This window comes from Phoenix dactylifera, chromosome 5 (genome assembly GCF_051530095.1).
Source record: "Phoenix dactylifera cultivar Ajwa chromosome 5, Ajwa_hap1_PhDact_Kaust_v1.1, whole genome shotgun sequence".
NCBI classification, from domain to species: domain Eukaryota; kingdom Viridiplantae; phylum Streptophyta; class Magnoliopsida; order Arecales; family Arecaceae; genus Phoenix; species Phoenix dactylifera.
The window spans coordinates 3,131,865-3,254,725 of record NC_143194.1 but is presented as its reverse complement, the minus strand read 5'-3'; the positions used below and the strand labels follow the sequence as shown (position 1 = coordinate 3,254,725).

Sequence of the window (122,861 nt, the reverse complement as noted above, 5' to 3'; positions counted from 1 at the left end):
TGCATATCTAGGAATAGGTTTCTTTATCCGTTATGCATGTTTTAAATGATGCAGTGCACTTTCATTGAATATGTTTTGGACTAAAATTCATCCAAATATTCTCTTTCCTTCTTTTTTTTCCATGCAGAACAAGCTATCCCAAGTAAGATAGCCGAGCTTATGAATGTTGAGGGCATCGACAGGCACCACGTAGGCAGCCATTTGCAGGTCTGGTGTCTGCTTTCTCTTATTCTCTTCTCCGAGGAAAACAGATGTATTGAAAGCAAATCTTGGGTCAATGTTTCTTTTTGACTCGTTTCCACATATTGATATCCATAGCTTACCATCTTTCAAAATTTTAGCTGAAAGGATTCCCATCTTCAAAGTCAACGACCTTCTTAGCGGCATCATCATCATGCTAGCTTTTTGCATGCCACGTGGCGATTGCACCTTTTAACATGCATGCAGCTGGTGTTTGAATGCAAGTTGGTTGTTTATCTCGTCTTCTCTCATGCACTGGCTTATTTGATATTTCTTACTTTTTTTAATTTATTTAGCTCTCGTAATTCTAAATTATTCCCAACTTCTAAATGTATGGCCTTAACTATTAAGTAGTATGTTGTATCTATCATGCAAATAATTGAAAAAAAAAAAGTGTAGCATATTACAAAATGTCTCACAATAGTCCATTACTTCTGTACTTGCCATATATATGATCAGTAATAGAACTCTTTGATGCATTTTTTTAATGCAGAAATATCGCATTCGGTTACGACAGGAAAAAGAAAGACAGGAGGCCTGTGTTTACTGGAATCAGTTCCATTGCACTATGAATCCTTCATACCAAGCAGGATATATGCTGGTGCCTCAAGCTGCTACTTATCCTACAGGGGTCAATGTGCCAGGGGCTGGAAATGCCGTCTTTGGCTCGTTTTCTGGGAGTGTTCAACCACAGCAGGTAGGAGGTTGTGCCCAGCAACACTACAATACCAATTGCTTCCCAAATACTGCATTTGGAGCCACAGGTGCTGGGATGAATGCTCAAACTTTTAGCTCCAATCCAGCTCAAAACATAAGGGAGGAAAACACTGTTTCAATGACAGAGTTTGCTGCCTTCAATAATAATTTTCAAGCACCAGGAACTTCCCCACCAGGTTATCATGCTGCTGATGGATTAGCTCCTTCTGGACTGCTAATGGACTCCATCCAGCCTCTCCCCACCAATATGGGGCAAGAAAATCCTGGTGTTCATGAAGCTGCTAGTTCTTCAATGCCCATAGAAGATGGTGACATTGAAAAATTTATCGAGGAGTTACTCAAGGAAGATTGACTGGTGATATCAGCTTGGTTAACTCTGTGTCCTTAGTTTACCGGCAGTTAGCATCTTCCTAATTGTCTAATAAGTTCATGACAGAACTATGGTTGTTGTGTCAGTAATAAAGTTAATAAGAGTTGATCAATTATCATGGTGGGAAATTAGCATCAAAGGCTTTATATATGCTATGTGTCTAGAAACTTTTTGCAGAATATGTGGCTTACATGAGAGCTTAATTGCAATGGCATGAATAGTAACATGCACAATATAATATTTTGTCCCTGGAAAGACTTGGATTATGTGAACTTTTCCAACATTTACTAATCTATAAGTTTAAATAACTGGTTGAATATCTAATTATCAATGTGCATGATTCACATGAATTTTATAAGAGAAATTATTATTTCATTTTTTTTCCTCATAAGCATGGACTGATGATTGTATTATGCAGTAGAGAATGTGATGGATATGAAAGCTTCAATGTCACTGTTCAACTTCACACGACATTTATAAATGTCATAGACATTTCTAAAGAAATGTTGGTGTAGTTCAAAACTGTTCCTACATTTGTCATAAATGTCGATATTCAGCTTCATGTGATATTTATAAACGTCGCTAAAAGAGAGATAACTTTTTAATTTTTCAGTTTTGATGACAATTATTAATGACATTTCAGTATTCTATTGCGACATTTGCTAATGTTATTTAAATATATTATCTATCCAGCTATCACAATATTTGTAAGCATATCTCTATTATTTCATTAATGCAGCTATAGCCAAAGCAACAGAAAGTATTATGATGCTTATAAATATCATATTGTCTTCTTCAGCAACATTTATATTTGCCATTTAAAATTGTTCTATATTTAGTTTTTTACATTTATAAGCATATTTATAGATGTTTTAAAATGTTGCCGGAAACCAAGCCATTTAGTGGTTCTATGACATTTTTTTATTACCACTTTAGCTGCTTTTTTTCCTCTGTTTGCCATTATTAATAGTGGGCTTAACCCTATTTACATTTATATTAGAATTTCAATATATGAAATTCATGCAGGTATTCTAACACCATTTCTATTCAATACATCAAATCCACATCAAATACGCATTTTCAATTTACCCACCATTTATATTACCAAAATTGAAGCTAAAAAATACCCAATGTGTTCACTTGAGTAAAAGTCATAAATAAATTAAAAATATCTATTCAACTAAAGTTGAAAATTATAAAATGTCTTGGATCATACATGTCCAAGTTGCAAAATTAGCCCAGAAGAAAATCAATCTAGAAATTTGAGAGAGAAACCAACTTTCATTACTGGTTCTCTCTCTCTCTGTCAGAAAAAATTCAAACATAAAACTTCCCTATGAGAAAGATGTTTGCATGATGAACTACAACTTTTAGGTTACCTCCACAAAGAGAGATGTTTTCATGACTCTTAAATAATGTCTCTTCAGAATTGGCTTCCCACAAAACAATGTACAAAAAAGGGTTCAAAGCCAAAAATCTCCAATAACTGTTAACGAATCAACTGAATTAATAAAAATAAAATAAATCATAAATAAGATAATAGAAAAAGTATAATATAAATGGATAGATAAACTATCTAACAAGATATAGGGATCCTGTCATTGTTACATGGTTTCACTATGAATATGCAAACATGAATATAGCTAAACAATTATGCGCTAAAATTAGTAGCAACATTCACATAAAATAAAATAATTAATATAAAATATATCGAAATAAGAAGGCATGAGTAAACATGAGTTAGAAAATATAATGTAATTTCAGGTACTTCATAGACAACACTCCTTTTAGAGTAAAACTCAACCTACCATGATATAAACAATTAATAATGGTTTACTCCTAAGATACAACAAACTGCTTCCCGATTGTCTTAACTCGCCTATAAGATGATTGAAAGGCAAAACTGATCTAGTCTAAGCCCAAAATAACAGACAAAAGACTATTCATTAACACTGAAAATGAGGGATGAAGATAGAAGGGATTTTTACAATCTTCTCATTTTTTTAGTTAGTTGCTTGGAGTAAACAAAGCCACACTACAATTCCTTATCTAAGAAGTCCGATACCTAAGAAGCATCCCTCCATGGAACACCTTGAAAGGATGTACCCTTGCATAATGAGTTGCCACAACAAAGAAAAGACACATCTCTTGGAGAATGACTATCATTTTTCAAGAATGCATCTTAGAGACATCCCTATAGAAAATAACATAAAGTAAAATATTAAAAAAGAAGGAAAAATTTTGAATTACAACAAAATTAAAAATCAAAATTTAATTATGAATATCCAGCAAGCACATGAAAGTTTACTTTCTTGGGGCATGAAAGCATGAATCTTTCCACAAACACTGGATGTATAAGGGCGGACAAATCCTCCATAGTTTGTAAATCTGTCGAGAGATTTCACGAACAAGAACTTGTCTGAGTCCGAATTCCAATAAGTCACTACCATAGCATCTATGTCTGAAGAGTTGTAATGAAGGTGCAGGAAGAGAGAGTCCATAAGGAATGTCCCTTCAAGCTCATCGAGCATAGAGTCCTGGCTTCCCAGCTAAATTAGCAAATTTAGGCATTGAATATGATCATCAAACGATGTTTATTGTAATGGTGGAAGTCCAAATTCCAAGAAGGATCACCCAAATTTTTATTAGAAGAAAGAAGAAAGTACAAATCTCTCCAACTCAAAGAGTAGAACTAGGAGAGACAACCAGGGAATCTGGCCACTCCCAGAATTGAAGGCATAGTTTAGACTTAGCTTGATAACTATCAAAAGAATGAAGAGGCAATTCCCATAAGAGAATAAAATACCTTTACATGTATTATGCAAGGCTGAGGTATGACATATGATCAGGAAACAAAAAGATCACAGAACATGTTTCAGAGTCTCGTCACTGATTTTGCTTTCTGTTGCATAGTTTTTCCAACTGATTCTTGGACCATGCATGCTGCAATTCACTTGGAGAATTAAGTTTACTTGAGATTCAATTACTCGAGTTTGCCTAGATTTTAAACAATACTTCCAAGGCTTCCTCCCAACATGTTAGAATTTACTGTCTATAAAAAATGGAAATGTAGAAATTATTCATGACACTGATATCAAATGACAGCCAAACAAAAAAATCAAATTCACATACTGGCAGATTCTCCACCGAACAGTGCAAATCATTATTTGATGATGCGCGCGCGCACGACCGTAATTGATTCATGATAACAATAAGTCGGAAAGAGTGGCCTATCGACCACGCTCCTTGGGCAAGTAAATCCAATGAAACAGGGGGTGCTCCAAAATCCTATGGTTCCCATGCAAAGAGAGTCGATAAGCTGGCTATAGACTTACTGAGTCATTCAAAAATATAACAAATCATTCCGGTGGAACAAAAAGTTTCCACACTCAAAGTAACTACTATTGTTGCTTTTGATATGGGGATCATCAGCAAAGACCCAGCTCTGCTCAGGTTTTCAGGGCCAAGGGAGCCAAGAGTAGCCTGGAGAGGAGCCAAAATTGAAGTCCCTGTTGCATGATTTTATGCGTCCCAGTCCTTGCATGTTTGTATTTTCCCACTGAGAAGGGCCAGGAAGATTGGGCTCCCTAAAATAAAATCATATCGAGAAATTAATCATCGATAAAAATCTAATAGATAATCAAACATTTATATCAGAGTAACAAGAACATACTGCTGGAATGGCACGTAGTTCAAAACACCTTCCCATGGTCTATCCACATTGATAAGTCCCCAGGTCTGTAGGATTTGCATCATTATCAACAATATATAAACAAAGAAATCAAACTCCTGGTCCAACATCTAGAAAATATCTAAGGCACTGCTGCAGACTATATGATCAAGTCAGATGCCAAGAGGAGAATCCATGTTGGTTCCAAGAAAAGAAAAACAAGTAGCCTTCACAATCTAACGTATTTGAATCTAACATGACCAAAGTGGCTGCACAATGTCTCCTTTGGGTTGATTCTAGGCATTATTGCTCGCCTCCAACTAATTCAAAAGAACAGGAAGATAAAATCATAGCAACCTCAGAACAAGTTCATTACTGACAAAAACTATGTCGCTTAGACCACCATAATGCGCATCACAATCCTAGTTATCTTATATAAAATCGATTCCCATTAAGTAAACAAAAATGTAAATCCTTTTAAGTCTTTTAGTACAATTGGTTATCTAATGCCTTTTCTCTTATCGCTGTGACAGAGGAATCTATACAAGCATCCTTCACATAAAGTCATGTTCATAGGGTGTAAGGTCATTGCAGCTACAGATTTTCGGTTTGCTTTTCAGAAAACATACTTTGGGCACCTCCATGACTTGCTTATTAAATTTTCATCCAATAAAAACATTGGATCACTGTCTGTTGCTCTTTCTGAAAGCTTCCTACTCAAAATAATATCCCATCATCCATTAGAAATTTCCATTATTGTACTGAGCTGCCATGACATATTTCCCATCATATTCATATAAACCAGTATCATTGAACTATTGCTCAGAACTGGTGCCCTAATCATGCTAGATAATCCAAATAGTCAGCAGTACTAGTTTGATTTGAACTTCGGTTGTGGGTTTTTAATCTTAAATATGTACTGCTTGTTTTCTGGAGGAGTGTGTATCCACAAAGGATTGACTGGCTTCATGGTATACCACATGGAACCTGGAATTTAGGAAAAAATTTAAAAGCATACCTCAGATGTAGCAGGAAATTCATGACTTGTAGTACTGTCAGCCATCAGTCTTTGAGAATAAAAGTTTGATCCTGTTAGTCTGTCCGTATGAAGTTCATTTGATATGCTAGGAAAATTGGAAACACTACATAAAAAATCATTGACAGAGTTGATCTTCAGTAGTCTTACAGAACGTATCAGACACAATAACGATTTATATAAAAAATGCAAGCATACCGCTGAAAAAGTAGATTGTCAGAAACATCAGTAGATAGTTGATGACTAGGGTCCGCAAGGTTAGCAGAAAGACTAGCCTGTATAAATTAACAGTTAATTTTAACCAATGCAGCCTTCCCATTCCTATTTAAACCAACAAGTTTGTGCATTTCATTTTAGAAATTCTAGTTAGTATTTTGGAGAACTTACTTCCAAATTGGTTGGATATACATGGCAAAGCAAACTTTGGGCAGTTTGGTCGTGCTGGTGTAAGTTAAATCCAGCTCCATTATCCGCTGCTTCTACGAATACTTCAGGAAGGGGAGGAAGGGCAACATCTCTGCATGAAGATCCAAATTAGACTCAAGGAGTTAAGGTCCCTAAATATAAAAATATTTATAGGAATAGTATCATTTGATGTCAGACAAATCAAAATTCACCGGTCAGGTGGCACTTGGTTCAAAATTCCTTCCAGAGGTTGACTGGAAATGGGTGCAAAATCAAAACATGGCACCTGTAAAATTTTATTTTGATCTCAACATTATGTAATCTTATGTATTCATCGTTTTAATATATGCTACCTCTTTTTATTTCTCATTTGTAGCTTAGGCTATACATGAAACCTACCTCACAAGCGTTGGAATTTGAAACACCAAATCTTTCTTCCCGGCGTGCCTATCAAGATGATACAAATGATGATTAGTTTCCACAGCTAATTTTTTAAGGTTTCTTGCTGATCATAAAACTTGGTATAATCTCCATTTGAGAACATAAACAGAATACAGAAATGTTTTTACATTAGCAACATAGCCAAAACGGGTAGAAGACAGATGACAAAAGGAAAGGATAACAATAAGTTTATCTGCTTGGTTCATGATGCAACATGCTTCTGTAACTTGATACCAAATGGCTCTTTACATACTTACGCAAAGAGATGCACGATGCAAGGAAAAAGAGCAAATGCACTAAGGGCACTCCTAAATAAAGTGATGAAGGATTTATTCATAAAAATTGCATAATCACTTTTTACCATCTTTATCCTTTCTGTTTTAGATACAAAGAAAATGAACACGTCCAATATCTCAAATATCTATAAGGCACCTTCCCACTTTATAAAGTATAATCAAGTCATTCACCAATAGGAGAATCTCTGTCATCTTGGGGGCAAGACAAGAAAATATATAACCATCACTTAGGACAGGAAATCTAGTGGCACCCTGCAATTAAAATGACTTCATAGGGTCTCCTTTAGGTTGATTCTAGGCACTCTAGCTTGCCTCCTGCTAAATTATCCTAAAGGAAAGGAAGCCAACTTACAACAATCTCTAGATAGACTCTTAAAATAGAAAAACTATTACGGTCAGACTGCAATAGGACCTTGATCACATTTATCTTATAAAGAATTTATTCCAGAAAAAGGAAAAAACGATTTGGTATAGGCGTATAGCTTCTTACCTAATATTTTCCCTCTCTCATTGTGAATATTTTTAATGCTCATATAGCACCTTAGATGCATTCTATGTTATTGAATTCCAAAAATGAATCTCTACAAGCAGCCTTCATGGCAAGTATCATACGTAGAGCTTGATGCCATTACAACTAAGGATTATTGGTTTTGTTTCCTGAAAACATGAATAGCATAACTCCATTGCTGCTTCTTAAAGTTCTCATCACAATTAAGAAAGCCTCAGATTATTGTCCCTGCCTCTTCGTGAAATCCCTATAGCCACATTATATCCATTATCCACTAGATATCTCCATTGTTGGATTAGTTTCCATCACATTATTTGCCATTGTATTTGTATGAAGACGTCTCATCTAACCATTGCAGCATTGCTGGAACATGGTGCCCAATCAGTGTTATCCAAAAGGTTTTTGATAGTTTGAAATTTAATTATCCTAATCATTTGGAGGACATATTATTTGGTTTCTACATTTGAAATGTGCATTCTACAAATAGATTAAAAGCTTACCTCAGTAGAAGCAGGAAATTCATGATTTGTAGTACTTTGAGTGATCTGCCTTTGAGGATGAAAGCTTGAATCTGTAATGCTGTCCACAATAAGCACATTTGACATTCCAGGAAAACTGGACACCCTACAAAAAAGAAATCATTTGTGGAGTTCATGTTCAGAAGTCTTACAAATGGAATCAAAATCTTACCAATTTTTATCAAAATAATGGAGCCATACCGCTGAGGCAGTAGATTGTTAGAAACTTCATTGGAGAGTGGATGGTTGGGGTTCACTAGATATTCAGAGAGAAGGGCCTGTATAATTGAAGTCAATTTCTACTAGTTCAAGCCTTTCATTTCCAATTCTATTTTAACAAGCTTGTGTATTCCCTATTTGAAGCTCAAGTTATTTTTTTTTGACAACTTACTTCCAAATTGGTTGGGTTTTCATGGCCAAGTGAATTTTGGATAATTTGTCTATATGGAGGAAGATTAAATCCAGCTCCAATGCCCACTGGTCCTCCAGATGCGTTTTGATGGGCAGGATCTCTACTCGAACATGAAAGACAAAGTTGACGTATTAAAGATTTAGAAGTCTAAAAATATTTATTTAAATTTGTATCATCTCACATCAGACTAATCAAACATATACCGCCGAGGTAACTCTTGGCACAAAGCTCCTCGCACAGGTTGAGGATTGGTATGTTGTGTGAAGGCAAAACTTGGTACCTGTAAAACCTTCTTTTGATGTCAATATTCTGTAATCCTTTATATCATGCTTTGATTTATAAAACCTCTTTGTGTTTTCTCATTTGGAACCTAGCCTATATGTAAAACCGACCTCCAAGGCAGTGGAATCTGGAGCTCCATTTCTTTGCTCCAAGCGCGCCTATTAAGATAATTCAAAGGTTAATTAGCCATGAAAGCAAATTTTTAAATGCATCCCCCATATTTTGCAATACATCAATGATCACATAAAGTACATTATCATCTCCAATTGATGACCAGAGTCTAAGACATTCCCTTTCATATCAGCACTAAAGCCAAAGCAGATATATGTCAAGTAAGAAGAACAACAAAGTACAAAATCAGTTGATTTTCGTAGCTCTTAATACAACATGCTTTCATAAAATAATAAGAAAGGGATACTACATATTTAGACGAGGAAAAGCACCACCCAAAGGAAAAAATGACAGAACAACAAAAAACAACAAGTTGATTTGCATATTTCATAATTCAACATGCTTTACAAAATGATATTAAATGGTTTTTTACAGATTTATAGTAGGAATTGCACAATGCAAAAGAAAAATAACAAATGCACAGGTGAGACTCCTGAATAAACTGATAAATAAATTTAACAAATAATCGAGTCATAAGTTGATAGAAGTGTATCTATTTTTTTAAATGGTGTAGTAGAGCTGCCACCTCAAAGTTTCTTAGGTATCTTCATATGCATATGTTGATCTTTATATGAAACAGTTGATGATTGCATGTTGTCAAATTAAAAGAATAAATCTACAGCCAGGGTCGGCCCGAGCCCTAGGCAACTGAGGCGGTCGCCTAAGGCCCCGGGCCAATGGAAGGCCCCCGAGAGGCTGACCAAAAGGAAGCAAAGGCCCCGATCTGGAGCTGGCTACGAGTCTTCCCCCTTGATGGAAGGGAGGTGGAGAGTTTCCTGGCCTGCAGAGGGGCAATTTGGGATGTTGGGGACAGTAGTTTTGTTTTGGGTGGGGAGAGCGAGAGAGAGAGGAGGGATTTGGTTGGCTTGATAGATGCCTGAAGCCACTCTTATCTTTCATCCCTTCTCTTTTTTGGTTTTGGTCTTGGTTTTCTTTCCCTCACATTACTCCTGATCCAGCTGGGCCATCCGGAAGAAAGATAGGGGGATTGGAGATGGACTTCTTCGAGGGTGGAGATTCTTTTAGTTTTCTCCTCTCGGTTTCTTCTCCCCTCTTGGGTGGTAGAGAGAGAAAAGGAGGGAGGGGGTTGAATGGCTGCTGTGCTGTGATGTTGCAGTTGCCGCTTGGGTACTTACTTGAAGGGGAGATGGTGGGATGGGGTGAATTTCCCATAATGACCCTACTTTCTCTTATAGAGAGGTTCCTTTATGGACAAATTCTTTTCTTTACCTTGACTATGAAGTGCCATGGGATGACCTTTTCCTATTTGGCTCTTGCTTGACATGGTAAACAGTATTGCCAAGCATTATCTCAGTTATTTAATCAGTTTCATGGCCCTTCATTTAGTATAATTACTTTTATGTGCTTCCATTCAAGAATTATATTAAATTAAAAAGGCTTCTTGACTATCTTTGTTAGATTCATGTATCTTTGTTAAAATAGTGTACTTGATAGCTATCTATTTTTATAATTTTTTTTAAGTATTTTATATTTATTAAAAAAAATTATTAAAAAAAGGCCTCGTTCATTGGATTCGCCTTAGGCCCCAGAATGTATTGAGCCGCCCCTGTCTACAGCTTAAGGTGTAGTGTAGTGTCTTGTTCGCAGGGTGTCAAGTCTATTATGGCTGCAGGCGATCAGCTCCGTTTCCACAAATAATACTAAATACAGCATACCTCCAAGATTATAGAATATCATGAGTTAAGAGTGTGAAGTGCAAAAATTTTGCATTGACTGAGGTCCTTGCACAGTGGGCTAATTTGCCAGCCAAAGATGCAGCATGAAAGTCTTACTATTCCATGGAGAAATTTTAAGAGTTCATTGCAAAACCAATCTTGACTTCAGGATCGACAGGAACAACAGGGAATGATGGCTTTTCTAATTTAATTATCCTATCTTTTGAAGGTTTCTTTGCTTGGTTTTTGAAATAATCAAGGATTAGCTGCCCCAGATTTCTCTTTCTTTTCTGTTCTTTCTTGTCGAGTAAGTTCAGCAAGAGATGAGACATGTTACTTATTTCACTTCAATGCATCCTAGGTAATAAATCAAGCAATTGTCAAGAATTAGCCTAAAGGCTTCGGTGGTTCTTAGTGATCTCTCTTCATTTCTTGTTCTTTTTCTCGTTAGTTTTCATTGTTTTATCTCTAGCTGTTGTTGATAGTGACCTAGAGTATTATCATGTGGGAGTATGGTATGTTATATGGAGCTGGTCTCTTAACAAGGTTGAGTTATTAAACTGAACCAAGTATTATCCCCATCTGAGTCTTCCTCTATTACTGAATGACACTCTACAAAACCTTGATAGTGCTTACTCCCAAAAACCATCTTAAGATAGTTGAGTAAGCAAGGTTTTTCTGGAAGAATCCAAGCCCCACCCCCACCCACACATGCATAAAGAAAAAGAGAGATCTCTGAGCAAGCCTGAGATCTCTATTATTTATTTGCTAAGGAATTTTCGCTCCCCCACCCCAACCCTGCTTTTTCCATTTTTAAGCGAAATTCAAGAATAAAATCTGAGTAACTAAGATGTCTATCATTTATGTGCTAAGAAATTTTCTCCTATGCCCCTATCCCCACCCTGTTTTTTCGATTTTTAAGAAAATTTTATGAAAAGAATCTGAACAAATCTGAGATATATATCATTTATTTGCCAAAAAATTTTCACCCACCACCCTGCTTTTTCCATGTTTAAGTGAATTTAATGAAGAGAATCTGAACAAGCCTGTGATCTCTACCATTTTTTTTTTAAGAAATTTTCTCCCAGGGTCCACCCCACCCCACCCATCCGCCACAAAAAAAGAAAAAGAAAGATGTTCTGCATCTTCTCCCATCATTATTGAGCCCCACATTTTGGCTTTAGTGTACTGGATATCTGTTGCACAATTGTGCCTTCCATTTGCTTTCAAGTTCTTCAGCATGTATTTAGGTTTCTACCACCATCTGGACTCCTTTCGAATTCTTTCATCTTGTATTGGGTTATTGAATGTTTTCACATACCCATTTCCCGTTTCTTTCAATCCTTTTTGCAATGCAAAAACTTTTAAGGCTAGTCCAACCCCACAGAGATCTTTTCCCTGCTCTTTATCATGCTAAACTAAAGAGTTACAACCAAGGTCCGCCGTACCGGTACCGGTCGGCGTACCGGTGGCGGTACGGTACCGGTCCGGTCCGGTACGTACCGGCCGGTACCGCGAGCCAAAAACCACAGCGCCTCGCGCTGTGGTTCATTAAAAAAAAAAAAAATTCGTACCGGTTTTCTTGTGGTTCCGGTACCGGTCTAGGACCGGACCGGTACGGCATTCCATGGACTTATAACGGTCTTTCTATATTTAGCCTATCAGAATGTTGATGCGTGGGCTGTTTGGGGTTCTTGATCTTTTTAGATTTGAACAGCCATTGTTAGGTTTCTACTACTTAGCTAAGTCAACGGAACACTTAAGGATCTTCAGCTTCAATATTCAGTAAGATCTCTTGACCAAAACAGCCCAATAAGTTATTAAGTTGCCATTTCTTATGGTGTTACAGCTGTCTTATTTAATTGCTGGAAAAGAACTTTTCCTATTGCATGATGTAGGCAATCAGCAGCACCCACACATCTTTAATCCTAATACCATAATAACATCATCTTAGACTGAGAATAATTATATGAACTGAAGCACAACAGAAAACATAGAAACTTTCTCGACCTTTTAGAAAAAGCCGGAACAGAATTCTGAAACGTTCAAAACAGCTGTGTTTCCTCAGCTTCAAGCAAGAATAGCACTCAAAAAGGTTTTAGGAGAAAGTGATGGACATTCAAGGATCATGCAGATCAAAACAATTGCCTCTAAAATTATAATGCCATAGGCAAAAGAAATAAAGGACAACAAATTTGCATGTCTAAGCATAATCTTATTTTTACATGAAGAGAAGTAGTATGATGCATGTCTAGGGATATCAGTGGGGAAAGAGCTCCGAATATTTTACCCATCTCCGAACTGAATAGAGCGGTTTTAACCGAAATTAAATGAGGATGGTTTCGATGATGGTTTTAAAAATCAAAAACCATTCGGTTTTAGTTTTGGTTTCGGTTTTAGTGTATTCCCCGACCCAAACCTAAAACCAAAAACCGAACATACCCGATATTTCTTAGTACCCTTTATATTTAGTATAAATCCTAACCCTCTATCCCATTCAATCTAGATCGTCCATAGACCATAGATGGGTAAATAACTATATGGACAAACCCTAGAGGCTAGAGACAGCCTTTTTCCTCCCTTCGGTTCTTCGCGATTATTGTATTTGTTGGATTTATTTTCTTTGATGTAGTTGGACTTATTTTTAACTTGGATTATTGTGTTTGTTAAATAGTTATATTATTATTTTAGAATTATTGAGATTGTTAGATGTTTGTGTTATTATTTAGAATTATTGAGTGTGTTGGATGGTTGTGTTATTATTTTTGGATCTATTTATTAGTTGAGTTGGTATGAATTATATGAAAATTATAGATAATATCTTTAATTTGGATATTTATATATGGAAATTTTGAAATGAATAAAAAAAGTTAAAATGGTTTTTGGTTTTTCAATTTCAATTTCGGTTTTGCGGTTTTTTCTTCGGTGTTGGTTATAGTTTTTTATTTCAAAAATCATTCAATTTCGGTTTCCAATTTGGGGAGCGGCGGTGGATTTCGGGTTTGGTCTCGGTTTTTTCACTAACCGCATTGAATCTGCTCTGTTGACATCCCTATGCATATCACATGTCGGTATATATGGAATTCCAAATCCAGCAACTTGTTCTTCAATGTTAGAAAGATACAGATAGGAGGTAACTATATGGAACCCTGTACCGAACCAGCACGGTTCGGCACTGTTTTTTGAAAAATGGCGTGAACAGCTCCGATCCGGGTGGTTCAAAGTGGAACCTGTGTGTACCGCTTGGCACAGATTTGAACCAGTTCGAACCGGTCCCCCTTTCAATATCTTAAAAGGCTTGAATCTTAGTCTATTGAACCCGGATGAACTGTCCGGTTCCTCCCATAACGAACCGGTAGCCAATCGGCATGGGTCCTAGTACCGGTTTGGCTAACCTTGCTACCTAGTACCTAGTATATGAAAATTTTTCATTAGCTCTGCAAATAAAAGAACTAATACTAGAACAGATGTCTATCTATCAAATATTCTAGAATCCCAAAAAGGTAAAAAGAAAAATCACTCATAATTGATTCAAAAGAAAATAAGCAGGCTTGAAGAATGAAAGAGTAGAATCACCTTCTGTTCGCGTACAAGTTGCAGAGAATTGTGCAATATTTCCTCCTTCACAATAATCTCAAATATGTCATCTATGGCACCTGGGTTTCTCCAATGGCTAGGCAGTCACACAGAAAATTTAAAACATCAACACTTACATCTCATCATTTAATGCTAAGATACAATATCTAACCAACTGTAGTAGTAGCACTAATGAAACAGAATGTGCCCTTATATACTATTTATTATGTAGTTGACAGAAAAACCAACTGATATTTCAATGACTCCCATCCAAATTACCTATATATTCATTGCTGACTTCTTTAACTCTCAACATTGATCAGAGCCATTACTAGAGCCCTTAATTTTTGTTGCACCAAGTTAAGACTAACTGAGGATACTTTAATCCGGTGGACATGCCCTATGACCTAGTCCATGGCTGGTTGATACCAGCCCTACCAGTTGACATGGTTTTCCAATTGTAACAGAACAGTACAACCTGCTACAGGCCAACACATACTTGAAACCATGAGCCACTTAAGTTTTCTAATCATTTGAGTATCCTACCCGAATTTCAAATTTTTTTTTATCTACAGAAAACACATATTCATAGCCATAATAATTATGAAGCCGGAGAAATTACATAACAAATTATGGTAGACTTGATAGCTACAGCAAAATTAATACCTAAAATATCTAGCACTTTCTTTTAGACTGTGTTAACTTTTTTTATGGGGTATTCAAAAAGTGATCCATGGAATACCAATCAGTATACTGGCACACAGGTAGACTACCATGTGCTGGCCAGATCGATTCGATAGCTACTAATTTTTAAATTGTTTTCTCTTCACTAGTAAGAACCTAAAGCTCAAGCTGGTGACACCTTCAGTTTATTTTATGTAATAACTCTTTGAGTTTCATAGTGATCAAGAGCAAATGCCCATAAGTATGCTTATTTTCATTTTTTTAATTCCAAATAATCTAAGTTCTTTTCAAATACCATAATCTAAACTCTATATGCTTAGTTCAGGTTTTTTACATGTCAATTAATTTAAGCTTTGCTTGTTTCCAATTTTTCTTCATATTTGGTACAGATACCTTGTCTGTGAATGCACTTTATTAGCATTTATGGGTTTACAAAAACATCCAAAAAATTTCTTGCAAAATAGAGTACCGATCAAGAGATGAAGCATATAATAAAGCAGAGCATGACATTTGACATGTCTTATATGCATTAGTCATGCATTGAAAATTCTAAATACAAATACATAAGAACCTAATTGAAAAAGATCTATCTCACATAACGATGTCTCTACAAGTCCTTAGAGGGAAAAACCACATTAGATTCCTACATATTTGGTTTCGTAGGTTCATACATATGAAACTAAAAATTTTCACAAGAAGATTCTAACACTCTAATGGGTATTGATATGAGCTGGTTATCAATGCATGTGCAGCAACATCTCAACTAAAAATTCTAAATTAAGGATTTGTTCAAAATGCAGTTTGAGGGTTTTTTTTTTTTTTTTTTTTTTGGGGGGGGGGGGGGGGGGGGATGTTGGTTTGTATATTAATTCAGTTAGAAATACAGAGGCCAATGCAAAGCACATGATGAAATTATAAAAAAGTGAACAAGTAAATGTGTAATGTTCTAGTAACTTTTAATTTTGTTGAACCACCCTAGGGGGTAATGACGGTTGGCTACTAGGGGTAAAGATTTGCACCCAAAAAAGGAGTTAAATATCATGTACTGATGGTGCAAACTTGGTACCTTGCGATGTTAAGCTGTGAAGATGCTTGGTATATAAAGATTCGTCGTACCGGTACCGGACCCCGTACCGGTGCTACACTAGCATAAGTGTACCGAGTGTCGGTACGGTACGGTACGCAGTACGCCAGACATACCGAGTATCGGTATGCCAAGCGCATCGGTACGTACCGAACCGGTATGGTACGGTACAGCATACTACATACTAGCAAATAGTTGGTAGTGTGCCCATGTCTTGTGTTGCTAAGGCATTTGCCTAATACAACTGGTCCTGAGAAAATGTGATCCACACGAGAAGAAGCAGGAGAGATGGTTATGATCTTAATTAGATTGAAAATCTTTCGCAATCAATGTTGGGTTGACAAATATACTCCAGCTTTTCGCTACCTACCTTTCTTGCTCCTCGCTTCGAGAGAGTTGCATCAAGATGGGCGCATTCAGTAAAAAAAGTGAGTATCTGCTAAAACAACCTTGAGGTTATGGCAATAGTCAATGGGCCAAGTCTCCTGAGGAGTCTATATCTGACTCATAAGAGACCATACAAGCGATGGACAGAAGCAAGGTGAAATTGGTCGCATTATGAAAGTGGATCTATGCCACCACATAGGGAGATGAAAACAGAGTTAGACATGAAGTATTGAAGACTACCATCTTATATTCAAAATTAATAATAGTAGTATTGTGCGCACTGTTAAAATTTGATGATCAAGATAAATAAAGGATTAGTAAATGAGCACCTTGTCATTCGACTTATTTGTTAGTTTAGATCGTTAAAACATTTCAAATTGTTTTAAACTCAATCATAAGTAGTGTATTCTATATCGAAAAATATTTTTTTGATCATAGCTTTTGCTATGACATGAATAGGTTCACTCACCTCTTCGCATAAGATGGAACCTACTATGTTGCGATGAGCACAAAATGCACTAACGCAAATTTACTTCCAATCATAAACTTCAAAGGTTAAATTGTGCATTAAGCTTCTTCCGTTGAAGTTCTCGAAAATCTAAAACCTACAGTAGATTGTACAGTGGTATATACCTTCCATTGTGTTCTAATTCTTAAGATTGTAGTTTTACTTCAATCAAGAGGAAAATATAAGAAGTAATTAGCTAATAGACCAAGAAAATAACAAATGTCAATCAAACAAGAACATCCGTCCATCAATGGAAAATCAAGACCTTCTGTAATGCCTTGTTTCCTTATTTGATAAACCATTATGCATTGCTTATGCTCCCTTTCAGTGCCTATCTTTGGTGTAAGATATACTAAAAAGAGCAGCCTTCAACCTCATACTGGAATCAATCCTTTTGTAGATAATCGTATTACATCATAACGCCAACTTTTTCCGATAAATCCACCAATCTACCCATGATGTTGCTCCCCTATTTTGCCTACTAAAATTGATGGATCCAGATATTTAAAACTGAGGACCTTGATGTTATAAACAATGAAAAGCTAATAATAAATTCTAGGTAGATCCAACCAGCACCCGACCAGAAAAACGACCTGACATGGCCCAAAACCCCCAAAGTGGTGGGTTGAACATGGGCAATCTTAGACCCAAAGCAAACCTGGGTGGAATTGCAGTTAAGCTGAGCCTACTTGACCACTTGCAGCCTAGTCCACAAAGTCACTTGCATGTCTAAATTTGCAAGAGTTTTCCACTCAACAGTCCTTTATAAATAATATTAAGTTGAAATCTAGGCATTTATATGCAAAAGCATGTAGTGAAGCAAAAGAAATTTTAGATGGACAAAAGGTTGATAAAAGGTTATGGTAACACCTCAAGTTCCTGTTTACTGCATCAATTTTCTCTTGCAATTCTCTTATCCGATTGCAACACTCCTGCATAAGAATTTGGAAGTGTCAATTGAAGTACTGAAAGACTGCATTGCTGATTTGGATTAATGTCTGCAAAAGAAGCTTACTTCAACCTCCTCAGATCTGCGGGGACCATAAACAAAGCAAATTAGGGAAATAAAAAATTTGAGTAATGGAGCTCTTATGTAGTAAGCAATGATATAAAGAAGAATTCATACCCGGACATATTATACTGAAGCAGACTGTCAGTACTGATTTCATGACCTTTCTTTTTATAGGAATTTTTCAGACACTGCCACCAATAAAAGGAAGGGTGTAAAAGTACTACTAGATACAAGATCTGAGTTTAGAAATTATATATCAGAATATTAAATGCATTTATCTGTCAAACAGAATAAGTTCAGATCTTACATCAATAACCTGACGCCTCCTGTAGCAATCACGGGAAAAAGATCTAACATTAGAATGTCATCTATTTCATCAGATAAGAAGGTAGCTACGTGCTCATCAAGGGAAGTTAAATGCAACATACCTCCTTTCTCGTATAAGAGGATCAATATTTGCAAATCTATCCAGAATTGCTAACAGGTTACTGCAGAACAATAACCATCAATTATAAGTTTATAACACAGTCAGCTAATTTGGATGAGTTGACAATGTTGTAAGGAAATAGAATCATACATTATATGTCAAGCATATAAAAACGACAAATTTATGCATGTACAAATTGTATAGACAGGTGCAGACAGACAGACAAGTGTGCACATACATGGTCATAAATATGGCCATGAGTAAAAAACCAGGTTTTAATAGTAGAACATGAGCTAAGTAATACTGTCCTACAAGAGGGGCAATGGTTCAGGTTAGTTGTGTCAGGCTGAAGTAGGTTTGGGTCAAAAAACTCCCAACCCATATCCACCCATTTATAAACAGGCCGATTTCAGGTTAACCCATTTCTGGCTCCAATTTGAAAATGGCCAATCAAAAATTATTTCTTTTGGATGATTCGTGCGGTCAAGGTCAGGATCTGCTACGCCTAAGAAGAAATGAAGGATAAATATAAAAATGATAGCTTTGATTTTGGGGGATTTGTGACTGAGTGTTAGGCTACTCTAGCTTTCATCGACATCCATGATCCAACAAATGTTTGCTTTCTCGCTGCTAGTAGGGAAGAAGGGTAAACTTCAAGATTTGAGGATGACAATATTCGATGCTAGCCTAAACTTCATCAATGTCCAAAACTCACTAAATCATTGAAAGAGTTGCTTCTTGACTCCCTGGAAATCATCAATTTGCCATAAGCACCGTCCAAATCTAGCAAGCCTGTAAGAATCTATTTGCACCCAAAATTTAACCTAGATGGATTATGATGCATCGACCAAGATTTTTTTGGAAATAAGTTATGCATGACAGTGTGAAAGAATCTCAACTGTCCACTTGTCAATCATACAAGAGGCCATGTGTAGATAGTTTAGCGCTGGAATTAACTTCCCAAAGGAAGTTATCAAGGCACACGAGAATTGTTTGCATGAGTATCACCCAAAAAAGAAGTTATTCAGGTAAAGGAACCACAGGTAACCACCACCTTAAGGAAGTTATTACTTTGAATTTGCAAGGTAAAAGGAGGAAGAAAGATTCGCTTGCACTCTTCCTCAACATATTTGAACTACATTACCTCCACTAGGCATCCATCACCTTCGACCTTAAACTTTAATCCTATGAAGCACTTGGTCTAACAATCCCCTCCTAGAATTCAAGGATCCAAAGCATTTCTTGAAGCTGGAATATTTTCTAATCATAAACTGATAAACAAATGCAGATCCAATTCTGCCTGAAGAGTGAAGATCTAATTTACTCTGACACGAATGTCGACTAGTCCATAAAGCAAAGGTTCAATCCATCTCTGCATGGATGTTGAGGAACCCATAAATTCTCCATTTACCCACAGAGTGTAGGGTCAGCATGCCTGACCATGGAGTTCGAGTTATTTGTAAATTTGGTTGTGGACATCTTTCTAGAATCAAGGAAGAGGCACAAGTCTCACCTGCAAGCAAAAGAGTCAACTTACTCCTCTTACATGGGGATCGAGTAATAGTTGGTCTTGATTGGAGCAGTAAAGTCGAGTTATTCCTCCCCCTCTTGTCATGATTAACTCTTTATATATATGTTGTATCACAATTATTATTATTTAAATCCATTTATTTTTTCTTCTATCCTCTCTTGTTTTATTTTCTGTAGACCGACCACTCAGCAAATATTAAGTCTTCTTACTTGAGAGTTGAGACATGAAAAAGGAACTAAATATCTCAAATCAATTTAAGCCATCATCGATCATGAAGGGTGATTTTTAAAATATGCCAATAAAGTCGCACAAAATGGGCATGCAATAACATAAATTTAAGGGCCGACATGCATATGAAACATATTTTGCCAATGAAGTATTGGGATGCAAAATTGGCATGAATTGATTGCATTCCAATTTTTGACATGTTTTGTATCAGTGCATGCCATATATGCCCAAATATTGGCATGAAATAACACGATACATGCTATGTCAATGCCAAGCTAGTGTTTCACCAATCCATGCTCAATAATTAGCGGTGCTATCAGGTCAAGTTGGATCTACATTTCACTACTCTCGGAGCGGTAGCCCGATTGTGGGTCTAAATTTTTTCCAAAACCTATCCATTGAGGGATCAAGTTGCGTCCAAGTTTGGGTAATAAAAACGTGCAGGTCCGAGTCAAATAGAGGGTTCAGTTCAGGTACCCATCAAGTATCAAACATTATTCATTGAAGAGTTAATCAAGTTAAACAATCTATGCTTTGAAAAATTTATCAAAGAAACAAGCAATGACAAGTACTTGATGATTAACCATATAACAGTTGTTGACAAAAAGTTGAGAAGATGACTAGCCTAAGCATGCGACCTGGGCGCATAGGACTCTGGTCGCAGGTGGCCTAGAGGGGTGCACCACATGCAAGGGTCTAGCTCACAAACCGGGCAAAAAGGATGCACATCCCATGTAGATGGGCCATGGCTTACACCGTGCATGATCACCACAAGGGGGCCACTGATACATGATTGAGCTAGCAGTGAGGCTACGACGGGATGAATCGGCCCAACGAGCGTTGCAAGGTCTCCACGTGACCTACAAGCAAAGGAGTTGATTTACTCCTCCTTCTACATGGGGATCGAGTACAATTAGTCTTGATTGGAGCAGTAAAATCAAGTTATTCCTCCCCCTCTTGTCACAATTAATCCTTTTTATATATGCTGTATCACAATTATTATTATTTTTAAATCCATTTATTCTCTCTCCTCTCCTCTCTTTTTTTAATTTTTATACCAATTGCATGACAAACATTAAGTCTTCTTACTTGAGACATGAAAAAGGACCTAAATACCTCCAATCAATTTAACCCATAGTCAATCATGAAGTGTGATTTCTAAAAATATGCAAATAGGGTCGCACAAAATGGGTAGTCAATAACATAAATTTAAAGGTCGACCTGCACGGCATGGCACATCATGATTCAAGACATATTTTGCCAATGAATTATTGGTGTATGCAAAATTGGTATGAATCAACTGCATTCCAATTTCTGACATGTTTTTGTACCAGTGCATGCCATATATGCCCACATATGGCATGAAACAGCAAAACACTTGCTAAGCCAAATGCCAAGGTAATATGCCATGCTCCAATCCATGCTCAATAATTAGGGTGCTACCAGGTCAGGTTGGGTCTGCGTTTCACTATTCTCTGACCAGTACCCCAGTTGTATGTCTAAATTTTTTCCAAAACCTATCCATTAAGGGAGCGGTTTGGGTCCAGGTTTGGGTAAGAAAAATATGCAGGTCTGAGTTGAATGGAGGTTCAGTCCTGGTACCCATCAGCTATCAAACATTATTCCTTGAAGAGTTAGTCAAGTTAAACAATCCATGCTTTGAAAATTTTATAAATGAAACATGCAATAACAAGTACTTGATGATTAACTATATAACAATCATTGACTAAAAGTTGAGAAGATACGCTTAAGACAATTATAAATACCAAAACATGTTCTAACGTGTCAAGCAATACTTTTACTTTTTTATCCATCTAAATTGTAGAAGAAAACTTAATATTCCAAGAGCTTAGAAATTGAAGGATATAAAAATTAAACTAGCATTATATATGTATATACTGGGTTCGCAGCTTTGAGTGACAGCCCTGCCAATAATTGTTATGTTATTACCTAATATTTTAAGTGCAATGGGAATACCTATTTCTATAGGGCCAGCCAGTAATTAAGGACCCTTGGAGACCTTAAAACTAGAGCTGCAAACAAATTATGATCCTGGCCCGACTTAGTTTCATGCTTGGTTCTTGATTTTGCATCCAAAACCAACATGTTACCTATTCAAGCTATATTGGATCAGATACATGGAAAGGATTTTAGACCCAACAAGTTATTTGGGTCGAATCAAGATCAAGTATAATCTGGATGCAACCAAAGTATTCAAGTCTGTTCAAGTCAAGTATGCAGTTGAGCTCAAGTATTTAATTATTCTTTTATAAATTAAATTATAAATAAAACTAAAACCTAATTTTAACATGAATTTTTATTCAAAAAGTATTTTAATTTGATCCAAGAAAAAAGATGATTTTTAAGATATGAGTTTGCAAACTACAATTTTTAAAATATATATTGATTTACTTGAATATATTGTAAATAAAGAATCCACTAAACAAACAATCAACATCTAAATAGAATTACATATAAGTACAAGGAGATGGGGTTGTCGAGATGAACATATAGCGATTAGTTTAAATAAAGGTTCATTCGATGAATCGGGAAAGACATTTAGTTGCAGGTCAACAGTCAGCCTATCTTTGATCCTACAAGGATTCCTTGATTGTACCCAACAAGCATCCAAAAGGATAGAGCAATGGAAATGAATGAATTAGAAGTTCAATATAACTCCGTCCAAGGTACTTAAATCTCAATATATCAGCAGTTGAAACTAAGATGAACCAAGATCTAACCGATTGGTAAAGGGAACTAAGTTTTTTCGAGACATCTGGTAAATCCAATATACCAATCAATATCACTCGATACCAATTTATATCGGCCGATATAACATGGCCAAGATTTTTGTATATATCATATAATGGGAATACCTAACAAGTGAAATGACAATAACAAGCCTTCACCTAGTGTGCACTTCTCCTAGAATTAGTATCTCTGCAATCTTGTCTCTCTTATCTTCCTTCTCCATATTTCTATTTTCTTTTTTCCCCATGCCGCACATGGGATAGCAAGTCGTACGAGCCCATCTAATCACGGCCTGTCATGCCAATCATGGACAGCCATGGTTGGAGAGCCGGCCCCCTCCAGTTCACTCACGAATTGGAGAGGCTTCAAACATGTTCACACCATGAGGCATGGCACAGGTGACCAATTGGATTGGTGATGACCAATTGGATTGGTGAAAAAGAATCATATCCACGCCATAACTGACCTAAGCAGATCATTATGTAAATCATAGAAGAAATCATCACATATCAAAAGATAAATATTTGATCTCCCAACTCGTTTATAAGACCAAAAAAAAAAAAAACATTTTTTCACAAACGTAGACACAGATATATGAAGCATTCAGTTTATTTGCTGATGTGCATTGGTGAAAATTTTAGCAAACTTCGCATTTTCTTCCAGCGGATCCAGTTCAAGAAAAGCAACATCTAATCCATCAGAAAATCAAGGAAAACTAAAAGTTAACCAATTCAGGTATGCATCCATCATCGTTATATGTAAATTGAAATAGAGAGATTAAAAAAAAGGCACAAGATCCTCACGTGTGTTCGCCGAGGACCAGCGAAGGCTCTCCTGTTGGAGGGATAGCGATGTGGACAATCTCGGCATCGCAGAGGATTGAGAGCTCCCTCACCTTCTTCTTGATACCATTCCTTCGAGTCAGGTAGCACTGCATCCGAGCTTGCTCGGTGGGGTGGGGCTGCAGCACGACCTTCTTCCGCGGCATCTCTCTCCTCTCTTCTGCTACCTTTTCGCCATGATTCTTCTGGTTCTGGGGAGGCCGAGGCTAGCCATCTCATCTCCCATTTATCGATGGAGGCGGCCTCGAGGGCATTAAATCTACTCATCCGAGGGCAGAGGACAAGTGATGGTTCCGATGAGGGGATGGAATGGCAGCAGGAGTCGGGCATGAATGCAGTGGACTCGAAGCGGAAAGGTAGAGAGCGTGAGTTACAGAAGCCGGCATTTTCGCAGTTGTCAAACGCCGCGAGGGTGGATCACTTCGTAAAAACTGTGGGTTGGTGGCGTGCCATTGGTGGAAGGTAATAATATCCATAACCACAACAATTACTCCCTTCAATCATCATCATCTGGTATTTAATCCCAGTTAAGAATTCCCATCCCATAGTTTTCAGGTTATTTAATTTGTGTCCCTAGCCCCCTGCACACATTTACACCCGATGGAGACAATATAATTTTGTACAGGCACTAGTCCATGTGTGCAGTATAACTGGGATGCCAAACCTATATCTGTATGTGCAAGGGTTAAAATTAAATATAATTTTGTACATGCACTAGTACATGCGTACAATATAACTGGATGCCAAATCTATATAAGTATGTGCAAGGGTTAAAATTAAATACTAATGGTCAAAGAATATGGTGTAAAATGATGATAAAAAAAGGACCGGATATTAAACTCTTCCAATGAAAATTTCTCTCGGACCTTAGTTTTATCTAAAAAGACGGCAATTCGATCAGGTATCCCAGATAATGTTATATTTATCTTTTAGTCCCTTACTCCTTGATGTTTAACTATATGCTCCTCTACTTTGGTTAACCTATTTCATACGAAGTTCTATATGTTCAATGGATAACCATGCTTCCTTTTGGGAAAAAGAATCATGATTCACAGAAAAAAGGAAAGAAGAAAAGGAATTAGGAAGTAAATTTTTGGTTGGTGGGCCATAATCATTATATGGCAATAATGATTGAGAGTGATTTTTGATAGTTCTTAGACGATTTTTTTAGTTAATCATTTATTGATTGGAGTATGGTTTCTATCAATTTATTTCAATATCCCAACTAGAGTAGGAGTGGCTTATAAGTCTAAAAAGGAACGAGAGTTCCTACTATGGCTATAAGTTGTGTTTGAGTAAAAATTCTTCAAGCAAAAGCTCTATTATTTATAATAATACCAAATTGAGTCTTAATAAGCTTAGAGAAGAACCTATTCAAGAAAGACAATGGTGAGGAAGATGACCTCTATCATCAAGCTTTATGTTATATTGTGGCGGCTAACCTTCATTCAACCATGGCAAAAATAAGACTCCTTCAAAAATTTTCTAACAAGTAATTCTATGCTATGTGTGAGTACAAATAAAAAATATTTGTGCCGATATCACCACTAGTACAACCTCACCATATTGGTGCCTTTTAAGTAGAAAAAAATAGAAAAATAATTACAATTTTTTTCCCTCTCACTTCGGACCCCATCTATTACCACCCCCTTGATCCTCCACTCTAACATCTCATAATTGCCTCCCACCTTGCCATCATATTCACCTCCTCATTTCATGTGCATCTCTAGCTTCACTCCACTTTCGTCCGCGGGCAAGAGAGGATGATCCAATTGAGGAGAAGAAAGACCTTCCTCAACTGACGCAACTCAAATGTCTTAAAATAGAGTAATAGAAAATAAGGCATGTTATAAAAGTAGGGTTCTAAGTCATCTTTTTTTAATTAATTTTCATAATAAAATTGGTTGTTGCAGATCCTAAACATCCACTCTTAAGATCTTGAACCTAAAAGCGAGGAGGATCGTACTCTTAAATCAAAAACTACTTGGTTTTGATACATCTTTCTCTCTTTAACCCTATCTTCTATGCTTCAATTAGTCCAAGATTGGTCCATTCCATATTCAATTGATTAATTGCATTCTCAATTAAGATCTAATTACATTCAATCGTACCAATTGACCCATTTCCTCCTATTTTAAACCCCAATAGATCTATTTTAATCCAATGCCACCTATCCCAGTTCATCTCAAAATCAACTCACTCCCTCTTCTACCTAAATTTATCTACAATCTATCAACTGCAGGCTCAATTAAGCAGAATTCCCGTTAATTCCAACAATTTACCTAGATGGCTAACTTGAGTTCACCCTATCTAGCTTGATTCACTAATGGATCTAACTCTTTAAATTACCTATTAATTACATTTCCCCTCTATCTCCATGGAAAAGTCCAATTTGATCAATTTTAATAAATGCAAGTTAATTGTACTCAATTACATTCATTTTGACTGTAAATTCAATTATTTTTGAAACTAGGTCAAACAAGCTCTAATAGCGCTTCACATTGATACTTCTAACCATCAATTCTAGAAAATAGCATCGGATCCCTTGAATCAAGCTATAATCCATGGCTCTCACCTTAAGCTAATTCTAGGATGTCACTTTGTATCATGTCAATCCTTCTCCAATTCAAAAGAATTCAAACTCTACTATTGATTCCAACCCTTCCATTTATAAATACCCCATTGGAGGATAGAATTGAAGGCCTATTGATCCCTTCTCTCAATTAGATCTATTGTTCTTTAAACATCTTATTGTGAACTATCAACTTGAGCTTAAGTTGTCCTCAACTTCAGCTCTCTCCTTTTCCTCCCGTTATTCTTCTATCACATGTCTCTTAGATCTAGATTTCCTAAATCCAAGGAGTAATCAAAATCTGGGATCCAAGAAGGCTTAGATCGTAGATAAGTCCAATCTAGGAGAGATACCTTGAGTCTCCTCTAATGAGGAGCAAGCAAACTGGATCATGTCGATCTACCATTAAAGAATCTACCTTTTTTCCTTGCTTCTCATATTTTATTTATTTTAATCTTGTATGACTCAAGCAATAGCATGCAACTAACTTGATATGAATGAAATTTTTTTCTCTTTGATAGTGGAATTGTTTGTATCTCTCTTTTTATATTTATTTTTAGCTTAACTCTTACATCATAGTCTCTAAGTGGAATTGTTTGTAGGTCTCTACTTTTTTACTTTTAGGGTATCTAAGTGGATAACTAGGGTTCAAGACCTCTTGTCTAATCCTTTAGAAAGTCCTTGCATCATTCAGGCCCTAATTATAGCATTCTATGGCATGCTCGGGAGGCTAGATTTTTGATTTCTAGACCCCTAGTCACCATGAGCTTGCTTGGTAGGCGAATGATATGCCTAGAGCTCAAGGGGGTGCCTCAATTTTAAACCATCCATAATAATACTTTCAAGCCTTTTCGAAGGCTCCAATTTCATTATTCATCCTTATTTGATTTTTTGACTTTTTCTTGACACTTCAAATCTATACCAAGTGCTATTGTGGCCCTCTTATTAGAGGTTCACAATTACAATGTATATATTTGTACTAGTGAGTCTACCCTTACAAATCTAAAAAGTGTTAGATTTTTTGGTTAAATTAATGATTAAAAGTTTTCATAATTAAAATATATATGTTATATATATATATATATATATATGTATGTATGTTAAAAAGGGAGTATGGCTTGAATGGTTGGTGCGTCCGAGGCCGAGGTCGAACCACAGGTGCGATGAGCCAAGAGGTGCGTAGGCCATGCCTCGCATCCAAGGCATGAGGAGCCACGTCGCTTCCTCGTTAGCACCTCTTTGCAACCGACCTCGCATCTGTTGACCCTACTCCCAGTGTTTTTTCAAACTTTATTACCAGTTTTGACCATTGGATCGGTTTTTGGTCGCGTATGTCCCGAAGAAGTCTATAAATAGACCTCTTCGGATTAGACAGAATATACAATCGAAAGCAAAGAACTTCTATTCTCCCTTTCTGCTATTTTTTTTTCAATCAACGGGCTTGCTGCATACTGATTCTGGGTTCGAAGGCTTCTTTGATCCGTGCAAATCATTGAAGCAGAAGGAACAGTGAGAGAGGCTGTTGTATCTCAGGAGTAGAACGCCATCCAAGCCTAGTGCACTGTAAGGCGGCGAAATTTACTTCAAGAAAAGTGACCAACATACCACGCCTCAGCATCTCGGGTTCCATTTTTCCACTTTCTCTATTTATTTTCTCTAAGCCTATTTCTGCCTATTATTTGTTGAAGTAGAGTATTTTAGATTAAAAATTTTCTAGGACAGTTTATTCCCAACAAAAAGGTCATGATTTTCTAAAAATAGTCATGACTACCGTAAATAATCTTGAAATGCTAAAATTCTCCTAGAGTTAAATCTTGAGTTTTACATCAACTTTATTTTCAATCATTTTGTCTAATTCTTCTTGGATTATGAGCTACCTACAGTCAAAGTTTATCCAAAAATAAATCTTCTACTTTGATCGGCCTGTTTTCAGTCCCAAACATTATTATGCCCCAACACATTGCATGCGAAAAGCCTTTTACATGTGATTATATCATTGTAGTACTCATTGAGAGCTTTATTTTAGTGTCTGGAATGCCAAAAACAGGTATCATTTGAGACAGTATGGCTTTGAAAGTTGTGCTTTATGATTGAGTGCTAGATATGATGGATCTTGCTCTAAACTTGTCTACACCTATCTAGAGTGGCCAAAGTATATATCCACAGTAGGTTTGGTGATCCTGCTGAATCAAAAATAAACAGTAGGTAGTAATGGTGGATCTCTTCACAGTTACAGTTGAATGAAAGAGGGAGATGTTGGCAACAACACTATTGGTAATGAGGATGCAAATAATGTGGCTAAAGCAAATTATGGGGGAAGGCAACATGGGCAGTCATGATGTTGTGACTAGTGTAGATCTCTAGCAAATGAGATAAAGATTGGTCAAGAAAATGATGAGAAGAAGATGATGTGAAAGAGTGTGCAAATCGCAACAAGGATGGGGAGAATGGGGTGCCATGGAAGTCAAGGAGGATGGTGGTTGTGGGGATGAGGGACAACAACCATGCATACAATGTGGGATCGGGATGAAGGTTTTTGCAGGAGGAAGAGATGAGATTGGAAAAGAGAAAGGAAAAGGTCAGATAGTAATATAGCTCCAAAATCGCTAGGAAAAGGAAATTCATGGTCATAATCTAGCAGGGCTTCACTAAAGTACCTAAGTCCATGCAAACTTACAAATACGTGCGGGTATACTTTATTCTTTTTTGATGACCAACAAATTCACAGGCATGGAAATTATTAGTATTTTTCTTCTTAACCAACAAAATTATGAATAATATACTCAAAACAATATATAAATCTAGGAGGATTGTAAGACTTACCATGGATTAGCTAAGCCAATTTGAGCATGTCTAGATAGGATTTGAAAGCAAAATCTATCACATGTAGGGCTTACTGATACAAAAAAATTTACTCAGGCATAACTTTCACATTAAATATTAATGTTTAGTAATTTTCCTTTGTCTTTTGAATTGTATATCTTGGTGAAAACTTGTTGGTTTTAGTAAACAATGACTCGGCATATCTCTGAAGCTATGAAAAACTTAGTAATGAGACAATGTGCAAAGTTGGAGGAGTTTAGAATAGGAATCTGACTCCAATTAGTAGACATACCTTATAAGCAAAGGCTTTGTGCCATAGTTTTGCATCTTAGTTTTTTGGATAAAATACATAGAGCAAAGACTTTGCCAAAGATTGGTTTTTAGTACAACTAAAAGCATTCATCTTCTACTAAAAAAATATTTTTTTGAAACTTGCTAAATAGAAACACTAGTAGGAAAAATCATAACTAGTTTTTGCTAGATTGACTAGCATGGATATCTTGATGAGTCATTTATAGTTAGAAGATTCAAATGAATACATGAGTTGCTCCAAGGACACCAAAGTACCAATATTTTATAAGGTTTGTTTTCTGGGTGTAAAATATCATGAAAAAGTTTGTCAGCTTTTTTGTGGGCCAATTTACCCATATTCTCGTGCCATCGTCACAAAAATGAGATTGTTAAATTAGTTTCCCACAAGTAATATTTACCCATGAAATGGGTGGAAACACTTACCCATGTGGAGATGGATAATTTAGTTTTCCATCAGCCACATAAAGTGGTTCTATTTTTTTTTTACAAAATACCTCTCTTTATGTTGATATACTAATAAATCCTAACCTTTCACTTACTTACTTCATCTATAATGAATCCCAATCTAGGCAGCACCACTGCAATCTCCTGCCAATTTTCAGCCAAAAGATTGACCGATTCCAATGTGTCTTTCGTATTTCTCAATTAAAATCTCCTCTTTCTTTCAGTTGATAAGTTTTACATTTTTTTCTTACCAATGATTATGTGTGATTCTTTCTTATTATTCCTTAGTGGAAATTAGATACTTTTATTCTTTGGTTTAACATGTCTTATTATTTTTTCCTTACATCATGCCTCTGTACAATCTAGTCCTTTCAATTTTGTATGAGCTGAAAGCCAAGTTTGGTATGAAGAAATTGGCCTTCAATCACAAAGAGGCAGTATATGATAATTGTGCAAATTAGGCCCAAAAGCATAAAAGGTATTATGGAAAAGATAGATAAATCTTAGCAGCTTATATAGAAAGTTGTAATGCAAAAGGACATTTGTAGCAGGGCCTCTTTCCAATGCATAAAAAAATATGGATAAACTATTTTTTCATCTAAGTATTATCTGGACAACACCTATCTAGAAAAATGCAGATTTTTTGAAAATATGGATAACTCCTTACCAACTCACAAACTAAATCAATTTGAAGGTCCATTATCCAGGCTTTACATGGTATTTTGTCTTTAGAATTGAATATTTGTTATTAACAGGCCTTTAAAGCATAAGGTTATCTGCATGAACATGATTTGTTTTTAGGGCTTGTGGAGTTAAAAGCAGAAGGCCAACCTTCACAATCCCGAAATCATTTGTCAAAATTTAATTTTCATAAAATATTCCTCTACAAGAAGTAATATAGTCGACATAATTGGAGTAATATAGTGCATAAATATCTCTAGCAATTATATTTCTCTCTGCTCTTATCATTCTTGTCCACAATTATGTATCAGATAGAGAGAGCAAAGAGAAATATAATTCATCAATTAATAAGCTGCGGTATTGATAATAAAATTAGTAATAAAGAGATAATATTGGCAATGAAAGGAGTATTTTTTTTTTGTTGGTAATTCAATAGTATTGAGCTGTAAGAATAGAAGAATAAAAAAACAGGAGACAGATCATGTGCTTTGTTTTTGAACTTGAACGGAACTTCGTCACTTTGCGTTACGCAATTTAAGCCATCCAATTCTTATTTAAAGATTTTGCCAACTCGAGTCGTTAACTAGTACTTGAATAAAGATACGTGTTATATCTACTCAAACATTACGTGTGCTAAGAATTTGGAAACACATCAACCACACGCTACCGACCCTGCACCGACCTCACGAAACCGACTCCTGGGCGCAGCCGCGCAAGCGTCCAAGAATGCGAAGCCACATTTATCGGATGTTTAAACCGCCACAACTCCCACGAAGCTGGGTAGTTCTAAATACACCCCCCCTATTGCTCAGGACACCCCCCAAAAATTAAAAAAAAAATTAAATACTCTCTACACCCCCCCCATTTGCTAAGGACACCCCTAAAAAATTAAAAATTTCTAAATTACCCCCACCCTCCCCACCCCCCACCTCCTCCTCCGCCCCGCCTCTGCCTCCTCCTCCTCCCCCCTCCTCATCCTCCTCCTCCCCCTCCCCCTCTTCCCGCCCACCTCTGCCTCCCCCTCATCCCTCTCCCCTCCTCCTCCGCCCCGCCTTTGCCTCCTCCTCCTCCCCCCTCCTCATCCTCCTCCTCCCCCTCCCCCTCTTCCCGCCCACCTCTGCCTCCCCCTCATCCCTCTCCCCTCCTCCTCCGCCTATTCACCCTCCTCCTCCTCCTCCCTCCTCCCTCCTCCTACTCCTCCACCCCTCTACTTCCGCCCCCCATCCCCATCCCCTCTTACTCTGCATCCCCCTCTGCCTTCTCCCCCTTCTTTGCCTCCTATTCCACCCCCTATTCCTCCCTGCTCCCATTCCTCCTCCTCCTCCTACCCCTCCTCCCCCTTCTCCTCCACCTCCCCCTCCTCCTCCTCCTCCTCCACCTCCCCCTCCTCCAACTACCCCTCCTACCCCTCCCCCCTCCGCCGCCTCCTCCCCACCCTCCTACCCCTCCTCCCTTTCCCTCCGCCGAACAGAAGGATTCTGTTCGGTTGAGGGTTGCCGAACAGAAGCCTTCTGTTCGGCACTGGATCGCCGAACAGAAGCCTTCTGTTCGGCACCGTTCAGCCGAACAGAAGCATTTTGTTCGGCGATCCAGTGCCGAACGGAGCACGAAACGGAGGAGGAGGAAGGGGAGTGTACTGAGAAAATTTCAAGGGCAATATGGTAATTACACTAAAGGTTAGTTTGGGTATTTTATTTTTAATTTTTGGGGGGTGTCCTGAGCAATTAGGGGGGTGTATTTAGAACTACCCCACGAAGCTTCCCCGGGCCAGATTTTATCACCAAAATGCCCATACAGAAAGACCGGTATTACGGATTCGTACATCTAATCAGGGATTGACTTCCCGTCGGGCTCGATGCGGTGGGCCCCACATCGCCATCGGTATCTGCCTTCTGATGAGATCAGTTACGGGCGGACGCATTCATCGGACGGTGGAAATCGGATTCTAGACTGTGTGCGGTTGGATCTGACGCACGCTGGATTGCAGCGTGTAATTGGTTTCCCACGAGACCGCGACATGGCCTCATGGACGCGCGTACGGCTGCAAGCGAGAACGACCCTGACGTACATACGTTTTTTAAAAAAAAAACAAACACAATTGGCCCAACCTCGAGCCACCGAGGCGGTCGCCTAAAACTCCAGACTCCAATTTACAAAAAAAACCTACTATAGAGAAAACCTCAAAGATAAAATATAAAGAAAAGATGTCTTTCTTAATAAATTCTTCTTAGGTCGGCTCAGAAAAGACATGAAAGATAAAATGAAATGAAAAAATGTTCTTTTAAAGGAGTTCGCTTTAGGCTCTAGATGCATTGATCTTCTTCTAAAAACAGGCATACATATCCAATAAAACTATAAAACAATAAATCTTGAAGTAGGCTGGCAACTCTTTTTTTTGGTCAAAAATAGGAGGAGAGGGGGAGGGGCAGAACTCTCCAACTTGTGGAAAACCCCACTGGGCCATCCATGTATGAGTACATCATTTCAGTGCCATCTCAATACTGATGAAAAGAAAGTATATCTATATATAGCCATCCAGGCATATGGTATGCGATCTTCTGATTTAATCGACGTCTGTGTGTTTCGAACTCGGACAACTTGGGTGGAGTCCAAGCTCTCTTACCACCAGGCTACCACCCTAGTGGCCTCTTTTCTTTTCAATTCATAGCTTATTTTAAATAATAAGCCACATAAAAAGTCATCCAATCTACGATTTCATTAACCTCAATAGATATATGCATGAATGACAACTTCGTCATTCATCATAGACTAAATATCTCGAACCGGACCGAGCTGAAATTAAATCCCGAACGTACACGGATGCTTCAATTTTCATGCGCGGTGGGTTGCATGGAGCACGAATTCCAAAGGTCCACTTGTGATATCTTGGGCACGTATCGGAAGAACCTACTTGTGAAATGGCGATTAATTTAACTCGGGAACAGTTTCCTTCCTATTCCACGTCAACGGGACCGTCCGATCGGAATCCGGACCGACCCGAGTTCCAAGGGCCAAAGGCGCGGCGAATATTTGAAAGAACGGGCGAGACTAAAAGCGTCATTAAGTAGTAAAATGTCCAAAACTGTCGAGCTGCAATTACAACAGTGATGGTACACCGAACCCAAAATAGTTATTTACCGTACCATTAAGTAGTAAAATGTCCAAACTATCCTTCTCTCCATTTTATCTCCTGTGGCCCTTTTGAGATGGTGCTTTTTTCGAGCCAACGGGAAAAGTTCGAACAAGTTTTTTCCGCCGGTTATCGCCTGCTCGCACCACATCCGCACAGGAAACGAGCTCGAAACGACTCAGAAACGGAACCGAGAGAAACCAACGTCTATTATAACGGCTGCTGCTCATCTATTAGATCTAGTTTATTCACCTTTCATAACTTTTTAATTAGAACAAAATTATTCTAGATATAGATCTTTAAAGTTTTAAAATTATCTCTATTGACTAGATGAATTTATCAAAGAAAGTTTGCTCCTTAGCCACGGGCTGACTATTTAAAGCTTGACATGTGGCCGATTCAAAAGTTTATGAACAATTCTCTGTATTTTAAACATTTTCAATAGCTCGCAACAATTCAGCTATGATTGATATTTTCTATTAAATATGATATCCGAGTAAATCTCGTGATCGAAAAGTACGTGCCAAACACGATTTGTTGCCTTATCAACTAACATATAATCGCAAGCCAAATGTGATACCTTTTGTTGTCTCAAGTCAAAGTTAGTGTCGTCTGAAGCCGTTTCTTTGTCATTCCTTTATCTTTCTTCCGTCCTCCAACGACGACTCATGGTGTTTGATGTCGGAAACACTACTGATTGAGCGCAACGACCATTATAACATCGCCGTGGAGCATGTGCAGTGATCCCTTTTGATTTCACTAATTTTGGATAGCAGACATGCTGATATCTTCAGCAACCCTCACCAACTTGGTACGGTTTCAGCGGTAACAATAATCAATGAAAATTCTGAAATGTATGGACACTATTTGACTTTTTCGCAATCTATCAAATTAAAATCTAGATTTGAATTTTTAATATCCCTATTAATTATTTATTTTTTTCACTATCCATAAAATTAAAAATTTATATTTAAAAATTTATTATGAGTGTTAATTAAGAAATGATAAATGGATAGATAAAAATGGGAGTGCAACAGAACATTATAACCATAAATGATAGGGCAACAATACCATTATTATATATTACCATTATCTTTATTTATTTTTCTCCAAATAACATCAGAAAACGGCCGTTATAACGGCTGTTATAACAGCTATTGTAGCGGCCTTTATTCCGACGGCGGTGATTTGCTTCGCTTCGGAACAGAGGATTTTAGGGGAAACGGGAATCCCGCTTGGGAACACCGTCCCCAAGCGGGAAACACCGCCGTTTTTCGGTAGAATCGTCAAGAAGCGAAGGGTCGCCAAGAACCCGAAACAAAGAATATATAAAGATTATAGCTTATAAATATTTCGTCTCTCACCACTTTCCGCCATTTCGTCGATCCATTTCTTTTTCCCTTCTACTTGGCGGGAAAGGGTACAACCTTTGCCCATCTTCTCTCTCCCATCTCTGGCTAGGGTTTCCATGCTCCCATCTTCTCTCTGTGTTTCTCTCTCTAAGGGTTTCTAGGATTTTGAGGAGTTCTTCTGGGTGTCAGGGGGCCAAGATGAGCTTCCGGAAGGGCTCCAAGGTCTGGCTCCAGGACAAGGAATATGCCTGGGTGGAGGCCGAAGTGATCGGTGCCGGAGATAAGCTCCTGATGGTAGCCACAGCTCGGAGGGCGAAGGTACTCGATTCCGTCGAAGAATCTGCTTTCTTGGTCCCGAAGATAGTTCTTTTTCTTGGAATTTCTTTTTTCCTCATTTTCTTGATTTTTTTTGTTCAATTATTTGATAGCTACAATCTCTGCTACCCTTTTTATTTTAAATTTTTGGATGCTTGTTCATAGATTATGGTTGGTCCGGAGAAATTACTGCCTAGGGATCCGGATGAGGATCTTGGAGGGGTCGATGACATGACGAAGTTGACTTATCTCAACGAGCCTGGGGTTCTTTACAATCTTGCAAGAAGATACGCCCTCAATGAGATATATGTGCGCATTCTTGAACTTTCCCTCTCTTAGCATTGATGCATTTACCATTATTTTTTGTCTGGAGTGCACCTTAGACCATATTCTTAACGTCCCTTTTCAAAGAACTTATTTATTTGGTGAATTGTTTATTCTCTTGCACTAGTTTCTAAAGAGATCATGCTGGTAATCGTAGAAGTAGCCAGTGGTCATGTATGATATCCAAGTTATTATTGCATCTTGATACCTAAGCTGATTCCCTTCTTTGTCACAATGTATTTCAAACCATAGAAAAGTTGCAAATGCATCGCTTCCTAAATCTCTTCTTGTTCTTGGACCTTCTGCCACTCTCACTTTTTGCTAGATAGCCAAAATTTTCCCTGCATTTCAATGGAAAGAGCTTAAAACTTCCATGTATCTGTGCTTCTTTTCAGTTAGTTTGACTTGCTGGTTATGATTAATGGCGACATAATTGATCCCAGCTTTATTCTTTTTTCTGATAAAATGCTATTTAAGTCGAATCCTTTTAGGACCTAACTACCTAATTTTACCTTTGAAATAACCAGTCTCATACAAAACATGATTGACATGCAAGATGTCTATGCATGTTTAATTCAAAAGGAAATTAATAATATTAAACGGAAATTAATAATATTAATTATAATATTTATCAGAAATTAATAATATTAATTATAATATTTTTCAGAAATTAATAATATTATTTAGAATATTTACACATGTTTCACACTTCTGGTATGGAGGGGTAATCTCAAAAAAACTCATGGCTTAGGAGATCCCTGTTTAATCATCAGCCATGCTTTTTTCTCCATCAAAAAAGGGTTGGCTGTGGACGAGAATTATAAGCCAACAAGGATTCATAGAAGTATTTAGTAGTTTTTATGATAATTTGTCAAGTTGAAAACCAGTCCTTCAAGAATAGGTGCCATGATAATGGCTGAGACAATTAGAGGAGAGAAGTGCCTCCTGTGGAGCCCAACTGGCAGTTCAAACACTGAGATCTACTTTGTAGATTGCAGTTTAAGCTTCTGTAATTAGAAAGTAATCCTCTCAGATACATATAAACTTGTAAGTAATTTGGATGGACCGGGAAGATGGCTAGACTTGATATTGGGTATTGCTGTTATCTCTAAGGGACAAATAGCTCAAAAGCCTAGAAATAGCAGGCTCTCGTTGGAGATGTTTACTTGCTGCTTTCTATGGGTAGTTAGGGAAAAAAATCTAATGAATGGGGCAAGTGAATGGTTAGTTAGCTTTATTACAATTTTTATTGGGTTAGAGTTTCATGGAAAAAAAGGAAGACTTATTATGTTACTAAAGAGGACTGTTCTTGAGTTTTTCAGAAATTTGTGCTAGAAGAGGAAAGAAAGGGGCCCAGGGTTTACTATTGGAGTCTAAGGCACGTAGAGTTATAGGACTTGACTCAAGACTAAATCTAAGCCTAAAAAGGGAGGTCCTAAACAAATTTTTGGAAGGACTTTAGAGGACAACAAGGTATGATTATTATTGGATCAAGGGTTCAAGCCTTCAAGGTGTTTTTTTAACGGAAGGAGAAAGAGAAGGATGAAAAAAGATATGAGAAGAGAGGGTCAAACAAGATTGAACTTGAAACAAAATTTTAATGTAAGTACCAGACTACCAGGTGCGGTATTGGTTTTCTATGAGACCAGTACTTTGCCTGTCCATCTCGTACCAACACATGGAATGAGACTGTATACTGATTGCATATCGGGATGTCCTAAAAAATAATATTTCAATTTTTTAAAACCTTTCAGGTTTTTTTCCTATGCACAATAAGGATATTGGGTAATTCTGTTTTGTTTCTTTATTGTATTTTAATTATGCTTTTGGTAGGTGTGATATCGGAGTGTCATCGCAAGTTTGAGCTTAGGCTCGGGTCTCCCAAAATGTGCTGCCAGATTCCATTTATTTATTTTTTCAGACCCAAATTCAAGCTTGCTACAATTTTGTCTAACCCAAATTCCATGTATTTAATTTTTATTAATTTTCTGTTATGAAAATATTAATAACTTATAAAAAATAAAATATTATCAAACAAAAATTACCATGTTGTAGGCTGCTGTCCACCCTGCAGCATGCCTGAAATTCAAGCAAAACAGGAAAAAATTTGGCATGGATTCCCTTAATTTCCCCTTTTTGCCATTTTTTTGGCCATGGAAGGGGGGGAAGAAGGGCCTCACCCGATCTGATGGCCCTCTCTTCCATGCTGCTGGATTTTCCTCCTTGCTAAGACCTTTCTCCATGCTCATCCTTTTGCTTTCCCTCTCCCTCCTCTCTTTGTTTCCCCTCTCCTTCTAACAATTGGCAAAAAAGAGATGCAGAGCTTCTCATGGGATGCATAAAAGGGAGGACATGATGCGTTGCCCCTCCTATCTCCTTGCCCCTATGAATTCTTTAAAAAATTTTGTCTCCTCTGAATCACATTGCAAACTGGTCAAAGTGGCTTGATGTCGATTGGAGCCAAGCCATTTCGGTCAAGATGCATGATCCGTGCATTGTACTAGCTAAACCAATTTCTGTATTGGTTTATCCCAGTTGGTACCGCCCTTATCTGATTGAGATACATCATTTCCTATGGTTTTGGTGACTTGGGAGGCATCACGGTCCTGTTTTACAACTAGAATGATACTGTACAGATGGTTCATCTTGTCCCACTGGTTTCTAAACTATGACCAGAATTTCTTGTAATCTTTTCTTAAAGGCATGCTGAAAGTAGGGTTTAAGTTTCTTTTTCTTTCATTAATGATTAAAAAAGACGAGATACATAGCCTCTATTTATAATGTGACATCCGCTCTTATACAATTTGGGTTGGGTTTCTCTTTCAAATTTCAGTACGATTCTCTTTTCTAAAATAGACATCACTAGTAGTAAAAATGCTAAAAATCTCGAGGAGGTAGATCTTGACTTCTATATCAACTCTACTTTCTAACGCTCCGCCCGATTCTTCTTGGATAGAGAGCTATGCTCGTTTAAAGTTTTACCCGAAAAATAAACTTTCGGTTTGACCGACTTATTTCGAGCTCCAAACGATGGAATTTGGGCTCGGTTGCTAGTGCATGCTGCCCCTTAAAGGGTGAGGTGTCACGTCGTAGATGTCGAAAAATTGTCCGATTTAAACAAAAAAGATCATCTCAATTGGAAGTGGATAGCTCTTTTTCTGATTGCTTTATTGCTGACGCGTCTGGACCATGAATAGGGCCCCCCTCGAATATAGAGGATCGGAGCTCTGATACCAACTTGATCCGATTTGGGAGAAGGAAGATTACAAAAACTAGAAGCTGAACTACTTTCATTGGGCTAGGCCATCCCCGCATATTTGATACTAATCAATTCTTTAGTGGACCAAATTTTATTTGGAAAAGCATCCACACACAACCCCCCTCCCCCCCTCTATCTCATTAGCTTTCCATTCTACATTTTTCTCTATGTGCGTATGGACTTTTGACTTCTTTTGATTTTGGTAGACATATACAGGAAGCATCTTGATTGCAGTCAATCCATTCACAAAGCTTCCTCATCTGTATAATGAACACATGATGGAGCAATATAAGGGTGTCCGATTTGGGGAGTTGAGTCCACATATTTTTGCTGTTGCTGATGCATCCTATAGGTCGGTTTATATTATAATGCTGTTCGCTAATTGTCAATTATTTATGAATTAGCAATATTAATTTTCTGCATACTAAGTATATTTTGTTCTGTCCGTTTTCCAGAGCTATGATGGAAGAGGGCCGCAGTCAGTCTATTTTGGTTAGTGGAGAAAGTGGGGCGGGGAAGACAGAGACAACAAAACTTATTATGCAATATCTGACATATGTTGGTGGGAAGGCTGCTGTGGATGATCGAACGGTTGAGCAACAAGTTCTCGAAGTAAGTGTGGTACCACTAAAATTTTATTTCACTTTTTTTCCATGGATATTTTATTAGCTTAATCATGTAATAATCACTAGTTTTGTTTATCAATAAGTATAATAATTCTTGACCTTCTCTTTCCTCCTTTCTCTCTCTCTCACATTTTTGATGCAGTCAAATCCACTTTTGGAAGCATTTGGTAATGCAAAGACAGTTAGAAATGATAACTCAAGGTGAGAATTTTGCTTGTTGATTCTAATTGACTAATTCCTTTTAGTTTTACTGCCATCTATCCTTCTGCTTTGATGAGGTTCTGACTTATGTATTGTCTTGTAAATAGTTTCTTGGCTTGTGGATTATGGAAACACATGAAAATATCATTAACATAACACATGCACCAGCACTAACATGGACACATGCAATCATCTTGCCAATGTTTAAAATTAGCAAGTTCAGTAACAAACAAAATCACCTACAGTGATACAGCTGAATATAGTCCATGCAAGAAGTAAGATAACTACCAGCTGAAAAGAGGTTAGTCAATTAACTGAATAACTCCATATCACATGAACTGCAGCCAAAATCAGTCAACTAATGGAGCATGTAGAATCAATTGCTCTGTATGTATTTGCATTTTATGCTTGTTGAGGCTACAGATGTTAGTACACTGTATGTAATATGTACTGTCCGTGGGGCAAAGTTTCCTGCTATCTAGAATAAGTGTTAATCTATGTGCTATTTTCTGGTTGCAGTCGCTTTGGAAAATTTGTTGAGATCCAGTTTGATGGAAGTGGTAGGATATCTGGCGCAGCAATTAGAACCTATCTTTTGGAAAGGTCTCGTGTAGTGCAGATTACAGATCCGGAAAGAAACTACCACTGTTTTTATCAATTATGTGCTTCTGGAAAGGTATTTGCTGATTGTTATTAATATATGCCTTAACTAAAAGTTTCCAGTTCCCATCTGCGATCTGTTGAATCTTCAAACTGTTGTAATCAGTTTCTCTTGACATTTATTTACTATTCATGCTTCTTGACTTGTTAGGATACGATATGCAAGCAGTTGGTTTGGTCGGCTTTCTATATTATTGTATGTGCTGTCAACCCAGTTTAATCCAACTTGCCACTGGGTTGTCACTTATTATGCTCAACCTGTATTTACTAGTAGGGCAACCTCAGTTCACATTGCAGTACCTAAGAGGTTTTTCTGCCGTGGTGCATCTAACCAGTCAGATCACATAAAGAAGAAAAAGAAATTCAGAAAAAAAGATGTAGAAATGACATGGAAATTTAAATGCGGGGAAAATAAACATGATCATATTTAAGGCAAAAAGATGGATCATAGGAGGTATGGGGCAATCTTTCACCATTTGGTTGATCTTTGAAGGGTTCATGATCGAGTTTCCTCATGATTCACTGACTACTTCCCACCAATCAGCCTATACTTCTCACAAATTGGAGAAGTGATGCCAAAAAGCTTGGAGCTTTTTGACACCCTTGATCCAATGTATTTGATTCATCCAATATCGTGATCCAATTGCGAAAAATTTGATGGGAGGAAATTCCTTCTCTCAAAAGGAGCATAGTCCATCTCGTCTGTGTGTGCATTTGAGCGCATGTGTGTGTGTGTTTTTGATATTAAGGAGATTGATTATAGTTTTCCAAATGGATTTAAAGCCAAAAGCATGGGCATGGCATCTTTTGTTATACAAATATGGTGAAAGTTTTGATCAGATATGCATAAACATTTGGAGCAGATGGTATTTTGTGATTGGAGAGCGGATCCAAGGCAGGATGATGGGAGAGTGGTTGGTAAATTGTACCTGATATCATTGTGTTTCTTCTCTGGAAAGGCATGCAGAAAGTTTTATCTTGCAGACCTATCAATTAAGGGGCCTAATTGTGCAGTGGTTCTTTGATATTGTTTCTTAGTAATGTGTTGAAGCACACCAGTCTTAATCTGCTTGATGGCAAAGCTGTTACAAGCAATAGCTGTGCTTGTACATTTGGCAGGCTTCACCCACCAGTGTTTTGAGTGGTTGGAGCATGAGCTGGCATAAGTGCCACTCAGCTACATCTCTACCATTCTTAGATCAATATAATTCATAAGAGAGAGATTGCGCACACACTTGGTTTTGCTGAGGAAGTGGTTGTTGAATTGTATTGCTCATTGATGTAGTTTTTGAGGGAGTAATGTTATGCTGTTTGCTCTGTTAGTAGTGGAAAAAAGGGATCACATTCTCACTTATGTTGGTGTCACTTCTGACAAATAGTATCCTCTGACTACTATGCGCACAGTTTCAGTTCATAGAGCTTTTTGACTAACGGATTTTGGCCTTCCATGTTTCCTTGATTTCAAGGATGCGGAAAAGTACAACCTTGGTCATCCAAGGAACTTCCACTACTTGAATCAAAGCAAGGCATATGAATTAGATGGAGTGAGCAACGCTGAAGAATATTTGAAGACAAGGCGGGCAATGGATATAGTTGGTATAAGTCTTGATAATCAGGTTTAGAAAATTAGAAAACTTTTCACATTTTCATTTGTATACCTTAAAATTCTTAGTGGAAAGCTGTTTTTGCTTTTCAAGGATGTCCTTTATCTCACTTATTTTTCTCCTTTTCTCAGGAAGCTATATTTCGCACCTTGGCTGCTATTCTTCATCTTGGTAATATTGAATTTTCTCCTGGCAAGGAGCATGATTCTTCAATTATTAAAGACTCGAAGTCTAACTTTCACCTTCAAATGGCTGCAAATTTGTTCATGTAAGTAGAAATTGTATATATTTATTTATCTGCAGCCCATGCTCATTCTTTTACTATGGTATGAAGTAGTTCAGTCCTTTTTGTACAATGTTAATTTTTTTACCAATGAGTTGGCCTTGTTGGATGCTAGGCTTAGTCCTGGTACGGGTGTTTTGTTGAGCATCACTGATGTAAAACATATAATACAGTAAGTTGTGATATTAGGATATCCTCCATAGTCCATACACACGTATATGTTTGTATGTGTGCATGCATGCTTGCTTGTGTGTGTGTGTGTGTGTGTGTACATGTTTACATAGTTATCTCCTGAACTTATACATCTAGCCTTCTGTTAAGGAAAAATGAAGTTTTTCGTTCTTCCTCTGCTTTGGAGTTTACGCAAGCTGGAGATTCACATATGGTGTGATGCTTGATAAAAGGAATGAGGGAAACTCTTCGAAAACAATCAGAAGGGGAAAATGCTTCGAAGATGAATCTGTTTGCATAAAATAATAAGGAATTCTCGATGATATTTAGCTGGAACAAACTGTTCTTTCTGAATACTCCAATTCAAGGCCAATTTTTCCTGTTCGACAAAAAGAAAGAAAGTGACTTTAGATAAGTGTCAATGGCCTCTAATCAATGAATTGGTTAATGATTAATATGCAATTGATTAAATGCTACTTGAAAATGGTTGTTGAGAAATGAAATGTTCCAAATGATCTAGCTGATCATAGAATACGATTGGGACTTTAAAGCAAGACAACTGTAAGATTGATTATGCTAACTGTAATCATAAGCACTTCTTGTCCCAGTTCCAACAGTGTTGGGGAGGATAGAGTTAGTAAATTTTAACCAACCAGGCTTCACTGACAGATCAGATTGCATAGAGCGACAAAGAGAAGACGATAGTATGAGTATACACAATGATAAAGTAAATATTTGGTAATCCTATGAAGGATTAGGCTAGCAAATATATGACAGCTTTGGGGTGCACTAATATATGGTGCAATGGAAACATTTGAGATGGCTTGCCCAAATGCATGCACCATTTGAGTGGTCAGGAAAGAGAAGGGGGCACCCAACTGAATGAGAATGTTAAAGTGATTTGAAGGCATTTCCCATTTCAGAACTGTGTATGTGATTATGTGTGTAGTGTTTACTCCTGCTTATGAATGTATGTGTGTGCTTGCATATTCGTGTCTGTTTAAGCATTTGATAACATCCATGCCAACAACAATTCCAGCCAATTTAGGATAAAATTCCTAGACATCGTATGAGGTGTACATGTATCAAACTAGAGGCTGCAAACTGTATTCAATTTACAGTCCTTGGTTGGCTCATAATCCTCTTACTCAAAATCATCATCTATTTTAATACCTTTGTCCCTTTTTATATGACTAACTTAATAATTCTTATATAAAACTTTTGCCTTTTATGTATTGATGCCTGTTCTGAGTTACTGCATTCATGCAAATTTGTTCTGCATCAGGTGTGATCCGGATCTTATGCTCGCGACGTTGTGTTCTCGCTCCATACAGACTCGTGAAGGAAATATTATTAAAGCACTTGACTGTGCTGCTGCTGCATCTAATCGTGATGCTTTAGCCAAGACTGTATATGCACAATTGTTTGACTGGCATGCGCCTCTTTTCTTATTCATTTTTTGATTTAAATAATATGGAAAATTTTCTGTTTCATTGGTTTTAACCTTTTCTTTTCAGGCTTGTTGAAAACATTAACAAGTCTGTTGGACAGGATTTGGATTCCAAGATACAGATTGGTGTCTTGGACATTTATGGCTTTGAGTGCTTTAAAAATAACAGGTGATTGACTAAACATGTCTTTCTAGTTTTGTTAGTTTGTATCTTAATACCATTGATGTATTTGACTAAACATGTCGTGCTTATATATTCTTAGTGAGAGTTTAAAAATATTTACTTTCATTTCTCTCCCTTTTTTTAAAAAAATTTGTTGCGGAACATCTTGTTTTCCCAACACATTGGTTTGTTGCCTTTTGTTTTGCCGCATTTATTGGTTGTTAGTGTCATTAGAGGTTAACTTATTGATTTGCAAAATGTAGTTCTATATGTCTTGAACCGTAAGGAGCACCTATTGTTGGGAAGGGTAACTGTTGGAGTCGCAATGGAATGGACTGTAGAATGGCTAATAAGGGTTATGGTTTAAAACCAAAACCATTGCCACCTGGGTGATGCAATCCCCAATCCCCCAACCCCCACCCCCCACCCCCCACCCCACCCAAAAAAATGTCCATTATTCTGCAAGACGTAAATGGTTTCTATTGCAGTTTTTTTTGTATCTGATTTAGGTCTTCCTAATGGACTTTAGTTTTTGAGGTTTTCAAAATGACTGGATTTCTACAAAAATAAACATGTGGGAAGCAGAAGTCTGTCTTCAAGAGAATTAGGTTGTATTCAAATGGAAAGTCCTTTTATAAGATCATGATTCATATGTAACATACACATTATGCATACACATATACACAGATGTGTAATTTAAAATAAGGTTGTTACTCATGGTCCAAGTGTATATAATAGAAAAATATCTAAAATTGAACAAAATATTTCTTTTTAAGGTGATGAGGCTAGATTATAATCTAGAATCATGAGGAATCCTCTGCAGGGCAAGGGCATAAAATTAGAGCAAAATATATATGTGAAATGTAACCCTTATATCTTTTTTGTTTATTCCAGGACATTTGTGGATCTAGTGGTGTAATAGAGCTGGCCTTAATATGCTAGAGCCAGCTAGATGCCCTTGATAATCTGCAGGGCTAGCTTCAGCTTGGCTCGTTCAGGCTTTAGATATGAACGGAAGCTCAGATATGAGCTCAAGCAAATAGCTCAACTTGTTTGTAGGGCTTAAACCCAAAGAATCCATGTTCAAAGTATACAAGAATAAATGTAGTAGTGAGATACATTGACATAACTGAGTAATTGTTAAAGTGCATGTAAAGTATACAAATAACGAGAAATTAAGAGCTCTCCCCATCCTGACGCCTTTAACAAGACATTTACGTGAAACAGAAAGGATCATGAATTATTGAAAGAAAAAATAATACTATCAAACAATTATCTTTTAGACAAAGTACTATATGCTGTAGCAACTCATTATTTAGGAATTGGCGACACCCTGCTTCATACGAAGCATATTGCAAGAATGTGTCAATAAAGGAAATGAGCGAGCCACCTTGCAATACTGCAAAATTTCTAAAAAATGCAAATACGAAAGCAAAATACTTATGAATGGCCTTTCATGCGATGAAGCTATGATTAACAGAAGAAATATGTTAGAAAGGCCACATATTCATGCTTAAAAAGGAATGTGATAAAGACAGTAAACAAGACCCTAATATGAAGCAAGGAGTGAGCCCATCTTGCTTCACAAAATTTAGATTAGCATGATGCTGGAGAGGTTGGTATTACGATCAAACATCAAAGTAGACTATCAGCATTCTAGTGCAAGGGAAAATGTAGAAAAGGGGGATCAGATTTGTTAACTATTTAAGAAAGTGGGGTTGGGGGATGGGGGGTTTGTCTGTTAAGGTCATGGTTTATTTATTTGACAATACAATTCGGCCTGCTAAATCTGTTCTTGCCGTCACATGGTCCAGTAGTTATGTTGTTAAAATTAGATTTATTTTTCTCATGTGCTTATTATGTATTTTTTATGCTTAGTTTGTCTGGCTATTTCATCTTGTATTGCTGAGCTAGATAGTTGGGATAAGATGATGGTTATGATAGAAGTGGCATCTTGTATTCCTGTCATGCAACTTGCAAATTTTCCTCTTTATTTCACCATGCTGATTGCCGTTTATTTTTATGCCAGCTTTGAGCAATTCTGCATTAACTTTGCAAATGAGAAACTCCAACAACATTTTAATGAGGTGAGCTTTACACGTTGTATTTCTGTTTTTTTTTTATAATTGGTGCATGCTATCTTACCTAATTGTCCATTTCTATTTCAGCATGTATTTAAAATGGAGCAGGAGGATTACAGAAATGAGGAAATCAACTGGAGCTATATCGAATTCATAGATAATCAAGATGTTCTGGATTTGATTGAGAAGGTTTCTATTTGTTTATATATTAAACGCGGGCACAACTTTTTTCTAACTTCCAATCAGTACCTTCTAGGTCTTCTTTTTATTTTGCTAAAATAATCATATGGTCTCGTTATCTCGTCTTTCTTGCCATCAAATTGCTAGCCATTATCCACTAAATTTCTCCTATTATTTTTTTTTAAAAAAATAGAAATTGGTTATTCCTTCTATTTTTTTATGAGTGTAGTTTTCTGCATGTATTTAAAGTAATAGTCAGTGTTCTGTTACAAATACATGGGCTATGAGAATGGAAAATAATAGTTGATATTGCGACCATTGTGGTTTATTGCACTCAAAAGTCTCGGGACAATGTGAACCAAACTAAAATTAATATATGATGTCGGGTCTAGCTTAGTAAATTCATATGTAGTTAAACCCAATGCAGAGCGATGGAGGAAGTGTGTTTAGTTTGGGTCCAAATTTCAGACTGGAAAGTACTTAGGTCAGGTAACGTCTGGGTTATACTGCTCACCAACAGGCTACCACAATCTATCTCTGGTTGATGGTAAATGTTATCAACAAAGGGAAGAAACTATTCCCTCGTTTTCTTGTTGGATCTGGAAGCAATGCTGGCAGTGAGCCTATTCCCTTATATCAATAAATTTAGAAAAGGCGGGTTGATGGTCTGGGACCAATGCTCATGTTGTATATAATGCCACAGCGCAGGATCACGTTGCATACACCATTTTCTTGAGAAGTAGAACAGAATAAAATTATGGCACATACATGTTGATTGCAAAATTATCTGAAACCTAGTGCTTTGTATTATCTGTTTAGGAAGTATTATCGAACACCTGAATATTATACTTAAGAGATCATAGAGAAATTATTTCTAAACATAATTAGTGAAAACCATGGAACCCAGTTGGGTCCTTGAGAACATATCAAATGTTATTTATAATCTGTTCTTAGAGCCTACTGGTTTTCTGTATTGTTAAACTGTAAAAAACATGTCTGTGTTAGTCTTTAACATCACGAACTTGCTACACTTATCTTTTGTCCACTTTGACATTGTTCTTTTGCACGTTGTGCTCTCATGATTCATGCTGCTCCAAGAGATGACTCATGTTTCGAATATTTTTCTGCAGAGACCAATTGGAATAATCTCACTCCTGGATGAAGCTTGGTAAAGAAAATTTTCTTCTTCCATCTACGAAGTTGTGACTCCTGAAAGAGTGACCTGACTCTAACTAGGATTGCTTATATTTGTAGCATGTTTCCAAAGTCAACACATGAGACATTTTCTACCAAGCTGTTTCAGAGCGTCGGATCACATCCCAGAATAGAAAAGGCAAAGTTCTCAGAAACAGATTTTACCATATCCCACTATGCTGGGAAGGTATGTCAAACCTTCTAAAGCAAGACAATTGTCTGAAAAGTTTCGTCAAATAAAATGCAATTCCATGATGATTCTATTCTTTTACAGGTGACATATCAAACAAATTCTTTTTTGGACAAAAATCGAGATTATATTGTTGTAGAACACTGCAATCTTTTGTCTTCTTCACGATGTTCTTTCATATCTGGTCTGCTTGCTTCACTTCCAGAGTCTTCAAGATCATCATACAAATTTTCTTCTGTGGCTTCGAGATTTAAGGTATCAAACTTGCACACGCTGAAAAAGCTTGGTTTCCAGAACATTTAGCAATGGCTTGTATCATTAATGTCTCCATAATGTTTGTTCCTTGGGTTTGTGACAAATGGTAGCAAAGCAGCCAATCCTCTTTATGATTTGCATAATTACACTTGGATGCAATATTTTATCCCCGGCGGGGGTTGTCCTGCCATTGTCCCAGTGTTCTGATCAGCACATCTTGGGACATCCCTTGCCCCAAGTGTCGGGGCGGGGCGGGACAGTGGCGCGTCCTGTACCATGGGAAAATCAAGACAACCCCACCCAAGGGATTTAGAACCATGATTTTATATAGGGTAAGTACTGACCTATATTGGTTGGTACATGGCATGTCATATTGTCCTAGCATGGTTGGCACACCCCACTTGCATGCATATGGTGTATGTGCTGTGCTATCTCCAGCATTGCATCATGTGTCAATACAGGGGTGTACCATGCAGGTAAAAACCTTGATGTTGGTTGTTATGCACTTCATCTCTACAAATTGGATCTTAAAATGTGTCATGCACATGAGAAGCATGGATAACGAGGAGAGGAACTGGGGTGCCTTAAGTGAGAAGCGAGAATAAGTAGAGATCCCAAATTTGTGGGATTTCTGAAATAGTTCCTTAAATGAGAAGAGAGAATGAGTAAAAATCCCAAATTTTGTGGGATTTCTGAAGTAGGATTTCAACGTCTTTGTTAAGCATCAGACTTCACTTTAACAGCTTGACTTTTTTTAAAAAAAGAGGGCAAGTCCAGTGAGATGCCTTCTAAGCTGATGGGAGGCTTGGTTTGTTTTTTAAGACACATATTTCTGCCACCTGTCTGGTTTCTTTATTCGTATGATTTAATGTGAGACCATTGAACGTCCAATTGACTGATAACATGGTAAGAGTTTCCATTGTATATGCTGTTGATAGATATAATCTATAGACTTGGATATCTGCGTTGGTGAAAATGTAGGATGGTTGAGTAGTCTTGTAAATCAGAAGTTTCTCACTGAAAGTTGTTAACGTACAAAAGATATATTTCGTTTGATTTTGTAAAGATGTTCATAAAAATCATATACTGTTCATTTGCTATGTAAAATTTATGTTTTGAAAGGTTTTCGGACTAGACCGGATAACATATTTGGAATGTCTTGGAAACATATTTTTATTATGTTTGCAATTTATCCCAGCAAGGAAAAAGAAATTTCACCCATATATATTTGCTTGTGAAACTGTGTCATAGTTGATTGTTGAATGTTACTACATAGAGGTTTCTTTTCCCAAGATTCTCTCTTGGTGATTTGCATAGCAGTTTCCCTTGTAAATGAACGGAGTTAACTTATGTCTTTCTTCATATTTGGCATGAGGTGTATTTAAATTAATTATGCATTTGTACAATGTTATATTAAGGAGTTTGTCAAATCAGTGACTGACCAAGTTGGTTTCCATCTAAAACTGCTACAACTTTTGTTTGCATTTATTAAGGGTGGAGATAACCCTTATTGTGTACGCCTTTTTACAAGAATGAAGTTTTTGAGTTGTTAAGACATGTGCTTTGCTGGTACGGCTTATGAAAGAAGATCTAAAGGTTGGTTAAATTGAATGTTGCTAGAAGTTCTTTTGAACAAAAGACCCTTTCAAGGCTGAGTTCTTCATTATCTTTTCCTGGCATGGTTTTACATACTGAATCATACGGGCCAGTACGGGGCATATCATATTGAGCTGGTACGGTCCATACTGAAACTAAAAACACAGTTTGCCAGAGAGTGAACTCAGTGAAACACACGATGGCTTATCAGACTTGAATTTTATTTCAAATATTACAAATAAGGCAGTAAAGAGAATGCATGAGAAGTGGTAATCTTGTGATTGTAGTGTTATGCAATTTTATCCATTTAGAGAAAAATCTAAGGATGCTGCTCTTGTTGGTGAGAAGGCCACAGCTTGCTGAAAATGCTACTTCATACCCTTCTCTGCTTGAGAGAATGGTAATCTACAGGAATTGTGCTGATTTTGTGAGTTTGGCTCATAAGAATTCTTTCTCTAGATTTCTACCAACCTGGAGGACTAGTTAAAGGAAAGGATTTTGTAATTGGATGAAAGGTACTTGGTGGGGGATTTCCTGATTCCAACTTTGTTGGAGCTCTTCCAATTTTGAGATACATTTTCAATTCCCTTTTTTTTCAGTAACAATTTATTATGCTTTTGGTTTTCTAGAGGTGCTAATTTTGGCCAAGTCAGCAAAAGGCCTCTTCAAATCTACAAGAAGTTGAATGTACCATCTCTCACATGTTTGCAAGATATGGTTTATATTGTATTATAGGGACTTAATGAGCAAGTAGCCTTGCTTGAAGAAGTAGAAATTCAAACTCCTTGCTGATCCTGAGCAGGGATAAGAGTTGATTTAATAGGGAATTATGCTTGCTTCCATAGTTGTTGGGAGAAGTTCTAGGAGATAATTCTTTGTGGATACAGTTTTGTTAGATAAGGTGTTTAAAAAGAAGATTTAGATATGTGTGAATCAAAGTTTTAAATACTGGTGCCGAACCCAGATCTGTTAAGAGGACTTTTCTTTGGTCAAGAGCAATAGCCCATATGGGGCGTTCTAGTAGAAGACTGAAGTTGTTTAATGACTTAATCAGAATTTGAAATGGGTTGCTGTTCCTACTAAAGGAAGCATTTGTACTGAGGTAAAGATGGTTACCAGTATTAAGTGTCTTTAGTTGGTCTCTATCTAGTCAAGATGGTTATTGTGTGTAGTTTGTGTTTATTCATCTTAATAATGGTATCCATGATTGTTCCAAAATATTAATTTGAAGTTCTGCTGAATTATCCATTTATGATTACCAGAACATTCCTTTTTTTCTACCACTGCACATTTAGTGCCATGTTAAACTGGATTTTGTGTGCCAAGAAAAATTTGCATTTTATTGTTTTTTAAGTTTTATGTAATCTGTTTTGAGTTTCATAGTTTTTCTTCATTCATCATTTATATTATCTCTTTCACTCATTGGTGCTTGTGTTATTTCTCGTATATCTCTTATTTATTTTGCAAGTCTCTTGGTTGTTAATTTTTCTATTTGACATGTTTTGTCAACTAATCTTCCAAGCAACAACTTCAAGCCCTTATGGAAACACTCAACTCAACAGAGCCTCATTACGTACGCTGTGTAAAACCAAACTCTTTAAACCGTCCTCAAAAGTTCGAGAATCAGAGTGTCTTGCATCAATTGCGATGTGGGGTAAGTAGCATTTCTTTTGCTTGTTTTTAGTATTATTCTGTTCGAGGCTTGTTAGATGTGGTACTTGTCATCTGATGCTCATCTGGAATCTGTTTCTGAAACTTGTTTGTTTTTTTTTGTTTAATCTTCTTGATTATGCCTGCAGCATATTCTTTTATATATATTGGTGTGTTGTCTTTCTTATATATACACTTGTTGTCTCAAGGAACTGTAGATGTCTACTTGCTGCAGACAAGAAAATTTGGATGTACTCAATGGTTTAGTCATCGGTATTGACACCTGTGCAGGTCACCTTCTGCTGCAACATGTGCTATGCTGTGTGACACAAGTGCTGTTCTGCAACAAAGCAAAAAATAAATTAAAAGAAAACTAAAAGCCCATTTTAGTTAAAAATATTAAGAATGGATTTAACAGGTGCTGTGCTGAGCCCGTAATAGCTTGGAATGACCAGCACTTGAAACCAGAAATACAGAATGTTATCCTCTATCATTAAGATTCAAAAATCATAGCTTATGCTGTGCAAATTTGAAGGTTTTGCTTCTATTCTTTAACTGATCAAACAATGTTCCTTGTCTAAGATCTGGTAAGATTGATATTTTTGCTTTGACATCTGGGGAATTGTTTTCTCCTGTCATCATACAGTTAATGCAGGATTATTTGCTTTGTCTGCAATAATGATGAAGTCATTGGCAATTCTTGTTGCTCAGCATACATTAGATTATTTCGACAGCTGACATGCATGCAATATCAGCGTGTTAGGTTCAGTGACTGTGGACCTATGTAATTTGTTTTCTTGCTCGTTCATCTACTATTTAATTGCATATGCAGTAATAGTCATCTTACGCATGTTATCTTTATCAACCATCCGTTTCAACCCTTTGGAGGGAGTGAGATACTGCAGGATGTCCAACAATGACCCTAGATATACTATGCTTCACCATTGGCTGCTTTCCTTTGTCCCAGTTACCACTGTTTACTTTCTGTAGTCATACCTGCCTCATGCCTCATTGATTTTTATGCTGTTTGATTTGAGACCCTGTTAGTTTTTGTATTTATGCATATCGTTGTTTGTCACGTTTATATTCATGTGCTGAGAAAATAAATGCTGTTTTTTTTTGGAAAAACCGGATATATTATATGATCCTTAAGTAAATACATCCATGAGAATCAGCATGTGGAATATTCAAAAGCTGAGTGGGAGCCATAGAAATAGAAGTCTATAAAGTGGTCCTTGTATAGTTGGTTACATAGGTTGCAACCCTGTCTGCTGCACTGTTTGCTTCCCTATACACATGTCGCCTCAGAAAAAATGGTGTCTTTGCTGCCTAGATGTATAACGTTCACATTTTCTGTTGGTCCATTCTGGAGAACAACAATCTTTTCTGTTACATGTATCTGCACATAGTTCTCTTGTTCACTTATCAATGATGGCCTGCCTCTCTACCATCTGAGAAGAATATCACTTGTATATACTGTTCAAATTTGCGTTGCCCCTCTTTCATTTAAGCAGAATATTGCTTTCTTTATATGATAGTGTTTAGTGATCTCTGTATGGAAAGCAGATCTGTAATGTTCATGTCTCTCAATTCCCTGTTTCTTATACATTAGATTACAGTATATAGTAGGTCTCAATATCTGATAGCCTATGATTTCCATTTTTCTGGATGAGGTTGATGTTGAGAGACTGATAAAATATCTTTTATGTATTTATGGTGGAACATCATTTCCAGATGGATTATGCTTGGACCTTGGTGCAATATGATCTAATGCCTTACGCTTCTGCTGCCTTTGCAATTCATCTAAACTCTATAGACAATCTACCGGCTTTATTCAAAATCTACTTGTTTCTACATCATGCTTTAACATATTTAGGTACATATGGGATGTATAGTAATTGGTCTCAAACTTTTGTATCTTTGTTAAACTTCACTCTTTCCTATTTAAATTTAAGTGTTTTATGTTATCTGGTTGGAAATTTATTAGTTGTGCATCAGGGTTGATATTTTTCTGTTCCATATGTTGTGCATATTTTTCTGTTTAACATTTTTTTCTTTGAGGTGCACGGAGTACGTGATCATGACTTTGGGTTCTATATAGGGTGTCCTGGAGGCTGTTCGGATAAGTCTTGCTGGTTATCCTACTCGAAGGATTTATTCTGAATTTGTAGATCGGTTTGGACTTCTAGCACTGGAGCTCATGGATGGAAGGTGGTTAATTAACTTTTTGTGCACCTTCTTACATGTTCTTTCCTGGATAGGTTTTATCCACTACCCTTTTTTTAACTGATCTTTTTTCAGGGGATTTTCTCGCACAAACTTTTTTGGTAATTGGGAAAGAACATTTGCTTTTATGGAATTGGATGGTTTAACCAAACAAGTAGATACTTATGTGCATTCATACAAGTAGACCATTTTAAGAATATATAGTGGTTAGCTATGTATTACTCATAAGGAAGACTGATGTAAGGTCAAAGTTTAGGATGATTGTTAAAGAAAGGTACATCAATATGGAAAGTGTTCTTTCTTAATCAGCAAGTATGCAAACATTGGGATGGAAGATTCTGAACTCATTATCCTGCAATTAATGCACTTGAATCTCTTGCTTAAGATATTGCCGAGATGTGGAGTCAATTGAGGTTAAAATAAGTTCTGAATATCATAAATGAACTTCCTCGTTGGATGAATTACCAAAGAAAACTGAAATATAGGAGAAACTTTGTCAGCGAATCAACTAATTCAGCACATCTAGGCTTGTAAAAGAGATGTTCCTACGAATCAACAAAAGTTGGAAGTAGCATAACATGGACAATCCAATATCAAATGTTCAGTTGAAAAAGAACATAATTTGGAAAATAAGTTTTTAGAATGCAAGAAGGATTTCATCATTTTAAGTACGAAAAGAAGAGGGTCCTTTGTCATAGAGTCAGCCAAAAGGCTTAACCTTAAGCTATGGGGTGGAGGACTGTCCCTGGCTTATAAACCCATTTGGCACCCTTGGGACAATTCTCCCCCACCCGACCTGACTCTGATGCCACCTGTCATGGACTTACAGCCCGATAGCTTAAGATTAAGCTTTTCAGGCTATGATCCTGTGGCACCCTGCATGAATAGGCATTTGACAAGGTAGTGTTGTTATCACAAAGGAACACATCCAAAGGATGAGATTAATACTGTGGAAGAAGACTTGGTCTCTATGGTAATTAAATTCTTAATAGTCAATGTAGGCATCAATTTGGTTTGTTTTGGTGCGACCTACCATGTGACTCCACATGGAATGCTTTCTGATTGTTGGAGATAATGATGCATTGTTGGTGATAACTTATAACTATTTGTGCCTAATTATTCAACACTATTACGTTGAGAAATTGGTTACCATATGGAGCTAATATAATGTTATCTATACCTCATGGTGAAGGCTCTGTGAAACCATAAATTAATTTTATTGTTAATATTGTGTTTGTGCAATAAAATATTTTTGGTGTAGCATGCCATCTCTTTTTCTTTCACTACAAGAATTCTTTGATTATAGACTTATCATTTTATGATTTTACCATGTATTTCTTTTTCTAACTCACTATTTGGACTTGGTCCTCACCGAGGTTCTAAAACTTGGTTCTGGAAGTTTGATATTTATTTCCTTGGGTAGAGTTTTGGTTTTGACAGTTATAACAAATTTGCTTTGAGTTTCGGTAAAAAAAGTCAAAAAATAAAATAAAATTAAGACAAAGTGATAGGATTTGACATGTTATTTTACATCATTTTATTGGAAGTTGAGTTATCTAGGATCATAATTTGCATAGTTGTAGACTTGTAGTGTTAGGCTGAACTAAACTGTACTAAAGCTAAACATATTAAATTATTAAAGGGGTGTACCAGTTTATTGAGGATCAGGGTCAAATAGAGCCTGTTTAATCATAAAAATGATCAATCTTAGTAGACAAGAGCATTAAATTAATTTCATGTACCCATTCAATATCACTTGCTGTTGTGAAGTAGGTAATGCAAATAACAATGGTTATCACCTCCATCATGGTTAGTGGGAGTACTTATGGTGATGAAGATGATAATGAGATAGGTCACCACCATGTTCAAAGATGTCATCATATCATCATGGGTAAGCAATTCTTTTGTTAGAAATGTTGTGGCTGTCCTCTTCAAGTTGCAAAAGTATCAGAAATGTATGTCTTGTGAGGGCTGTGTTTGAACAGTTTGACTCAGAATTAGTCTAGCTCTAGGTTAACCTGACTATGACTGAATATATCTTGGTTTCTCAAATGACCTACATATGTATCATCCGTTTGTGCACAGTTGCCTCGAGTGTTAAAACGGATGCTCTTTTTATCCATGTGTCTCTTGAGCCAGCAAGTGAGGGTCACCAATGCCAAGGTCAAATGTATGAGCACCATCTCTTGCATCAGACCCTTCAGCTGCTGCATCATCATCATGACTATCACCAACAACAGAGCTATCCTCTTTTGCATATTCTAGTCAAACTAATTTTCAAGTCTTATGTCACATGACACTAGCTCACCATCTTTAGCTTGGCTAGTGCTCTCTTGTGATGCCTTATAAAACTACTCATTATCTCTTTCATCCATTAACTTATTCTCGTTTGTTCTAGTCCATTCATTTGATGGATTGTTATTGTTAAACATCTGGTCCAAATCAACAAATTGAAGTCCATTTTGAGATAGTTTCTGCAGTTTCAGCCCAAAATGCTGAAACCAGCTAAATTGGTCCTGTTTCAAGCCAAAACCAAAACTATCTGCTGTTTTGGTTGAAACTGATGGGTTCTGACTGAAACTCCAATCCTTGAATTCCTTAAAATTTTTTGATCGATTATGATGTGCATAGAATGCATTACTATTATGTTGTTGATAATTTGTTTTCGCTTTTGGATTCTAAAAAATCTGTTTAGCTAAATTTAGTGGTTATTTTTATTGACTGTAATTGTAACTACAGGTCCTTACAAGAAACCTTTTTTTTTTTATTTTTTTGGTTGATTTATGTTTTACTTTAGCTTCTACCTGATATAGTTTAATCTTATCACCAAGATGTTGGCATCCACTAGGTAATATGGCATACATTCAAGCCATCGAGCAGTGTTTTAAATGGCTACTGCAGCATCCAGGCCGACTGCATAGAACCTATGTGGTATGTGGGATGCATATATGGGTGCTCATGTAGTTAGTATTTCTTTAGGACTTGAAAACTAAATAAAATTTATTAAATAGAACACCAATGGCAATCTTTTGATAAATACTAGTAATATTAATAACAATAGCATTTAATAATTAGTGCTTACTACTTAGTATTTGATTCCTAATGAATTGCAATTAACATATTGATATTATGGTTACACACATATCCTGCCCACCTAAAATCCATATCCAACCCAACCATCTGCTTGAACCTGGGCTCTTTGCAAGGACCTGCATGACCATGGGCCAAATATGTGGTTGTGAAATGCTAGAAGGCCAACATGTGATACCATACAACGATGAGCAGCTGCATATACAGCAACATAATGCTGATCCTGCTGCATATGCTTCTGCATAGTGCTTACTCTTTTTGAATGCATAATGCGGTATGATCAGGGGAATGCTTCTGCATTTGCAATGGCATATACTACATTTTAAATCAGTGCCATAGAGTATATCAGTACTTGTATATGTGGGTATTGTTTTTTTTTTTTTTTGGAGGGGGGAAGTTGGGGTGGTGGTTGGTGCAAATGATAGGTGGGTTGGAATGTGTTGTAGACGGCCATTCTTGTAGCCCCAAGCTTGTGCAATACTCATGCTGTACTCCTTAAACTGCATATGAACCTTGTCTGTCATCTTTCTCTTGAACCTAGAGCACACCTTTAGTGGTTTATGTAAGGCCTAGTTGTTAAATGTTGTGCTCAAGTTACCAGTCAAGTGTGAATGGCAAGGTCATTATTGCTCAAGTTCTTTAAACTTTTTAATTGAGGGTAAGCTACCTTAAGGTCCTAAGATCATGCAAAGGATGAACCCTCCAATGGCCAAAATATAATTCTGGTATCCCCTTAACTATTTGTGCATTCGCTGATGAATTATTCAAACTGTAGGCTTTCCACTGGTTTCTTTTAATGTTCTAGGCAGATTTTTTTAGCTGACGGTTCCTATTGGTACCCTCTATAGTGCTTATGCTTGTGTATGCCATATTTTGGTGGGATTGCCACTCAGAGACTAATGGTCTATATCATCCTTTTGGAATTTTGTAGTTTTTCCAGATTTTGCATTTTTATGTTCTAAAATCATTCAGTCTTATTTGTTTGGCAGTTACGACGAAAAAGTTCTGACCGAGAGAATCCTCCAAAAGATGAAGCTCGACAACTTTCAGGTGTTCTGCTGCACTGTCATGAAAATATTTTCAATGGTTTTGTTTGCATATCTTGTGATCAGATTGACAAAATCTTTCCTTTTTCTTAGGGCTTTCTGCAAATATACCCATGCAAATATAGCTTGCTTTATATTTACCCTCTGAAAATTACTATTTGTATATATACCTCTCAAATCATCTTGTTTTTTGAACGGATACCCCTCCCATTAGATTTTTAGATGAACTTTTTTGAGTATAAGACCTTATTAACCTTTTGCATTAACACCCCTGAAAAATGTATCTAAAAGTTAAGTTCTTTGCATTGCAAACTAAATGCTAAATTTTTTCAGACGTATTAACGTAAAAGGATAATATTCTCAAATGGTACTCAAAACCATGGTCTGTCGTACTGGCCGGTATGAACCGGTCCGGCCCTAGACCGGTACCGAATCCACGTGGAATCCGGTACCAGATGGTTTTTTTAGGAGAGCCGACCGGTACGTTGTCCATACCGGTCGGTACCGGCCGGTACGTTGTCCGTACCGGTCGGTATCGGCATCGTACTGGCCGGTCGCACCGGTACGTCAATTTTTTTCAAAACAACCACAGCGTCTCGCGCTGTGGTTTCAGAAACCACGCGCCGTGCGTGATTGCAGAAATAAGTGGCCGTGTCGTCCACTTAATTTTTTAAAAATGTTGTGGCCTTTCGGCCACGGTGCCGAGAGGCCTCTTCTTTCTTTTGAAAAAAAGAAGTGGCCGAGAGGCCACTTCTCTTTGTTTTGAAAAAAGGAAGTGGCCTCGGCCACTTCTCATTCTTTTGAAAAAAAAAGTGGCCGACAACGGCCACTTCTTTTTTTAAATATGATGGCCGAAAGGAGACAGTAGGCGATGAAGACGGCACTCGTCCTGCTCCTCTGATTTCTCACTCGTTCGGCTATAAAAATCGAACGAGAGCATCCAGGAAAATCATAAATCCAGCGAGCCTCTAAGGGGTAACCAGAGAAGGAAAGATTTGAGTGATAGCCCACAATTTTAGGAGGTCCTTCCCAATGGAAAGTGTCGAGGAGGAGACTTGGACCAGCAGCGATGAAGATTCTGGTGGTGATGGATCTTCTAGCCATGGAGGGAGCGGAGGACAATATGGTACTTATGAGACACAACCGGAGGGTGGTCTTCATTTCACCGGTGATTCCCAATTTACGGGTGCTACATAGGATACGGACCACGATCGACCACCTGATAGATTCCGTGAGGATATTATTGGATATAGAAGACGGGCTCCTCGAGGTTGTTCAGGAAGACAGGATACAGCTGCAGATGAGCTCGTATACGGACACAGATTCTATTATCCACAGCCTCAGCCTGATGAATATGGATATGGTGCATCCAATTTTGCTTCCGCCATATTTGGATACCCCCCTATCCAATTAAAGGACACCTCTCAGAGCCAGAGCGTGAGCGAGAGATCCTACAGTTCTTATAACCTGGCGCGCGTTCCTTCTGATTGAGTTGATCTGCCTCCTCCTGACTATGCATATGATTCGGATATCTATGAGAGCCATTGGCACTCGTTCCGATTTTAGATATCCGAGAGTGCTTTAAATGCATGTAAATGATTGTATCTTAATTTGAAGATATTTGATGTGTATCATTTTATCATTTGGAATGGGAGGAAGTAATAACATGCATCATCTATGTTTCAACCCTAAATTTAAACATAGAAACATCAAAAATCATGAAAAAAGCAATAAAAAAACATCAAACTTTATTTAATTTAAGATCCAACAGAGACAACACTTAAAAAAAAGAACCCAAAACCTGGCTCGCCGTATCGGGCCCGTATGGTACCGGCCGGTACGAACCGGACCGGTACCGTACCGGTTTGGCCCGCCATCGGTACGCCGACTAGTACAGGTACGGCGGATCTTGGTCAAAATGATTATTTATTAACATCATTAGCTAAAAATCAAACGGAGGGGCATCGATGTAAAAACAAGGTGATTTGGGTGGTATATATGTAAATAGTGACTTAAGGAGGCAAATATACCATAAGCCATGTTTGCAAGAGTGTATATATATGCAAAAACCCTTTTTCATATCCTTTGCTCTTTATATGATTTATTTATTTTAATTTTAAAGATTAACAAGGAAATAATATCGGAGAAAAAGATTAATAAGGAAGTCAATAATTTGAAAAGATACTTAATGTCAGCAAGTACTATAATTTAAAAGCTAAACTTCGCTATTCGTGAAGCTACATATGTAAATAAGTTATCTTTTTCTCTTTTCAATCATTGAAAAGGTGAGCATTCTATTGACTGCAATGATTAGATTTGATGAATTTCTTCAATAAAAATTTCGGACACCATAGTGATAACTGCTCGTTACATGACTTGCTAATAAAGCTTATCGGTTGAACTTTGTACATCCATGTTGTCCCAAGTTCTACAACTCAAAGCTGCCCTTTCGTTTTTCTCCTGATGTGCTTGTGTGCCCTCAATGCCAGAATTGCCTTTTAACATATTCACCTTTTACTTCTTCGATATTGTTCTTTGACTCAATGAACACTGAATTTTTCCTTATCAATCTCAGTGAAATGGAAGTAGACCTGAAACTTTTTAATTTGCTTGCCTTTTAACTCTCTTAAAATATTGCAAGAATGTTGCAAACAAGTCAGTTATGAACATGCATGACCTCCACTATCAGAATGCACAAATTTTGTGAAAACTCTTACAACCTTGCAAGAATGTTGCAAACAAGTCTGTTACAAACTTGCATGAACTCCACTATTGCAACACATAAACTTTGTGAGAACTAATTTATTGATGTGAGAAGTCCTATACGTTAATTATAGAAGTTGACTAATGGACAAAACAGAAAGATTTGACTTCCAATGGGAATTGCAGAAATAATTGAAGTTGGGCGGTCCAAATTTGAAGTTGTTGCTTTTAAGTTGTATTGGACATTGACCACCTTTTTTGATTTGTATTTATATATGAGTAACGTGAAGGGTTCATGATAGTTTGACAAATGATGAAGGAAGCATATCAGTGACTATGAAGTGGATACAAACTTGATAAGTGTGAAATGTTAGGGCGTTGGAGAAACTTGGAATAACATTAGAGATGGACCTAAATTGTAATACTTGGCAAATGAAGATGCATAAAACTGACTGCGAATAGTTGGGAAGGCTTGATGATTATGAGGTTATGAGAGGTACATATGACTATGAGTAGGGAAAAGAAGAGTGCATTATAGCTCTATTAGACTGAGTCAAAATAAATCATTAACTAAAGACTAAACAGTAAGTTTTCTGCATCATAGAAACTCGTAAATCTTGTTAGATGTATAAGAAATTCAAAGAGAAAACCAAGTCTGAAAATGCTTTATAGGAAGCTGTACAAGTATGATATTAACTAGTTTATTGATGCGAGAAATCCTATAAATTAATCAGAGAAGCTATTCTTTGAATGATTGGCAAAACAGAAGGATTTGACATTTGATGGGATTGCAGCAATAATTATAGTTAGGCAAGACTGTGAGAGGACAGCAAAAGGCCATTCCAAATATCTTTTGTTTCTAGTTGTTATCCTAACTGGATTATCGCATTTTATTTATGCACTCATTTACCAGCTTATTAGTAATTTAGTCCCAAATTCTGTTTTACTTTTGCAGTTAGGCAGAACTAAGGCTTTCCTGAGGGCTGGTCAGATTGCAGCTTTGGATTCTCGGCGTAATGAGGTTTTGAATAATGCTGCAAGGTTTATTCAGGGTTGTTTCCGAACATTTATTGCTCGCAAAGCATTTATTGCAACTAGGGAGGCTGCAGTTACTCTCCAAGCATATTGCAAGGGTATGTTATTATCATCTGTTTTTCCAATTTTGCCTTCTAATTAGCTCTATAAGAGTACTTATGGTGCACAAAAGATTCCTGTACATGTCTATCTTATTTGACTGTCTTATGCTCTTCAGTTCTAAACTGTCTTGTAATGCCAATCGAATGGTAAACTCGTAGATGGCTAATATTATGTCATATTAGTGCATCTTGTGTGATTTAAATTTTGTAAGTTTTAACAGTCTATTTTGTGCTAGCGGGATGTCAAGCTGTATGCAGGGGCAACTGTGTATTGTGGTTTTTCAGATCTATCAGGTAAAAGAACGGTTCAAAGTTTTAGTGATCAATGTGACTTTTCCTTCGCATAAATTTTCTACTTGCCATTTCTATGCTGGAAAATAACGTAGAGAGCTAATAGTGCAGATATGTTGAGGAAACATAATTCTTAGTGTTAACAAAAAACTATATTTTCTTTTTCAAATATAGTTTATCGAGTTTATCCGGAGCTTTTTATTATTTTGTTGGCATATTTGTTTTTTCAAGTGCTTGTCGTATGTTCTATGGTAATGTTTTGCTTTGCAGCTGTCCTTAGTTGTTTTTGGAAGAGCTGGTGGATATGAAAGCATAATCCTAGTAGTCGTATTTCTAATATTGCTGATATGTTCCTTTTCTTTTGGATGAAGTGATTTCTGAGTGAATGATGTTCATATGACTTGTTGTGACATGATTTTATTACCTTTGCTTTAAAACTTTCTGCTCTTTTCTGCAGGCTGTTTGGCACGAAGTATATATGAAATTAAAAGACAAATAGCAGCAGCTGTGTTAATTCAAAGACATGGAAGAAGATGGCTGTTACGCCATGCCTTCTTGCAGGTTTACTCAGCAGCTGTTGTTATTCAGTCTGGTATCCGAGGTTTTCTCGTTCGCCAAAGATTCATCCGCATAAAGGAGCACAGAGCTGCCATGCTGATCCAGGTTTTCTTGCTTGCTAAATGAAACTTGTGCTTTCCCTTTATTATTTTTCATATTTATAAGTGTGTGTATGTGTGTGTGTGTAGTCTCAACTTTTGATCCCTATGAAGGTTCTTTTTCCACAGTCTATCATTGTTTTCCATATTTTAAGTCACTAGCTGATTCGCATCAATCCTTTATGCATGAAGGTGACATGTATTGGCTTTTCTATATAGGTTTCACAAGTTATGTTCTCAATAGGGGTTATCTACATTATGTTGCAAATTGTCATTGATGCTACCATTTCTTTGTTTCATTTTTTATTAGATTATATGACCTGTGTAGAGTAAAACAGTTTACTAGTTAAGATGCCATATATTGGAACTCTGATACTGATACTAGATAAGTTTTTACGTAAATATGGGTTTTAAATTTGACAGGTTTGGTTCACACTTGTAGTTTGATTACATATTATGAACCTGTTAAATGACAATTAGCCTGATGTATGTTCTGATTTTGTACAATTGGTTCTTTGGTAGATGAGCCTTAGTAGTTCCAAAATTTAATAACATGTCATCCCAGATATGATGCATGAGCCCTCCCATGTTTGCAACTCTTACTTGTAAGTTTCTCCGATCAGGCGGTCTGAACACCTTGCTTTGTCTTCTAATATGGGTTGCTTGCTGTTTGACATTTTAAACACCAAAGATGAAATTGGAAGTTTCAGTTTTGGCTACAATCAATTTGAAACTGGGGCTGGTTTTGGAGTTTAGCTGGAAGCTAAATTATGGGCCCACGTTAAGTCTATGGGGCTATAAATTCTAATTCTTTGGTCATTAATTTATATTTGTAATTGTCTTGGAGCATTTTATGTATTAAATTTGGATGTGAAGATTTTAAAAGCATTAGAAAGCTAGAGTAAAGAAAATTTTTGACCATAAGATTGGTTATCCTAAAGCTTAATTATCGTAGGCATGTAGGTAGCAATTGTTAATTCCAACTGTTCTTCACATTTTTTTTTGTTTTAGTTTAATCTTTTTATGATTTGAATTAATATTTTTTTTATTCTTTTGAATTTTTTTCCTTTTTAGAATGTTGATCACTGAAACTACTGAAATTGTCAAAAGTGATACACATTTTGTCTGGTCACAACCAGGAACAAAAGCAAGTTTCTTAGCCTTGCTTAAAGTGGCACCTTGAAGTTATGGTTTTTTTTTTAATTCGTGAAAAGGGTAGCTTTGCACTTTTTTAACATTTAATGCTATATCATTTACTATGTTCATTGACAGCATTTGCTTGAAAGTAAATCAGCTCCTGCCTTTTGCTTATTTATGCTATATATAAACAGGAGTTTTGGATTTGAATATTCCATTCTGACCCCACCTGTTATTTTTTCTTCCGAAAATACCCCTCCACCTCTTCTAGAATACTAACCAATTCCTGTTTAAACAGATTTGAATGTATAAAAATCAAATAATCAAAATCCTGGCTTCATAAATAAATTTTTTATTTGTATGTTTTTATCTTTTTAACTTTTCTTTGAGTATATGTTAGATAAATCTTATGTGCAAAGCATGTCTCATGTTGATGATGTGCCACATATATAGTGAAGTTCAACTTTAGAAACGTTGTTGGTTCTTTTTGTCTGGTGAGATGTCGCAGTTGTTTTTTTTTGCTGTCAGAACTAAAATGAGGGTTCCTTAACCTCACATGACAAATGGTAGGTAATGGTGCTAATTTTCTTGGAATTTGCCTCTTGCATATGTTATTTGAGGACCTTTACTTGCAAATGCAATGACTACACATATATCTTTTAAGGATTGCAGTTAATATAGCTTGTTATGAGAAAAAGATTTTGGGACCATATTTTGGTTGATAATGCTTGTAACTCAGTCAATTTTAACTTTTTTTACTCGTAAAAGAAGTGACGATGTGGAGGGAGGCAAAGACATGGTGCTTTATGATATTAAAAGCTTATTTTAAAACTTGTCATTCATGGAATCACGATTGTTGTAACGAGGACACTTATATGGTAATTAATTAACGAGTACCAATGATAATTCTATATCCGAACCAGTTCAAAATCTGTTATTACTTGTAATTCAACATGTCACTTCCTTAATTGTGTTTTCATGGTGAAAAGTTTAACTTTTCTCATGCATTGGAAATTGGTACTGTTGATCTTCTTGCTTTGTAATCCGAATTTTTGGATTTTTTTCTTTGTATATGGGTTTTCTTTCTTGATTTACAATTAGTTGATGAAACTAATATGAATCCCAATGAGCCTTCTAGCTGTTTGCGCAAGTTAATGAAACTGGTTTCATCAATTGCCTTTCAAATTGCCCTTGGCATCAGCCACTGTGTGTGTGTGTGTGTGTGTACATTATATATACATATATATACATTACACACACACACACAGATATATATATATATATATATATATATATATATAGGATCTCTATCTTCCATTGTTAGTTTCATGTTTGTTGTAGCAATTGCATCAACTGTTGCTAAAAGTCCTTCTGTTTTCTTTTCCTTTTTGTGTGCGTGCTTGTGCATGCCTGTGGTCTGATGAACTTGTTGATTTCTTTTGTATGATATAGTCATGGTGGAGAATGTGGAAGGCATGCATGGTTTTCCGGCAATGCCGTTGTGCTGCAGTATCTTTACAATGTGCTTGGAGACAGAAACTGGCAAGAAGAGAACTTCGGAAGCTTAGATTGGTATGAATTTCTGACAATTCTAGTGATTCAGAAGTTACTTTCAATTGCTAATAAGGGTAGAAATTTGTTGCTACAAATTTAAGTTATAGATGTATGCATATGTTACAACCGTATTTTTACAAGTGCATATTTTGTATGTATGTATGTACAGTTTTTTGTACGAGATAATAGGGAAAGTAAAAGGGGACTCCCATATTATTAGAATAACTCCTGAAGTGCTGATATTTATCAGCGCCTGTTTTCTCACAAAGAGTGAGGTAGATTTGAAGGTGCCAGGATGGATGATATGATAAATGTGAAAAGTTCAACATTTAGTATGAAATATGAGGGGGATAGCGTTGCGTGTGGCTTTGGAGGAAGGAATGACACAACATAGCATGCTTTAAGCTACTAAAAGGAGAGGCATTGCTCCACCTTATGTTTATATTTCCTTACTAGATTTTTCTTAGCGTTTTTTAAGGAAAATTGTGTTTCCTCTGTGGATGGAAGAACAGTGGCAATAAGAGTGAGTTTGAATAAGGAGACATGAGAAGGGCTCTCTCCCATGAGGTGGAGCTTGAACTTGGACAATGTCCAGCAATATGATTTAGTGTATGATCAGAAATTGTTCTTGATGGTAAGAGCCCTGAGAAATGTTGGAGTGTATTGGGACCATCAAGCACCAAGTTTCAACCAATCTCAAGAGAAGTTGGAATGGAAAACTGTGAAAGTGGACATTCTTCCTTTATCATACTTAAGGCAGGGAAGTGCAGAGTTGTAGCTGATGCACTAAGAAGAAGCCCATGATACTGTATTAGTGTATTCTGATGAATATGACAGGAAGTAGAAGCTCCATGGGAATTCTGAAATGTGCATTCATCAATCATTTAAGCCCTCATAAAGGGTTCTTAAGAAGATACATTGATTTTCTATTGCAAAACAAAAGAAGATACTTTGATACAAATTACTTGGTATTTCTTTCCCATGATCAAGGCATTACATTGAAGGTTTTTTTTTTAGTGGGGCCATCATTTAATCTTTGCAGACTTATGTCTGATTGCATATGATCTCTTCTGAATTCTTTTTTCTTGTCACATTCAATTTTTTGTTCATTGATTTATATATAATTTTTTTGAATGTTGAATTGTCTTTAATGTGTTTTATTTTGTATTTACAGATTTAATTTTTAAGTTGGGTTGTGTTGGGGGGTGGGGGGGTTCTAGTTTTTGCTTGCTAATACTAGAGAATATGCCTTTAACAGCCTATGAGAGGTTTATTGCAGTACTGGGGACTTACGAAAAGATAACTACTTCAGTATTCCCATCAACCATATGATTGTGGCTATGAGTAGTTTGAATATTGGTAGATGTTCATGTTACTATCATCAAACCTAAAATGATATGTTTTGAATAAATTTTGATTAATTGGTAATCATTATCCATAATTTTATGATTAGTTTATCATGATTAGGGTTGTAAGTTCTAGCAGCATAGCTCCTGTTTGTGTTATGCAATCTGCTTCTTTTGGTGTTGCTCGTCGACTATGATGCATGATATTTTCCATATAATTAATTGCTATTCTGGTGCAAGATCTGTAAGGCTTTCCATTACTAACAATTCTTTGGAAGGCCATCTAAATTCTACCATGCTACTTTTGAGAATCTCTCCTTTTATATGTATCTATGCTACAACCAGTAAGCACATAGATATTTGTATATACATTGTGTAAGGGGACTAATACTATATAAAAGTCACCCAACCGAACCCTAACCACCCTCTGCTTGATTTTTCCCGAGAGTCTTCACGTGTTATGACTAAGTACTTGATATGCAAATTCTTGCTATCTCATTTTCCTGGCAAGCAAAGTTATGATCAGTAAATTTAGAGCATCAAGAGTACTCAATCTAAGTTTTGCCTTTCATTATCATGGTAATTGCCCACTCGATTTTGAGAAGACATTTATTTTATTGGTTTTAATTCTTGGAACATTTTTGATATTCTTCAGATTCTTTAGTCTAGACCTTGCATACTTGTTTTACTTCTTGTCTCGTTGCTATGGTATCATTTGAGTTCCCACAAGTTTCATGGCATACAACATATTAACAATTGTCTCCAACCTTTTATTTCCTTGAATATTTCTAGTTTTTGGGATTCTCAAAACCATCCAGATGATATACTATTGATATAATAAAAATCAGATCAAATATAAACATATGTTTTTATATAACCAAGATGTTTTTATTGTATTATTACTACTACTTTGTAGTATTTGAGCGATAATAATATATATCTTTTAAACAATCTGTAGCTGTTATTCTTTCACATTTTTTTCACTAGTGATCTAGTGTGGGTATTTTATATTGGAAATGTTATGTTTTGACTTTTTGACTCTTTGGCTCTTAAGATGTGCCTTGGGGATGAATGCAATACCCTATTAACAAACCTTGTCATCTTCACTTCTGTATAATTTTTTTTCAAGTTAAGTGAAATTTCTGAGGACTGTTTTAAGTTTAAATGAACTTAACTTGAGATTTGCAATCTGTCAAATCAAGGAATGCTGAACCGGCCGGTTCAGCCCGTACCAAATCGGTCCGGTCTCTGACCGGGTTGGTTTGAGCATAGAAAACGGTTTCGGCCCCGTAGGGCCGAAACCGATTGGTATAAAAGCAAATTGGACCGGTTTCATCCGGTTCGGCCAGGACTCGGTGCGAACCGGCACCGAGTCCGATTCGATCTGCCATAGCGTGTCGCTCACGCTGTGACCTTTTTGGCCGGTTCGGTACCAGTCCGAACCGGTCCGGTGGCCGATCGGTACACCTACCGGCACCGGTTTGGCGATCATTGTGTCAAACTATGTCCAATAACACATGAACTGTTTAGGGTGGACATAGGGTGGACAATTTGTGAGGAAAATCTTTCCAGTATGTCTTGAAAACTAAGCTTTCTTGTTCACTATAGTTATCTCTATTTTATCAAATGCTACTATTTTCTTAAGGAGTGTAATGGCAGGACATAAGTAATTTTAATATTTACGTGTAATTTGTTTCTGACATTTCTTGGAATACCTAGGCATTATGACTAGGCTAACATTCACTTAAAGAATATAAAAATTAGATTCGGTTCTCATGTTCATATGTCACTGAAGTTTTCTGATAGTCAAGTGCAGATTGTAGTTACTTTTTAATTTTTTTTTCTCTGTTTTCATGGAATCATATTTTCTCTCAAGTTCTTCTCTTAATGTATTACAGATTGCTATTTTATGGTTCATTTTTTCCTATATGACATGGATATGGTTTTATTCAGCCTTGCATTTTGCATTAGTTTCCTTATTGTGATGATGATAATTTTAAGTTCTCTCTGAAATTCTGTAGGCTGCAAATGAAGCTGGTGCACTACGTGAAGCAAAGAATAAACTTGAGAAAAGACTAGAAGATCTTACTTGGCGCCTGACTTTAGAGAAGAGGCTGCGGGTGAACTTTTTCATCAGACTATCTTGTTTTGTGTTCATAATTGCTTCATGTTCAAATTATTTTAATTGGTTCCTATGAATATTTTTCTTTTCTCTTTTACATGCTTATATTCCAACCTAGCATGCACTCGGTTAAGTTAATTACTTATGGTTAGTTGAGGGTATTACACAAAATACAGCTGTAGAATGATTTGATTAATTGGATGTGACACCTGCTTCAAAATTTCTAGAGAAACATGCAAGCATTCCTTCTTTGTCTTCCTCCTCTTCTTCGAGATACCGATAGCTTAGACTAGATACGTGTAAAACATGTTTAATAGAGCTGTTGGACATACTCAATGAATTTAAAGGATACATGCACTTTCCGTAAACTTACCAATTTGTTTAGTATTATGAAAGGCTGACTATGAGTAAACACAGAAAAAGTAATAGATATTTTTGCTTACGTGAGGGCTATGTGATTTCGGAAAAATAAAAAATTCCAAATAGTTTGTAAAGATAAAAATATATGTTGGGATGGAGTTGGATTGTTCAAGTTGGAATATGCTATGTATATCATGGCATTTGGATTGGGGAATTAAATGGAAGATCGAGAATTCTCCCTCCATATCATAATGTCATGCTCATGTGTTATGCAGACCAATTATATCTATGCTTGATCAATGCATCCTAGATTGCAGAATATGGCATGAGCTACACTCATGTTTTATAAATGCCAAGATGTGTGTAAAATGGGCGGGGGGTTGGTGGGCATGGACTCTTCTGACTGTAAGTTTGGTTCCTCTCTTGTTTCTTATTGTCTAATATATGATCTTGATCGATTAGATCCCAAGTGAGATCGCAAAAGGTTCTAAGCTTGGTCTCTTGCTAAAAAACGTGTTGAGTCAAGGAGTCAAGTGCGGGACCATGCTAATTGTGCTATTGGGATGCATTTATGTGCTATAATTCCCTGCATATTATATTGACCCTTTTTGGTTGGCTCATGGCACTTGTTGATAGGGCTCTGTACTGCTCAGTGGGGAGCCCATAGTTCTTGTTTATTGATTGATGCATTTTTTTTCCATTTTGGCACGGCATAACATGTGGTGCTGACACCACTGCCTGACACTCCACCTGCCCCGGCACTTGAATCCTTATAAATCATAGAATTCTGAATTTCTTTCTCCTATTACTAGGGCTTTTAAAACCAATTCTGTTAACATCTATATGCCAAATACAGTTGGTTCTCTTTAATAGATGTGAGGGGCTGAAGCAGCTATCTGTTCTCACCATTATACTTGTTTTACTTTGATCTTTTGGTCTCGTTGTCAATATCTTAGCTGAGTCATAAAATTGTTGGCTGTCTTGACAAGTTGGAACCCCACCTTTACTTGCTTTCATTTTTTGTTTTTTTCTGCCTTTTATCATTGGCATGTTTTTGGGGTTTTACTGAGTCTGAAGTTAGTGGTTGGATGCAAGCCCTTTTGTAGCACTAATGCGATGCATTAACTGGTACTTAGGGAAATATGGGCCTATCTAATTCTTTTGAAATCTGGGGAGCTCCCCCCTTGGTGTTTATTCCTTGTATTGATCTTTTTCTCTAGAAATTTTACCTTTTGTTTTCTTATTTATGAAGTAATTTATAGTTATGAGTTGTATATACATGTTATACACTCAGTTTTCTTTTATTCGTATGACGGTTTTTTTTTTTGTGCATATGCACCCTTGCAAATATGGCTTATTGCATATTTATCCTTCTAAAAATCACTGTTTGCATATATACCCCTCAAAATTTCTAGTTTTCGCAATGATACCCCTTTGGTAGATTTTTGACTAATGATGTTAATAAATGACTATTTAAGTACAAATGACTTTATTACCTTGTGTATTAAAGACATGAAAAAATTTAGCTCTTTACAATATAAATTAAATGTTAGGTTTTTCAAGGGTAGTAATGTAAAAGGATAATTATGTTTGTTTATACTTAAAACTAAGGTCCGCGATCTCAGTATTGAGTATTGTACTGTCTTGCTATCGATTCAATACAGTATGGTAAGGTACACATTCCGTAGTGAGACTTTTTTTTCTCACTTTTTATCACGACACTGCCGGAAAATCAGGTAGTTCGGGTCGGTATGGTGCCTATACTTACTTGATTGATATTTTTGTACTGGTTTTGATCATGGTGCAATGTGCCCTGAACTAGATGGTTTGGGCAGTACGTCAAACATTGCTTACAACTTTTGTTTTTAACACCGTTAGTCAAAAATCTAATGGAAGGGGGGTCATTGCAAAAATAGGATATCTGTGGGGTATATATCTGAATAGTGATTTTTGGAGGTTAAATATGCAATAAGTATATCTACAGGGGTATACATCCCAAACACATTTAACATTATTAAGCTATTTTCCAACATTAGTGGTAAATTATGCTACAGTAACTCTTGTAAGACTTGCTTTTAAGTTGTGGAATAATAGAGCCGAAGAATTATCTTCACATGTTTTCTTTAATATTTTCAAGACTTATCTATGTGATATGCCATCTCCCTTTGCAAACCCTCCCATGTGGCTCAATTGTTTGCCCCTCCAAAATTGTTCCCTTCATAGCATTTCTCTAATAAGCATGACCTCTTCTATTTGTTCCCCAAAATAGCCACTCCTTTCCATAATCTTGAAAATTAATTTCATTTGTAATTCATTGAAAGAAATGAGATTCTCTCTCCTCTATATTCCCGACCAATCCAAAATACCTCTCCAACCACTACCTAAAGCACCTTCTACAATCTCTCAAAAGTAACTCATTTCCCTCACATCTCTTTTTTATCTTTCATTCTTTTGTTCTCATTAATCAAACTCTTGTTGGGATAACGCTCCATGGGCCTTAGTCCATTGGTCCACCCTCCACAGATCATTATAGTTATCTTAATAATACACCCCACTAATAATCTCAATAATAGCTTTTTTTTTACTTATAAGTGAAAGAAGCAAGAGGAGTATTTGATAAAATGGAGTTAATTTAGCAAATTACATAATTAAAGAGAGTTTAAATTAGACATTGATCATAGCTTTCTATGTTTTTTCTCGTGCCTCCTCTCTCTCTCTCTCTCTCTCTCTCTAAAACAAACCATGTCAATTGGAGAAGGCAAAATTAAAGTACCGAACTCTTGCTTTCCTCATTTTTCTCTTTTCATAAGGATTTGAAGGTAGCTCCATCATATTCTTTGAGCGAATTGTGTTCGTTTGAGTCACAAGGTATTTTGTTCTTGTACACATCTTGCTTCTACTTCCTATGGATTATCTTTATTATTTTTATTATATTTGAACTTCCTCCCCTTGTCAAAAGTTTTCTCACGAATTAAAAAATTATTTGGAACTCCTAATATTCTTTTACACACTCAAGATTGTGGGTATGCATGCTTGTTAATAGTAGAAAGTGCATCGTTTAAGCTAGTATAACATCTTAACAATTTCTTGATATTAATTCGATTGCAAAAATCACTATGATGTGAAGAAAATAAGGCATGTATGCATGTTGAAGTGTGGTGTTTAGATCAGTGTTTTGTTAGAAGCAAAAGATTTTCGAGAGTAAGATTTAAGACTATTTTTATTGGACCTATAGGTTGTTGCAATATTTGGTTGCAGCTATTTATATGTGCTTTTAAGATTTGACAAATTTCTCTAGCATTTAGGAGTTTTTTTGGCCCAAATAAAAAAAATGGATTTCTTGAGTTGGAAAATCGACCTTATTTTGTTGGAATTGATATTTAGACTTTTTTTATTGAACTCAAATGGTGGCTAGATCTTTTTCTACATCTATCATTATATGTAAATGGAAATTGAAAGACTCAGGGGACTTTGATTGATACCCAACAGTTTGTAGTCAGTAGATACTGCAGTTTGCTTTCTTCTCTGCATTGACCCCGAGGCTAGTGTTTGGTATTGCCCGACATGGTATGTCGTACCAGCATGGACTAGCATGTGCCGAGAACCATTTGACATGGTTTGTACTGGGCATATTATATGTATATCGTATGGGCCTGCCTTACCTATCTGATGACTTGTAGGGGTTCTATTTGCACGCCCAATTCTGTTAGCTTTATGCTTTTATTTGCAATATTTTGTGCACATTGTTTATAGTGTAGTTAAAACCCTTATGTGAGCTAAACGATAACAATAGAAGAGGCAAGGACCTATGTCATTTGGAGCATTTGTATGCCAGATATCTTGTAGTAATTCTTCATTGGTGTTGTCCATTCCTTGTGGCTATAGTTTATCTTGGCTAAATGTCTAACTCCTCTAAAAAACATTACCTAGGTGTTTGCATGATGCTTGTTTTTCTACTTTGTGAAACTAAATATATGTGGCTGAGAAAAAGTGCTTGGGTACCCTCCCTTAATCTAAATCATGGCCCTTATGCTACTTGGTCTTCTGTTTTTCAGTAGGAAGGCTCCCTTCCCTTTTACTCCTGTGGGAGGTTTGCTGCTATCTCTGTTTTCCTAATGTATGGCTTATTCTCTTTCACTTGGTTGGATTGTTGATTCATTGATCTCCTGTTTGCATGATTATGATTCTGCTTCTATGATGTTGATGAAATTTGAAGCCATCAAGATGTTCCAATCCAGTTAAGTTAGAATACCGTTTACTGGAACTCACGACATTTTTATCTAATGAGTCCCTTGCCCATTATCTTGTCTCGTATCCCCAAGCTGATGCAGTGATTACATTGTTTTATATGGGATTCATGACATCAAGGCCTTATATTCTGGTGAGTTGCATGAGTATAGGAGAGTGGAAATAAAGCTCCCCAAAACATTTAGTGCAAGGAAATGCTTAGGAAGTGGGTGTTGGAACAAGATTATGATGAGATTCTGAAGCTGATGTGGCACCTGAGAAAGAAGCTTCTATCTACTTAGTAAGTACTTCCCATTGAGATTTATGATCCTTAGGAATCGTATTCTTATATACTGCCTCGAAGTCAAGGTTCGCCGTACCGGTTCTGGACTCCGTACCGGTGCCAGACTAGCATAGTGTTGGTACTAAGGTCCACTGTACCGACCATACCGATGTACCGGTGCGCACCGGTACCGGTACGGTACCGGTACCATACCGAACCGAACCGGTACTGTACCGGTTCGGCTGGTTCGGGCCAAAAGCCAAAAAAAATTTGAGGTCGGTACGGGCCGGTACCGGTTCGGTACCGGATCGGTACGGATTCGGTACGGCCGGTACCGGTTGCGAATAGTCGGAAGCAAAAAATATAGCTGTATCGTATCGGTTCCATTCGGTACCGGTACATACCGGCCCATACCGACCCGTACCGATCGGTACGGCAGACTATGGTTGGTACGGTATGAAATGCGGTACGTCTGACGTACCGAGTGTCAGTACACCACTGGTACCGATACCGAACCAGTACAGTATGCTCGGTACCGTCCGGTTCGGTTCGGTACAACATACCATGCTCGAAGTAAATCTAACATTCCTCTATAGAATCGGTATTGGGCACCGTATCGGTTGTCCGACGGGACGAGTTGGTACGGCCTGCGCCGTCCTGTGCCTGGCCTGTACCGACATATTTTTTACCGCAGGGGAGGGAGGGGGAGGGAGAGGAGGGAAGAGAGAGGCCAGCTGGGGAGAGAGCGAGAGGGAGAGGGAGGGGAAGGAAGAGGGGCGTCTCGGTTTTAATGGCGGAACTGTCCCGGTCCGCTGCCGGTACAACCTAGGATGCTCCGAACCGGGCGGTTCGGGACGGTTCCGCAGACCTTAGTTTATGCAGTTTGGATTTTTGCTTTCTTTTTGCATTTTGATTGTGTCATAAATAACACAACCTATTTTCAGGAAATATGTGCTGTTTGGGACTTCATTCTTCCACTTATTGGATATCTCATCTTTTTTGACTGTTTGATATCCAAACATGTCATATGTTGGATATCTCCATTTATCTGTGAGTCAAATAGCTGAGAATGATTTTATTGGGATATATGATAGGAGTGCCGAATGTCTTGAAATCAGAAATTATCTGAAACAGATAAACCAGAATGGCAATGTTTTTGTATATGTGTAACACACAGACAGCAATTGGCAAGACACTTGTATGTGTACATTGAGCTATCTATTTGGACCACCTTCATAAATTTAATAACCTGAATATGGTTTTTTAGTCATTGTTGCCTTCCTTCTGGATTTCTTTCGGTACTTAGTTTCAGATAATATATTCTTCCTGTTGTTTCCCTAATGCAGGTAGCTGGTGAAGAGTCAAAGTTAGTTGAAGTGTCAAAGCTTCAGAGGGCATTGGAATCATCAAATGCTGATTTAAATGCTGCTAAATTGGCCACTGCTAATGAACATACTAAGAATATGTTGCTTCAGAATCAGTTAGACTGCTCACTGAAGGATATAGCAACTTTACGGGGTAGTCTCACTGAAATGACAGAACTAAAAAAAGAAAACCTCTATTTGAAGGTTTGACAATTTTATTTTACATTCATGTCTCGAAAATTTCATGTATAGAGTGATGGTGTATTTCATTGTTCTGCTTTAGTGTTATATTTTGTTTTAGATTCCATTGTGCTTAACATCCCAATACTTCATTTGCTATTACAATACTGAGTTTCAAAATAGTAACAATGAGCATGAAGCACATGCATCATGCATCCTTGGTTCATAGTTCTTCACTTTCATTGCAACAATAGCTACGTGTGAGATTTGGGTAAAATGACAACAAACATATTTATGCGTGTGTTGCGTATGTGTTGGGGAGCAGAGGGGCAAAGTTGTACTCAAAGTTCGGCACTTTCACTGCGACAATTGATATGTACGAGATTTAGGTGAAACAACAATGAACATGTTTTTGTGTGCATGCGATATGCATGCGTGAATGTGACGTGTGTGCATGTGTGCTTGCATGTGTGTGACTCTCGCCCAAGCACCTACACATGCAAACATGCATGCGCAAGCTCATGCATGCATTAAAGTGCAAGATTGGAAAATAATCAGCAACACCTTTGCCGCAGGAAGCTTGAAAGTTCAATGGCAAAATTTCGCTCTGAAAGTCATCTAATTAATGTCTTGCCATCTGTCTATGATTGGATTCTTCCAATATTTTATTTGTTTAAAAATGATTTTAGTGATGTATTCTTTATTGGACTGTTTTTTTTTTTTTTGGCACTGGTCTTTAAACAACTACATGGTGGGAGTAAGCATATGTACAAACATGATGTATAATCATGTCAAGACAGAATATTTACGCACATAAAGCATAAAAATGAATGTCTCATAGGCTTAGAATGACTTAAAAATTGAGCTCGTCCACTGTAGTATCTCGCACGACTTATCTTATGACTTCTGAATGATTCTTGCATAATCTGTATTTCGCTGTTTTATTTGAAATATAAACTTTAGCATAAATCTCATATCATATCAAATTAGTCAAAAATTTTCTTAAGCTTTTTAATGTATTCAAAAGGATTACCATTTCCTGTATATCTCTCATACAACTTGTATTTGCTTCTATTGTATCTGATTATTTGTTCTTGTATTTCCTAGTCCTGTGAGAATTGTGTAACTTAATTCCAGTTAGATGCTGATTATGATGGCTGGTTGTCCTCAAAGCTATGCATCTTTGATTCCATATTGCATAAAATTATGGATTTAGGCAGGCATGAAATGATGCATTTGTTGATGATGAATTGCTGCCATTAAGATGAGCTCCATAAAGTAAATTATCTGCAAATCATGTTTTAATTCATGAGAAAAGGACATGTAATATTCTAAAATGAGATGTAAAGGAAATCTTGAATGATAAAGTCAAAAACTGCTCAAACTTTTACAAAAATACGAAATTTTTTCATGGTGAGAATACTAATGAAACAAGGTCTTGGTGAAGGTTATGGTGATAGATATTTCAGAGTGTTGTATTCTCACTACATTGGATCAATTATACAGAAGAATAAGGAGCCTGGAGAAAGTATGTAGAAAAATTAAAGTGAAATTGTTAATTTTGATAACAAGAGAAGAGTCCAAATTATTCTCTTTTGAGAATCGTCTCATATATTGGACAAATGCTTGTTGGATCTGGTGAGGGTATCAGGCATTAGGATATTAGGTTGTACGTAATTTTGTGAAAGAGTACATGATATGAAGTTCATAATGGAGACATGGCATTGAAATAGGTGGTTTTTAAAAGGTGGTTGTTGGAGGAGGGGTGAGGGGTAACAGTGATTTTTTTTAGTGGGGTTGAGTCTCATCAGTGGCATTGGTTCACTAATGAAAGATCAGAATTTTAGTAATTTGAGTAGCATTCAAGAAGCTATCGCAGTATAAAGGCAAGGGGGAGTTGAGGAGACATCATGTTCCTGAAAAAGTTGTTGAAGGCAAACAACAGTAAGAATGGTATTAACAACATTACTAGTTGGTCGAAGGGGATTAAGGCAGTTTTGGGCTAGAGGCAATATGATTCACTTGGAAAGAGAGGAATAGAGTGCTGTATATGGTCAAAATTACCTCATTTTACCTTGTAGTAAAAGCATTGAAAAGGATTGTTGTTCTAAAGAGCCCCTTTCATTTTCCAAAACAAGATTCCCTAACTTGGCCAGGTGTCAAACTCAATGTGAAGAAATCTTTAGTTGTCTCTTCCTATAACAACCTAGGACCTTATCCAAAAAGGCTAGCTAAAAGGTATTGTTTGGGTTTCTTGGTCTTGTATAAGTATTCAAGATCTACACATTGCATAGCCAATGTGGAACTAAAAACACGCCCGCATGGTCCTCACTCTTCTACCCTAAACCAAGCGGGAAGCTTCCTTTAACTATCTCAGTTCTTACTTTGACGGGAGCTCCTTAGTCAGGCTAAACCTTCTGTCTTTGCACAGTGGTGTGGGATTTTAATGATGTTACCTCTGAATTCTGGAACTCTTTGCGCATTGGCCTCTTGTGAACTAAATGCTGTAGCCCACGTGGAGTCTTTAGGAAAGGGTTGAGCTTATTTTTGAGGCATCATTTAGTGGAAAGGAATTAGAGCAGCATTCTTGTTTGGCCTGGCGGTGAATAACAGCCTTTAAGGCTTGCCCTTTGCTTGAGGAGGTCTGGCACATCAGGCAGCAATGTTATTTTGCTCATATAATATTATTGATGTTGATGAGTCATCAGTCTCTAGTTTTCTCTAGTTTGTGGGGGTGAGATTAGAATTGTGTATTTATGTTCAGTTTCTTTAAATTCTTGGGATCCTTGCTATCTTTTGTACTAATGCAGTAGACGAAAATAATAGTTTTGACTTTGAAGAAGGAAAAAGCAATGTATGGCTAGGCTGCCAATTTTTTTTCATTTTCTACTTTCTTTAGTTGTCTGCCCAATTTCACAAATGCATTCCTTCTAGCATGTTTTTTCTTGTTAGTTCTTTTCTTATTTGTACGGCACTGCAATGTTTCACTCAATAGTTGCAATATCCAAGCACATCATTTTATAAATACAGCTAAGCAATATCAGTACTTGACTACACAATGAGCTGTGATGAAATTATATTCATTGCACGGATATTTGTCATTCTGCATAATTATTAGATATTTAAATTTATCTAAAATTTAAATTTGTTTTTCTATGTTTTATTTTGTACTTACGCGAAAAAGAAGTCAAATACAGTTTTGTGGTATGTGTTACCATTTGTCACTATTTCTGGCTGTGGTAAGTGAGCTTTTGTTGGTTTATTGCTGCAGAACTCAGTTGAATCCTTGGGAAAAAGGAATTCTGAATTGGAGAACGAACTTCTTGATGCTCGAAAATGTAGCGATGATACCTTGGAGAAATTGCGAGATTCGGAAGCTAAATGTATACAGCTGCGGAAAAACTTGCACAAGTATGTTTCAAATATTTTTGGAAAAGTTTATTAACAATTATCTACAAATTGATTATTACTGAAGATTTACCTTGCCAAGATGATTCTGTGCACAAGTTGTGACCATAGTATCTAATCATGTTTCTACTTAGTATAATAGCAATATTAACCTTTTTATTTGGATTCTAAATGAAATATAAGCTTTTCTAAACTGACATATCAAACATAGATACTTCATGCTGGTTACGCTTCCTTGTCATAATTCTACTTTTGTTAGCTTCATCTGACCATTATATTCTCATATCTCAGCTTGGAGGAGAAGCTCTCAAATTTACAAGATGAAAATCATGTTTTGAGGCAAAAAGCACTGAGTGTATCTCCCATGAAGAGCCATTCTGGGGTTCTGAACCCTTTTGCAGAGGTATTTTTTCCCCTTATAATACATTTATGCTTTTTCTTCATTTGTTTGCTATCTCTGTCTGATGTGCACTAGCAAGCAGGCTGTAACAGTATTGTATGGAAAGGCTCTACTCAAATAACTGATATACATGTTCTCATTTTGTAAAAACAGAAGCATTCTGGTGTGCTTGCGCTTCCCAACATTGACCAGAAGACTGTACCTGTAAAGTCCTATGACTTTCAGTTGCTTGCATCCATTCATCTAATCTGTCTAAGTATGTCATGTTTCTACTTTTCTTGATTCTAGGAAACTCCAACGCCTACAAAATTTCTTGTTCCTCTTCCGCACAGCTTAACTGGTTCACGGAGAACAAGAATACCTGTTGAAAGGCATGAGGTAATTTTGTGCTTTTTTTTTTCAAAGCAGATTTCCTGCTTTAGCCAGTTGTAATGCAGAAAGCTTGTTGTGTAACGTCAAATTTTTTTCCCACTTAACTTGCTTCATAAATCAATAGAAGGTTGTTGCTAGCATTTTCGTTGAAGATTAAGTTTATTTTCTTCAGTTCATGATCTTTAATAAAAAAGACAAAGAAAATATCTGACAAACAACAGCCAATTCTGGCTCTTCTCACAGATATAGTTGGTACCACTGAACATATCAGTTCGCAAACATCTTATTTTTGCTATAAGATCTTATTTTGGCTATACTTATAGTTGCTTTTGTTGTGAATCTGAGTGTGGTCAATATGCAGGAACATCATGAACTCCTTTCAAGGTGTATTAATGAAAATTTGGGGTTTCAAAATGGTAAACCAATTGCTGCTTGTATCATATATAAATGCCTTCTTCATTGGCGTGCTTTTGAGGCTGAGAGGACAGCTATTTTTGATTACATAATCGAGGCAATCAATGATGCTCTAAAGGTTGAAACATATTTCAGTTTTTCATTCTCTTAGATGGCTCCAATTCAATTTTGAAATACCTGTGTTTTTTGCTCATATGTATTTTTCAGGTGGACAATGAGAATGATATCTTTCCTTATTGGTTATCCAATACTTCAGCACTTCTATGCCTCTTGCAAAGGAACCTACGATCAAATGGGTTCCTTACTACACCTTCTAGACGTTCTGCTGGGTCTTTGAGTTTAAGTGGAAGGATAGTACAAGTGAGTGAGCTGTCAACTCTGAGCACAATTAGTTATTTGGCCCGCTTATATGAGATTCTTTATTTGTGTGGTAATGAATTGGTATCTTACTCTTTCATTCATCCCCACTTTATAAAAAATGCTTTTGTGCACAGATATTGACCATGCACATTCACAAACTATGCACTATGCACTGGTTTAGAGCACATCTTTTATATCATAAGTGTGTGCAGTTTATAGTTTGTCTGCATGTTTTAGACCACAACTACTTGTCTGTAGAGTGTGCTAGTTGGATAGATTGTGGGGATGCGGTTTCAGATTTCTTGGCCATGTGATGACTAAATGTAGCTGGCACTTGAATGAGGGGGGTGGATCGGTGGTTTTTGTAGGAGAATTTGGATGTTTGAAGCATAAGTTTTTATTTGACAAAAGATGTAGCTTTACCAACAATATATGGCAAGGTAGGATGCATTACAAATTGACAATAGATGTTATAAAATAAGGTGATTGATTCTACTCTGGATCTAGTTCTAGCCTCTAAAAGTTCATACACCAAGTTTGGTTGAGTAGAAGTATCACTTTTTTTCAATCAATGCTACCCCCTTCCAAAGTTTTTTGGACACCAGCAAAGCTAAGCTGGCAGTGTCATCTTTCTCGTCTTTTCACTCTTAGTGACATATTCGTAATACCTAATCTAAAATTAAGTTTCTTAGTCACCATCCAACTATGTCTTTACTTTTTCTCTTTTTCGAATTAGCTTGACTCATTTCACACGATTTACCTTTTCTAGAGTCTAAAATCTCCTTCAAAGCTTATTGGACCAGAAGATAGCATGATGCATGTTGATGCACGGTACCCAGCTATATTATTTAAGCAGCAGTTGACAGCTTGCGTAGAGAAGGTTTTTGGAATGATCAGGGATAATCTTAAGAAGGAGATCTTACCACTTTTGAATCACTGTATTCAGGTGTGTGATACTTGATGTGGATTTTCAGTCAATTGATTCATTATTGATGCTGCTGTTTCTCACTAGTTTTCATAATACTCCTTAGCTAAGCATGCCCTTTTTTTAATTAATTTTGAGCATGTCTACTGGACATGAGGATGGGTTATGTTCACATGTTGTTGGTTAACATTTTCATTGGGTGAAGGCTCCAAAATCTACTAGAGCATCTGTTGGAAGGGCATCTAAATCACCTGGAGGCATTTTGCAACAACCATTGAGCTCTCATTGGGATAGCATTATCAGATTCTTGGATTCACTTATGGACCGATTACGCCAAAACTATGTAAGTTTTTCAATTTATATATTTTTTTTCATTCGTTTCATATCATAATGGATTGGATGACTTTTTATGTTGTAGTCAACATTTTTTAATCTATTCTTTAGTTAACTTAGGGTTATTTGGAGCCCTGTAGCTGAAGTTGCATTGCAACTCAAGCTGTATTGCAACTTAAGTTGTTATAGTTGACATATAAGGAAGCTCATTTCTTATATTTGGAGGAGAGTTTGGGAAAAAAGGATGTCACAAATAGACATTTTATTGAATATCTTGTGAGCGGATGTTAGGTCGGGGCACTTGATGTACATGGAGATGTGGATGTTCTAGATTATAGGTGCAATCGAGCTGGGTTGAGTCGAGTACCTAGATGCTCGAGTTCGACTCGATTCAAGATACTCGGGCTCGAAACTTGACTCAAGATCGATCGAGCCTTAATATCCAAGCTCGAGCTCGACTTGATTAAAAAAAAGGCAATACTCGAGATTGGCTAGACTCGGCTTGCATATCAACAAAGCCATACGCGAGCTCAAGTTTGAGTGTTGATCATAATTTAAAGAATATAGTTAAAATTAAAATATAACATAATATTATATTATATTTTAAAATATTAAATTAATAATATATTGCAAATAAAATATAATATTATTAAAAATATATATACTTGACTAGGCTCGTGCAAACCGTTTATTTTTCTACTTGTGCTTGAGTCGAAAAACTGCTCAAGTTCGGTAGAGTCGAACTTGGACCAGCTTGGACCCAAGTTGAGCTCGAGTAGCTCGCGAGCTACTTGGCTTATTTGCACTGCTATTCTAGATGAAGAGGTTGCGTCAAAGTCATTGGTAGTGAGGGCCTAGGCGTGGACATGGGTGCCATTGGGGAGGGTGCAGGTGGTGGTGCAAGCCTTCAGGAAGGTGGGGAAGATGAAGAAGAGGGGCAAAGGGGGTGGACGGCGGAGGAGATGACAAAGTGGAGGGCGGCATAGTGAAGTCCGAGGCGAAGTAAGCAATGGTGGACCTCCTAGAGGTGACAAGGACTAGTTGCAGCGAGGAGGGACTCGAGAGCAAGCAAGGGGAGGTGACAAAGGAAGGAGGGGAGGTCTGCTGCGGTGAAGTTCAAGGTGAAGGAGGTGGTCGTGGGCCTTTTGGAGGCGGTGGGGCTAGCATTTGGCATCAAGGGTGACAGAGGAGGAACTCGAGAGCAGGGCGAGGGAGGAGAGTGGAGGGGAAGGAGCAAATCTCTTTAATTAAGATATCTACTTAAGTGGATGCAATTCGTTCCGCTGGTTATTTTGACCGCAAGTTGACCTACCGTAAAATAGCTCTAAGTTGCAGCCCAATGAGCAACTCAACCTACAGTATAATTTGGTTGTAGGCGTCCAAACAAGTGGGTTGACACTTGAGTTGCACGCGGCTCTATTTTCAGGACTTCAAAATTCATGTGTAAATATTATTGTTTGCAGAACTGACCAGTTTCTATCTTATTTTAGCTGCAACCATTGTATTTTCTGAATTTCGATAATAGTTTAGTGTTGCGTAAGTTGAGTATAGCAGAATCGAGAATGTTGAGAATCTAGAAATATGAGATGACCTTTGATAAGAAATTGTAGAATATGGGAGAGCTTGAATAACATCAAACATAAGTCTGAAAAGGAATGTAGATTTGATCCGAAATAGTTTCATGCTGCTGTTATTCCACCTATCATTAGCAGGTTAAGAAGTTGGGTTATCAGAAAGGGGGAATCACACAACTCCATTAGAGTTTCCGCTGGACATAATTATAAGAGTTTGCTACTTTCATCTCATTGTACCTGAGCTCTTCTGGTGGTGGACTGACCTGGCCAAACCTTAGTAACCAGAGTCAATATACCTAGAGTGATACATCCATTTTGGAATCTTCCCGGAATCTTGAACCTACACATGCTTTCTAAGCATTTCTTGCTAAGTGTTTTTAGAATATCCACTTCCCTGCACCTGCAGCCACACCCACTCCTACACCAGCTCTTGATTCTGGCAACCAAGGGTCGGAATTTTCATCTTTATTTAATTATTTTAAGTTTCTTATAGAAAATAATTAGATGCTTAACCAATTTTGTTACTAAAAATTCGTACCAGTAAGTTCTAAATTGCAAAAGTTGTCTGTTGGCTATACAATATATCTAACTGATCACATTGATAGAGGATATTTCATGGATATTATAGTTAACTGGTGCCATTTGGAGTATCCGGATTTGCATTTTGCTGTTGTGTTCGAGAGTTTTCCTGCTTTGATGATGTTCATCTTTTTTAGTATTTGCTGGATTGGTATCTTGTTCTTTTACAAGAGTATTTCATGCCCCTTTTTTTCACTTGTTCGACTTTGATGTATTGCAATCTTCTATGTAGGACTGCTCTAAGGCATGCTCCGCAAAGAGTAGTTCTTTCTCATGTACTCCATGACCTACTATTTGATGATATATTTATTTCTATTATAAAGGGATGCTTGTTTTGTTTTTTGTGAATAAATTCCAAGCATTCAGGTGTCTAGAATGGCACAAGAGAGAAATCTGAGGAATAAGCTTGACTGGCCTACCATGCAACTGATAAGCCTTGGAGTAAGCATAAGGATTCAGCATGATGGATCAAGGTTTGAACCATTGAAGTTGGAAGATTTTGCAGCTTGGCTCTTGCTTTATAGGCTAGGTGTTCTAAGCTTGTGCAACTGGGGAGCAACCTTTCAAGGTTTCCTTAGACTTTGAAATGCAAAAGAATCAAGTTAGTGAGGAGACAATTTGATATGGGGAACTGCATATAATCTTGAGGTACATATAATGCATCAAGATTCAAATTGAAAACACAATCCCCATAGATCAAAAGAAATGCATAAGGTTTGATAGGACTGCAGAGTTCTGAAGTTATAGAACTTTGATTATGGGGGAATGGATTGTGGGCAGCTTCACTAATCCATTATTTTTTTGATTTGGGTTCTGGTGAAGCAGGAAGTTTTGCGAAGCAGTAAGCTGGGCAGCATATTCTCGCTTCTCATTACACTGTACAAAACATACTTTGTAATTATGTTTAAAGAGGATTAATCTGTCATTTTGCTTAACAGAAATAGCATCAACCATTAATGAATATGGCTCTTGCTTTGTCATGTCTTTGGCTTCTGGAATATGCTGTATGCGTATATACTTTTACCGTCCTAATTGATATCATTAAATCATCTGAATGTTTATCTAGGTGCCTTCCTTTTTTATCCGCAAACTCATCACCCAGCTCTTCTCCTTCATCAATATCCAACTTTTCAATAGGTATATATTATTTCATCTTAAAGTTACCGAGTCTGTAATAAATAACTGAAAATTGAACATGTTAAACTGTTGAGTTATTCTAATGGCTCCAGTCTACTGCTGCGGCGTGAATGTTGCACATTTTCTAATGGAGAGTATGTGAAGTCTGGGCTTGCATTGCTGGAGAAGTGGATTGCTGATGTTACGGAGGAGGTGATTAACAATTTTTTCAGTGTTCGGTTTTTGATCTTTCAACACCTAACCTGCCAACTACTGTAGTATGCAGGAACCTCTTGGCATGAGCTAAATTACATCAGACAAGCTGTGGGGTTTCTGGTAAAGCTATACTTCCATGTTTAACGGCTCATTGGCAGTGTCTTTGCAATTTTCTTATGATATCATGGAAATGGCTTAGGTTATACATCAGAAGCGGAAAAAGTCTCTTGAAGAGATTAGGCAAGACCTTTGCCCGGTATGTTCATTCACCGATAATTTTCTATTGTTGTTAGTATTTAATTTTTCATAAGTGAAACGAATTATTTTTCATGACTGGATTCTGGTATGGATTCCTTTTTTTACTTCAGTTTATCTTGATTTTTAACAGGCGTTAAGTGTACGGCAAATATACCGAATATGCACGATGTACTGGGATGACAAATACAGTACGCAGAGCGTATCAAAAGAGGCCTGTCATAATGCCTGCACCTCTTCAAATTATTAACTCTCATGTTTTTAGTTGTGCTAAAAATGTTAATAAAAATTGCAGGTTGTTGCAACAATGAGGGATATTGTTAACAAAGATTCTCAGAATCTTGTGTCAAATTCTTTTTTGTTGGATGATGATCTAAGGTATGTTGCTCTGTTACTAAAATTTTTTTACTAGGTAAACATATGATTTATATTATGGAAAGTACTTCTCAGAACAAGTGCTTTAGAAACTGATTGAAATATGAATCCTTTTTCTTTTGCTTGGAATGCTTAATCTAATTGACCTGAAAAGTGAATCTATCAAGATTCATGTTGTTGATATAAACATTCCCATGCTAGTTTTAAACCATAATATTGATATATCTATGTATTTTTGCTATTTATTCCTTTCTTTCAAACCCACTACCGTCTGGAACTTTTATTTGGTTTATTTAGTATATGTCTTATCTTTGACAAATGAGTACATATATCTCCAATTAGTTATGCAAGATATGTTGTTTAACCACTGTCTGAGAGGAACAATATTCATAGCTATGAAGGCTACCATAGTCCATCACACAATGGGAAGTCCCTGGTTTTCATGCTGTTGATAAGTCTACTGCCTGTTTTGCATTTTCTTCTCTCTCTTTTCCGTCAATAATTTCATTCCTTCAATTTCTGTTAAGAATAGAATAGTTTATTTGATCTAGCAACATCTCCAGTTCTATCGGACATGAAAGAAAATGTCCATTGCTTGGCTATGGCATTTGCTGATGAAGCTACTTATCAAGGTCTCATCAATTTGCAAGCACTTTCAGTGTCCTTTATAAGGATTTTTTCTTTATTTATGATTTTCGAACCAATTTGATCGTGTGAGTCCTAAAAAATGTCACAATTATTGTCATTCACAACCACATCAGTTTTTTATAGGCCAAAGCAACATTGCTTAGCCATGCTATTTGCCGATGAAACTACTTATCAAGGTCTCATCAATTTGCAAGCTCTTTCAGTGCTCTTGTATTTTTTTTTTCTTTATTTACCGTTTCAAACAAATAATGTTACTATTATTCCCTCCCAGGACCCCGGATTGCCAGGAATAACTGGGTAATGTACTTTTTAGAGGTTATTTCTTAGTGTAATGATAACAGGGTTGCTCTGACAAGCACAGTGACATGGGTTAGAGTCCTAGGGCAGCTACTTTGTGCCAAAAAAAAGGGCCACACGTTATATTCGTCCCAATTTAACCCTTCAAGGACCTAGGATTGTAGGGACTACAACTAGTTAGTTGACTTATATTTTAGATTATTGCCATCTACAACCACATCAGTTTTTCATACGACCAGTTAGTATTGGTCTTACGAGCTTTTTTCTGAAATTTAAAAATGATAATTTCTGTGAAATATGAATTTGTGATGCAAGATGTTATAGCACAATACTCATGGCAGTTGATTGATGATAATCATAATTCTCAGAAGTTTCAAATATCTTCCTTGCACCAAAAATGTTTAATTGGGTAAACTGTTGCTGTAGTTTCCAACCGAACTAGTTTTCTCTAATTGAAAATGCCTTCTTGTTTCCTAAGTAAGCTATGGCAGGTTCATTTTGTTCATCAAACCTTTTCATGACAAGTTCTGGACCAATCTTTTACCCTTGCCATATTAAACTCGGATATGGTTTGTTGGTTTTTCTTGTTCTCTCTTTTACTATCATTAGGGTTGATTTGACACAGCTGATATCTGAATGTCACCACAGCCATATACAATGTATACCTGGAATGCTCCAATCAAGTTATCAGTGTGGAAAAGCTGGCAACTCAACTATTAATAACTTTCACATGTTCTTAATATTTATTTATTCACTGCAGCATTCCATTCTCCACGGAAGATATATCAAAGGCTATTCCTGCAGTTGATCCTGCAGATGTTGAAGCCCCACAACCTCTTCATCAGCTTCCATCTGCCCAGTTTCTATTCCAGCATCCTGAGGTCTCAAGTTAGAAACTGCTACAGTCAAAATCCAACTCATCCTATTTTTGGTTCATGGAGATATATTGCTGCACATTGCACTGCTAGATAGAAATGCCGGAGCAATGGATGGTCTGAAGCAAACAAAGAACTATCGGCAGCAGCAATATTAAGTCTGTTGCTCCCAACAATTCAGTTTTCATCAAAGTAAACTTGTGAAAATACCAAAACCCGGCCAAATGATAGGGTCGTGTATCATTAGTGTCATCATCTCCTGGCATTTGCGTGGCTTAGGCCTGTTGTAATACGAATATGGGGTCATTATTTTTTGTCATGGCCATGTTCCATTCTATTTCTGTTGTAAGTTCAGGGTTCAGGTAAACTGTAGCAGACTTTGTTGAAATTATGGTGAGTAACAATATTTCTCTATCAAAGAGTTCATTTATTCATGTGCCAATATATGTTCTTCAATGGCTGGATGGTTTGCTGCCGCCAAAGTCTCTTTGAAGTTTGTATGAGGTACGTATATTTGAGACTTCCTAGTTCATTCATGAACAAATTGACGACTAAGGAACAATAAATATTTGGAAATTTATATTTGCACCCTCTCTACTTTTCACCTATTTATATATGCACTTCCTCTTCTTTAAAAAAGTTTTAATTAAGCATCTTAACTTTTGATTTCTATCAATGTAGCCTTTCCATCTATCTCCGTCGGCTGACTGGTAGTGTTATTAAGCTAGTATGCGACTGCCACGAGCCCAAGCTGTAAGATTTTTCATCTAAAAATATTTATGTTGGCAGGAGAGCTTAGGATGGTAAGGAATTTAGCGTTAACTAATGGGGTCACATGATTGGTATGTAATCTTCTAAATAAGTCGATAGGATCATCTCCATCTGTGGCACCCAGCATTAAGAGAATGTGGAGGCGGATGTGGATCCTTCCGATGCCCATATGGACAACTGTTTTATCTGTTTAACTTGATTTAACATATTAAAAATTGGGTTGGGTTATTTATTTAATAATAAAATTGTTACATTTGGATCTAAATTTTTGATTTATTTAACAAAAAAACGACTGAATATGGTCGACATATTTTCAATATATCTTTTTTAAGAAAGGCATTAGCGGAAAGATGGTAAAATTGAGAGTTCTATATTTTTTTTGATTTGGCTGGATCCTATACCCCCGTGCAGCCATGCTTAATCGTTTAAGCATATAGATTGAGTTAGATTATTTATTTAATAAAATAATCAGATTTGGGTTTAGATTTTTCATCTGTTTGATAAAAAAAATTCGGATTTGGTTTGACAAATTCTTTTGTTCACTATCTGATTACAATAATGAATGGGAGGCGTGCTTGCTTTGTTGTTTCGGGGAGGAATTGTTTTGAAGGAAAGAGAGCGAATGGTTGGGAGACCCCACTCCTTTTGTTCACCATCTGAATACAATAATGAATAGATCAATCATTGTTCCAACCACGGCCCTACTTTACAAACGGCTTATGACTTCCGTTGGTAGTCCTTGACACGCACTTTTGAAGGAAAGAGAGCGAATGGTTGGGAGACCCCCCCAAGAGAATGGCTCCGGGTCGATGCGTCCTTAGTTTGGTGATCCGAAAGGCTAGTATAGCTTATGTACCGAAAAGAAAGGCTAGTATAGCATATGTACCCAAAAAAAAAAGGCTAGTATAGCTTTACAAGCTAATAGATGTACATCCTTGTTCCACTCATGATACTCTATGACGAAGGAGCTTCTCTTTATTTTTCTATATTACAAAGTGGGGTGTTTGACAGAGTGACAGCGGATGCACAGGCTAGATGTCTGAATTTTCCGGTGCTTGCCTCCTCCTTTTTGGTACGAAGGATATATCCATTTCCATATGAACAAATCTATGTTATATGCTCTTTTTTTTTCATAAATAGGAATATGGATAAGATTATTGAATGTCAAATTTATTAACTATATTAGTCTAATTGGATACATATATGAATTGGATATTAATTCTATCTATATTTATTTTATATAAATAGAGATATGAGTTGCATATTAATTTATCCGTATTTTTTCTATTCGAATATGAGTAGAAGTTGGAGGTGGGCCACGTTTACAGTGCCAAGGTGGAACCTGGAGCAAGATGCACTGATGTTTTTGGCTTTGTCTCTTGCTCTTCTTGTCTGGCTCTTTGATGTATGCCAGTACCAACTTTTTCATAATCTCAAATAAGATTATAATTATTAAATAAAATATTTAAATTTCATGGTGACAGCAAATAAAATTTATTACGACATCTATAGCATATCCTACAAATGATATTTTATTATAACAGTAATGATATGCTATTTATTATTAATTGCATATAACATTATGCATTGACATATTATGTTAGTCATCTTCTGATAGTTGATTTTATTAATATTTATATAGATGGCTGAAAATAGAAAATAAAAAATAAAATTGAAAAAAAGTTCAGTATCCATCGTGGCAAGAGAAATTTTAGTTTGCATGTAATAAGTGCTGTATAATATTACATAATACGGGATGGAGTCCAGCTGTCCTGGTTCCAATTTTTAGATTCTGCCGTGCAGTGTGTCCAAGTGGAACTTGGCTGTGGAGATCCATGCTTCGGCTTCATTTTCGTGGGATGGGTTTTGTTGGATTGGCCTTACTTCAACTCAGACGGGTTAGATTGGGTTGATGACCAAGCTTAATCCAACCCAACCCAACTTTTAAATCTCTTAATCTGATCTTATCTTAAGCTAAATTCAAGTTGGGTCGAGTTAGCCCATAAATTTCAATGACATATTGACAACTAAATTAATAAGACTGAGAATATAAAATATACAAATAGAAGAAATTTGTATGAATATGAATATAAAATATTTATATATCTATTTATTTGTAAATTGGGTAGGATTGGATAAAGTTGTAGGTTTGATGGCAATCCCAACCTAATCCTACTTGAGATCGGGTTAAGATTTTTGAGTCCAAGCCTAACTCAAATTTGCAATCAACCCAACTTCACCCAATTTATTGGTTGGGTGATTGGATTCAAGTTAAACCCAACCCAAGTTGTTCCCTTAGATGCCATGCTCTCTTGCCTTTTTTTTTTTTTTTTTTTTGCCTCTCTCTTCTTCTCTCACTATATATATATATATATATATATATATATTTCAGTTTTTTTTAATATTCATTTCGTTTTTAATGAAATGTGTGGTGGACTTTCCTACCATTTTGCTCCACAGAATATCCTTCTAAGAAACGTTTGCAATTGAAAAACTGATTTAAACAATCTTAGTTGATATGTTTGATACCCATAATATCTTGAAAAATATAAATTTACATAAATAATATAATAATGAAATGTTTATGTAATATAATTAATGAGTGCTTCATATTGAATAAGAAATAATATCCCAAACAAAATAAGAGCCATATCTTGAAGCAAACTAAGTTGTACAAAATTAGTTGGCCACGACCTAACCCATTTTATTATACAAATACCAATTTTGGATAAGATATGAGAAAGAGTCCTTCCAAAATTCAAATAATTAAAGAAAGAGTAAATTACATCCCTCCCGAATTAGGAATAAATTGCCCTTATATCTAATAGTTTACAAAATCTACACTTACCCCACTAAGATATGTTTTTATTCAACACTTTAACCCATCACTTAATAGGACATGAGTTAAATTGCTAACCTTAAATGGAACCCAAACACCATATCAAAAAAAAAAAAATTAAAAATGACCAAAATAATCTTAAGTGACATAACAGACACCTAAGGATTAAAAAAATATATATATCATTTTCTCCACTAAAAGGTAATTTCGACTTTTCACATGAGATAAATAATTTTACTAATGCTATTAATTTAACTGGATGTAAGTATAGGTTTTACATACAATTGAATATAAGTATAATAAACACAAGCCTAAAATATATATATAATTTATTTTTAAAAAAAATATAGCCGTAAGCCCTCTATCTACCTCTCCTCCAAAATGCCAATCCGCTAATTTTATACTCCATTGTTGATTCATGTGCCCCACTAATAAATGGTTGGTGTTCGAATCCAAATATACTAAGATATTTTTTCTCAAAATTTTTGATTTTTTTCTTTTCTACGAAATCGCATTTTCTTTTAAAGTTCATCAATGTTGATATCTCTCCTTTTATGCGAATCAACACATTTTATTATATTCCTTTTCAAAAAAGAGAGCTAATTAGATCTATTATAGGAATACTTAATATATTTAAAGGAGCAATTTGATCAGGATCAATTTTGTTACTGAATTAAAAGATTAATTTTTAGTAAATTTAATTGAATAAATATATTCCTTGCATGTTGTTAGGATCTTTTACACATCCTTAAAATTTGACCTGTCAGTATCTTACATATGCAACTTACTTTGTAATGTTCAAAACTTATTCTGAATTTCCGGTTGACAGCTTTCTCATACCTAAATTCTAGTTAATCTAATCTTCCATTTTTAAATCAACATTACGACTGAAACTTTATACGACAGCATAGCACATCTTTCAAAACTATGGCCACGACTGATAAAAACTCTTAATAGTGAAATTAAGAATGACGTTGTTGTGATTTATTGAACCATAAAGGAGGGCTGCCGACATATTATATTCACAGCCAGTACAACTGCGATAAATAAACTGAATCTGAAAATTTAAAAGATTATAACTCTAAATATTCTTTTCATACTGTTAAAATTTGCATCTTTATCTCAGATATTTTTTTACGAGTCTTCATTTGCATTTGAAATTCTATTCAACTTTATTAGGATTAGTTAACATTTGCCATTACTTCTCTTGTTTAACGATGTTTGTTTTACGTGTCAAGAAATCCGAGTGGTCGTACAGTTCCACATACATCCATCTGGACCCAATCCGACTGATTCAAGCATAGGACCTGAACGAACACTTGGAGACGATCCCCTCAAGGAACCGAGTCCGTACACTGCAAAGAACGAAGCCTCTTCAACATAGTTGGTCTTTCTCGACTCAATAATTACTCGATATCCTCCTCACAAACAGCTTCCATATCTCTCCCATATAAGCAGATATGTCAACCTTCGCATGTTCTCCTGGACAAAAAAGACATCAAAAAGGCTGCTCTCTCGGATTAATAGACGTCCGATCCACAAGTTTGCATGCAAATGGCAGCCCCGTCTTATTCTCTTGACAAAGATTTTGAAACTCTGTAACCTGCCAAGTGTAATGAGAAATTTTCTTTCAATTAAAACTAGAACGAGCAAAAGCCACTCTTCTGTCAAGAAAAGCACCTCCGAACTCCAGTTTCCTCCACGATTTTCAAACCTGCGTTTCGCCGCATCCGTACTGTATCATCTACAGAGCCAGGATGCATGCGGTGAGGTGCCGAACTTCCTGCAAAATCCTAATACCGCGCCCTCAGCCCAAAGTATCACCTGTTAAACCTCAATATTCCACCATGGAATCCATTCCTGCACCTAGAATCCGGTGCTACATCAACTGAAGGAATCAGTAATTATACAACTGAAACAACGTAACGGCACCAAGCACGAGGTGATTCAATGCAGTATCATGGAAAACTATCATCGCAATATTAGAGCAAAGGCAAACAAAAGGCACCATTTAGACAAGATTGCTGACAAGGAAGAAGCCAGGAGAGGCCATCTAGATTACCAACTCTTTTAAGTTTTCTGCAGAACAGAGAGTAGGAAGCCCAACCGTATAAAAACCACCAACATTCTGACACCACCATCTTGGCCACCAACACCCACGGATCCAAAATGTTACGGACAAGGAGCAACCAAGGCAAAGGAAAAAAATTAACTACTAATTCCTCTTGTGCTTTTCCCTGGGGCTAATGGACGAACTTGAGCTGACCGCACCTTCAAGATCTGTCAAGGAAAACGATCTCATTGGGAAAGATGATTTTTCTGGTGGGGAAATATCAAATGGGGCTGAAGCAACTGAGGCAGCAGCTCTGCTATGTGGATAACGGGGAGGGAGAAGCCGGGATGGGTCATGATCCTCTTCACGGTTATTGCTATTGCTCTCAGAGCAGCTCATTGAGATGGTGGAGGCCGATGTGCACCGGCTGGAAATGGCAGGTCTATTGGAAATGCCACCTTCCATGCTTCTGAGCTCGTTACTTTGAGACCTCTCATACATAATGTTGAAGGCGAGCAGATTCTTGCGCTTGCGGTTGTAAGGATTCTCTGGCTTGGCAAGGACCTTGGCAGAGGAATATGAGGACACATCTGCCAGGTTTGTGAAAGATTTGGACTTGCCACAGTAGAATTTAGAGATGCCATGCCTGCCAAAGAGAAAAAAAAGCATGTGGTTAATAAAGAACAAGGCTATAACATGATTTGACCAATTGATTATGCAAGATAGCAACACTAGCTATTATACACGATCAGTTAAGAACTCACAGACCCACACATATTCAGTTGATTGGTCACCTTTTATTGGGCCGTAACCTCAAACTACACTGAATATCACATATCATCTGTGCAACAAAATTTTGGAACTCACTAAATCAAGTTATGCACAGCTCAATGCATTAGAGACAATGAAGGATCAAATATCTCTTGTTTTGGCTTATTACCATAGAAAACAACAAGGCATTAAAGTAGCAAGACTGCAAGGTGACCTAAAAGGATACATACAGGCCTACAGGGTGAGAAAATTGACTGTGCTTTAGGTAGCATCCACATGAAACAATACATGCTCCATCTAATCATTTGATATGGCAGTTCTCAGCAGCAACCTGCTTTCTAGTTTCTGCATTACAGATATCTTGATGTCGAATTAGGTTGTGAGGTGATAGGGCAGCAGCACAATCACAGGCAAATTTGAGTAGCAGTCATGCTGTTGAGATGAGTGGAATGCGACATGGCAGAAGCCTTGCCGCCCTGTGGGCTGTGAATCACTGCTTTGTATTTAATAAAAATACGACAAAACATGCCAGTTTAACATCAGATAACCTAATCCACGTCTCGCATTGGTTTCCAGCGAAGAATCTGACACCTGAGTTCTTTGCGGAAAACCGCTTGTTAGTCTATACCAAGAAGTCTCTTGGTCATGAACTTTGGTCACTAGCAAATAAGTCTGTGAGGTAATAGAACAGAACATCATCATATGCATGTTACATATATCTCGTGTTAGTATGATGATGGAATGTCAGATAGTGGCTTAATGAACTAATTTCTCTGAATTAGCAGCACCATCTCATGTGACTCACTGTGTGGCAACCATTTAATAGAAAGTAGAAACATGACAGCCAACTAATTTATAATCGAGGAACCAACCCATCTCCAAAATTCCAATTAAGGAAGTATTTTTCTAAGCAATCTCTAAGATGTATTCTCCAACAATGCACATGGAAGTTGTATTCATCTAGGGTTTGGCAAAAGCACACCATCACAAACAATCTAAACCATGCATCCACAAGCATCTCCTAAATTAAAGCCAGAAATTGCAGTAAAAGAAATCAACTGTCAGCTGCTAACAATTGCATCCCCGTGACAAGATGCAGGAGCAGAGTATGCAAGGCCAGGCACACTAATGAATCCAAAACGGAGAATGACATCTCAATGGGTTTCTGTGTATTCCTATATTTTCTCACCCAAAAAGGCATTATAGTTGATAAGAACTCATCAATAGCTTAGCTTCTCTTCTTTTTAAACTTATTTTCCTTTACTTTCTGATGATTACCTGAGCTAATGTGTATATGCATGTATGTATGTATGAATTCAGATAATAGTAAGAAAGTAAAGGAAAAGAAAATAAATGAAAAGAAGATGAGATGTTGATGATTTCTTATCAACTAGAATGCCCTTCTGCGTGAGAAATTATAGGAATATACAGAAACCCATTGAGACTTAATTCTCCGTTTATGGTTTATGTAATTAATTGACTAGCGTCCTTCCTAAACTAGTGTCCAAAATTGACTAATTTGTGACCAAAATATTGAATTAATTCACTTAGAAACAAGCGTCCTTCCGAAATTAAAAGAATCATGCTGACATTAAGTTTTTTAGAGTTCTGATGCTCTAGAATGCTCTAGATATACGATGTCCACCAAGATCAACCATATTCAAGACTCTGTTGTCCAACTTTGCAGCAAAAAAGCTTTTTCCACAGCTATCAAATGATTCAAATTTAAAAGAAAAGATGTTCTCAACAGTACTTTGAGCAAAGAGACCAAAATTATCAGAAACTTCAAGGATGAAACGCACAAAGAATCAAGAATATAACGAATTTTCAAACAACTTGCAAAACCTCCTCCTTGAAAATTTATTTAATCGCATGTCTTGAGAAGGAAAAAAAAAATCGCATAAAGTACCACAAGCACAGTAGCAAAATTAAGAGCAGATTAAAAGTAGTCAAAAAATTTAAAAATAGCAACACATTCACAAAGAATCAAGACCGTAACCAACCTTTAGACTATTTGTAAAGATTTCAAAAAGCATCATTTTCTTGATAATTACTTTAAAACCTTTTATTATTTATCACATTACTCATGAATTTTTAAAGAAATTACAACCCCAATTCAAGAAAAAAAAAAAACTAGTATTGGGAAAAAGAACCAAAATATCTCAAGAAAACCCAGAGATCAAGAATATAACGAATTTTCAAACTGCTTGCAAAACCTCCTCCTTGGAAATTTATTTAATCGCATGTCTTGAGAAGAAAAAAATATATATTGCACAAAGTACCACAAGTACAGCAGCAAAATTAAGAGCAGATTAAAAGTAGTCAAAAAATTAAAAAATAGCGACACATTCACAAAGAATCAAGACCGTAACCAATCTTTAGACTATTTGTAAAGATTTCAAAAAGCATCATTTTCTTGATAATTAGTTTAAAACCTTTTATTTTTTATCACATTACTCATGAATTTTTAAAGAAATTACAGCCCCAATTCAAGAAAAAAAAGAAGAATTAGTAATGGGAAAAAGAACCAAAATATCTCAAGAAAACCCAGAGTTCAAGAATATCACGAATTTTCAAACTGCTTGCAAAACCACCTCCTTGAAAATTTATTTAATCGCATGTCTTGAGAAGAAGAAAAAAAATATTGCACAAAGTACCACAAGCACAGCAGCAAAATTAAGAGCAGATTAAAAGTAGTCAAATAATTTAAAAATAGCGACACATTCACAAAGAATCAAGACCGTAACCAATCTCTAGACTATTTGTAAAGATTCCAAAAGGCATCATTTTCTTGATAATTAGTTTAAAACTTTTTATTTTTTATCACATTACTCATGAATTTTTAAAGAAATTACAACCCCAATTCAAGAACCAAAAAAAAAAAATGAACTAGTAATTGCACAAAGAACCAAAATATCCCAAGAAACCCAGAGATCAAGAATATAACGAATTTTCAAACAACTTGCAAAACCTCCTCCTTGAAAATTTAGTTAATCGCATGTCTTGAGAAGAAAAAAAAATTTTTTTTGCACAAAGTACCACAAGCACAGCAGCAAAATTAAGAGCAGATTAAAAGAAGTCAAAAGATTAAAAACTAGCGATACATTCACAAAGAATCAAGACCGTACCCAATCTTTAGACTATTTCCAAAGATTACAAAAAGAATCCTTTTCTTGATAATTACTTTACACCCTTTTATTTTTTATCACATTACTCATGAATTTTCGAAAGAAATTACAACCCCAATTCAAGAACCAAAAAAAAAAAAAAAAATGAACTAGTAATGGGAAAAAGAACCAAAATATCCCAAGAAAACCCAGAGATCAAGCGGAGATACCTGATCGGAAGCGACTCCTCCAGCGCATCCATGGTCTCCATCGGCCCCTTATACCTGCTCTGCACCTCCGTCTCCCCGGACTCCTCCCCGTCCGACCCCGAACCCCCCGCCGATCCCTCACTATTCCGCCCGATCGACGAGCTGCACGACAACTCCCCCCCCTTCCCATCCTCCATCCCCCTCCCCCCCGCCTCCTCCTCCTCCTCCTCCCCCTCCTCCTCCCGCCGATCGATCCGCCGCCCCTCCCGCGCCTCGTAGATCGGGAAGCACGGGATCCCCCCGCCGAACCCCGACCCCGCCATCCCGTTCCTCCTCTCCAGCGCGATCGACATCCCTCCGTTCGCCAAAAGAATCCCGGCGAGCGCCTACAACTTAATCATACACCCCACCCCGATCCACCCACCGAACGGACGGCCCAAGAACGATTCCCCTCGGCGACACCAAACAAGCAAGAGCTCTCACACCCGAGAGAGCAGTTACATGACGATAGGACTCATTTATGGACTCCAATTTATTATTTTAAAATCCTCCATTAAATATCATAATTAACAGCTGTTACTTCCTAAATGAATAAATTCGACACAGATATTATTATAAGTAAAGGGTTAGGAGCCGGGGATTTTATCGCCTTATCAGGTTTCAGGCTTCTCTAGAAAGATTTCTTTTTTTTTTTTTTAATTTTCTACTATTTATAGTATCGGATAGAGTTGGTCCACAGCTCTATATTATCTAACTTATTTTATAATTGCATTATTTAAATAGTTAATTTCGGGCTAGCTGCCCGAATCAACTGCCCGTTCCGCTGATGATGCCACGTGTACCGCCGCACTGGCACTGAAGCGAGGCTTATCCGAAGTTGTACGGGTAGGGCCGGGGAAGGCTCATAGGAACATCTATGCGGGTGTCAGATTTGGTCACTTCTCTCGCGACTTCGGATAAGATACCGTGTACCACGACCACCTCGCCGCCACGTGGACGGTCGGTGGGTAGGAAGATTTTTTCATTTAAAAAGGAAAAAAAAAAAGCTTGCGGGGGCGGTTGGAGGGATCGTTATTTTTAATCGGACGGCTGCCGGATTTGGGACCGCTTGGGGAGAAATGAATGGTGTCTGATCGTCGTTTTGTGCGATCGTGACGGCTCTTTCGGTGATGGGGGTATATGGATTGGATAGTGGATAAGGGTGTTTCGTAGGAGAGGGGAATATCCTATGGAAGGTTCCTTCCTCGCATGCATGCATGCATACCGTATTTAATTCCAACGGAGTAATTAATGGTATTGTGGGGTGATTGGTTATGGAACGCAACGTGGATGCCATGTTAACCACATGAAAAATCTATCTATCTACTAAATTTTTAGCTAAGGTTTATATAAGATATTTTTCAAACCATCCTAGCCCGTGACTAGGATTGAAAGAATCAATACATCTCAACTAAGATTTTCTCGACAAAGTTTAAAACAACGAGAGAATTATCTCAAAATCTTGGCTCTAATATATGACAGTCTAATTAAATAATTCGGTGAGAGGCGAGTTAAACTCCTTTTTCTTCCCAATGATTTTAATATATAGTAAGAAAAAAACTGTTTAGCATAGTATAGCAAAGATTAAAAGAAATCCTGGTCATATTGGAAATATTGACGCTTTAATTACATATATTATATTGTTGCCCTTTGCATAAGAACCTTGCTTTTAAGACCTCTGATTGGGAAATCACACAAAATTTTGATGCACGTATTGCTTCATTGAAACAATTTGAAGATCTTAGAGGAACTTAATACGTTTTGGTAGAAGAGAGTTTCCAACCACTTCGCTAATTATAAGTTAGTTAATGCCAGGATGTTGCAAAACTCTAATCTAGAATCTAATTGCTTATCCAAAGATAATTGAGCCAAAATTTATTTAGATATTTGTATAACAAAAATTTAATAACAAGAATCATAGATTATAGATGCAAACATCCTGTGATGGTCACTTGATATGATAAGGCCATGCTGTGTTCTTATATTTCAACAACTGTGTTCTTAAATTTCAACAACACTTTCCATCAATGATTGGATATGATGCTGAAAATTTTGTTTATAATTTACATCAAGCAAATAGTACATTTTAGGCAAAAGATGACAATGAGATGTAGGATTAAAATTTATAGAGAGGATAACGATGTTTGCACCCTACCCTATGGATGAAGGATGCCTGAACTTTGATTCAATGACAGCTGACAAATGAGCATACATTCAAATACTCATAAAGGTGTTCAAACGGCTAAACATGAAGTTTATGTTAAATTTGCATTTGGAATTTAGGTTGATTTAGTTTCTAGGTAAGATCTATAAAGATTACCCTGCTATTTCCTGCATAAACTTTTCCTAATAAATGTTTAACATGCTCAACTATTAGCTGCTCGATTGCACTTATATTTTCAACATGGTAAGCAAATCTCTTGGATATCTTGTTCTAGTAATTATATGTGTCTGCAGCATCTTTTCCTTCTTATTTGTTTGTATTACAGATCCTTGATCCCTTACATCTTTTAAAAGTTATATGTTTCCCTGACAATGAATTCTATACTAATCAATAAAGGATTATTATTGTTGAATTAAGAACAAATCCTAAAGATACTTGTTGACAATAATTACATTAGAGTTAATGCAATTAGGTGGAAATTTTGGATTCTAAAAAGATTGAAAAGATTTTGGCTTATCATTACTGGCTGGATAGGAATGCCCGGGTTTTTGAGAGTAAAGGCTCTCACCCGAGGGCAGTAGTGGACAGAGCTCTACTGCATGCTGCGGAGTTTCTCAGGATCATGGAGGTTTTGCTTATTGGGCTAGTTAGAAAAATATGGGATACTTATTCTGTTACTACAGCGCCTAGATCTGTTCTTGTGTCCTAAGTGCCTTCACCTTCCGGCTTTCTTAAGGTAAACATTGACGACAGTGTGGGCGAGGGAGGGAGCTACGAAGGTATGGGTTTTGTCATTAGAGACCGCGATGTCGTCCTGGTGGCAGCAGGGGGCGACGGGTCTTCGACACGTTCGTGGTGTGCGCCGAGCTCCACGCAGCATGGGAGGGGGTCATCTATGCGCGACAAATGCTAGGCGCGGGCTACATCCTTTTGGAGGGAGACTCGGTTATAGTCATTGAGTGGGTGCGAGGTCGAAGATCTGCAACTAAGGAGCGACCGCTGCTTCACGAGATCTACTGCCTATTGGGGTGTTGCTTCTACCAGGACACACATGTTTACCAGGAGGCAAATGGTGCTACTGATTGGGTTATCTTCTTTACTGCTCATCACTTAAAAGACTTCATTTAGGTAGACTATGAGTCTGTGTCGGAGCCTTTTTGTAGCTTTTTGTTTTCTGATCTTATTGGCTGCATTCATATCCATCGGATGTGAGTCGCCGTTGTACAAAAAAAAAAAAAACAATCACAGATGTCACCTTGAAGTTGATCCAGAAAAAACAAAAATAAGCTAATTTTGTGGGATTTATGGAACAACATAAGAGAAATGGTCAAATCATGGACCCAGGTTCAAAAAACATGAGCAAAATCAGGCATATTCTAGGTTAGCATTTGTCATCACTAAATTACTTTGTTTATGGGTATTTACTGTATATCTCACAAATTTGACTAGGATGATATCTACATTATTGTCGTTTGTGCAGATCTTTTATGCAGAATATGTTTGGCTGGTTGGGAATGGTTTAGAAAAATTGAAATTTTTGAAAATATTAGTTACATGGTGTTTGCATGGTGAGAAAACTAAATTACTATAAAAAAATGGCTTTCTCAAATTTAACTAATTAATTATTTTTTTTTCTCAAGCCTAAACCCAACAAGTATACAACTCCCTTTTATTTTCTTCTTTGTTGGTGATATATGTCTCCCCAGCAGCATGAAGATATGATCATGCAAAACTTTACTAACCTTCAGAAGAACAATATTTAGCAAGTGAACCATCGATGAGAGGTAAGTTGGCAGGACTAGTATAGGTTGCTATTATTTTCCCATTCCATTTTTTTTCTTTACAAAAAATTGTGGTTTAGGGGTGTTGCTGGAAATTGGACCCGGGGGCAATCTTCGGTCGAGGAGAGGGAGCGGCGAGTTCTTCACGGCGGGGCGGCGGTCCGTCGGCGAGCGGCGTCCTCTGTCTGGTGTGATCGGGGAGAAGGAGCAGCTGGTCCTCGTGGCGAGGCGGCGATCCGTCAGCTGGCGGCGTCCTCCGTCTGGGTGCCTGCACACGAACCGGTGGCCGGGTTTTCCGGCGCCGGCCCTCCGACGCTCAAGTCAGGGAGGGGGCGAATAGTGTAAAAAGGGAGATAAATAGTGTCTGTAGAGTGCATCAATCTTCCAATCCCCTCCTGAGAGGCCAAGGCTCCATTTTATAGGCGGGGGTCGGTTTACCTGCGATGTAACAGGGCGAGGCCGTAGTACGGCTAGGCATGTTGTTCAGGTCGGCGCACGGTCAGGCGAATCATTGCACCGATGTCGGCGGTGAGGGCGTCGTACAACCCGAGTTAGCACGCTACCAGGCGAATTATTGCATTGGTATCGGAGGTATGGCCGAGATCAGAGACTTATCATAGTCGACTAGACTCTGCTGGGCTAATTTGCCGTGGAGAGCTGAGAGTCCGTAGGTGACAGGAGCCATGCGCATTAATTGTGGAGTAAGCCGAAGATCCGCATTTATTGTGGAGTAAGCCGGAGATCCGCATTTATTGTGGAGTAAGCCGGAGATCCGCATTAATTGTGGAGTAAGCCGGAGATCCGTATTAATTGTTGAGTGAGCCGGAGATCCGCATTAATTGTTGAGTGAGCCGGAGGGTTACAGCGACCATGCGCAATAAATGCCAGAGGGGCGTCAGGGTATGGTCTTCGGCCGGATCTCAGAGGTGCACGGCCGTAGTAGGTGGCTGACAAGAGTAGACCTCGAACATCGGGGCTTTTCTCAAATCGGAGGTCTCGAGGTCGGTCGTCTTGAGGTCGGGCGTCCCGAGGTCGGACGCCGACTTCGGCCGTCCAGGGTCGGAGGTCGTGCGGCTCCTTAGGGACATTTGCGTCATTTGGGAAAAAATCTTGTTCCCCCCAACACTACCCCCCGACTTCCGAGTTCGAGCGGCTTGTGGGCTCGGACGTGGGAAGTAAAGTCTATCATTAAAGTTGGGGGGGGCGAATCTCGTCCGCGTCCTTACGCTTTTCGGAGTTTTCATGGTGAAACCTGCGCCCTTTGGCGTCCCGAGGCTGCTTTATTCAGCGAGCTTATGATGAAGCTCGTATCATTACGCTTCTTGAAGCGGGGGTGGCGTCTCTTGAATTGCCGAGGTTGCTTTACGGCGGATTAAGGATGGGGGTCCTCGAACTCGTCGAGGCGGTGTCTCGATCCCGTAGTCGAGACCCCTTACTCATCAATGAGTGTGCCGTTGCGGGGTCTAAAGCGGACACGCGGCATGACCTAAGGTCGGACGCTTCCGCTTTCGTGTTACTGGATCATAATTCCGGAGAGGTGGAGGCACATCGGGGCTCCACGTGTCCCAGATCTTATTAAATGAGGGGAGCGGGGGTGGCGTCCGCTCGTTCCTCAAGACGATTTGATTTTGCGGACCCATGATGAGGCCCCGAGATCCGATGGGACAACGCTTCGATTTCGTACCCGATTTATTAATCCGGAGTGAATACGGTGCCTCGGCTTCCGAGGTCGACACGTGGCGCAACCCGATCGGGGGATGGGAACCGACCCCGTTGATCTGGGCCGTCAGGGGGGTCTATATAAACCCCTCGAGGTTGCCCTAAAGGTCTTGTTTGGCTGCTTCTTATTTTTGTTGTCTTTCTCCCTTGTTTCCTCCCTCAACCGAACCTTGCCGTTGGTGCCCGGAGCGATTTCCGGCGATGTCCAGTAGGTTCCTACCCCGTGATTGCTAGAGTTCCTCTTTTCTTCTCCTCCCCAGCTTCCATTCGCTGTTTTTAATTTTTATTTCGTTCTTCTGTGGGAATGGGTTTGGGTCCTGAGGAAGTGGGGTCGAGCCTGTCGGGGGAGGAGTTGGAGCTGATCCGCTCCCGGTTCTTCTTCCAGCCCGGGTTTCGTCTTGAAACTGCGGGGCCGGGGGACAGGGTGACGCAGCCGCCCCCAGGTCGGATCGCGGTCTACCGCGAGACACTTTGGGCTGGCCTGCGTTTTCCCACCCACGAGTTCGTGAGCAACCTGCTGGCCGAGTACCAGCTTGTCCCGGCGCAGTTGGCTCCGAACTCGTGGAGGACCATAATCGGGTTCTTGTCCCTGTGCCTCGGGCACGGGGTCCCGATCTCGGTAGGCCTCTTCCGCCGGTGTTTTCTGTTAAAGAAGAACCCGGCGGACGCAGGGTGGCTATACTTCGCCTTTCGGGGCGGTATGTCACTCTTCCAGGGTGCCCCTTCCTCGATTCATGAGTGGAAGGGAAAATTTTTCTTCCTGGCGTCCGAGGCGCCTTGGGGGTTCGACCCGAGGTGGGGGAACCCTCGGTTGAAGGCCCTCAATAAGCTCTCTGAGCCCTCGAGGAGGGAGCTGAGGACCCTGGACTCTCTGCGAGCCCTCGGGAGGGGCAACGACCTGACCGAGCTCCTGCGGGAGGACGCCCTGGCGAGCGTGGGTCTGAGCTCGGCGCGCCCCGAGGGTAAGGGTGGTTACGTTACTTTTTTTTCTCGTTCTTTGGTTTTACTGCCACTGGTCTAACACTTAACGAAATTTTTTGATTTCAGATATTCTCCATATGCCGACCAGCAACACATCACTTTTTTCCCGCCTAAGAAGGCGAGAGGCCGAGGCCGGGGGAGCCATACCCCAGCCTCGGAAGAGGGCGAGGACGGACGGCGCTTCTACGTCGGCCGGGACGAGTGGCCCCGAGGCGGGGGCCTCCACAGCTGACCCGAGGCGGGCGCGGGTCGCCATTGAGGCGGGTGCATCGGCCCCTCCTTGCCCTGCCCCCCTTGCCCAGCGGGGGGAGTCATCCATGGCCCGGCCGCGGCGGCCAGAACCCGGGCTCACTCGAGGCCCCGAAGCGAGCGGCTCCGGGACCTCGGGCTCGATTGTGCCGAGCTCTTCCCGGGCTTTCCGAGAAGATTCAGTCGAGCCGGACTCCTCTATTCCCGAGGGGAGTTCGGCCTTTCATGATGCCGAGGTCGCACGTTCCGTGTTGCGGCGTGCGATGCTTCCAGCGGACCGGGCTGAGTTCCGGAACATTCCGCTGGAGGAGGTCGCCAACGGTGCTTACTGCAACACCGCCCGGGAAAGCTTCCTTCTTAATTTCCTTAAGCTACTAGCGAACTTGTGTGTTTTTCAACTCATGATATCTTCGTTTCTTTCTTTTCAGCATGTTCACGAGCTCGACGCCTTGGTGTTTATCGCCCAAGGCTGTCAAGAGGAGGCCTGGCGGCTCGGCCGACAATTGGAGCCGGCCAAGAAGAGAGTCGCCGAGCTGGAGGCGGCGTTGGCTGAGGCCGAAGCTCGGAGGGCGGCCACCGAGGCCGAGCGCCTTGCTATGGCGGGGGCGCTTGAAGAGGAAAGGGCTGCTCACGCCCTGACCAGGTCGGCCATGCGCGGTACGGAGGCGCGCTTGGGGGAGGTCCAGGCCGAGGTCGCGGCCCTCAAGTATGAGGACGGGGTTTTCCGCCTCCGAATTGAGCAACTCGAGGCCCGAGAGCGGAGGGCACTTGAGCGGGCTGATCACGCCGTGGAACTCTTCAAGGAGTCGCAAGAGTTCCGCGACATGTTGGAGGAGGAGACGGTGGACGGGTTCCTCCGGGGCTTCGAGAACTTCCGGCTGCAGATGCGCCGGTACTGCCCTCAGTACGACCTCTTGACAGTCCGTCCGAGGGAGGACCTGGGCTGGGGGTCCGACGCGGAAGGCCTCCCCGCCATTTTGACATCCGAGGCAGGAATATACGAACAAGACCCCGCCGAGCCTTCGACAGGGGTGGCCGAGGCGGTCGGCACCATGGAGGCGGCTCCGGCGGCCGAGACGGACGCCGTCCCGGAGGCGGTACCTGAGGCCCCTGCCCCCGACCCCGAGCCTGTGCCGGCTGAAGATCCCGAGATCATCAATGTGCCGGACGACCCCCCGGATATTGCTCCCGCCGCTTAGGACTTAGCGTATATTTTTTCTTTCTCTTTTTTCATTGTATCCGAGGTCGGCCCTTGAGTGGCCGACTTCCAATTTTGTAATTGGCCCTCCGGCCCTTTGTCAATGAAAAAATATTTTTGTCATTCTGTGTTCATCTTTCCCTCTGTTGTCGTGGATGAAGCTAGAGTCTTAGCTAACCGCCTTGACGACCTCTAACTTTGTATTTTAATTTTCGGGCTGCTTAACGAAGTTGCCCCTTTTTTCGGGCTACGTCTTAGCCTTCTCGGATTCCAGTCATTCCGACCAAAGGGAGCTCCGAGTCTTAGGTTTTTTAGAAAATTTCTCTAAGTCCTATAACTCGGATCTGAGAGTCGTTGAAGTCATCACGTTTAGCCTTTAGGAAAATCCCAAGGCATCGAGGTCGGGCCTTAGCCCTTCAAGTAAGACCGGACTAGGTCTGTGCGTGCTGCTATTCGGGGAGTTTAGTCGGGTTTCCGAACTCAACTCCGAACCCCTCGTAGGGAGCGCGGGCTAGTAAACAAGTTATTGCCGAGGGTTTTCGTAGTTATCGTTCTCGGATTCTGCCGAGATTTCAGTGAGCAAGGCTGGGATTTCCAAAGATTGCCTTGGTACCCGTGTTTGGCTGGTACACTCGTGGCCGGGACCACTTTCTCAGCCGGACGTCGGAGTTTACGTAGAAGAGCCGAGTTGGGCCCTAATTTATGAAGCCTTTGTACAAATTGCGGAGACTTGACGAACGGAGCATGCATAATGTAGTTAGGGGGTCGGTCTTAAGCCGACCTATTGGAGAAGCCCGGCTTCGGGGCGAGATAAGACTCCAACGTTGGATGAGATTCCGCTCAGCAGTATGTAGATAAAATTTGACAAGGAGGGCGTCTAGTTAGGTGTACCTCTTGCATTCTTAGAGTTATGCTTTGCATGGTGGAGTAGGTTGCTTCCCTTCCTCGTCGACCTCCGGAGTCATTCTTGACTTAAAGGGAGCTCGGGCTTCTCACGGACCCAACGACGCCCGCCGAGGTTGAGAAGATTTGGGGAGGCTTTATTGATTTGTAGCTCTTTGCGAGGTCAAGGGAGCTTGAGACCCTATGGTCGGACCTCGGGGCGCCCCAACCTTGGTCGAGGGATCTTGTGTCAGGTCGGCGAGTCCGTGGACGCTTTGCACACCTGTGGTGCCTCCCGAGGTCGAGGGAGTCTGGTTCTCTACAGTTGACCCTCGGGGCATCCCGACCTTAGTCGAGGGATCTTTCGTCAGGTCGGCGGGTCAGGGTACGCTCTACCGACCTGCGACGCTTTCCGAGGTCGAGGGAGTCTGGTTCTCTACGGTCGACCCTCGGGGCATCCCGACCTTAGTCGGGGGAAAGCTCGCTTCGGGGATCGGGGATCGTCGACCGCTCCCGGGGGTCCACTTTGTGGCGCCCCGGGTGGAGCCACCCTTTCCACCCCTCGCGGCTTCTTCCCGAGGTCGAGGGAGTCTGGTTCTCTACGGTCGACCCTCGGGGCATCCCGACCTTAGTCGGGGGATCTTTCGTCAGGTCGGTGGGTCTGGGTACGCTCTACCGACCTGCGGCGCTTTCCGAGGTCGAGGGAGTCTGGTTCTCTACGGTCGACCCTCGGGGCATCCCGACCTTAGTCGGGGGAAAGCTCGCTTCGGGGATCGGGGATCGTCGACCGCTCCCGGGGGTCCACTTTGTGGCGCCCCGGGTGGAGCCACCCTTTCTACCCCTCGCGGCTTCTTCCCGAGGTCGAGGGAGTCTGGTTCTCTACGGTCGACCCTCGGGGCATCCCGACCTTAGTCGGGGGATAGCTCGCTTCGGGGATCGGGGATCGTCGACCGCTCCCGAGGGTCCACTTTGTGGCGCCCCGGGTGGAGCCACCCTTTCCACCCCTCGCGGCTTCTTCCCGAGGTCGAGGGAGTCTGATTCTCTACGGTCGACCCTCGGGGCATCCCGACCTTAGTCGGAGGATCTTTCGTCAGGTCGGTGGGTCTGGGTACGCTCTACCGACCTGCGACGCTTTCCGAGATCGAGGGAGTCTGGTTCTCTACGGTCGACCCTCGGGGCATCCCGACCTTAGTCGGGGGAAAGCTCGCTTCGGGGATCGGGGATCGTCGACCGCTCCCGGGGGTCCACTTTGTGGCGCCCCGGGTGGAGCCACCCTTTCCACCCCTCGCGGCTTCTTCCCGAGGTCGAGGGAGTCTGGTTCTCTACGGTCGACCCTCGGGGCATCCCGACCTTAGTCGGGGGATCTTTCGTCGGGTCGGCGGGTCTGGGTACGCTCTACCGACCTGCGGCGCTTCCCGAGGTCGAGGGAGTCTGATTCTCTACGGTCGACCCTCGGGGCATCCCGACCTTAGTCGGGGGAAAGCTCGCTTCGGGGATCGTCGACCGCTCCCGGGGGTCCACTTTGTGGCGCCCCGGGTGGAGCCACCCTTTCCACCCCTTACGGCTTCTTCCCGAGGTCGAGGGAGTCTGGTTCTCTACGGTCGACCCTCGGGGCATCCCGACCTTAGTCGAGGGATTCTTGCGCCAAGCCGATGTTTCATCGTCCTGCGATACTTCTCGAGGTCGAGGGAGTTTGGGACTCTACGGTCGAGCCTCGAGGCGTCCCGATTTTGGCCGAAGAATCTGAGGATCACAGACGACCCAACGTTAGAAGAGAGTTACAGCCATCAAGATGGGAGAATTATTTGCAAAAAGGAAGCTGAGTCCATTGTCCTGATTGTCATGAACCCCTAGGGGTTTTACTGGTAGTACATTCGTAGATTCTCGGAGTTCCAGCTTCGCGGGATCAGGGTCCCCTCTAGGGACTTTAATTTATAGGCCCCTGGTCGTTGCACCCGGGCGATCTGATACGGCCCTTCCCAATTTGGGGCGAGCTTCCCTTGCTCGGTCGGTTGAGAAGCCTCGACTCTCCTGAGGACGAGGTCCCCCACTTTGAAGAGCTTGGGCTTGACTCTGGCGTTGTAGTATTGGGCCGTTCGCTGTTGGTATCTCGCCATGCGGACCCGGGCGACCTCTCTTGTCTCTTCGACAAGATCCAAGTTGCTCCTGAGCTGGGAGGAATTGGTGTCGGGGTCGTAATGCTCCACTCTTGGAGAAGGCAGGCCGATCTCCAACGGGATGACGGCCTCAGTGCCGTATGCCAGGTTGAAGGGGGTCTCTCCCGTGGGCAGTCGGAACGTGGTCCGGTACGCCCAAAGGACATTGTACAAGTCCTCGACCCACTGTCCTTTGGACCGATCAAGCCTAGCCTTGAGCCCCTGCAAAATAGTGCGGTTAGTTACCTCAGTTTCCCCGTTTGTCTGGGGATGAGCGACTGAGGTGAAACGGTGATCAATGCCGAGCTCAGAGCAAAATTCCCTGAAATGAACATTGTCAAATTGTCGGCCATTGTCGGATATAAGGATACGGGGTAGTCCGAATCTGCAGATTATGGACTTCCACACGAAGTCCCGCATCTTTTGCTCGGTGATCCGGGCGACGGGTTCGGCCTCGACCCATTTGGTGAAGTAGTCGATGGAGACGACCAGGAACTTTCTCTGTCCGGTGGCCAGGGGAAAGGGTCCCAGGATGTCGATCCCCCATTGGGCAAACGGCCAGGGGGCGATGATGGAAGTCAGCAAAGCTGAAGGTCGGCGCTGGACATTGGCGTTTTGTTGGCACCGATCACACTTCCGGACGAAATCCGTTGCATCCTTCTGGAGTGTGGGCCAATAATATCCTTGTCGCAGGACCTTATGGGCTAATGCCCGACCCCCCAGGTGATTTCCGCAGATCCCTTCATGGACCTCTTGGAGGGCATAGTCCGCCTCGGAGGGGCGGAGGCATCTGAGAAGGGGAGAAGTAAATGATCGCCGATAAAGTCTATTCTCGTACAAGACATACCGGGGGGCCTGGCGCTTGATTCGGCGAGCCTCCGTCTCGTCGTGAGGTAGGGTTCCGTCCTGAAGGTAGCAGACGAGCCCATCGATCCAGCTTGGCTCGGAGTCGATGCACATGGTGGGCTCGGGTTCCTCCGTGCTGGGGATCTGGAGGTACTCGAGCGTTGTTCCCTTGGGAAGCTCGCTCATGCGGGAAGTTGCCAATTTGGATAGTTGGTCTGCCCTGAGATTTTCCGCTCTGGGAATGTACTGAATATTGAAAGAATTCAGGGCAGACGTGAGTTCCCGCACCTTTTGGAGATACTTTTGCATGGATGGCTCTTTAGCTTCGAAGTCTCCTCGGATTTGGTTCACCACCAGTTGGGAGTCGCTGAAGGCCGTCAGGTCTCCCACTTTTAGTTCTTTCGCCAGCTTGAGCCCGGCGATGAGAGCCTCATACTCGGCCTCATTGTTCGAGGCCGGGAATTCGAGGCGCAAAGTTTGCTCGGCCACCACTCCGTCTGGACTGGTGAGGATAAGTCCGGCCCCGCTGCCCCCCGAGGTCGAAGACCCGTCCGAGTGCAGGACCCATGGCTGCCTTGGGGCCTCCTCCACGGATTCGGGTGGCCGCTCGGGGTCGTCCGGAAGGGTGCACTCCGCGATGAAGTCGGCGAGTATCTGAGCTTTGATAGCCGGCCTGGGCCGAAATTCGAGGTCGAATTCCCCGAGCTCGACCGCCCATTTGGCGATCCTCCCCGCACGATCCGACCTCTGCAATATTTGCTTCATAGGCTGGTCGGTCAATATAGCTATCGTGTGGGCTTGGAAGTAAGGCCTGAGTCTCCGAGCCGAGATGATGAGGGCGAAGATGGTCTTCTCAAGTTTAGAATATCGGGTCTCAGCATCCCTGAGAACCCGGCTGGTGTAATAGACCGGCTTTTGGAGCTTGTCCTCTTCCCGGACGAGGACTGAGCTCACTGCAGCTGAGGAGACGGCCAGATATAAGTAAAGGATCTCGCCTTTCTGGGGCTTGGTGAGCAGCGGGGGAGAGGCCAGAAGGCTCCGAAGCTCTTCAAAGGCCTGCTGGCATTCTTCTGTCCACCGAAAGTCTTTCGGCCGTTTGAGGCTCTTGAAGAAGGGGAGGCAGCGCTCGGCTGACCGAGAGACAAACCTTCCCAGGGCGGCAACCCGCCCCGCGAGCCGTTGCACCTCCTTAACTGTCTTTGGAGGTGACATCTCTTGCAGTGCCCGGATTTTCTCCGGGTTGGCTTCAATTCTGCGCTGGGTCACTATGAAACCCAGGAAATTGCCCGAGGTGACCCCGAACGCGCACTTCGCCGGGTTAAGCTTCATTTGGTATCTCCTGAGCTTGGCGAATGTCTCGTTGAGATCGGCTATGTGGTGTTCCGCCGCTCGGCTCTTCACCAGCATGTCGTTCACATAGACTTCCATGTTCCGGCCGATCTGGTCTTTAAAAATTTGGCTGACCAGTCTCTGATAGGTGGCCCCAGCATTTTTCAGGCCAAAGGGCATCACCTTGTAGCAGTAGGTGCCCTTGTCGGTGATGAAGGCCGTCTTTTCCTCGTCTTCTGGCGCCATTCGAATTTGATTGTACCCTGAAAAGGCGTCCATAAAAGTTAGCAGCTGGTGTCCTGAAGTGGAGTCGACGAGCTGGTCGATGCTCGGGAGGGGGAAGCTGTCTTTCGGGCAGGCCTTGTTTAGGTCGGTGTAGTCCACGCACATACGCCACTTCCCGTTGGCCTTCTTTACGAGGACTACGTTGGCGAGCCAATCCGGGTAGGAGACCTCCCGGATGAAACTGGCCCCGAGGAGTTTGTCCACCTCCTCAGCCGCAGCTCGTTGTCGTTCCGGGGCGGAGCCTCTTTTCTTCTGCTTTACAGGCCTGCTGGTTGGCCTCACCTGGAGTCGGTGGACCATGACCTCAGGGTCAATTCCTGGCACGTCCGCGGGCGACCAGGCGAAGACGTCAGCGTTGTCCCGCAGGAAGCTGACGAGGCGATCCCTCTCGTGGGCACCGAGGCCGGAGCCGACCTGCACGGTTAGCTCGGAAAAATTTTCTTGTAGTGGGATTTGAATAAGGAGCTCACCGGGCTCTACTTGCCTCTTCCAGAGGGTGTCCCTCGCATCGAGGGTTTCTATGGGCAGCGAGGGGCCAGTAGGCTGAATCGTCGCCTCGGCTGGTTGCTTTGCTCCGTGGGCTGCCATGTAGCATTGTTTGGCGACCAGCTGGTCTCCGCGGACCTCGCCTACTCCTTGGCCGGTGGGGAACCGCACGAGCAAATGGCGAGTTGAAACCACGGCTCGAAGGGCGTTTAGCCCAGGGCGCCCAAGGATGGCGTTGTAGACCGAGGGCAGACGGACCACCAGGAAGTCCACCCTCACGGTGCTCTCCCGGGGGGCGAGGCCGACTGTGACAAGGAAGCTAGCCTCACCTTCAACCGGGACCGCATCTCCGGTAAACCCAACCAACGGGGTATTGACTCTCCGGAGATACCCTTCTGTCACTCCCATTTTTTGGTAGGCATGATAATACAAAATGTTGGCTGAGCTTCCATTGTCAACTAGGACACGCTTTACATCAAACCTGTTTACAATCATAGAGATGACCACAGCGTCATCATGGGGGGTTTCGACCCCTTCTAAGTTCTCGTCCGAGAACGAGATGACTTCATCAGTACGTGGGCGCTTCGGGGGTGCTCCCTGGGCGGCTGTTCCTGCCGAGGCCCGCCCAATCATGTTGATGGTACCGGCGATGGGCCTGTTGTTGCCCGAATTTTCGGTTGATGCGACATTCTCCGCCGGCCTCCTTTTCTCATGTCGGTTCCTCACGAACCGGTTGAGTACTCCCCGCCGGACGAGCGCTTCTATCTCGTCCCGGAGTTGGAAGCAGTCCTCCGTGTCGTGCCCGCGATCTCGGTGGAAGCGGCAATACTTCCTGGGATTTCGGGGGAATCCCGTGTCTCGCATAGGAGGCGGGGGTCGGAAGAAGTCCCGACCCTCGATTTCCATCAGGATTTCGGCCCGGGGAGCGTTGACGGGTGTATAGCTCTCGTACTTCCCCGGGTACGTCCGAGGCCGTGGTGGGGACCTCGGTAGAGGAGGGGTCCTCTGCCGAGGTCGCCTCTGCTGTCGGGGCGGACTTCTCAGTCTGGGGAGACTCTTCTCTCGGCGGGGAGACCGGCTCCTTTGCCGGCCGCGCTCCTCGCGGCGCTTCTTCTGCTTCTTCGAGGCGGGCTTGATTGCTCCCCTCCTGGAGGCGACTGCCTCCTCGGCCTTGGCATACTTCCGGGCTCGGGCCAACATTTCGGTGAAGTCGGCCGGGAAGCTCTTCTCGATGGAGAAGAGGAATCGGTAGGAGCGAACCCCAGTCTTCAGAGCCGACATGGCTATCGACTGGTCTAGCTCGCGAACCTCCCATGTAGCGGCGGTGAAGCGATCCAGGTACTCCTTGAGGGACTCCCCCTCTTTCTGTTTGATGTCGAGGAGGGAGTCTGACGTCCGTCGCTGGCGCCGGCTAGCAGCGAAGTTGGTAGCGAACTGCCTGCCGAGTTGCTCAAAAGAGGACACCGTATTCGGCTTCAGTCCCGAAAACCAAAGCCGAGCGGTCCCTCGGAGGGTTGCCGGGAAGGCGTTGCAGAGTATGGCCTCCGAGGACCCTTGTAGGGCCATGAGGGCCCGATAGCTCTCCAGGTGGTCGAGAGGGTCAGTCGTCCCGCTGTAGGGTTCCACTTGAGGCATTTTGAACCTCGCGGGAACCGGCTCATCCTCGATCTGGCGGGAAAAGGGGGACTTGGTAGTGAACTCAAAGTCTCCCTCTTGTCTTGCCTTCTTGCTGTGGAGCGCCGCAATCTGGCGCTCCAGATACTCAACTTTCCGGTCGAGCTCCCCCATCCGTGGGATTGTCGCTGTGGTTTGCGCCGGCTCACGGTGGTCTGGGGCTGACTCTGCCTCAGAAAGTTGGGGTCTCCGGTCGAAACCTTCTCCCGGTAACTCCCTCCAGGGAGAAGCTCGTTCTCCGTTGTTGGCTCTGGAGGAGCCATGCAAGTTTTGGCTTGGGAAAACCGGGCCGTTGGGGAGACACTCCGGCGGGGCCTGGGCCCGTGGGGGGAGCGTAGGTAAGGCTTCCTCGCGCCGCAGACCCTGAACGGCGGCGGCCAGGGCCTGGACTTGCTGTACCAGGGCGTCGAACTGTTCCGGCTGGACCTGAGGAGCTAGGTCAGCCGGAGTTGGAGAATTCCCGACGGAGTGTCCGGGACTTTGCGGGGGACGCCGGGAGATGTTAGAGGCTCCCTTACTTCTCAACTTCATGACTGCTACTCGGGCCCTTCCTCTAGCGCCAACTGTTGCTGAAAATTGGACCCGGGGGCAATCTTCGGTCGAGGAGAGGGAGCGGCGAGTTCTTCACGGCGGGGCGGCGGTCCGTCGGCGAGCGGCGTCCTCTGTCTGGTGTGATCGGGGAGAAGGAGCAGCTGGTCCTCGTGGCGAGGCGGCGATCCGTCAGCTGGCGGCGTCCTCCGTCTGGGTGCCTGCACACGAACCGGTGGCCGGGTTTTCCGGCGCCGGCCCTCCGACGCTCAAGTCAGGGAGGGGGCGAATAGTGTAAAAAGGGAGATAAATAGTGTCTGTAGAGTGCATCAATCTTCCAATCCCCTCCTGAGAGGCCAAGGCTCCCTTTTATAGGCGGGGGTCGGTTTACCTGCGATGTAACAGGGCGAGGCCGTAGTACGGCTAGGCATGTTGTTCAGGTCGGCGCACGGTCAGGCGAATCATTGCACCGATGTCGGCGGTGAGGGCGTCGTACAACCCGAGTTAGCACGCTACCAGGCGAATTATTGCATTGGTATCGGAGGTATGGCCGAGATCAGAGACTTATCATAGTCGACTAGACTCTGCTGGGCTAATTTGCCGTGGAGAGCTGAGAGTCCGTAGGTGACAGGAGCCATGCGCATTAATTGTGGAGTAAGCCGGAGATCCGCATTTATTGTGGAGTAAGCCGGAGATCCATTTATTGTGGAGTAAGCCGGAGATCCGCATTAATTGTGGAGTAAGCCGGAGATCCGCATTAATTATGGAGTAAGCCGGAGATCCGCATTAATTGTTGAGTGAGCCGGAGGGTTACAGCGACCATGCGCAATAAATGCCAGAGGGGCGTCAGGGTATGGTCTTCGGCCGGACCTCAGAGGTGCACGGCCGTAGTAGGTGGCTGACAAGAGTAGACCTCAAACATCGGGGCTTTTCTCAAATCGGAGGTCTCGAGGTCGGTCGTCTTGAGGTCGGGCGTCCCGAGGTCGGACGCCGACTTCGGCCGTCCAGGGTCGGAGGTCGTGCGGCTCCTTAGGGACATTTGCGTCATTTGGGGAAAAATCTTGTTCCCCCCAACAAGGGGTATATCTTCCATTGCTCTAGGTATATAGGCATGAAAGATTAGTCTACTCGAGAATTTTCTAAGGAAGCAAGAGGAACTCTTTTCCATTATACTTATTTAGGTCTATATTCCTTTGAAATGCACCGTTCAGAATTTTTTTTTAATATATAACATCTGCAGACTTGATAACTTCATACATAGCTAATCATTCTGGAAATATTCTTTGGGTTAGAAAGAGAAAGCTATCTAGTGTGCTTCGAAATTTATTATTATTATTTTTAATACATTCGTATTAAAATTATATGAATTATTGTAAAAAAAAAATCATAATCTTTTAACTTATTGAAAAATAATATCAGCTTACTTGTACAATAAAGCCAGCAGACATCTTACTTTTGCACACTATACAAAGTTTACGGTGGCCAATAAATGTTATACCTAGACATGATTGCTGTACAGTATACCCGCAATGTTCCAACGAAATCCACGGATTTAGATTCTCTTGTCTTGCGTGTGGTGGTGATGGATGGATCCTTGTGGGTCGCATGTATCTCTATCCTGGCTCGATGCGACTCATCTCTATCATGACTCGATGCCGAGTCACGCCCGACAACATCGCTCGCAGGCAGACAAAATCCAGAACCGGACAGCTGTTCGTTTTCCAAACATCCCATCCTTTTGCTTTATGGCGATTGAGACCACCTGATTTCCACCCGGACAAGTGGCGTCACCGTGAGTTGACACATCATCACCATGGTGGAATATCCTGCAGATGGAAACAGAGTGAAAGCTAAAGCGGAATACCGAATCTTCCTGTTCACACATGATTGAAAAATTAGGTGATCCAGAGTTTAACATAGAATAAGTCTCATTTACTCTGTACATATATATCTTTGCATATCCATCCATCCATACTTATAAACATACATACTTCCATCCATACATATATAAATACGTACATACAGACATACATATGTATATGTGTATATATGTATATACATATTTCGTCAGTGAAAACTATTTTTGCCCAGAAAAAATCTTTATATGTTCTATGGGTACGTCGAGCACTTGAATTCAGGTTTCAGGTAGTTGAGTAGTTGCATCCACTTCAAAGAGCTTTCCAACTTGGAAGATTTAGAATTACATAGGAAAAAATGTTAAGTTGGATATATTATGTGACCCAAATTGATCAGATTTTAATGACTAGATGGCATACCAAAACAATTTGCTTTTAAAAATGTAGTAAATTCATGTTAGTTTTTACTTGTACCTATGCTTGAGTATACTAACAACTATTGTAGTCCAAATGGCACTATAATTTACAAGCTTCTTAACACTTATTTATTGGAGTCACTGCAAGAATGCTTGTACTATATTTTCAGTAAACCCTAGAGAAACACAATAAAAAGGATAATGATGCATCATACTCCTTCGTTTAAGGTAAATAGGTCCTAAATTAGTCATATTATACAGTACATGATTTATCTTTTTGAATTGATTGGCCAAGCTATCTAATTGGTCGATTTTTATATATTATAAATATGGAATTCCATTTGTAGGGAGGAAAGAAGGTTATTTTAAAGAGTTCCAAAGGCCTCATCTTAATGTGGCAATAGGAACTCTTGTAAACAATAATCGGAAATGAATGGACTTGAGCCTGAACTCTACGAGGTATATGTTGAAATGGAAAAAATTTATATGAGGCTCGCTAGGTGATATAGAGAAAGGAAGATGCCACTGAGCTTATATTGCATGGCATCCTTTTATATATTGAATGCTATGCAACAAAAAAAGTATATGCACACAAAATAAGTATGAAAGAAGTAAGGATGTGAAGATGGGCATATAGTAGAATTAGAGGAAGATTAAGACATGAATATTAAAGGAGTTATAGGAGTTGTATAAGTTAAGAATAAAATAATAGAAAATTGATTAAGATAGTACATGCAAGTATAACAAAGATCCGAGGAAGCTCTAGTGAGAACATGTGTTTTAATTTGTGTTGAAGATCATAAAAGATGGAAGAAAATACCTAACATAACATTCGTGGAGGTTGTGAGAAAAGATAGGAGAAACTTGTAATATATATGATACATGCTTCAAATAAGCTTTGTACATGTTGTTAGTATGACGATAATATTCAATTATTAAAAAAATAGCTATCAACTATGATTAAAAATGTTGTAGAAAATTATCAAAAAATCTCACTATCAATTAAAATTGCCACTATAAAGGCAATTTCCAAGGTGACCATGAGTGTCCAAATTAAAAACTTCTGCTAGCATTTTGAAGTCTCATTAAAATCTTGTCATCGATTTTAAAAGTGCCAGTAATTCCATTTCCAAATGCGACGATAATATCTAAAAGGCTTTTAGCAACGCTTTGAATGTCACTAATGACCTTTTAGTATCATTTTAAAGTGTGGGTAATTACAGTAACCCCGTTTCCCTTTGTATTCAATGGCATATTTAATTGCCATTACAACATTTGCAGCATTAGGAAAATGGTTGTAAGTCCTAGAAAAAAATGTCGCCACAAATTCACTTTTATTGAAAGTCTGAAAATGTCACCGATTAATCAACGATCCAATTTTTTGACACTTTGTTTGATGATTGCCAAAGTGCTGCTGAAGGTAGTAGTGGAATACTCTCAGGCTTTGATTGGCATTTTTAAACACTATTAAAAACAATGAAGTTAACAGTATAATATGAGGTTCACATTTTGAGTCCATGAGACTATGAGAGGTTCATATTTTGATTGTGCACTACTACTACTACTACTACTACTAATAAGTTAAATATCCAATTCTAAATTCAGATGCATCCATCTTCATAAGTTTCGTAAGGGGTCCTGCGATGAACAGAAAGTATAATATGAGGCTCCCTCTAAGAGTAGTTCGAGAGAGTGCCAGATTCTAAATATGCATTTTCTAGAGCTAACTTTGTCAGATTATGTGAAACGATGCCTCCATATATACTTGAATATAAAGAGGTTCTTTCCAAGCTACTATTTCTTATGGAAAGATTAGTGACTTTCTTATTTTCTTTGGGAACTAGATGAGAGGGACCCTGGTTGAACGAAGTTATATCAAGGTATGGCTAGCATTTACACCAATTCCTTTGAAAGTTTGGAGCAATTTCATTAAGGGAAAAATATCTTTTGATTCTCAAGTTTACTTGATTTGCATATATGCACCCTCATCCTTGAGTATAAAAATTTGCAATCAGATCTTTTAAAATACTTGAATGATCTAATATGACCTTGCTGCCCATCTTTGTAGATTTTAAGAGATTACATCATGTGATTCCATATAATTATGAACATTTTAAGACTAAAGTAGCCCTGATGTAATTTATGCTCGCCTTTCACTCGATGACATGCTGCCTTGACCCATATGGCTAATGAACCATAAATAATCATAATATTACTAATTCGCACATACTTTGAAAACCATATATGTGATGACTAAGATTTGTTATAACCAAGGCTCCCAATCTCAGTACTAGGCTCCATACCAACATCATGTTAATACAATATTAATATGCCTGGCACAAAGATCGATTTAGCATATTGACACTTGATATGCCCTCTAACGAGTATCGGTTCGGTACCAGTATAATACAATAATACATGATATAAGGTGATATGTATCGGTACAGTGAACCTTAAGGTATTGGTATCGTAAATGCCTGTACAGTTAATGGTCCAGTATACATCTGTACCAATATAAGGTATGCTGTTAGAGATTAGATAATAATTATACTATTTCTTAGTAGAATATTTTATTAAGCCTTGCACCATAATGGTACCTTTTCTTATAGATCAGTATAGTAAACCATGGAGTGAGGGTATATATTTAGCAATCTACTATTTCCTCCAAGAACCATATCAAAGTGAATCCATTGCATTGTTTAATACCTACCAATTCAGCTGCACACTCACGGCCGCCGTTTTCGAACATTCGAAAACAACGCGCTTTTTAACTGTGAATTCAAGTGAATCTGCTGCGTTAAATGCTTCATATCTGCCAATGCATGAACCATCTCCAACCTTCTAATTCAAGAACATGGCATCAAAAAAACCACCAAAAACAAAAGCTCGCCACTAAAACCACAGATAGATATTGTTTTCCAAACCTAAAAACTTTCTAAATTTGTGACGAAGAAAGCATTTGAGAAACAACATCCAAGTGAATCCACTTCGTTAGTTAATTCTCGCCAATTCAATTAAACATACTCAAAATCTCCATTCAGACGTTTGGAAATAACACGCTTTCGGACAGTGAATCCAAGTGAATCCACACAGTGAATCCACCGTATCGCCGCAGATCTGCCAATGCATCCTATCTCGAATCTTTTAATTCATGCAGGAAGAGTGGACATGGCATCAAGAAACGACCTATAAAAAGCAAACGCAGGTTTTGAAGCCTACACCAAAAACCATAGAAACCCTGCCTCTGGCTATAGATCCTTGATCCAAATGGCCCCATGCTGCTACCCATCAGGGGACGAACAAGCCAATGGACCAACCACCAGAGAGGATCCAATCCAAGCCCTTGGCATCACAGACCGTCCCATACCACCCAAACCTAATGATCCTCCCCCCTCGTGGAGCCTCGTAGGCATGATCCTCGCCTGAGACACCATTTCTACTCTTTGAGAACGTGATCGTACAGCCCCACAAGCTCCATTTCCCGTCTCTCTCTCACAACTTCTGCAGCCTTTGAGCCCATGGACTCCGCTAAGAGAGCGGCACCTCCATGGAGAAAGGACGCCAAAGAAAGAGGGAAGAGATGCAGGAAAGGAGGTGGACTTGGAGGAGTTAAAGAGGAGGATGGCAGCTGCGGGACATGGAAGAGTCATGTAGTGCTAGTTGGATGATCTGAATGTCCAATATGTTCTGCCGTAAAGGTTCCACCTGGAGGAACAATGGTATACCAACTGGGGCGGGTGCACCTTGAGGGGGATTCATCTATAGTTATAGATTGGATGCGGACAGGTATAGAGATGGTCATCCTTTTATTCGTGAGACTTGTAGGCTGGCTATGGAGATGTATGAGTTTCAGACAGTACACGTTTTCTAGAAAGGCGAACAAAGATCGCCTCATATATTGCACGGTATTTTGGGGAGCTCTGTTGGACATCCACAGTAGAGCTTCCGCCCCATTTGTATTTTTTGCTTTCTTCTGATTTGGCAAGATGTACTCACGTTAGAACTATATGAATTGCCGTTTTCAACCAAAAAAAAATGGAGCTATTCTCCAACGATTAATTATTCAAGCCATGGATCTTATCATACTAAATTCCAAACACGAATATCCCTTGAACTTGATGTCTAAGCAAGTCAAATGTGGCAAGCAAAATCGTTGGGCTTCTTTCTCCTTCATAATGACATTTTTTTCTTATTTTAGCTTAAGGAACAATAAAGAGGAAAGGAGGAAAAAAAGAAGAAAAGAAAAAAAAAATTAAGATCCAATTGATGCTCTTTTTTTTCATATTTTTTGGAAAAATATAAAATCTGACGTAAAAAATATATTTAGCTACTCTATTTCTATATATATATTTTAAACAACTTCCATTATTTCTAAAAAAAATAAAAATAAAAATATTTGACACACATTAAAAAAATGGAAGTTGACCCCTCTTTCTCCCGTCGCTCTTCTTTTGCTCTCCCTCAACCTTGTTGCCCCCATTCAACTGCCTTAACTCTCCAAACTTAATTGTCTACCTCTCCTTCCGACAACATGCCTCTCACTTGTTTGCAGCTGCTGCATCGCAGCCCCTATCCCCCTCGCTCTCCATTTACCACTCCCTTGACCGCCTCTCCGACCAATATCGAGCCCCTTCCTCTCTACCTCTCCCTCATTTCCGATCACGTCGCCAGCTCTCATTTTTTTTTAAAAAAAAATGAACCAAATATATTATTTGTTATAAAAAATCTAGAAAAAATATTAAAATAGAATTTCTATTTCTAAATTTTTTTAAGAAAAGTGATAGCAATGCCAAACGCAACCTAATGCTTCCATCAATTCAAACATAAACATTATAAAGAAACATGATTTTAGTATCACGGGTATTTTTATGACTAAGTTATACCTCGTAATCTTTTAGAAGCCTAGCCATTCGATTGCGTATCAAAGAAATTAAGTTTGCCTATGCATATATGTAGGATCTATTTTTTATCCAATCTGCTCAGAAGAATAATCATGTTTGAAGAAAGTATGCTTATAGGCAAAATGTTATGGAGTTCCCTGTGTTTGGATGTATCCGTATTTAAATGGCGCACCTATAAAGCTTGTAAAATTTTATCATGGTCTCTCAACTGCTTCATACACACACATACACATATATAAATATAATAAAATCATTTTTATATTGTATTATAAAATGAAGAGGAATGTATCAAATAGATATCATCTTTCAAATTGAATGAACGAAAATACTCTAAATTTTTAGGAAAATATAATCTGAAAATCATGTTATTACTGACATTTTCAGTAAATATCTAAAGATATGCTATATTTTTATCTTTCTATTCCGTTATTAGTGGGATGCCCCTACTAAGTACTCTCTCTCTCTCTCCAATATCAAATATAGAAATTCTTGGAAATACATTAATTCTCTCCGTCCATCTTTCTCCCTAATTTTGATTTTGTGCATCTAATTTGTTATTTTTATTTTATATCTCTACATTGTTAGTATATAATTTCTTATTGTTACATTTTAAATTTCTTTATTATTATTTTTGAATGTGCATTACATATATCCAGATTGCTAGTAGAAAATAAATGAATGTATAAACTAATAACCATTTTTCTGAGTAATTAAAAATATGACATACATTTCAAGATATGACATTTAGCTAAAGCAACGTCAAAGATATCTATCTCTGAAGAAGCCTATCTATCTATTATCTGTTAATTAATAAACGTATGCAGCCATGCAGCCATGCACGAACCAAACTACCAACATGAAGGAACCCAGGCGCAGGACGCTACGCATCTCTCCGGAGTTCAGAAAATAGAAACACATGAGAGGCTCCATCTTCGCATGAGCGAACCATTGGTAGCATTTGGACACTGCGTCGAGCGAGCTCAGGCGCCATGCACAGCTAGCTTGGCAAGGGGGCCGACGGCGAGGGAGTTTATGTAGGTGCAAGGCTCGAGCTTGGACGAGTCTGAACGCAGGTCTTCAAAGTTGTCGTAGCGATCAGGGCCACCAACAATGGCACCAGTGAGCTCGTTAGGATTGGGTTGGTTTTTCTGATACCAGTTTACGAAGCTCGTGCCGCAGTCGACCTTCTTCTCCGGTGAGAGCACCGGCACAGACGCACCACGGTGGTGGGCTTGCGTTGGGGATTTGTTGCCGAAGCCAACCATGTAGGACCTGCTCCTAGGGTTGCTGCCCAAGAGATAATCCATCTGCCGCAAGTCCAAACGGAGAAGCTTCAAGCATGATGATTTATATTACAATGAAGCTAGAGAGTACGTGATGGTTTCTGCATAATTTATCCATGAAAAAATAATTTTTCTTCCTGTTGGGGATTTTTTTAGCCATCTCTTGAACAGAATATTTCTAGCTAATTTACATGCATAAGATTGTTTGCTTGGTTTATATGCAGGGGAGAAAAAGTAAACCAAAACTAATATATAGGTCTTAGCATTCATCATTTCATCGAAGATCATAAATTTGAAAACCAAACGAAATGTTTTCTAATGTTTCTTATATGGATAACTTTTTGCGTTCTACGATTTTACTTCAATATACTTTTGCAGCAGAGGTTCGTACAAATCACAGTCGGTCATTAATTACCACACAGTGAAATACAGTGGGAATGCCACCTCCTAATTAAGTTTAAACGCTTAAGAGCTCCCCAGCTCAGGGATTGATCTGTCAACTAGGAGACTGAGTCATGTCAGCTTCCAACATATTTTTCCATCCTTCTTTATCTGATAACTCGTAATTGGTAGTCGATATACATTGCATGCGTCAAGTTCTTAAGACTCACATAAGTTGGTCATTTCGATATCTTTATCTCTCTTCAAAAACTTACTGCAGTATAAGAATCATAAGCTTATTGCAACACTATGTAGCCAGAATTCATTAAACAAATTGATAAGTAACAAGTCCAACTACTACAGGAAAAGAATATAATAATCTATCAGCTTTTAGTATCTAAAAGTCCGAACTGAAAGATACAAGAGAAAAACTTTGAACTGAAAGATATAAGAGAAAAGCTTTATGTTAAGCAATGAGCAGGTTGCTAGTTTCACTAGTTCACGTTAATCATCTAAAACTTTAAGCAACAAATTTCATCATTGCAGATCCAATATTCTTTGAAGTGTTTTTTTTTTTTTTTTTTTACTCTATGAATTAAATAATATAACATCAATAGTCTTAGGAGTACTTTCAAACTTCTCTTAATTTAGATATTTTAGATTTTGACAAGAATGGAAAATTTTGATACAATGTCAAACAATGTGTACGCATTGAAGCAAGAGAAATCACCTGCTGCTTGGCAAACTCCCTTAGGCGAGTGGGGTGGATCACTTGGTTCCCGCAAGAGACTGTTTGATGGT

General features: G+C 39.2%; 5 protein-coding genes and 1 long non-coding RNA gene across 12 annotated transcripts in view; 2 read left to right on the top strand and 4 right to left on the bottom strand.

Moving 5' to 3' along the window:
* Nucleotides 1-4,363: 4,363 nt before the first annotated feature.
* Nucleotides 4,364-24,207, bottom strand: LOC103704915 (uncharacterized). The gene is made up of 19 exons (XM_008788424.4): nt 23,734-24,207; nt 18,422-18,481; nt 18,301-18,319; nt 18,108-18,181; nt 17,997-18,012; nt 17,852-17,913; nt 14,319-14,415; nt 9,006-9,053; nt 8,817-8,893; nt 8,593-8,713; nt 8,403-8,479; nt 8,184-8,307; nt 6,838-6,885; nt 6,651-6,724; nt 6,421-6,550; nt 6,232-6,308; nt 6,016-6,139; nt 5,001-5,065; nt 4,364-4,914 (listed from the first exon to the last, which is right to left on the bottom strand). The coding sequence occupies exons 1-19, from the start codon at nt 23,916-23,918 to the stop codon at nt 4,785-4,787; spliced, it is 1,608 nt and encodes a 535-aa protein (XP_008786646.3). The 5' UTR covers nt 23,919-24,207; the 3' UTR covers nt 4,364-4,784.
* Nucleotides 24,208-35,036: 10,829 nt separating this feature from the next.
* On the top strand, nt 35,037-87,598 carry LOC103704916 (protein OPAQUE1). Of its 7 annotated transcripts, none has more exons than XR_015986866.1 (39): nt 35,037-35,154; nt 35,276-35,404; nt 35,567-35,710; nt 39,191-39,336; nt 39,440-39,596; nt 39,753-39,811; nt 40,331-40,487; nt 41,938-42,087; nt 42,207-42,343; nt 43,815-43,961; nt 44,047-44,148; nt 46,172-46,229; nt 46,311-46,412; nt 47,534-47,571; nt 47,658-47,784; nt 47,872-48,042; nt 51,161-51,292; nt 53,390-53,499; nt 57,594-57,654; nt 61,309-61,486; nt 62,238-62,443; nt 65,026-65,145; nt 68,495-68,593; nt 74,812-75,033; nt 78,281-78,420; nt 78,709-78,820; nt 78,971-79,021; nt 79,106-79,195; nt 79,551-79,721; nt 79,811-79,963; nt 80,733-80,909; nt 81,094-81,231; nt 84,441-84,511; nt 84,604-84,703; nt 84,777-84,826; nt 84,906-84,962; nt 85,095-85,175; nt 85,257-85,339; nt 87,042-87,598. XR_015986866.1 is itself a non-coding variant. In XM_008788425.5 (39 exons), exons 2-39 carry the CDS (start codon nt 35,285-35,287, stop codon nt 87,172-87,174), a joined length of 4,557 nt encoding a protein of 1,518 aa, XP_008786647.3. In that variant the 5' UTR covers nt 35,037-35,154; nt 35,276-35,284; the 3' UTR covers nt 87,175-87,598. The 7 variants fall into 7 exon arrangements, 5 of the variants coding, with proteins under 5 accessions (XP_008786647.3, XP_088577502.1, XP_026659585.3 ...); XM_008788425.5 differs by having other exon boundaries at nt 84,770-84,826; XM_088721376.1 differs by lacking the exon at nt 39,191-39,336 and having other exon boundaries at nt 35,090-35,154; nt 84,770-84,826.
* On the top strand, nt 83,741-84,352 carry LOC148703315 (uncharacterized). The gene is made up of 2 exons (XR_015986867.1): nt 83,741-84,022; nt 84,200-84,352. It is a non-coding gene; the product is annotated as an uncharacterized LOC148703315 (long non-coding RNA).
* Nucleotides 87,599-92,791: 5,193 nt separating the features above from the next.
* On the bottom strand, nt 92,792-97,390 carry LOC103704917 (uncharacterized). Its single transcript, XM_008788428.5, has 2 exons — nt 96,928-97,390; nt 92,792-93,465 (listed from the first exon to the last, which is right to left on the bottom strand). The coding sequence occupies exons 1-2, from the start codon at nt 97,257-97,259 to the stop codon at nt 92,982-92,984; spliced, it is 816 nt and encodes a 271-aa protein (XP_008786650.3). The 5' UTR covers nt 97,260-97,390; the 3' UTR covers nt 92,792-92,981.
* Nucleotides 97,391-105,151: 7,761 nt separating this feature from the next.
* Nucleotides 105,152-114,299, bottom strand: LOC149753433 (uncharacterized). The gene is made up of 3 exons (XM_089930600.1): nt 107,387-114,299; nt 106,990-107,269; nt 105,152-106,826 (listed from the first exon to the last, which is right to left on the bottom strand). The coding sequence occupies exon 1, from the start codon at nt 113,224-113,226 to the stop codon at nt 107,779-107,781; it is 5,448 nt and encodes a 1,815-aa protein (XP_089786726.1). The 5' UTR covers nt 113,227-114,299; the 3' UTR covers nt 105,152-106,826; nt 106,990-107,269; nt 107,387-107,778.
* A 6,523-nt stretch (nt 114,300-120,822) lies between these two features.
* GH9A4 (glycosyl hydrolase 9A4) overlaps nt 120,823-122,861 on the bottom strand; it is a 6,675-nt gene continuing 4,636 nt past the window's right edge. Inside the window, exons 7-8 of the mRNA XM_008788514.5 lie at nt 122,791-122,861; nt 120,823-121,703 (exon numbers count right to left, since the gene is read on the bottom strand). The exon at nt 122,791-122,861 is cut by the window's right edge and continues 93 nt beyond it. Of these exons, the coding sequence (XP_008786736.5) occupies nt 121,377-121,703; nt 122,791-122,861 (398 nt within the window). The 3' untranslated portion in view covers nt 120,823-121,376. The remainder of the gene's footprint in view (nt 121,704-122,790) is intronic.

Excerpts from the sequence above, each read along its gene's own strand:
- LOC103704915 (XM_008788424.4), bottom strand. The coding sequence starts at position 23,918 with ATGCCGCGGAAGAAGGTCGTGCTGCAGCCCCACCCCACCGAGCAAGCT. Across the intron at positions 6,309-6,420 it reads TATATCCAACCAATTTGGAA|GCTAGTCTTTCTGCTAACCT; the intron begins GTAAGTTCTCCA and ends TAATTTATACAG. Across the intron at positions 4,915-5,000 it reads AACTACGTGCCATTCCAGCA|GGAGCCCAATCTTCCTGGCC; the intron begins GTATGTTCTTGT and ends ATTTTATTTTAG.
- LOC103704916 (XM_008788425.5), top strand. The coding sequence starts at position 35,285 with ATGAGCTTCCGGAAGGGCTCCAAGGTCTGGCTCCAGGACAAGGAATAT. Across the intron at positions 43,962-44,046 it reads TATGCACAATTGTTTGACTG|GCTTGTTGAAAACATTAACA; the intron begins GCATGCGCCTCT and ends TTTTCTTTTCAG. Across the intron at positions 62,444-65,025 it reads GAGCTGCCATGCTGATCCAG|TCATGGTGGAGAATGTGGAA; the intron begins GTTTTCTTGCTT and ends TGTATGATATAG.
- LOC103704917 (XM_008788428.5), bottom strand. The coding sequence starts at position 97,259 with ATGTCGATCGCGCTGGAGAGGAGGAACGGGATGGCGGGGTCGGGGTTC. Across the intron at positions 93,466-96,927 it reads GAGGAGTCGCTTCCGATCAG|GCATGGCATCTCTAAATTCT; the intron begins GTATCTCCGCTT and ends TCTCTTTGGCAG.
- LOC149753433 (XM_089930600.1), bottom strand. The coding sequence starts at position 113,226 with ATGAAGTTGAGAAGTAAGGGAGCCTCTAACATCTCCCGGCGTCCCCCG.